This window comes from Toxotes jaculatrix, chromosome 18, assembly GCF_017976425.1.
Source record: "Toxotes jaculatrix isolate fToxJac2 chromosome 18, fToxJac2.pri, whole genome shotgun sequence".
Lineage (NCBI taxonomy): Eukaryota > Metazoa > Chordata > Actinopteri > Toxotidae > Toxotes > Toxotes jaculatrix.
Window position 1 is genome coordinate 3,478,679 of NC_054411.1, and position 144,179 is coordinate 3,622,857.

The 144,179-nt window shown below is 43.0% G+C and overlaps 2 protein-coding genes across 4 annotated transcripts; one reads left to right on the forward strand and one right to left on the reverse strand.

Moving 5' to 3' along the window:
- Positions 1 to 3,524: 3,524 nt before the first annotated feature.
- Positions 3,525 to 93,311, forward strand: LOC121199047 (speckle type BTB/POZ protein). 3 transcript variants are annotated; one of them, XR_005896399.1, is made up of 12 exons: positions 3,525 to 3,590; positions 19,505 to 19,640; positions 38,958 to 39,230; positions 40,189 to 40,310; positions 43,552 to 43,703; positions 50,496 to 50,623; positions 63,306 to 63,483; positions 67,706 to 67,761; positions 70,528 to 70,650; positions 71,811 to 71,953; positions 74,772 to 75,712; positions 92,827 to 93,311. XR_005896399.1 is itself a non-coding variant. In XM_041063497.1 (11 exons), the coding sequence occupies exons 3-11, from the start codon at positions 39,153 to 39,155 to the stop codon at positions 74,914 to 74,916; spliced, it is 1,125 nt and encodes a 374-aa protein (XP_040919431.1). In that variant the 5' UTR covers positions 3,525 to 3,590; positions 19,505 to 19,640; positions 38,958 to 39,152; the 3' UTR covers positions 74,917 to 77,320. The 3 variants fall into 3 exon arrangements, 1 of the variants encoding a protein (XP_040919431.1); XR_005896400.1 differs by lacking the exon at positions 92,827 to 93,311 and having other exon boundaries at positions 74,772 to 75,111; positions 75,610 to 77,320; XM_041063497.1 differs by lacking the exon at positions 92,827 to 93,311 and having other exon boundaries at positions 74,772 to 77,320.
- A 31,729-nt stretch (positions 93,312 to 125,040) lies between these two features.
- Positions 125,041 to 139,258, reverse strand: LOC121198731 (neurexophilin-1). Its single transcript, XM_041063032.1, has 2 exons — positions 139,202 to 139,258; positions 125,041 to 125,814 (listed from the first exon to the last, which is right to left on the reverse strand). Exons 1-2 carry the CDS (start codon positions 139,256 to 139,258, stop codon positions 125,041 to 125,043), a joined length of 831 nt encoding a protein of 276 aa, XP_040918966.1.
- Between the last annotated feature and the right edge of the window lie 4,921 nt (positions 139,259 to 144,179).

The following is a 144,179-nucleotide window of genomic DNA, read 5'->3' on the forward strand; positions in this document are numbered from 1 at the left end:
TATTTTCACTTTGAAATCTGTGAAATCTCACTGTGCCTCGGGCAAACATCCCAACCAGTAATTAAACACCAAGAATCCTGCGTAAACGTCTATAACAATTAATTATTCACACGCACATCACATCACTATGTCTTTATAAGTTTAGCAATGCAATCAAATTGAAAATTTCCCTTTTGCTTCGCTGCCATTGGCCTGTTTACTCTAAAAGCATGTCCTTCAAGCATCTCCTTCTCAGAATCAAGGAGCTAAGCTGAAGAAAGGCGAGCTGTCGTTTATCGCTGCCTCGCAGACAAATCCACTCTAAATGGCTGGTGATTTTCACTCATTGGCTCAATAATCCATTTGAGAATTTACTCAGGGACTCAGACACATTGTTGAGGTTGAATTTTTTTTGCTTCCTTTTGAACAGATTCTTCTGTATAGCCCCTTCAACTTGAAGGAGACATGTTTAAACAACACAGAAAATGGAAATGAATGCACATGCACAGGCATTTCAAATCAGTGTACTGCTATGCTGCGCAGCGCCAGGGAAGTTTAATAACTCAAATGGCTGCGTGTTTTCAGATGTCCTTGTTGAATCCAAGGCCATGAGCTTGGAGAGGGAGACCTGAGTCACACATGGATGGATCTCCCTCCAGTTGTTTCTCCTCATTTAATCCTTTTCTCTGCCCTTGTCTTTGCATGGATCCATCCTGATTAAGCACTTGGCTCCAGCCGCACAAACAGTCAACCTCTCTTACTTTTTTCTCCTCCTGTCTGCTTCCGCCACTTTGCTCCTTTAGCCTGATGCCTTCACTGTCCACCCCTCCTGCACACTGTCCCTCCTCCCACAGTACACTGTGGTAATTGAGTGAGAGCTGTGGCCCTGGAGTCCTTGTGTAATCCACACTTTATAAGCACTCTAATTGAAGTGCAAATTCAATACTCCCTCATCAGCTTTTTACTGGCTGTGCCTTTGCCTGCACCCCTTAGGTAATTACAAGGAGACTGGCAGTTCAATCATTTTGCAGAAAATAATGTAACAAAAACATAGCGACATACACCAATCATTTTACCACGGCTGTGGAGAGACTGTGATAGCCGGGACACTGGAGGTGAAATACTGGAAGAGACAAAATACCTTCCCCACTGTTATCAGGTAGGTAGGCAGGTAAAACACCAACAAGTGTGAGATGAAGAATTTTAGAGAACCTTATCTGAACGTAACATGGGATTACTCTACACTCACATTCCCCTCCTCTTGTATTGGTTCGACTGTAGACACGTGCACCCACGGATGCAAGCACTTCAGTGAGCATGTGCATGTGGATCCTTACACAGTGCATGCACGCTCACATAATTTTCTCTTTTGTATAGTTGCATAATGGCAAGTGAAGAGCACGTACACAAACACTTATAAGTGTATCAGTTTTCCTATATTACTGTGTGTGTCTCTGTGTGGGAGTGCGGTTTGCAGCTTTAATTAAACTTCCTCTATTTTCTCTCAGCTTGTCCCCATAGGGCCCAGTCTTCTTCCCGTCCACATGCTTATTTATTTATAATTGCATAGAACTCCAGAGCTGAGCCACGGCTCAACACGGTGCCAGACCTGTGGAGTAAGCTGGGGTTGTCGCGCGGTAATACAATTTCATGAACTGAAACATCCCACCGCCTGGGAAAATTTCACATAATGAATCATGTAGGGATGCACTGTACATTAGACAACAGCAAACAAAAACAAAAGTTTGGTTTATTGTTTACAATACTGGAGAAGCAATAAAGAATGTCAACACAGATGTATATAATTCAAAACTGCTGGGACATGGACTGTTTCACAGCAAACTCCACCTGTGAAAAGATCTTAGGAACACTATCACAGCAGCATTGTTTTCCTCAAACATTCCTGAGAGGAAAACCATCCAGGTGTAATAACAACTTTTCTCTTCTCTCCTTTATTCCATTGCCAGATTCCTCTTTTTTTTTTGTTTATCTTTCTAATTTGCTTTGCCTTAAACTAAATATCCCACCAGAGAACCTTTTGGATGAGCATCACAGCAAATTCATAGTGCATCCCAAGTGCTTTTGTTGAAGTTGGATGAATGTGATTTAAATCTTCAAAAGAGAAAATCATATTACGATATTCTTATAACATTGCGAAATTGCCAAGATACCCTACATGGGCAGCTACCCACATTTGGTGACTTAATATTTTCAGCTCTGCCTACTCACATCTGCAACATAAACAAGCCCGCACACCATTCTTTTCATGGCCAATTTTAATGCTGGCATCAGGATCGTAATCATATTATAGCACATCTTCTCCTGTCATATCATCTATGCAGTTAAAGCTGCAAATCTGTACAAAGACACTGTACACTAATTTATATTTTGCATTATTCTCAGTACATTTTTAATTGCTTGATGCATTATCGCCTGTATCCCCATTCATCTCGCTTGCATCTGTTTCCTGCTGTGATGACCCACTTTCCCGAGGGCAATAATTCACAAAAACCACACATATGGCAAAGTTCCTGCATTTAATAGGGTTTGTCCTCAAAAAGAAAAATCCCAAACGTATGCTTATAATAATCAGAATTCTGGGAATAAAGCAAAACAGTTACTGGCGACAAACAAACAAAAAGTCCGTTTAAGATGTACTGTAAATCACCAAGAACACAGCTCCGAAGGGAAGTGGGTACAGCATGCAATAAAGACGGGACTGTATTTATTTTTCGATGTGGCTCTAACATTGGCTTCTGGCTGAATTTTGTATACTATGTAATAAGAAATATCAAATTGTACATGTCCTAATATGAACATATTTGCAGAGCCATAATTTAAAGAGGAGCAAGACACCACAACTGAAAGAGACAGAAAACAGCTACAAAAGACGCAGTCAAGTCATTTATAGTCATTTTGTGTCTCTTTCAGTGACATTTTGGAGGTGAACTCTCAGAACTCTCAGGTGACGCTGTTGGTTCAAAAACTGCAGTTGAATTTTAGTGTTTAGTTCACAGTAGAGAGACCCTGTCTCTGCCTCAGCAGATTCATGCTGACACTCCTCTGCATGGATATTATACATAATATGTTGGCATGCTTTGCAGAATGTTACAGGAAATCATCAAAGAAAGCCTGAAATTGAGGTTCTATTTTAAAAAAAAAGTAAATAATAAAAATGCAGTGATATAATCAATTTAATTATTTATCTCTATAATGAGGCATACTGCTAGTTCTTTTACTTTTGATACTTGATCAGTACTTTTCTGAAAAAAAGGTTTTGAATGCAGGGCTTTTTCTTGTAACGAAGTGACTTTGGTAAATGATCTGTCGTAATTTAATCAGCTCCAGGACGAGAAATCTTGGACTTAAACAAATGTAAACCAACCACAGTCTGAGTATCGGTGACAGTAAGTGTCCTGGGTGACACCAGAGGCAGTTGCAGAGGCGCATTTATTTATTTGCCAGTGAAACTTTTCTAGTCTTAAACCAAAACAATCCCAGCATGGCCAAACGCTTATTACGCGCCCGTGCACGTCACAGTCGCACCCGGAAGTGCCGTGACAGCTCTTGTCAAAAATCCTTCATCCCTTTCGTGGAACTGCGAAACAAAGGTGAGTTTTAACGCCACAAAAACTAGCGGCTCCTTCACTTATTGCCTGTACGTTGTAATATCCCCACCCAGTGTTAACGCACGTTTTAAGTTTGGGCGTAATTTACCGCTGGCAGCACTTTTAACAGAGCTCAAACATTAGCCGCTAGCTGGCTAATGTTAGCAAGTTAGTAAAGACTCGGGTTTAATATTTGTGGTGTCGAAGTGGTGTGGGTGACTTTTCGGCTGCTTTTTTTTTTTTTTTAATTTCTGTGTCTCGCTGAGGTCTGCTGGCTGGATGTGGACGTCACGGCAAAAAATTATCAGTGGGAAAAAATTTCCACAGGGACATGCAAAATAATGAGCCCACCATAGGAAGACACGCAGCGCTGTGTCCTCCGGCTCAGCCTGAGTATCCTGCCAAATAGTGACCACCACAATAGTTTCCCCCCCCTCTGTTGCATCTCTGTGCGCAGTGCAGGACAGCTGCAGGTTGCAGTCTGCCAGAAAGCAGCTGAGCAGAGAGAGTGGAGAGTCCAGCGGAAAGGCCACTGCAATGCAGAGTGAAGTGCTGTTGTTGCCTCTGCAACATGGTTGGAAATGAAGTGGTCTTAAACTGGCCTTAAGCCACAGAAAGACCGTTGAACTGGGTTGTTTATGGAAGTAGAGAAAGAACAGAGACTCGGTTTTATAAATAACATTTTTGTGTCATCGCAGTCTATGTCTGATTTAACTCACAATTACTACTTATTAAACACAAACTCACTCTAATTCAATACATGAACATATAAAACTGGGGCTGCAACTAAAGATTATTTTTACTACGAGTGATTAAAATGATGTAGATTAAATGTTGCAGATTACTTTTTTATTGACAGAAAAGTAACTGGCAACTATCTGGATAAGTGAATAATAATTTATCATACATGATAGCTAGTCACTTTAAATGGCACTTAAGAACAATTCTCAGTTTTTATTTGTTGGTTAGTAATAAGGAGGAAGTTGACTGAATAGGTGAATGCTTACTTATTAAGTTGTATTATGCAGTAGAAATCCCTTTCAAACGCATGTTAAACATTCAGTGGGTTTGCCTCACAGTGTTTTTCTGCTCAGCTGTGCTGAAGTTGTATGCATGAGCAGGGAGGTGTGTGGGAGTTCAGAAATGCTCTGAATGGGAGTCTTGGTTGATTCAAAACAGTCTATGGGTGAAAATATTTGAATCGCAAAGACAACTTGTGCGTGCTGGCTTTGCATTTTTCTCGTTTTACTGCTCCTCTCATACTGCCAAACACATTCCTCATGTCGCTGCGGGTAAAGAGGCGTTCTTGACATACAAGTTCATCACTTCTATAGGTGTGAAGGTTTGTGAAAATATTTAAAGTTTTATTGAGCTGCATGTCCATCGGCAAAATAAAATACTTTGTGCTGTTTTCAAGTAGGACTTGAGCTCCTGATATGAACAATTTTGTGCTACAGCTGTCATCACTCAGTCACTTCAGTCACAGTTTTCTGCAGTTCAGCAGAATCATCCTGCACTCTGTGCAAAAAATAATGTGACATCTGTCATAAATAAGATATATATAGAGAATATTGATCAGAGTGATTATAGGCCATAAATCGCAGACCATGTGAAACTATAATATTGTACAAAATGGGCTGATGATGAGAAAACACAGTTTCTTTTCTCTGTCCATGCAAACAAACAAAATATAACTGCAGTAATGAAATGGGCGCTCACTACCCTCAAGGTTAGATGCAAGGGTCAGGTGTATTGCAAGTGGTAAATCCACTGTGGGAGGCTGAGCACCACCAACTATGCGCAGTATTCGGTCAAAGCTTTATAGATACTACTGTTGAGCATGGAGCCATCGTTGATGGTATGAATTGCACCTGTGCTTTTCCTGCTATGACAAATCAAAATGTCTGCTGTGAAACAGGAACACTACAAATATAATCAAATACATATACACGTTTGTGGCAGTCATATAAATATATTCAGCTAACTTATACCACTCATTAATGAGAAATATTCTATGTGTTTTTTTTCCTATTCTTTTTCACCAGGAAATGTATTATTTTCCACTGTTTTTCAAAGGCCATTTGAAAGCCATAAAAAAACTAATTTAGCTGCAGCACACCAAGCATTGCATTTTTAATAATTACTAGAATTTATGAATCCATTTTGTTTTACTCTAGGGGTATTTGGTTTACAAAGAACAACTGACTTGGTTTTAATATAGATCAAATCCTTCCTGGATTTCGGTGGACAACAACCATTAAATTCTCATGCTGTGGGAACACCGTGTGCTCTTTATAAAAATGTCCAGTGGACATCTGGCAATAGAGAGTTGGTGGAGAAACTGCATTGCAATCTCAGGGCCTAATTGGTTGAGTTACTAAAAACAAAATGATGTTTTTTTTGGTGAGTGAAAACCTATTTGGGTGAACCACCCAAATAAATTCTATATGAGGAACACTGATATTCCTGCTGTTAACAAGATCAGTTTGGAGGGGACAGGCCAGATGCTCAGCTTCATATTGCTGAGCTCTGTGCATCAAAAACGGTTATTAGACAGGTGGCCTTTCCTTAGACTTCCACCTGGCAGCTGGCAGATAGACACACTTTTTCTGTTGTTTATGGGAGTGTGTGCATGTGGAGTGGAAAGAGACCACTTGTCTTGATTTAAAAGTACTTTCCTCACCTGGCTGCTTGTATTCATCTTAAACACAAGTCAAATTTAAACTCTTACACTGATGTGTGTCGAGCTCTCCCCCTGGTCGACTGTGTCCATTCAGCTCGGTGCTGTATATTAAACTATTCAACCACTCTGTCAGATGTTCTTTACACACAGGTGCCCAGCTGCCCAGAGCCCCCCCCTCTTCATACACTACAAGATGCAGCCATTTGGGTTATTTACAGGAGGTGCTTCTGTAACTGCTGGGAATAGGCCAAGAGCCAATCGAAACACACGGTGGAGGCCAAGCTAATAGAATCTGACAGGAATGGAGTCATAGTGGCCGCTCAGGCGTCGTAAAGCTGTCGCAGTTTAAGCCCCTATATTTGTCGCTATTACCTGCTTGCTTCTCCCTTTACATGGGCAAAGGGCTGTGAGGAAAAGTGAAGCCAGACTCCTGTGTTTGATTAGGCGTCATTACTCATATTCGCCTATTTCAGCAACATCAAATGAGTCTGGACATGTTGGTTTTCTACCTGCTTGCTCACATGCATTGACTGTGCATAGGAGGACAGAATGTAAGGATCAATAGGAAACAGTAGAGCGTGGTGAATTTTAACAAACAAAACATTTCTGCACTGCAGCAGAGTCTCAGTTTGACTCTGCTGCAGCCAGCTAGCCACGCACTTTATTTGGTTACAGTCATATTCTGATTTGTGTCCGTGCTTTTTAGGGACTTTTGGTGATGGCGCCACAGGGGGAGATGTCAAGTCGTGCGACTCTTCTCTGCAGTGTCAGAGTAGAAAATGCTACAGCAGTTAGTACATCAGGTGCTAGTTAGTGAGGGGAGAGTATTGTGAAATTGTTCACTCGTCAGAAATCCATTGTAGAATCTCTAAATGAATGCAGTTCGACTGAGTTTTTCCCCCACTGATGAGCCTGATTAACAGGATATACGTAAATTCCCCCAAAACTTGGCTCATCACTGCGGCCATTCTGTCTCCTGAGCTGTGTCGATGGATCGATTCCAAAAAAGTGTTGGCCGATGGCATCACAGCCTACAGCTCTGGCATTTCTGTCTCTGAAGTCAACAAAAACTGCACTGATTAATGTTGTTGAAAAAGAAAACTGATTTTCGACATTTGTTTTTAAGCTGAATTCCACTTTAAGGGTCAAATCTCAAATTAAGAGTAAATCATATTTGAACTACTAATTCGACGGACATCCCACTGTTCGCTTAATGCTTGTTTAATTGGCTTGAAACCACGAGTAGTGAAGCTCTTGACGTGAGTGCTGACAGTATGTGATGTAAAATATTAGTTTTACATGTCGTTAATGTGGGCTGAATGCATTGAGAGTTCAGGAAATCTTGAGAAAAGTGATCTGCATTTTGTTTGCTAGTGTGGCGGGATTGTTGCACGGCACTGGTTTTCCATCCTCAAGTGTTACTTCCAAGAATCGGCCTATGTGCGAGCCTACTAAGACTTAATTAATATAGGCAGTGGCCCACTCAAAAAAGTCTCTGATTGGGCCTTTTATAGATGCAGTATGAAAAGAAGCTCATTTCTCACATAGCTGATCGCTTGTGAGGGAAGGCAACAAGTATTGAATTAGTTTGCATGAGAGAAGGGAAATTGAAATATGGATTGGGGTCGCAAATGCCTGCCAGTGCTATTGGCTGTTTCGGATATGGAGGATGAAATATATTTTCTGTGTGTATGTGTGTGTCAGCGAGTGACTGATGCAGACAGTGTCGGCATCGAATGGTTTTCCGTCGTTCCTGCACGGAGCTATTTTCCAATAACAAGTTGGGAGCAGGAGTGACACAGATGAAGTGAATGTTTTAAGAGGAAAAGTAATCTTAAAGACAAGCCGGGCCATTCCTCACTCCAGAACGCAGCCTCATCCTCTGCTTCCCCTACATCACTGCTTCTGTCTTAGAGCCAGACACGAGCCAGCGCTCTCGCCATCTGCCATGTAGATGTATTTAAATCATGCATGCATGCTGAGTTTGGACCTGCGATTTGAACTGGTCAGGTCCCCGGTCTCTGCCAGGCTGCTCAGCACAACTTGTGACCCAGAGAAGCCGTCTGAATATGAATTAACGACAACACTGTTGGTTGGAAGTGTCACTGCCCAAAAGTCTGATCCAATTTTCCTGATATTATCTGGCATTTAAACCAGCAAAACGGTGACCCGTCCAAATGGTTTGATTACCAGATCCAGCTCTGTCGTGGATGAAATATTGTCTGATTTGGCATTTGAGAAGGATATGATTTTTAGGTAGAATGTTAAAAGCAGGGGGAATATTCTGTCAAGCCCAGGGGTGGTGTGTTAAACTAAAGTGTGCCCAGCCATGAAGCCAGGAACTGGCTAAAATCCTTCCAGCTTCTCACATTTCAGTACCTGATGTTTCTTAGTTTTTAATAAAAATGAATGGAATTTGGATTTTGGACCACTGGTCTGACAAAAAGAGTATATGTAAGCTTGAACTCTTTGGACTCTGGACTTTTGGACTAATTGGAATTTTCAGTGTTTTCAGACATTTTATTGAACAAGCAGTTAATTGATTAATCAAGAAAATAAGTAAATAAATAAACATGGAGCCTGCCATGTTGGAATGCAGTGCCAAGTACTTCCAGAGTAATAACTGAAAACAAACATAAAGAATAGACAATGTAAACAAAAGTGAAAACTTTGAAATGCATCTAAAAAGATTAGTAAGTAGCTGCATTCTTCGCTTTGTGCAGAGAGATGGCTCCTGTGTTTTATTTTAATATTTTATTGAGCAGATACTTGAAGAATTACATTCAAACCATTGCTATAGCGACTCCCATGATTCATTTTACCAGTGGATGAAACTTGTAGGACCTTGTCCCCGAACCAACTGAAATGAAGCCACTTGTAAAGGATTTGAATGGTCTAAAACTGTGAAGTTCACAGATAAGGACCAGTCCACCCACCTCACCCCTGAAAAGAAACACTCGTGTTCCCTTTAACAGAGAGTGGAAAAGGACTTGCATGTCAAGGGTAGGGGACTGGAAAAGAGAGAGGACAGAAGGAGGCGGAGGGAGAGTATGAATTGTGGCTGTGAAATCAATAGTTCATACCATTCTGAAATTGAAGGTTTTTTTTTTTTTTTTGTCAGAAACTGCGTGTAGAAGCTGGAATATGAAATAGCTTTGGTGGAGGCCCCTCATGTAAGCAGCAGTATTGATTTCCAGAGACCTGGTCCAATTATGGTACCGTGAGTTTTGTCTGCGCCCTTTAAAGAACCAGAGTGACTCTGGCGGGGGCAAAAATTTGGGCATCGCCCGACTTTGCCTTGTCTCCTCCTCCCCAAGTGGCCGACTGTTTCTGTCACCAAAGCCACAGAGAAAAAGTCAAGGAAACAGAGTCTGCTGCTTCTACAGTTTCCAGAGTCTCTCTGAGGACACAGCTGCACGATGGGAGATTTCCCCCGTTGGCAGTTCCTGTTAAGAGATTCACTGGCATTACAACATAAAGAGAAAATAATCCTCTGCCTGTGTGTGGTAGTATCTGTTCTCATGTGTGTCTGTTGGCAAGTGGCTCAGAGAGAAAGAGTCTGACTGAGTGGACTGACAGACTCGGCGTCTGTGTACTAGACAGCCTGGCTTTGTACGTCTGTATGTGCGGGCGTGTTTTGTTACTGAACAAAGACGGGGGTTGCATGAAAGTCTGTATAGCTGCAGCTTGTGTTGAGGTGTATTCACACGTATCTCCTACAGTTTAGCAGTTATTGTGAACAGCCAGACATTAGGCGGAGAAATTGCGGCTGTTTTAAAGCTTTTATTGCTGAAGCATTTGCAGGGTAAAATGGTCTGTAATTCCCAGCCCGGGCTCCTGCTGTGCTGTCCCTGCTGCTGACGCTGCTTTCATACTGCCCTAGTCTGGCTTCGTAAGGAAAAGCGACAGGAGGGTATCAGCTCCCAGAACAATATGGGACATTCTCCCCCCTTCACTACTGAGACTCAAAAAAAAAAAGTTTGCTGGCAATGAAAAGAAGGCTTTGCCTCTCACTCTGTTTCTCTTCCCCTTTGCTTCCTCTACAGTCACCATGTGTCCCATCTCTTCTTCCCCTTTCCTCTCCCTCCCTCAACTCTCATTCTCTCTCCACGTAACGGGAGTCTCATGCAATATGCCGTGTTTCCCCACTTGAGTGCTAATGAGGCAGATGAATATTCATGAAGAGGAGGCTGACATCGCTGTATGGCGATTGTGTAGAGGGTGTTTGTGTGCACAGGGACTGCGGTGGCCACATTTCTGAGGGATCTGTTTTGCAGTGGTTCGACATCAGGAGTCTCTGGGCTCCTCTGCTAATGATGCAGATGTGCGTCCCTGAGTTTTGTTTTGGTTGGTGGTTGTGGATGACCCCTTCCCAAGGCCTCCCCTCTCTCCCTGGTGGCTGCTCGCGGAGCTTAAGTCTAGCCTCCAGCTGCTGTGGAGGACAGCCAGGTAGAACAAGACTGAGAAGAGGAGCTGCAGTCTACTCTCCTCCTCCTCCTCCTCCTCCTCCTCCTCCTCCTCCTCCTCTTCCTCCCTGTGGTCCTGGCTCGTGACAAACAGATGCCATGGGGCCGCCTCTCTGGGGGCCATCTCCGTCCTTTTTATTACCTCTCTCTCTCTCTCTCTCTCTTTTTTGCTACCTCTCCTCATCTTTTCATTTTCTCTGGCTCCTGCATTTCTCTTTCTGAGAACATATTGTGTGATGTCTGGAGCCGTCAGCACTACGTTTTGAAGGACATATGAGAGAGCACATGGCCCATTTTAGCAGCTAAAGGCGGCGTGATGTGTGCTCGTCATGTCTCATGCGTTGCCATTTCCTCCTATGTTCTTGATCCCCCCTTCTCGCCGCACTTTTTTCATTGTCAGCTTTGTTCTGGTCTTCAGATTCTCTTCCAGCAGTTCCTATAGTAATCTCTCACGTTCTCTCGCCTCTTTTTCCTCTTTTGCTCGGCAGCCTCTCATTTGCATTTTCTCACTCACTCGTCATCCCAGTCTTCCTCTTCTCTCCCTACTGTCTTAAGCCTGCGGCTTTCTCTGTTCCCCTTTCCCCCTCTTATTTGCCATTACTCTGTTTTTTTTTCCGTCACAGCCTCTCTCTTTCCTCCCTTGCTCCTCTGTAACATATCCGACCCCCGTAGTCTACCTGAAGGAGCTCCTGTGTCTCTGTTATCTGTAAAAATCTTTGATCTCCCACCAGCCATTTTCAACATGGGGAGATGTGTGTTTATGACTGAAGCAGAAGGTGGAAATGTGTGTTTGTCTGTCTGCCTCATGCTGCTTGTGCTCGGCAACCTTTAATTTGGGAAAGGTGAGTCTGTTGGTGCCGTAGTGGAGGACAGACAGTCCGACTGGCTCTTTTTTTTTTTTATGTCTACTATTGGGTGACATAATAGAGGCCTTCCTGCTCCTCGGCGCTCTTAGCCTCCCTGTGTTCATGAAATCGGTTGCACTGCCACTTAATATTGTCAGTTCCAGTCTAGCAGGCGTCCATGCTGATTCTCATGCACACACACACGCACACACACATCCGTCCTGCAGTAGGGGAAAGGGTGGAGGCTGGCCAATTTATCAGCGCTCTGACTGTAAGGCTACAGGGAGCCCTCCGTCTTCATCAGTTCACTCAGCAGATAGGCACACCCCAGTCACCACTACTAGACTTACCTCATGTGTCTCCATTACATGTTAATAACAAAGCTGTGAGGGTGACTGGAATTGGCGCTCCATGTTATGCCATGTTAAGAAACAGGGGTCTGCTGAAGGCACAGGTGAAACGGGTTAAAATCTATTTATTACCTCTGAAAAATAAACCTCAGATTTATCAGCGTAGGAAGTGTTTCCCACAGAATGGGCAGTTTACACTAATAAACAGCTGGCAGATTATTATAGCGTAATGGTAGTCATTTTATTATAAGCTAATGAGAATGACATTAGCTAAATTGTAACTGCAGCGTTTGCTGACTGCTACACTCCATTTTGATTACTGCAAATATGAAGCAAATATACAGATAATAACTAACACATTAACTTCTGAACATCTTGTACAAGCTGCATTCATTTTAGTTGGCTGTTTTTTTTTTTTTACCAGCTCCTTGTAATTATAGTACTGTGCAAAAATGGAGCTAATAGTAAAGCGTGGGTGCTTTAAAAATGATGCGATGATTAGCTTCTTCATGGTTTTGTTCATTGCAGTTTGCTAGTTCACTTCACTGCTCCAGTATTTGAGAAGCTGGGACTCTGTAATGTTTGATGAATGCCATTAGAATTGACGCTGCCTACATTTTTTATGGTCAGTGTGTTGGACAAGATTATTGCCCGAGTTATGCTCAGTATGCTGCAAAGCTGTTTGACCCTTGGGTGCTAGTCAGTGACACACCCTGCTGTCTCTGTCCCATCGTGTGATGTCTCAGGGCCGTCCTGCAACAGCGAAGGACGCCTGTCTCCTTCGTCCGTCTTTCCGTCTTCACTCCCTGTCTCTCTGCTGTCCTTGGCCCGTGTGCCCCCCTCGCTTTCCTTGGCCCGATGCTGATCAAAGCCCCTTTGAGGATGCTGAGTGGGTCCGGGGCTGATGGCGATTTGATGATACGTGTACGTCTTCAGAATCCTCTCGTCTTGTGTGATTAGAAGGCGTGTGACAGGCACTGTCGGCCCCATCAGCTCCCATTAAACCTCAGCGCTGTGCTGCCACCGCCGCTGCCATTTTTATCCTTTAATGTAACCACCTTTCTCACCAGACGAATCAATTATCAGTGATTATGTTGGTGTCAAAGTCTTTAGGGGTGGGCTGAGCCCCGCCGCTGTCTCCTCCTCTTCCTCTTCGTCACCGTGTCGCCCAGAGGCCCAACAGAAGCCACACTGCGCTGATCCTCAGTCAGAGCACTGCTGTTGCGGAGGGACAGCTTTATAGACAGCTCTAAGTTTAACCTTCCTCCTCAACGGTGGTGTGACAACGCGAGGAGAGCTTATTATGCCTGACGAAACTCCCTCATGTAGGTTCTCCTCAGCAAGAAAGCAGCATAGCGAATTAGCCCTATCATGTTCAATTGTGGATGTAGCTGTCAGAGCTGGCTTCGTGGTCCTGTTGTGTCCTTGGATTAAACATGATGCACATTGCTTGAGAAGATGATGTTGTTTAAGAAATAAGAGATCACAGAGCCTTTGCTCCAGCGTGTTAGCTGCTAATAGAAGACGTTTCTATGCAAAACCTCTCCCCCACATTTTTCCATCTATCCCATCTTTTTCTCTCATGGGCTTTGCTCAGAATTACACACTTGGCCTTGGATTTGCTGATAATACACAGTGTGTGCGCACGTGTGTGTGGATAATTGCCACTGTAACACACAGGGCAGTGAGGCGGCTCGTTAAAAACCCTTCTCAAGCTGCAAGGTCACAGCTCTGGCTTTTCCACCTTTGTGAGTGTCAATGCTCTGTCACACGCATGTTCACACACTTTCTAGAGTTTTTAAATATCGTGAAGCTGCAAATTTATGTTATAACACTTTCGCAGACATTCACATACGCACTAACAACAGTTTGCTTTGGTTGTCTTGTCAAATAAATAAACATCAGCTGCTGCCTCATGTTCCCCACCTCCTTTATATTTACTCACATAAATGCTAGTGTCAGCAGTCGGTATGGTCGAGTTCCATTTTGGATCCGATTCCCATCGAGCCGAATCCCCAGATTCACTAAGCTCTGACGCTAATGTCAGTAAACCCTCCTGTCACCGTGGCCTGTGGTGACTTTTAGAGATACAGAGGCACACTTGTCTGTAGCTGGCTATAGCAAGTCGGCTATCAAAGATCCCAGGATTATCCGCGATGCTCATGTGGGGAAAAAAAAAAAAAATGCTGCTCCCCCTCTGTTTGACAAGGCCCACGCTCACGAAAACAGTAGTCCACCTAGCTTCCAGAGACAACAGCCTACTGGGGCCACAAGAGGGCAGTAAAGTAAAAGATGAATGTCATTTTTCGCCAGTGCTGACAGTGGCTTTACTGTCAACATGTCAAACGTGTAGATTATGTCAGCTGTAGCTATGTAACATTAATTCTATAATTCTGAGATGGTGGTTCTGGCTGTCTTGTTGAACTAGCTGATTGCATCATAGACATTTCACAGGAATCTTTCCATTAAACTTTCATGAATATCATATCAACATTTCACGTCTGTCAAAATAGTATAGTTTTGAATCCGCATTTGGAGCAAGTACCGCATAAAATCTCAACTTAAAATTAAGTAACAACATTATTGATATTCATTTAGCAAAAATGCAAAACATTTGAGGTCACCTAAGACTTTGGGAGCTGGTGGGGACTTTTTTTTTACATTTTACATATCAAGATAATCAATAAATTACTTTAAAAAGAATAATTTGATTAATTGATTATGAAAAAATGGATAATAATGACTGAATGAATTCCAGTCCTCCAAAGCCAGCTGTGTACAGGGGACGATAGCTGAAGTGTAACCCGTGTCTTTCCATCAGCTGAAGTCTCTGTGGAAATAAATCAAGGGTCAGGTTTGAAGTTGCCAGTTAGGATTAGAGTTTTTAAATTCAGTTGCTGTGCTTCTTTACTTGACAAGCCTCCGCTGTTGACAGGGGTGGAAGTTTGTTTGAGGCTTTTAAGATCTAATGTGTCCGCCTGCTATCTGAGATTGTTTCTTCGACTCGCTCTCGACCCTCCCTGCCTCTCCGTCTGCCCATCCTCTTCTTCTATATGTTATCCAGTGTTGAGTGGAGGTAAGGAGAGATAGTAATCTGCTATAGCCTTGGCACTCTCTCGCACTCTGGTCTCATTGAAGAAGATTGATGGCCCTCTTTCTGGAATGGCTGTTGTTTTGGATGGAGAGAGAAAAAGATGGAGGCAGAGGAGTGGATTTAGAATGAAAAACTGAGCGAGGGAGGGCAGGTGGTAGAGGGGGGAAAAGAAAAATGGAGGTAGGGTGAATGATAGTTGTAAAAGACGGAGAAATGGAAGAAGAAATGTCAGAGTGGAGGAGCTTGAGAGCTCATTAAATTTGGTTTGCATTTTATTGAGTGAGAGTATGCATTCACCTGTGATTGGTTTCAGATTCACACATCATTCTGTTTTCTGATGCACATGTGGGCTGTGGAATTGGCTGCACTTAGTTTGCATGTCAGCAGGATTACATTTAAATGTCAGCTTTCCTCTCGGGCTGCAAATGAGCCGGGGACGTGTTGTGATGGAGCAATTTTCTACATGTGTCTCTTGTTTCTGTTGCATTAGGATGCTGCAGCCTTTAAGCCTCGGAGGTATCTGGTATTCACTGTTAGCCGACGTGCTGCATTGCTAGGGGGTATTAGCAGCCCTTCATCCCCCGTCATGATGGGTCTATTTCTCAGTGCCTGTGTGTGGGCAGCGCTGGGTTGATTGGTTGTGATGACAGTTATGCTCTTAATTGTGTCAGTTATTCTTCCTCTGTGGCTCTTTTTGAATGTAGTCAAGCGCTTGATGTAGCCCCCTGGCGTTTTGTTCCTTTCCACATATTGGTCTTTTTAAGTCCGTGCAGGTTTTAGGAGCGGTGAAATGGAGAGGAACAGGCCTTTCTTCTCCCGCCTTAATTTTCCCCTCTTTTGAGAGAAGAATGGAGTCTGACATTTTTTTTTTCAGTTTTTGGGCTATCCCCATCTCATTGTGTCCCTCTCTGACCTCTGCTTAATTTATCTCCATCCCTTTAGGGTGTCTCCTTTTTTTTTTGTTCCCCTGTTTTTTGACTATTGTTTGAGCTGCTCTTCCACTCTTATCTCTCTTTCTTCCTCGCTCTATTTCATCAGCCTGTTGGACACTGACCTATCCTTCATCCAGCCTCTTTCCTTTCTGTGTCCTGTCAGCTCCTCATTCTTCCCAGTCTTCTTTCCAGTCTCCCTCTCTGGCAGCTCCATCCTCCTTTTTTTTTTCCCCCCACACAGACCAGGCTGTGTCATGATGCTCAGACATTGCCAGGGTCAACCAGTCAGGCCTTTGTGGCATGACTGGTTGGATTGTCTATTGTCATCTGTCCACGTCTTTACCGACCACTTGAGACTGCCGGAGTCACAGGAGGACAAAATGATGCGGGACAGAGAGGACAGGAAGGGCATGAAGGCCAGGTCCCATCCTGCTTAACCAAAGTGTCGATGGGGCTGTTACAAGCTGCAGGTCATACCTCATTTCCTGTGGTCACAAAACAGTGTCACACCTTTGATTAGCGTGAATATCGGACACAGAACGTATAGACTACAAAAACAGCAGCCATTTTTGGTTTCAAGGCATAGCGCCATGCTGATCATCCAGCACTTAGTATTATCTTTTAAGTTGTTAAGACAAACATTTTAGCAAACACAACATTAGCATTCATTAGAGCTGTGTTTCTGTCCTCCTGGTGGTTGTGAGTCCATTACACAATTCTTTAAGCTCTGCTTTGGTCTCCACCAACCTGTGAGTAAAATATCTGGCTGAACTTTAGAACTTGTTCCAAAACATCTGATTCCTGACAGTTGTGGAGCTTAAGGCTGCAAGTAATGATTATTTTCATTATTTATTATAATTTTTTGATAGGTCGTTTCAGTTGTGCCTCCAGGGAATTAATAAATGAACATTTTTAATGAATAACTTATAATAAATATACATTCAGTCCCTGTCATTTAAAGTAAATTAACATCATCAGCTATAGAATGACATAACAAACAAAAGAATAAAATCAGCAGCCGATTTTTGAACTGCGTATAAGGTTCAAGCAGCTGTTGTTTCATCTAATGATGATCATGTGAAACAATAATTATAGTACTTGAATTTCTTATCATTGAAAAGGATTCAAGGGTTCAATTTCATGATAATAGTAAAAAGAATTTCCCAGGGACCCCATGTAATTAAGCCAACTGACATGCCATTCAACACAATGCTGCTCCTCCTCCTCCTCCTTCAGCAGTTGAGAGTAGGGCTGCTTTATTTCACTGTGGACTAAGCTAGCAGGTTAATTTCCACCACTCGTGGACTACACTCACCTCTCTTTGTGAAAAATTGGTTGACATACTTTTGCCCTTTCTTTTCTCTCTCCTGTCCTTCCTTTTCGTTTCTGGAAACCAGATTTTTCTTTAGGAAGCTGAGGCATGATGCTCCACCGGCACTCCTCACTGCAGTTCACTGCAAGCAAGAACTGCTCATGTAAATAGAAGTGGGGGCAAAACAGAGGCTTTTTAAATGTTTGCTTTTTGCCTGAAAAAGAAGCCCCTGGGTCTATAAAATGTGAGAAAGAGAGAAAAGTTAAAAATTACTATTGTAAGTAATTAGTCTTTTTGAAGGTGATGTCTTTAAAAAGCTTGTTTTTTTCAGTCCAAAATCCAAAGATAGTTAACATAAGATAATATAAACTAAATAAAACCAGAAACAATACTCATTTTTGAGATGCTGGAACCAGTTTGATTTCTTGCTTCATAAATATACTAAACAATAACTTGGCTAATCAGTTAATAGACCAGTTATTTCAGCACTGTTCACTTCTTTTATCGCAACAAGAAGAAGCATTAAGCTGAAACTTGCTTGACAGCTATGATTATTACAAAACAAGAGAAAATGGGATCACTGAAGTTACCACCTCTCACTTTTTATTGCTAAATTACACAAATGGAAAGCAGGAAAAATCCTAACTGAATGTAGTGAAGAGTTGTGAGGTAGGATGGTCAGTCCTCACTCTGCCTGTTGAAAATGTTTCTGTATTAAACCGTATTTTTGAAATGAGGCCTATTGATCTGTGTTGTGTATATTTTGTTGCTGAGTTTGGAGTGCCTGTCGGCTTTGAGTCACTGAGAATGATCACATATTCGTTCCAGGTGAGCTATTGATCAAGTGGTGCCGGGCCCATACACACATCACAGAGCCTGGCTAGCTTTTTGACATTTCTTTCAGGGCTCAACCTCTGCATTTTGCATCTGATTGACATTTCCGTGGTATGTACGTGTAAACACGCAGATCTTAAGACATTTCATTCATTCATGTAGATCATCTCTTCTCTCTGTCTCTGAGGTGAAAGCCCACAGGCAGTTTGGATAATGGTCATGAATACAAAGAACCTCTGTGTAAAAAGTGGCCTATTCTTTACACAGTACATCTGGGCCAAATGTAAGTCAGCGCTCAGTGTTTTAGTTAGAGTCAAAATTTATTTCACTTCTGAGGCAACTTGTGACGCACGTCTCTGTAGCTGTCGCCATAGTTGCAAGTCATTCGTGCCAGTTTTAAAACTCATAAAGCTTTGTACTTTATGAGCAGGGTATAAAAGAAAATTGACTCAAATCAGTCAGCTTTTTTTTTAGTTTAAATGTCTTAAATGTCAGGTATCTTTATGGATTGGTTGTATTATGAGCCCAAAGAGCATCACTGTGTCTGTTCGGCTTTAGACATTTTGTTATAATCCACAAACCTTCCTAGAATAACGGGTGGCCAAACACAACCAGCCGGCTCTGTGAAATCCTGTTCGTCCGTGGTTGGCAGGCATGTGCAGTATGAGTAAGCGTCTTAGGTCATGTTTATTTAGATAGAGGTGGTATTTGAAAGAGAATTAGACTTGGAGGATTTTAATGAGAACATACTTCTGCGCTGCAGTTGACTGCCACCGTGGGTCTGTTCTGTCAGATGGCTGTTATTGGGGTCTCTGTGGGCCTTTTATACGTCACATTAACATGCAACGCGTACATCGGAATTAAATCCACAAAGATTTTTATCCATATTTATGGGTCAGAGTATATGTAACCCAAGAAGTATTAAGGAAGCATTAAACCTGCTTTGAATCTCATTGCCATAAGCATCATCATTTTATTGGTGGAAATGAGATTGTTTCCCTTCATGGCTTTGTTTACACCTGTGACTTAGTTTTCTGTTTGGATACAGTCCAGATACAGTTTGTGTTTGGATTAGTGTTTTAATGCTGGGTGTAATTATGTAAGGAGGGCCCCTGTCCCACTTTGTTCTGCCTCACTGTGTAAAGCTCACCACAGCCTTCGTAAAACATGTGTCTTTGTAATATCTTGTCACACAGACACACACACACACACACACACAAGCACACGCACAGTCTATCTCAAAAATACTCTGCATTCAGGTCTCCTACATAACAGATGCGCGCACAAACAGTCAACTTGACAAGGAGTCTCTTGCAAGAATATGATAAGGCACTGGCTCACACCCACGCTCGCTCTCACAACTACAGCCTTGTTGATTCTTTCCGCTGTTTGCGTTTGCAGCTTGCCAAGAAGCTCAGGCTTTGGACGGACACGCAGCACTGACACACCTACAGACAGAGAGACCCGACGGACACAGTCCAGCTGGCTAGTCATGGCAGCAGCAAGTGGAACAGATGTGTGAGGGACTTTGATCTAGGTGAGTACCAAATAGGGTGAGGATCTTGAGGGAGGGAAGGGGGGGGCATTGGTCTGTACCAATATTGGGAAATGGCAAGTATACTGTTGAGGGGCAACGGGTGGGGCGGGGGCTGTTAGGAGCGGTTCTAGCTTACTGTGTTTGCTGAATTTTACCAACAAACATTAAAATATACGACTCAGTCGAGTGTCTGTAGGACTTGGAAAAGTCTTGAAAACTGTTTGAAAGCGTATTATCTAAACTCAAAGTCGCAGAGGCCAGTGAAATGAAGTGTTTTATGGCTTAAACTAACTCGTACTCCTTTATCTTAGAAATGTTGCAGACTTTCTGGTGCCATGTGTTCTGCACTGATTTGGCAGCCCACATATATAGACCAATATTGCTATAGGTCTGTAGTTAATTTGACATACATGTTTGTTTAGGTTAGAAATGCTGTATTCTTTGGAATCCTAAACAGCATTACTTATCTTTTATAGTCTACTTTGATATGTTGTCTAGACAGTTTTTGCCATTTTTGCTCTGGAAGACATGATGTTAAAAAAAAGAGTCATTAAGTTACAGTTCTAGTCTGCATTTTATTTCACTCTTTGAGAAACCAACACCTACAATATTCTCACATGGCCAGCATTGAACCAGATAGTGGGTAAGAGGAACGGGATGGTCCAGAATGAAAAATAAGGTAGGTGGTTTGAATCAAAATCATAAACTTTCAAAAAGAATTAAGGTGACCGAGGATGTAAAGGCTACCAGTGGAGGAATACCAAGTAGCAAGAGAAAAGAGGATGCAGCGGACACTTGATCATAAATTTCGCAGCGAAGTAAGAAGTTTGGGGTGGTGTTCAGCCGTCGTTTAAAAGTGGAAATTGCGCACAGTTACAATAAAACACTAAAAAGTGAGAAAAGAGGAAGGAGATCAGGTTTTTAGAGAGGGGAAATGAGGGTGGTGGCATGTGCTAACAGTAGCAGTATGTGCCAAAAAAAAAAAAAAGCACAATAAATTATATCCTTCTGGGGAAATAATGTGGGCCCGTGTGTTTCATGCCTCCCCCAAAAACGTTTCCATGTTAATTAGATAATGTAAAACTAGCAAGAACAGCAAGACGGCAAGAAAGCAAGAACAAAATCTGGATGGGAATACAGTGTGAAACAGCACACTGTTCAGTTAGAGGCCATAAGACATGCATTTTTTTTTGTATCCTGAGATGAGAAAATAATACATGATAGATGCATCATTGACGTGACATAATAGCCTGCCGGTGTGTACGGGATTGTTTGCTGTTCATTTCCTTCTGGTTTAAACTTAAAGCACAAATTTGTGCAAATGTAGAGACATGAGAAATTCCAGGACACAGTGCAAATCTGTTCGCCATGTTCCCACATGTTCGCAGGGTGATTTACCTTCATATATTCAAAGTGAAACTAGCATTTCACTTTGGCAGTGTCTTCTAACGTCAGCGTTGCTGTACATATCCATGAAAATTAAATCTGTGTGTAGGATTTGTTGAGAAATGCTGGCATATTTTAATCACCTCCTTTCCATATTATCACGCAGACAGAGCATCATGCAGATTCAACATGAATATGGTTTTGCAGATGTATGTGAGGCAGTGTCTGTGATATTGGATTTTCTGGTTGCAACTTAATTTCTGTTCTCTTGGGAAACTCAAAATAGTTTCAGTATTGAAAATGATGAAAACCGTTTTGTTTTTTGTGCAAAGCTAGATGTGTGTATCTAATGTGTATGCCTGTATATGCGAGTGAAAGACAGTCCTTGCTGACCCTGCAGTTACAGCCAATTTGCTGTGATCACAGTGACAAGTGTCTCTGTATGGATACTTAGTAATTAGCTAAGAGGAGATGGAGAAAGGTTGGAGTTGGTGGGGCATTAGAGGACCTGTCAGACTCATCTTACCCCTCCAAAATCTGTCAGGAGGCTTGTCTGGGGCCCGCCCCCCCCTCCAGTCCCCTCCCTCACACTTGGCTGCCCCAGTTAATTGAAGCCACTTCAGATCAGTCAGAGGAGCTGGATCTGCACGCCTGAACACACCACGCCGCTCACCTGATCTGTCAGTCAACACTGCCAGCTGCCTGCCCCACACAACCACATCCCGACGCACCATCCTCGTTCATATTCACCATCCCCAGGACACAGCAGGGATCCCGGGGAGATGCACAGTACATTCCCACCCCAACCCGCCTCACTAGATCCGGTCCAGTTGTAATCTAACCCACGGTGCTTTTGCTCCAGTAGGTGTTGGAGAACTGTATTATAGTTTTCTTTTTTTTCATTTAGACAGGTGAGTGTAGTGATTTTTAAACAAATCAGAACTCCACTGAGACGCCTGGAAATGTGGACCTCAGGTGAACTGCGAGGCACTTTGTTTGGTGTTAGACCTTCATCTACAAGACGTGACCCTGCAATACAGTTTTATGGCTATAAGGAGATGAATGTTGTCATCTGATAACTGGTCCTTACTCATGCTTGAAAAGCCGACCTTAACAAAATGAACCAAGGGCAAACTTGCACTCAAGACGCAGTGAAATGCCTTTTCAGTACATATTTATAAACTCTGGAGCTCAGTGCAAACAAAGAGTCAAGACTGCAAGTCCACAAAGCTCAGCTAAAGTGACACGGACTGCAATTGGATTTGTTTGGTCTAATTTGCCTCCCACATGGCTTTTGTTGATAAATTACGGCTGAAATGAAAATTGTCCGTGGTTATCATAAAAGCTACCAGTGCATAAAAGCTACAAAGAAACAACTTGTCCCCCGATTTGGACCAAAACAAGCTGACTAATGTTTGCAAAGACCATAAAAGTGATGCCTTCGTTATCCCTGCAGAGAAATTTTCTTTTCCTTTGGCCAAAGCACACGGTTGGACGCTGTGGCTGTCCTAAGAACAAATTGTATGAGGCTGCTGTGTCTCAGGAGGTACAGCCGGTTGTCCACTAATCGGAAGCTGGCTCCTGATGGTTATACCATCAGTGTGTGTGTGTGTGAGTGGTTAAGCTCAACTGAAACTGCAGGGTTATGGTTGGGAAAAGATTGTGGTCTTGTTTAAAAGAAACCAAGCTGGAGGACTTTGGCGTGGAGAGAGGACAGCCGTTACTCAGCCAGTTTTCACGTGACTTCAAGAAGCTGTTTGCTATAAACGTGAACTTATGTCAAGTAGTTAACAAATCCAAGCTCTGATTTTACGTTGAGGACAGTCTCACAGCACAGCTCTCCTGAAAATGGCAAGTGTCTCAGTGTCTTGCTCGATGACACATCAGCAGGAAAGAAGTTTGCTGATTGTTTACGCCTGCCCTGTAGGGCCACCGGTCGAGGGATTGTCACTGCAGCACCCCGCTGCACTAAACGGCGAAACATGCCAATCTGACATCCTGCAGGAATTCTGCTGAGTGAAATAGTTTTCTCTTAAATACTGCTCTCTTCTCTTAGTGCTGCACTGCTTCTTCCCATAACACTGAACACGGGGAATGTGGCAGCGTGTGAAGCAGACCCACAGGGAATAGATCTTTTTGAGACAACCCGCTGCGAATGGATGGAGTGAATGCCTGAAATGAGAAGTGGTGCTCGTGTATTATTTGAAATGCCAGGGTTCCCCTCGTTCGGCGCGCATTCTTGTGCGAGCCTTCAGTTGTAGCTCAGTCAGCTGACATTTAATGCTCAGCCATTACACACTCTGCTGCTGCTGCTTTAGTATAGGCTGGGTTGTTACCGGCATGAATATGAACAGACAGTTGTGACAGCTGGCCAGCCATATGTGACAAGCCTTTTAGATCTTTATGCCTTAATTATTCCTTCCCTTGGGACCAATATTGACATTTTAGGTCTTAACACTCAGACCTTATAAACTGCCAGCCTCCAGTTGGCATTATCTGTCTCTTGGCAACCTCCAAGCAGGCGAGGAAGGTGCTTGATAACCGCTCGCAGCTAAATTTGTGTCTGTCAGCTGCGGTGAAATGGGTGCTATCAAATTTATAAGTGTTGTAAAAATCATTGTCTGTGTATCATGGCTGTTGTTTACTGATAAGTAGCTCTGTTAAAGGTTTCTTCCTCTTTTTTCTTAATGAAGTTTTATGGGAGTTTTTTCCTCATTTTCAGCGAGGGTCTGAGGTTGGAAGGCATCGTTTTCATTTATTTTATTGAGTGGGCGTCGAGAAACCCTCTGAGTCTCACTCTGATTAGAGGCTATACAAATACATTTGACTTAATTAATAACTGGAAGTGGAAGATGTATTATTTTGAACACTATATGATTAAATATCTACATCTCTGCTGCAATTTTCACACAGCTCCAAGAATCCTGCTGCAGTTGGCAAGAGTGTGTGTGTGCTGTTCTTTCTTTTTCTTTTTTTTTAAGTTTAGATGAAGTCACACCACAGGAGAGCACATTCATAGTTTCATCATGTATTTTGTCGAATGAGCGGCTGCCATACCCTTTTTTTTTAAGATTTTAAAAGAAAAGACATTCAGGCGTTTTATTTATCACATTGTTGTAAAAGCCGTGCTCGCGGGAGTGAAGGCAGCTCCGTTATTCTCTCTCTCAGCCTCTCTCTGTCTGTCTCACCTGGGTCGTCCCGCACATTCTCATTTCTCTTGTTATCCCAGGTTCTAATTTCAGTTGCCGCGGCAACCCTGCGGATCCCTCTGCTTATGCCTCCCCCCTCGTCTCTCCGAGCTCCTTGTTAAGTGTGGTAGAGCTGGTTAATGACTGTGTTTTATTTATATTTTTCCTCTGGTAGGGCTCCTTTTGATGGGCCACACATGTCTTGACTCTCGACTAAGTCTGCCTCTCTTCCTACTGTATCTTCGTTCTCTGTCTCGCCTTCTTCCTGGTTTGCTCCTCTTTCTTTTATTTTCCCCTCCCTTTCTTGTGCCGTTGCAGTCTCGTCTTTCTCGTGTTTTCTTGTTTTTCTCATGACACTGCAGACAGCCACTGGTAGCCGTCAGTCGTGCAGTAAATTGTGGTCATTCAAGGACACTAGGTGGACCGTTGCTTATCCAGTGGCATACTTGGATGCAAATTAGTTTGCTCAGTGTGCCTTGTCTGATTGTTTGCTTTTATGCAGCTCAAGTTTAAATGAAGTTCAGCCAAACTCTTGGTTCATTGTAAAATTTCTGTGAAGTACACAACCCGATAAGAATACATTTATTTGTTTCATACCTTAGGCTTTCATGATATTGATATTTTCAAATATCCAATTACTTAGCTATTTCCATGATTTACATATTTGAGCCGGTGTTTTTCATTACAAAACCACCGTATACTTACTTTCCAGCAGTAGAGCTGACTTATTATAACTGTAATGTTTGGTACAGATATAGACATTCATTAAAATAGTGCTGTTTTAGTGTCTGTCCTAATTCATTATTAAGTGCCAGATTGTTTCAGTGTCTGTATTCACTAAAAGCAGATGGAAGCAAATGGTTTCAGCTCAAACGTGGGAAATTAAATTTATCTTTAACATTTTGTTCTTTGTTCTTTTCTACAGCAGGTGCACCCCTGCAAGATTTTCTGTGAGATTTTCTGTGAGTGTTGTCAGTGTTGTCTTAAGTGAGAACATGTTATTGTAAATATAAAAACAGGGAATTCTCCTCCTATTGTTCATCGTGTTCGGGTTTTAGAAATACACGGACAGTTAGGTATTAAAGTTTATCGATTTAAAATTCTCGAGTGGTGGTCAAGTTTAAAACAGATTTTCTGTTGTAGCCAAAAACAAGTGAACATATGTGCTTGTAACAAACAATACACACCTTTTCTTTCTTTCTTTTTGTTCTTTCCTTCTTTGTCACTTGTTGTTTATCCTTCCCTCCCTCGCTAGCTCTGTCTTTTCATCTTTCCACACGTGCCCCCCGATAAGGTTTCTGATACTGTAGAAATCGTATTGGCATCAGGTGACCACACCTGCATGTTTACTACTCCAGGTGTCCGTGTTGTTCCAGTTGGTGCAGCTCTTCAGGAGTGAATATTAACAACAGGGAATTATTCTACAACCCAAAGCTTCTTGGGCATAATCGATGGGATGACGGGGTCTCGCAGTCAAAACTACATAGTAATGTTTGTATTTGACAATTCTGTGAGTGACTGAGGAAAATAGCTTATCTTGTTACTTCAGTCACTTTTCAAGACAAGTCCAGCTTGTTTTTCTAAGGTTACAGGCACTGGAATTTGATTTGTTTTGACAACTGTCTTCCTTGTTTGCTTTGTTTTCTCTCTTTCGATCTCTAAGGACGTTCCTTGCTTTCTTTCTTCTTTTTTTCATCGGTCACATTATTCTGTGAACAAAACCTGTATCTGTTTGTGTTTCTGTTTGGATACATCAGTGTTGCTCCTTTTGTGCTTTCTTGCCTTCCAGCCTTTCTCCCTTCTTTCTTATTGTACTACCCCTTTATTACCAACTCTTATTATCTTCATGTATTTATGGTGTATTTATGTTTTCAACATGGTCTAAAATTAATGCTCTCTGCCTCCTCACTGTTGTGTTTTTTTCCCTTGTCCTCTTTCTTTCACTGTTTCACCGCCTCTGTCCCTCCGTCAGTCGCCGCTCTGTTGTTGCCATCGTCTCGGCGTCTGCCGTAGCACAGAAAGTCTTTCTGGTGCTTTTGATTGGCCGTTCATGGACTGGAATGTGCGTGCCTGACTCAAATGACTTCATTAGAGTGTGATAATCTCAGAAGGGGTCCCCACCAAAGGCAGCCTGATGTGGCTGATTTGTCAGAGCCATTTAGACGAAAGACGAAACGTGTGGAATAGTTAACACGAGTAATTTCAAATGGCAGAAAAGGCGGAAACGATGAGTTTTAGGGCTGAAAGTTTTGATAGTGGCAGGAGTGCTCTCAGAGATAGTGAAAGAGAGGGAGATGAATTAGGAAGGCTTGGATTCGGAGCATAACTGTTGGTTGCGGTCCCAGATTTACTGTGGCGATCTGAAATGTCACAGTGTGTATGTGTGTGTGTGTTTGTGGTAGTGTAGCAGCTTTATCTGCCTGGCATTTCCTGCTTTCAGAACCGACTACGGCACCAGGCACCATCTGATGACCCTCCAAAAGGCTCTGCGCTGCACAGAATATTGAGGGGAACACATGTAACCTTAGCATGAATTAGGAAGGCTTGGATTTGGAGGATGACAGACAGGGTTTTGTCACCTTTGCTAACACCAGCAGTTATTTTGTGGGTGTTATCTTAATAGTGTCGTGGGAGTTTGGATTTGATTCCTCCGTGCTGGCTTTTCTGTGAGCCCCTGTGCGCAGGTAATGAACTGATCTCAAATCAGACCGCTGGCTGATTAATACAGATGATATGACACATTCATAGTTGCCTGGCATCAGCTTGTGGCTGCAACTTTGCAGTCTTTTCCACTTCAGTTCTGCCAGGATAGAGGTTGGCATTTAGGTGCCAGGAGCCAAACAGAGATGTACGAATGCAGGCACTCAGGGCCCACCACTATCTCAACTAGGGTTCTTCTGGGAGTGAATATTGAAAATGTCAGCTCAAAATTAGATGTAAATATTATATGTTGAAATTGTTGCATATTTAATGTCATATACTGTATGTCTTCAAAAGAAAACTGCGTACAGATTGAACGTGAAAAATGCATGGAAGGGTCATTGAAACCATATTAACATAGCATACAGCACACAACTGGAATATATTTTTACTATTCATGCATAATTAGCTAAGTTTGTGTGAGAAATCACGGGGAGCAGTGACTACAGGCTCATGCCTATTCATCTGATGGATGTTTGATAGCATTTATTTTTGATCGAAAATCTCGATCGGTATTGTTTGAGCCAAGTTTTGACGATGATGGTTGTGTTTTCAAATTTTATTTAGTGGTCTCGTCTGAGCAGCAGTATTTTTCTGTGTTTAGTCCTGCTGGCATTTCCTCTTTTTTTATTTTTTTATTTTTACCATCAAGGCTCCGGTTTGACACTCACAGAGTGAGGTGGCTCATTTTCAACCCTCACTGTATAATGTATGTGCTCTTTAATGTATAGATAACAACGTATAAAAGGTGAGGAGATCACTTTTGGCTTTAAGAGACGATCCATCTTTTATGAATTTAATGGAGAGCATTTAAAATTCTCACTGAATATAAATGAATGTGTGTGTGAGTGTGTATACATGTGTGTAAATGTGGTAATTGGGAGGCAGAGTGACGTTGGGGCACAGACAGGAGTAACCCTTGTCGTACCAAGTGCAACCGATGGATAGAACTGAACTTATTACCGCAGCTACCTTTCCTCTCCCTTCCTTTCACTGAAAAGAGCAACAGCAAAGCAATAAGACAGAGAGCACCGTGTGCACCTGTCTCCCTGTCTCCCAGTCTCCTCAATGGTCTGTGAGACTCTGCCTGGGTTTCCACTCAGCATAAGTGTATTTATGTGAATTCTGTATCTGTAGTGAAAGAGAGGAGCTGAATAGGAATGAAAAACCTTCTGATAAAATATATTTCTTGGTTGAGAAACTATGTGATAAATGGCGAGATAGATGCATTCACTCATTAAATTAAATCTAGAATGGCAGTGGTTTTATAACCATTATGTAGTGCGTTACATTATTACCAAGCGCGTGTCTTTGTTTTCGTCTTTGGGTGTTATGAAATGTAGCCTCACATCAGTAGACACCAAAGGAGAATAACATCTTGTCTTGCATTTATGTGCTTCTGACGACTTCACACTTTTCTTGTTGACGTGTACTCACTCTGAGTTTCTGGATTCAGAAAGCCAATTTTATTCACCTCAGTAGAGCAGATGGAAATACACCTAATTGCATTTTACATCCTGCAGCATTTCAAACATCAGTTTAGAATTTGTTTGACTTTTGAAATCTTGCACGCATGATATTTTTAACTTCTAACTACCTTCCTGATGTGACGCCCCTATCGGCCGGACCACATCATTGTGTCTGTACCTCCACAACTGTTATAAATCACTGTTGAAAAATAAAACTGTTTTATTATGTAATTGCACTGTGGTTTGGTTAAGGTTTGTTTAAGTTTAGGCATGAAAATACTTGGTTAGGTTCAAGGAAAGATCATGTTATGGGTTGAAATGAGAGAGTTAAAAGTACCACTGCATTAAAGTTCAGGCAGCTATGTTGTCATGGTTACAATACCAACCTTTCGGTTTAGGTTCGGGAATGATTGTGGTCCTACGATGACCCTGCACAGTGGCCTTGGCGGTTACTGCTGAATGGTCTCAGATGTAAGGTTCTCCAGGGAGAGGGAGATTAAATGTGACATCTGGTAAGAAGCAGGAATATTGTTCCCTGTGGTGAAGATATGCTTTTGTGTGGGCGAGTGCCAGCTTTGACCCCACCTCTCCCCCCTGCATTAGATCGCCCTTGATCCCCATATTTCAGCTCAGTGATATGACAGTATGACAAGTTAAGTGAACAGTTGATCTTAATTGGCTCCTCTTCAGTCTGCGTGTGTGTGTGTGTGTGTGTGTGTGTGTGTGTGTGTGTGTGTGTGTGTGTGTGTGTGTGTGTGGATCCACTTGGGCTTGAAGTACTTTATGCTAATGGAAAGACCAACAGTAGGGACACATCTACTTCACAAAAAGATGTTTGCTTTTCATTCATATTTGGTTCATTGATGTTTTTCCCAGCTAGCTCCTCTGTCTCCAGAGACAGAGACACATTGGGCATGTGAGAGGATACAAAACAGATAAATGGACAGTCTGGTACACCTTAGTGTCAGTCATACTTCTTGTGTTTGAGGATACATTTAGAAATTTTTGTTATTCTCTTTTTTTCCCCCTCCAAAAACAGTGAACTTTAATGGAATGGATCCACACCGTGTTTGCTCACACTGTTGCTCCTTTTCTCCTTTTTTGCCCACATGACTCACTCTACCTCTGTTTAAGATGACATCTCACAAATTCAGTGCCTTGTACTGCTGCCGGCACTGTTCATCATTATAATTGTTGGAGCGAAGGGAGGATATGGTGAGGAGAAAATGGAGAAAATAAGGGAGGAAAAACTCACTGGGTCTGAAATCGCTTCCTTATTTACTCATCCACTACTCTCTACACATCAAACACGGTAAAAACTCAGTAGTTTTATCTATCGTGAGATTTTGTGCAATAATAATGCAGAATAAATTTGTGCCATCCATTGTTATCTTAAGAGCAACAACGAGCCATTGAGTTGTATGTTTTTTTTTTGGGTCCATGGAGGGATTTTTTTTTTAGGCTCTATAGTACATAAGTGTCAATAATAGAATTCAGCCTCTCAAATAAAATGGCTGAATGTAAGTATAGAACACTTGCTAGCAAATAGGGAGCAATTCTGGACATAAGCATCGTAGTGGAGGGGGAGAGTGGAGGGAAGATGAAATTGTCCCTTGCTGAAATGAACCTTTATAGGTAACTGGGGACAGACAGAAAGCCGTTTTACCTAGGGCTACACTTCTGTGCCAAAGCTGACATGATTTCAAACTGTAATTAAAATGGAAAAACAACATGAGGAGGAGACATGGTCTCAACCTTTTATGTGTGGAATTCTAATAATATCGTGATGTACTCTGAACATTGAATCGATTTTTGCAAAATGTTGTGTTTCTGTGTTAAATGTCATCACAATCACAGGTTCTGATTTCTTGAAAGAAAAACATTAGACTGGCTTGCACTATAGTAACCAATAGTATATCAAGCTTTTGCATGAATGACAAAGTTATATGCCCCATCAAAGGTTGTTTACTAGGTTCACACGATGCAGCATTAGGAGATTGGTAAAGTAACCCACAAACAGATGCGCTTACTTTCTAAGCCTGTTATTATGGCTCAGGTGTCTCGTACATCATGCTTTGTTCTGTGAAAGCTGAAACCTGTTGGCATATAAAGGTATTGACTGAGCACATATATGATGTCCAACACGCCCTGTGAGAAGAGAAGGATCAGAAGAGATTAGACAAGCGGAGGCGATAAAGACAGGCTTTGTTTTTGGTCCCCTTATGAGCCAGGGCTCCTGCTAATTACCAAGCTCTCTGGTCCTTGCTAAATGTGTTTGAAATCCACTGGATGCAGATAATTGAGCTGGAAATGTGTTACATGACAAAGTCACACTGAAGGACAACCACTAAAAAAGGGCCTCCTCTCCACTTCCCCCCTGTTTTCTCTGTCAGGCACACTTTTAAAATAAAACTTCCCCAAATGATTCCTTCCATGGCGTTTGTCTTTGTTGTTTGTTGAGATTGAAGCTTAGGGGATGTTTGAGCCACCTATTGTGATAAGCTACAGTCAAAACAGAGACAGGCCAGTGGCGTACGTGTCAGACAGGTCTGTGTTTTCTTGTTGCAGAAATAATTGCTTTTAGCCTTCAGTTTAGGGATGTGAGCGTCTAAAAATCCCTCACACATCATCATAGAAAAGTAGAAAAATGTTTTATAGCCACAGGCTGGATGTTTCTGTCCACGCATCTGAGTTTTCTCTCAGCTAAACAGTGGCGTGTACTTAAAATTTCTTATAGCCTAAATCTCAAATTGATTTTAGTGCTTCATATGAAAATTGATTTACTGGCTCGGATACATAGATCCTGGGCAGAGATGGGCCTCCCGTGAGACTGTTGGAGTAAAGTGAAAACAAGGTGAAGAGAGACTCCCTGTCATTCTATTTGCATTTTAATTATAAATTGCATCATTGCACTGAGTGCGTTAACAAAACAAATCCCTCTCCCTCCATTCACTCCTCCCTTTTGCTTCAAGCTCGGCTCGCTTCATGAGAATGAAACTTCATGCGGGGAGAGCCTCGGCAGGGCGGAATTTAAACAGGGAGGGTAATACGTAAGAGCACATCCAGCACTATCATGTGGACGGAGGTGAAAGACGCTTCACTTCAGTGCAAGTGCAAATATTATGCACAAATAGTTCAGGGAAAGGAAGAGGTATGTCAAAGGAAGAGATGTCTTGTCAAAAGTCATTGATAGATAGATTTTTACTTTGACAGTCAGACAGACTTTGCTGTGTTGGAGTAGATTTCTGTGTCAGAGAAGACAGAGTGAGAGCGAGCTGTGGACTTGCTGCAGACAGTATCATTTTGTCATTTAGAAAGCACCTCTCTGTTGTTATCTTGCCGACGTGGGCTCGCTGTGGTTTGATGTCTGCCTCAGAGTAGATTTTTACTTTTTCAAGTTTCACATTTTCACAGGAGTCTTGGCTCGCTCCGCCGTGTGTGTGTGTGTGTTTGTGTGTGTGCCTGTGCTTGAATAGAAGTGTAGGGTTTTGTCACGTAAGTGTTGTGCTGCGAGTATCGATGGTTAATTGATCACATTGGAGTAGAGTGCAAGAACAGATTGCAAGAGTGAAGAATGAAGGGCTGTAGACGTGGGACTTAAAGTTCCAGTCTTTCAATGATTATACACATATATACATTATATACACAGGGTCTTATTTACAAGGGTTGTGGGTGTGAAGCACATGCAGTCCTGTTACCAGAAACGTGCAGCAGCAGTTCAGGCCGGTCTTTTTTGAATGAGTAATATTTGATATTTCTAGCTGAGTGTGCAAAATATTAAGGGAGGACTATGCAAATAGATTGATTTGCATTTGTAATGTGATTTACTGAGACTGAAAGTCATTGCGGTAAAGGTATTTGTGTGTGTAATGAAGTACACTAGACCGTGTATTTATCAGGCAGTCATTGGCAAATTGCAGGTTTGTGGAAAGATACGGGAACTTTGCAGAGACCGAGTGTTGATAGTACGACTTTGATTTTCATTTAAAGTAAATGACTTGTAAAGATGATTTAAACTTACGGGTGAATGTTGTGTTGAGGAGGCTCTTTTGTTTGTGTTTGGATTTAGGATTGGACCTTTCCACTGAGCTGGTCAGCTCCACAGCACCAGAGCAAAGCAGAGATTTGGGCAAGATCAGAGAGGATGGAAAGATGAGAGAGGCAGAAAAAAAAGGGATGATGGCAAGAGCCAAATGCAGATAAAATATTCTCTTCTTCTGTCTCTTTTGTTCAGCCCTGTCATTACATTAGGCTAAAATAGCCCCAAGCCACTGTAGGCCATTGATTATATTCAATGATGAATGACGATGTAGTGATTTGATTTTTCTCTCATATCACTGTGACTATTTTACTGTCCCCTTTGCAACATGCAGGTCTGAGTAAAGAAGTGATTATAGAGAAATCACATTATTAATATTTCCAGTGAATATTTGTCCCTGTTTCTGATGGACTTTTTTTTTCCTTGGCAATATTTGAAGGTGTCTCACTAATCTGAGCAGAACAGTGTTAGAAATGTAGTCCAAAACATCAGTGCAATGACTGTTTATCTCTAAAGATGACACCAGAATTAAGTTAATTGATATTTACACGCGTAGTAGTGATCATTATACTTACGTCACTGTGAAGAGAACCTAGGAGATTAGCCTTATTAATTTGGGCTAAGCTATCTCTCTGTGAGACTTATTATGGTATTTTCGTTATCTTAGCTGCACAAATTAATACTTTTCTCAATTTTATATCGTCTAAAGCAGGAAATGTGATCAAAACAAAGGACTGAAGCCGTATTGCCTGGTCTCATAGCAATCTTGTGTGGGTTTAAGAGGGGAATAGAAAATGGGGAGTTTAGGTAATAGTTTAAAAAAGGGGAGAGGTAAGAAGACCGAGAAAATAAGAGAGATAGTCAGAGAAGACACCATGAGTGGTATGGAGAGGGATGGTGATGGTTGTTTCACTGGGGCTAGCTCCACGGTTCAGGGAGGGCCTCTGTCTCTGCCAGCGCCTCTTAATCCATCACACCTCCTGCGGCCCTGGATCCGACACACTCCAGTGTCTCCCCAACCCGCCGCCGAGTTTGCGCTCAGCCCTGTCATGCATGTGTACCCCGGCGTTCTCTTATCCCTGTTTTCACCCTCTTTTTCTCTCTTTCAGTGAGTGTCAGGGCTTTCAGCTGCGCCTCGGGCAAGATGGACAGACACTGTTTTACAGCAGACATGTTTTCATACATGCTTCGCATCCAGCCGTGTTCACATTCTGCTTCTCTCTGCCTATTTTGCCTGACAGTCTCACCTGCGGCAGCTTCTCATATAGTTTAGATTTTCTTGCCAATAATGTCAGAGACATCTCAGCGCTACGTTCTTCTCTCAGGACTGTCTGCTTGTCTGCTGCCAAAACTCTTGAATCTCTCGTAACAGAGAGTTTTAAACACTTCCTTCATATGATGCCTGTGTGTGTGTGTGCCTGTATGACAGGAATTGCACCTCCAGCCAGCTGTGTATGATTTTTAGAAATGGGGGGTCAGCTACTTCACTTGATCAGTCTTGCTGATCCTCTGAATGCATCTGCACATGCTCCCTGTAAGCTTTTATTGGAGCTGCTGTCTGCTTTTAATGGAATCTGACCTTATAATGAACAGGCTTCATTAACCCTCTGTCAGATTTCTCACCAGAGCTGAGGGAAAGAGGGTGGTGGTGGTGGTGGTGGGAAGGGGGGTTGTTAGAAGAGCACAGGGTTGACTCTGAGCTGTGTAAAAGTGAGCTAGCATGTGGGCGTTTGATTTACGTTCAGAAATGCGTCACGCATACGCTCAAAGCCGCAACACTCTGTCACTTAGCCTCAGCTTTTTTGGCATGTTTTCAGTCTTTGTAGTCTGTCCCTCTAAACTCTGCAGCCCATCTCTGTATCTCACTGTTTCGCTCGCTGCCTATTGTCACACAAGGTGACCCTCTAAACACTCCGGGATCCCCGCTGTGATCGCAGCCTTTTCTGCAGCAGCCAAATCACACAGCTCCACCCCCTGTCCACCTGGTGGTGGTGTCTCAGCACCAAGCCACCCGTTTTCTTCTCCTCCCAGCAGGAAGTGGAGGTCCTGAGGGAGAGGCTAGTGGGTGGTTCCGTGTATTTGATGTTTCCCTTTCATTTTGCAAGTTAAAGGGAATTTAGATGTGTGTGTGTCTGTGTGTGTGTGCTCGCTCACATGTCGAGTTTTTGTTTTTTCTTTTTTATAATGAATTTATTTTGTGTTTTTGAGAGTCTGAGCAGTAGCTGTAATGAATTCCAGAAGGCTTTCCCTCTCTCTACTCTGTCAGTCTTCACCTCCTATTTCACAGCAGGCCCGGTCGCCTGAAGTCCCTGCCATATGGCCTTACTGAAGGGTTTTTGGGATAAACTTGACTATTTCATACAAACCCACTGATAGAACTGCATATAATGGGGCTTGTTGTCATCTCCAGCAACTATAGTGTGTGTGCATCTCTACAGAAATCTTTGCAGCATCTTTGCATACATCTTATCTGCCTTTGGAATTAATAATTGTATAAACAAAATGTGATCTACTGTAGCACAGCAAGGAAAAAGGACTATTTTGACAGAGACTATTTATTTTCACTGATAGTAATGATACAGTTTTGTATTTTGCGAATAACCTTGTTAGGGTTGTGTGGCTCTTCCAAAAACATTTTGGAAGTAGTTGACTGAACAGCTTTCAGCAAAAGACGAGTAGGTAACAAACCGGTATAAGCTCTGTCTCAGTCCAGTAGTAGGACAGCAAAGTCCACTCTGACAGAGGTCACTGGATTCACTGATAAGCCCTGTCCACAGTGAGCAGGCCAATAGAAATAAGGGAAGTGATAATGTGAGCACAACTGTTTGAGCTCACTAATCAACTAGCAAATTTGCTTGCAGCTTAATTAATTACTGTAAAATTGCCACTGTACAGAGGATAAACCCATTTGATTTAGTTAACAGGACAAGTCAAATCCAAAATTTGCCACAAAGGGCTTTACAGTTTATACAACACAGACCTGAGGGTGTAAACCAGGCTTTTCTTTGGTGCCATTATCACTTGTGGTGTGGATCTAAGGCCAAGTACTGTGGCAGTAATCCTGTTATATTCCATCTCAGTGCTAATTTTAGATTACAGTAGATAAAACGTTAATTTAAGCATTGAGAAAGGTTTTGATAAGGGCCAGTAAGCGTTTTTTGCCTTTGCATGAGATTTGCACTAAAGATAACAGCACCATATTGAAACATATTGTAACACACTGAAAATAAACACAGCTAAATATGCATTGTCTTCGTAGACAGACTTGCAGGTTGGGGTGGCTGTGCAGGCGACATGTGCATCACCAGCAATTATTCAGATTGTCACAAGCACAGATGGAAAAACAAATGAACAGAAATGTGTCCTCAAGTATAAATATGCATTGTAAGCTGTTCACGTTATCAGATTTGCAGATGGAGGTAACATATGTGCAGAAATATATGCTATCACCATATAAAATTTACAGATGGAGTTAATATCACAAGTGTTATTCCACCACGAGCTGATGTATTGACTCGGAGTGCAACATGATCATGTGGTGAGGTTACTGATGTACGTGGCGCGGCTGTAACGCTCTGGTCAGTTCCTGGGCAGCTGGCAGCCTCCAGCTCTCATCCTGATGGGGGGAGGGAGATGCGCCATCACCTCGCTTAGCTCTTGTTTATACATAGGAAGTTGAATCTATCTGTCTGTTGGTTTGTCAGACTCTCCTCCCCGGCGGGCTGAGGTGTGTGACAGAGAGATGGAGAGAGATGGAGGCTGGACTGGCAGAGTGAGAGCAGACTGTCTCTCTGTAATGAATATAAATGGGCTCCAGGTCTCACTCTCCTCATCTAGCTCCCCTCTCTGAAAGCAGGTATGGGACCTAAGATGTGGGATGGAGGTGGTGCCCCCCCCCCCCCCCCCCCCCTTCTTTATGTACTCGCACACTTGCTGCATTGTACATACAGAACACACACACAAATGTACAAATTTGTTTCTTTTGTGGTGACTGCTCTGTGGTTTCCAAGGTCCCAGCTCAGCCAAAACAGCTGGTAGTGACAGTCTGAGTAACTGTAACCGTGTTTAAATCAAGTGGGGTTTTTTTTTAAGCAGAAAAAAAACAACAACAACAACAAAAAAAAACGTTTGTTGCTCCAAAAAAATACTTGCACTCTTGAAGTTATGAATGAGCATGCAAACTATATAACAAAAAAAGAAAAAAAGAATTCACAGTATTGCAGCAGCAGTTCTTCGTACAAAGGTGGACTCTAATACAATTAAATGAAAACGTTATGTAATAAATACTGTCTTTGTGAAACTCGCAGTGTTCAACAGCAGCCCTCAGAAATTGCAGTGGTGAATCCCAACAAGAAGCGAACATTATGGGCTTCACAGTGTCGTACCCACAGCAGGGCCTTTGCATGCATGTCTGCAGTACATGAAGTTGTTGTCTGGTTTCTTTAGTTTGCTGGAGAAGAGATTAAGATGTAGCCTTGCTCTCTTTCTGTATTGCTTTCTCCATTCACTCTTAGACTCGTCATAATTTCCAGTACTTTTTATCCAACCTACGAGGTGCTGATGGAGCCCAGGTAGCTGCTGAAGACACTTCAACCCTTAACCAAAGCAGAGCACCTCCATTACCTCCTTACTTAATTCCCTTTGCTGGAACACAGTCTTTGTAAATCTCTGCCCGGCATGCACTGTGATGTGACAATATTTATTTTCTCTATGCTGTGTGCATTATCACCTATTAGTTATTCTTCCCATTCACGCTGCCATCGTCTGATTTCCCTTGACAAATGAACTGTCTGAAGACATTTCTACTGAGGGAGTCCGATGATTAGCACACATCTCCTCAATCTCTCAGAGTTGTTATTGCTGCTTTCCTTCTGCTGCTCTTCTCTTGATATTTGTCATGAAAAGGATGAAAAAAAAAACATCTTTAGCTTTATTCTGGTTAAAGTGTCATCTGGGTCTATTTTGAAAGCTGTGAGGCTGTTAGCAGTGCTGCCAGTGTTGTCATGTTTTCTTAAATTGATTCCCTGTGATTACTTGGCATTCATCGTGCTCTTTAAGGGACAGGATACAAGAAAAGCACTTGGTAAATTGTGCTTCAGATATGCTGTGAAACAAAGCCCGAATGATGACACACGCAGAGAAACACACACGCATGTAAAAATCTGCATATACGCCCTCACTCACTCAAATAGACTATAATTAATTGCCAGGAAGTCTCAGGTAATTTAAATTGCAAATCAGGGCAGCCTTGTTCTCCCAACTTTTGTGATTAATATTTTATTGTTTTACTGAGCGAAAATGCCACCAGTGTTTTTCATCAGATACAAATAGCACAAAAGAAGAAAAGGGGGGCACTGAATTGAGGAAGAACAGATGCAGGCGTTATCTCTAAACATTAATTAAGTCGTGTCTCGGTCTGGAGCTGTCGAGGTCTGGGTGTTGCCTCTCCTGTCTCCAATACACTCGCGAAGACAGAGGTCTCTCTTACTTTTTACCTTTCTCTCATTTCTCGCTCTGTCTCTCTGCGCTCTCGGTCTAATACTCGGCTTCTGCCAAGTTTTCTCAGGTCCTGAACTTCTCTTTCAATCAGTCACTAATTAAGCAGCGGAGTGGAAGGGTTTCTTTGGCAGGAGATCGGGGGGACGTGCAGGTTGAGTGGGAAAAGCCAGATCCTGGGACCTTGCAATGACTCGGGTATGAAATGTGTGGAGAGGAACCTGAGAGAAGCAGGGGATATAAAACCAAGGGAAATGAGAGATTTAGGCAGCAGAGAAATGAAGCTTTGAAACCAAACTGTCGCGTGCGCCTTTTTATTTATTTATTTATTTATTTTTTCCAACAAGATATTCCCATGAGGCTGCTTGTGTAGCAAAGGAACTAAAATGAGACAAAAATAATGAGGACGTTTCCCTTTGCCACAAACAGAAAGTGAGAGGTGATGTGACCATTGCAGTGTAAATCTTAATAGCAGCATTTCAGAATGAAAAAATCCTGGATACAGGTGCTGATAAAAAAAAAAAAACAAAAACATTTTTAACCTTTCTTAGCCATTGCTGCCTTTTGAAAGTACTGTGTGACCTTGAGTGTATGTACTTGAACGAATACAGACTGACAGCTCGAGATGAAAGTCTTAAGTCTTGCCCTTCACTTAGAGCCGCGGTGGACGAGTGGAGCCTGGCTGGAATCAGATGGCTGGCACAGCACTCTGCTCCTCTCAAAGCAAAACAAAGACCAAACCATGCGCAGATAAAGGAAGGCTTCCCTCGCCGAAGCAGAGCGTGCTCTGCTGCTGTGCTTTGAATGCTGACGCCTCTTTTGAAACAAATGAATTCAGAGCCCTTACTTCCTACTTACTGGGAAATACCGCTCAGTTAGACTAACCATTCAATTAGGAATTACCTTGATGTGCACAGGCACATACACACACAACCACACACACACACAAGGTCACAGCCTTTCATAGTAATGCGCTGAAGCTGTAGAAAGTCATTTATACAAGAGTTATTTTAATAACTGTATTTCTGTGTCCCTGCAGGGTGCCCGAAGCTATTTCGGAGTCTGGACGTCCTGTTGAATTGGAGCTCTCCGTAGGTGTCGCAGGTGTCGTTTAAGAGGTCCCCAGCTTGACTTGTTATTGGTCCTCCTCTCCTCTACACACCCCAGACCACCTCAGTCAACACCTGGCTGGTGCTTTGGCCCCATTCGGGTTCTCTCTGCATCAAGGCTGGCAATGTCCAGAGTCCCAAGCCCCCCATCCCCGGCGGAAATGTCCAGCGGCCCCGTGGCTGAGAGCTGGTGTTATACTCAGGTGAGCAGGGATGCATGACACTGTCCACCGTCCCCCTGAAGTGATGAAAAATGTTTAATATGGTGCTGTAATCAGTTTCATGTCAATAAATGTGTTTTTGCAGTTACTGATTGAGTGCGAATACAAGGCGAGCAGCTTTTTTTTTTTTTTTTTATTGGAATTAAGGGTGTGATCACCGACTTACTGACTTATAGATTTGTTACCTACCTCATACTGTACCTGAGGGCTGCTTGCACCACACAAATGTGTTTTTTGTTTTCCTCAGTGTGGGGCAGAAGCGAGTAAGGCTTAGAATAATTTGATTTTTTTTGAGTGAAAATCAAGTGTATTGGTTCCCACTCTCTCTGTTGACGTAGGCATTGCATCTGGAAATAAGCCTGTCTATCAAGACAGGAAAAAAATCACTGTAGATGAATGTGGTTAATCAGAAAAGGTTCATATTTTATGTGATTGACTTTGCTCTGGACAGTGAGCATCTGAATGGATATGAACCATGTCTGGATTTTTTCCGGTTACTGTGTTTTCCTGACTGATTGAGCATCACCAGTATAATTTGTTTCTCACAAAAACTGGTCTCATTGCAGGTGTTTTCTTTGTTTTTAGAGGTTACCTATACTGTGAAATCATGTTTGTTTCAATCATTGCAGTATAGGCCTTGCTAGTCCAGATATCACTCTCCTTTTAAGAGCCAAGCTAGATAAAGTATGTCATTGATGATGTCTGTTTTTTCATCTTCTCTCTGTCCTTGCAAAATTGTTTTGTTTTTTTCTGCTGCTGCTTTTACAATATCCTTTCTTCTTCCCCTTCGTTTGTTGTCAGTGTTTATTAAGATGAAAGGCAGTTTTGATGTGCAGTTTTGAAGTCCAGGCTGACCAAACACCACTTACTCATATAGAATAAATAAATATATAAATAAAGAGCCCTGGTTTCAGCCGTTCCTGTGTCTTTTTTTGTGCAGATCAAAGTGGTGAAGTTCTCCTACATGTGGACCATCAACAACTTCAGCTTCTGTCGCGAGGAGATGGGAGAGGTCATCAAAAGCTCCACTTTCTCCTCAGGAGCCAACGACAAACTCAAATGGTCAGTAAAAGTCTGGTCATTGGAGCTGGCAGATATTGAAATCTATAGGGGAGTTCTTTGTGAACACTTTCTCAAACTTGTCCACTTGTTGCATTTGAAAGTAGTAAATTGTTTTCTGGAGATTAAAACCATCAGCATCCAGGTGCTTTTGCTTTCGTGGTATCTTGTGTGCCTTAATCTAGTCTCAGATTAATACCGAGGTTTACTTGCACGTGTGTTCGGAATAATAAGTTCTGTAGCTCTTTGTCATGCTTGAAAATCTGTATCTTCTATTTCTCATGCTGTAATAGGCACAGGGTGAAAGATAAAACCATGACAAATACCAGGAGAAATGTGTTGAACGTAAGCTTAAGCATACTAAGACAGAGAAACATTTTTTAATCTATTGTCACTCAGCTATTCAGACTTGTGTACGTTTCACACATCCTTCATGAAAAACATCTCTGTAGAAGAGGTTAGGGTGTTAGAAATTGTTGGAGAAGCCTTGACCATTTCTTCAGCAGAGGTCAGTGAAGTTGTTAAGATGGTCTGCAGTGGCAAGGCGCCAGGGGTGGATGAGAAAAGCAACTTTACGAGTTCCCTCCAGAGCAGAGTAGAGCGCCGTGCTGCTCCTTGGCGTTGAACAGAGTCACTTTAGGTGGTATGAGCATCTGACTCCTGGACGCCTTTGGGACATATCACACCCGGCCTTGAAACACCTTGGAAATCCCCCAGGAAGAGTTGGATGATGTGGCTAGTTAGAAGGACATACAGGCTACTTTGCTTAATCTGCCACCACTGGGACTCAAACCCAGATAAGCAGCAGATAATTAGTAAATGAACGCTAAAGGCTATTGGCTGCCTTTGTTGACGCACTTCTCCAGTGTCATGTGGAGGTCTGGGACAGTGCCAGCAGACTGCGGCAGATGGTGGTGGTTCCCCTTTCCCAAAAAAAAAAAAAAAAAAACAATGACAAAAAACATGTACTTGAAGGTTTACTCCACATATTGGGGTGGCACAGGGCTCAACCTCTATGCAAAGCCCATGCCAGTGTAGTGGAACGGAGGCCAAATGTAAAAAACTCTTATTCAGCTGGAGCAATCTGATTTCAGTCTGCTCCCGTTTGCTCTGGATCAGGATGCTTCCTGGATGCCTTCCTGTGGAGGCATGCCCATATGGGAAGAGGTGATGGGAAAGACCTAAGACAAGCTGGAGGTGTTATATATCCCACCTGGTCTGGCAGTACACCTGGGGAAAAGGACTTCTGAGTTGCTTAGCCTGCTGCCACTGTGACCTGGGCATGGATGGATTGACAGATGCATCGTTGGATTGATGAGAGCTCTCGCATATGACTTAGTGGATCCACAGCTATCCTGTTTTATTAGGTAAACAGTAGGCTACACTCAAGATGCACTTGCAAGACTTTGATATTGAATAGTGTTGAAATAAAATGGCATGCCAGTGTTTCATGTTTCAGAAGAGCTAACAGAGTGCAGGGAAACAAATTCAGTGTCTCACAGAAAAACACGGCGATAGACATCTTGAGGGGGCGGCTGAAAGTGATGACTGTAAGCTGGGGTAAAATAAAACGCAGCAGTGGGTCTGGGATTAGTAGGTTAAATTGTCAATGTCATAAAAAAAGGGCTTTTCTTCAAAGACAAACTAAGTTCTTTCTGGACATTATGCTATTTGTCCACTTCCTCCTGAAAGTGCTTATCTTATTGGGGTGAACAGTCCTGACTTTTCTTTTCTAGTCCTCTGTATCATACCTCACTGTCAGTAGCATTATTGCCTGTTTCTCCAGTGCTCTCATAGATGCTTGTTAGAGAAATTAGATCCAAAGTGCACTGCTTGTCAGCCCCACGCCTGTAGGTGTTACAGCAAGCATGCACAAAGTGTAACAATAACAATAAAAGACTTTTACTGATGAATCAAGAATACGTTAAGAATATAAAATATGTCTATTCTAATGCCTATCCTGTCCTACAGGATAAACCAGCTATGAACTGGACATTTGGCGGTGCAGTGCCAGTGTTAAAAATCAGAAATGTTGATGCTACACACAGATCAGAACTGACTCACGTTAGTCGGCGCCATTTGACTTTTATATTTCAATAGTTTTCAATAGGGGGCATTTGCTTTGGTGAGCTCCATCACATAAAGATTATTACTGTATTTCTTGAAGTGCTTGTAAAACATTTTAGCAGAATCCCGGCGTCCAGATGCTTCACGTGTTAAGTAATTGTCCGTATGGGCATAGTAATGTGTTTCACTTTACTGTTCTAAAACAATATAACAGCATGTGCAACAAACAAACCATATGCTACAAGTGCATTGTGCAAAGCTATGAGTCTTTTGTGAGACTGCTCTCTGTGAACATAAAAAAAAAAACACTAACTCAGCTGTGGCACTGATGTACTGAACAGATCGGATCTTAGTTCAGCACCTTAGTTAAGATACGCCGTTCATGTGTCTGACATGCTGTGTTTGTGTTCGAAAGAGAGCGGGTGCATTTAGGAATCTCTCCTTTCATTTTAAGTTCAGGAAGGTCAGCTGGAAAGCTGCTTCCCTAGGCAGAAGTGGAGGTGGGTCAAATAATCGATGTAGTGTTACAGTCTCGGTTTACAGCGCCACTGATACTTCAGCACCAGTGCTGAGCTACTTTCTGTTGCGTTACCGAGGCAGAGGTGTTTCCTCTCCTTCGTCTGCACGCTTGAATTGTGAAATGTTTTGCTTTTGCACTTCAGCCTTTTGTCAGTTTATTGCTGTTTGACAGTGAAAGACTGGCACGTGTTTGTGTTAAAAAGACTCTTTTCTCTTTGGTCCATAGTGTTACCTCTCAGCTGTCTATGAAGCTCTGTGAAGCTGAGAGCTTTTCATTATGCAGTGAATAAATAGCGTATGGTTTTGATTGCAGCTTTATAAAAAATGCCTTTTTAAGGGGGAGTTATATTTTCCACTTCACCTAAACAGATGTCATACTAAATCCTAGATGGTGCTATGTACAGTAGAGAGTGTTGCAGATTCCTGTTTTTGAGATTTGGGGCACAGGTTGTGGATTGATGTGACTGTAAGGCCAAGGGAGGAAAAACGGTCTTGCATTCATATGCATTCATATTCACATACTGCCTGTGTGGCTAGTTTAATGTTATTATTGCATACAGTGTTGAAGAAGAAGAGGGCCTCCAGGAATTGAAACATCACAGTTCCTTTTAGCTTCATCTGTCTCACCAGTCTGCCTCTTCCTTTTTTTCCCCCCCAGGTGTTTGCGTGTGAATCCTAAAGGTCTGGATGAGGAGAGCAAAGACTATCTTTCACTTTACTTGCTCTTAGTCAGCTGCCCGAAGAGTGAGGTGCGCGCCAAGTTTAAGTTTTCTATCCTCAATGCTAAGGGAGAAGAGACCAAGGCCATGGGTAAGTCACAGCCATCAGGCCCCAAACAATCCCAGCTGATACTAACCAGCACTCTGAAACACTTGAATGCATCCTCATTTTCATTTTCATGTGTGTCCATCCATCTAATTTTCTTAACTTGTCATTGGAAATATGTTGGCGTTCAAAAACTATTTAAGGCCAACCTGCCTAGAAGTCTACGTTCAGCAGAAAACTGGGGATATCTCAAGGTTTGAGTTTCAAAATTAAAAACTCCTGTCACACCTGTGTCTTTGGGGCTCTGAAATTTGTAAATGTAGGAGGTGGGGAGTGTGTCTAATACACCGAGTGTGTCTAATAATGTGAAGTATTGATAGCCATATGGGCTTGTGTAATCACTGCCGGTTGGATTCATTTCTAGTAAATATATAATTCAAAGTAGCATGGGGCAATTTTGATTTTAATTAAAAAAGACCCAACCTTTTTAGAAGTCTTCCTCTGCCTCTCTCCCTGTTGATGAATTGGAAATGAATGCACCTCCAATTCTTGCTTTTTTTTTAAATTAGGTTATGTTATGGGGAGGAAAAGCAAACTTGTGTGGAATTGAATTAGCGAGGGCCAGATGTGACCGCTTCCTGGTTATCAGGCTTTTTGGCTGCCTCCTCTCTCCCAGTACCCTGCAGCATACTGTACAGGAAGTGTGGAGGAGGGAAGATGGGGTGGGTGGGAGGTAGGGAGCGGAGAGGTGGGAGGCGGAAGTGTGTTTGAATCAGAGGCGTGTGCGGTGAAAGTGTCTACAACCCCCTGCGGTGCAGGTTGTGTAGAAAGGGAAATCATTTTTCCTGCTAAGAAACATTCCCCCATGTGAACCTGACACCCCCCCCATCCCCCTGTGTGTGCTTACGGTCCCTCATTTGCTCACTCAGACCTCTCTCTCCTCCCTTTCACATTCACGATGTCACTTTCTTTTTCTTTTATCCTCTTTTTTTATTCCACTTCTGCCCCGTAATGTTGTGATACAACCTCTTCATTCTCAGCAGCAGGCTCAAGAAAACTGAATCTCACTGCGGTTAATGTCCTTAAAGCTTGCTGTTCTGGCTACTTTATGCTGGTGTGTACGTGGTGTTGTGGAGAGGATTTTCCTGTGCTATGAGTAATAAACAGACCTTTGAGGTGTACGACTTCGCCGCTTGGCCGTTTCATGAGCACTGCTTCCCTAAATGACCTCAGAAAGGCCAGAATATGGGGAAGACCGAGTGAAGTAAAGAGGCCCTCATTTTCCTCTCGTCCGCTCTTTTTGTGTCTCAAGGGGCTTTCGGATATAAATGGTGTGCTCTACGGTGCACACCCCCTCCCATTCTTGCCATATGCCCTCCTCCAATCTCCCCACAATTCCCCTGGGGAGACCTGGGCCCTCCACTTCCCTCGCCGTGTCACAGGAGAAAATTACCCAACTGCCAACATATTTGTGACAGTTTAGTGAGCACTCGGTCTAAGAATATGGCAGTAAAGATTGCTCTATTGGTTCTGGATCATTTAGAATCCAATTTAATCCAGGCCTCTAGGAAAAAAGGCCAAATAAAAACAAAGTGCCTTAATTAAGAAAGCTGGGTGGTTGTGGACTGTTTATGTGGCAGGTCACTGCTGGGCCTGCTTATACACACACTACTATTTTTATTACAATGCATATTAACTCTGAGTTCTTTTAACCAGAATAGTTAGGCAGAAAAATGAGCGAGTAATCAGTAAAGAAAGACTTTTTTGGAAACTGTAAGAAGACTGTACTTAAATATAGCAGAACAGCATTGCGATCATAGGTGTCAAAATCAACCTGATGGAAATCCTGAGAAGCTGAAGAGCTGAGGTGCTTAGGTTTGTGTGAGGTGTCTGTTTAAGTTTCTGTATTTTGTAGCTGTTGGAGGAGGCAAACTCTCACTTACAAGCCAGTCACTGTCACTAATGGAAAAGCACGGCCCATACACTCACTGTAAAAATTTTACCCACTCTCAGAAGATATAAATTCTGATTTGTGTTGAGGTCTGGACTGGCGTGTGCATATTGAGAATTAAAGTGTCCCTGCAGTGGTTAAAAGATGAGGCATGAAAACATTCCGAGATATGAAGGCTGTACCACGATGGCAGATTTTGACTGGAAAGCTTGACGTTATCTGATGAAACACCCCATCCGCATCAGTCAGCCTTTGAGCCCCCCCACTGGAGAGTGTGTGTCTGTGTCTGGATCCTCTGATGGTCCGTACTTGCTAATGGAGATAAATTCAGGCAGCAGTGCCCCCCCCCCCCACCCCCCACCGTACTTGCGTACTCTCAGCTTGGCCACATCATTTCTCTCCCTGGCTTAATGTGCTGGTTCTCTCCTCTGAGGCTGTCGGGTGGGTTGTAACTTGTCTCTTGACACCCCCCTCCTCCCTCCTCCTCTTGCCAGAGAAAACAGCTGCCCCCCTGCAGACTCCTGTTCTGACAGCTTGGAGGGAAGAGATGGAAAGTTCTCATCCTATGCCGCAAGCTGTTTTGTATTCAAATAGTCTCCTTGTTAAGTCTCCCCTACAGACAATGGTTTTTGTTGTGTTGTAGCCAAAGGCTAAGTGAGCTTATGTGCGTATGAGTTGGCCGGAGAGTGTAGTCACAGCAGGTTTTTGGTGTGGGCTGCTTCTGTATTTTGCAGCTGGAGATTCAGTGATTTTTGGTTTCGGTTAATTGAAGGTCTGGGTGTGAGCTTGTCAGAGTCTGTTGCCCTCGGTAAGTGATGGAGGTGATCAGGCATTCTGTGTGGGTAAGTGGAGCACGGCTAATAGAGTTGAAGCTATTGGTCAGTCTGTACATAATCAGATGCTGTTGACATTGGTAGAAAGGATGTCAATAGACATGTTTGTGCTGACACTAGCTTACAGAGCTCAATCTTCAATAGATATTAGATTTTCTTCTCTAAAAGGCTGTGTGTCATGTGTAAATGTGTATCTGTCTGCTTTACGCCAGCCAATGTGAACAAGCATGTAAATGGAGATAAAAGTTTTAAATGAGATTTTTAGCTTTTTAATCTCTGATACTCTCTGATACACTTGCATAGACTGATGTTTTGTCAGCTTGTAGCTATGCTATTTGCACATCGATAGGTTTTGAGAGTTTGGGAAAAATGGATGTGGGTATGGTCTTCTGGTGCCGGTGAGCTGCGGTTAGCGCAGAGATGTTGCTAAACTTGAATGTGTGAAAGAGAAGGCCAAAAGAGTGACAGACAGGAAGAGAGAGATGTTGACTCTGGCTCCTTTGTCGGCTGTTATTTTTCTACACGCCAGCTCGTCTTCTGGCGACCTTCTCGTTGTGTGTGCCAGCCGTGCCCTTGAGCCCTCCGCCTGAATATGGATGCCCTGCTCACTTAAACACCCTGGCATCGCTCCTGCTTTCCTCTTCTCCTCTCTGTCTTCAGCTCAGACCCCATTTTTCTCACCTTCCTCATCACCTTCAGTCTTTTTTTGGCACGGTGAGAAACTTCACTCTTCAATGTCGGGAAACTATCAAAGTGCATCGCAACATGATGAAAATGTGAAAATCATCCCTGTTCTTTACTGAGTGGTGCCTATAGACTTATATATGTCTAAGTGTGATTTTTCACACAAATAATTTTCCTATCTCTTAATGAGATCCATATGTCCTCAGTGCAAGTTTCCTGTAACACTCAACACAATCTCCTGTCTATGCACGCTGATCCTTCTTTCATCCCACTCTTTTTCATCACTCCATTTTTTCCCGTTGGATATCTCAGTTGCACCGACCCCCCCCCTCCACCACTGTCGGGCTCTCTTTGGTATTCTGGCAGAGTGGTTGCACACCCGCCACCTTGGCTGGCTCACTGAAAGAGTGAGCGCCAGCGATCTGACCTACAGTTTATTCTCTGCCAGTGCAGGTTTCTGATGCCCCACTGGAGATGGCAGCATGGCAATAGCTGAGCTCAGCACACACACACACACACACCCTCACCCTCCGCATCGCTGCCTGTATGAATGTACACACACACACACAGACATACAGGCACCTCACTGTCACGGGTGAGCACTGAAGAAGTCACACCTCTCTCTCCCTTCTCCCCTAGTCTTCTGGTGATTCTTCCAGCATTCCCTCACACCTCTCCTCACCTCTTCCTCTTGGCTTGTTTCCCCCTTCCCTCTCTCTCTCTCTCTCTCTCTCTCTCTCTCTCTCTCTCTCTCCCCCCCCCTGCCAACCTCACTCACCTCTCCTCACACCCGAATTTAGCTCCAGATACTGCCACTGGGAAAGTCCTCAGCCATCACTGCTAGTCTTGTTTTAATACCCAAATAACACAACTTCACAATAAGCTTCTTTGTCTTGGGACTACATCTGGGTCTCACATGCTATGTCTTTTCAAACATGTTTGAAGGACATGAAAGAGTGAGTGGAAATCAGCAGAGAGAGAAAGAATTTCTCCAGACCCTTGAGAGAAATCCAGGTACTAACTCTATTGCCGTGTGTCTTCCCAGTCACAAACAGCACAGTGTACCAAGGCCACAGAAGTTTGACTCCCTTTTCAAGCCTACTCGACTTTGGTTTAAAGATCTTTGGTCTAAAAATCTCAGTGTCTTTTTGGAAACGTTGACACTCCCCCTCTGTTACACATAGCGGCAGAACAATGAATAAAGTAGAGTGCTGTCAAAAGCAGAGTGCATAGACGTGTAATTTTTTTTCTCTTGGCTTGCGTGCATTCTTATGCGTGTGTGTGTTTGCATGGTGATTCCTCTCAGCTTCTTTGCGTAAACAGTCTGTAGAGGCAGGGGATTACAGTGAAGGACCCCCTGCATGAGCAGTAGTGGGAATAACTGCATATGCACTGCACTCCTCCACCAATCCCTTCTTCGGCTGCCTGCTCCCTCAGATCCAAACAGGGGATTTAACATGGGATCTTACAGCAGCATTGACACTTCATCTTAGCGCTTCCCACTGTGATCTGTCAGCAGATCTCCTGTTGGGATCTCCACGCAAGAGCAGCCTGAAGAGAAATCTGTTTGAACTGCTGGGGCTAAACACATGTACTGTGCCCAGACTGCAGATGGATGAACGTGAGATGTGATGACCTCTTGGTATGTGGTGACTGTGTAGCTTATAGCCAGCTCTGTCGGCTTTTAACGGCGGTCTTCCACTACTTTGTGCCCTTTAACCAGGTTTATAGAAGACTCAAAGGCTGTCTTCATCATTTTTCATTGTCTGGCATTAACTCATGAATTGAATCTAGATTCTGGGGGATGTAGGCTGCCTTCATGTCCCGCAGAAGTCTTAAATGTCATAAATGATAAACTGGAGGCATTAAAAAAAGAGCTGAAACAAGTAAGTTAAACCGGGGCTAAAATGTGGCTTTCCGCGGTGTCCTTTGGTGAACGTTCGGGTCACTCATGCAGGCACACGTTTTTTCTAGTTTCTTGTTTTCCATTTTAAAAGTCTCAAATAATTATACGTTTCAGCTCATAACGTTTCATGCCTCTAGGAATATGATAACATGAAGTAATCCTCATGTACATGTTGGAATTGGATGTCTTGCGAATCACAGCTTGCCCGACACATCGCTATCCCTCTTAATACTCACATCCCTCTCTGTGAGCTGCTTCTTGGTTTTGCATATATACTTTCCGGTTGTACCCATGCACCAATGCTCATTTACATATATGGAGTTAATGTCATGTATGTAGACTGGAGATTTTCTGTGTGTTGCTTGTGAATTTGCTCCTGGATTGTGTTTCAGCTCTATGTCAAAACAGTCCAGTCATCAGGAGGCACATTAACATCTTGTGTATAGGGCATCCTTGGAAGGATCTTGATGACGTCTGCATTTTTTCATTTCTTTTCAAGAGATGAAAAGGCCTGAAAAATGAATTGGTTTCTAGTGGTTCTTTTGTGTGGGCTCTCATTTTCCTGTACGGCCATTTAACCCTTTACAGGACAAGGCACATCAGAACATGAATCTTTAGGTCGTTACCGTCGTCATGCGGTGAGGCATGTCTGCCCTGATAGGAATGGACGATGTTTCCTCACACACAAAGGCTCTGTCACGGCAGCTCGGCTCAGCTGTGCACATTCAGAAATCCCAGCGCAGTGTCCAAGGAAGCGTTCTCTTCTCATTAACAAAATGGCGCATGATGTAATTTCTCCAAAGAATGGTGTTGCATCCCACCAACAGAGCTCCAGTTACTTGCAGAATTTATGTGTTAGTGCTGTGTTTCCTTTCTGTTGGCAATTAGCTTTAATTTGCTGTGATCTCTGCAGCAGTCATAGTCCGTAGCCATTATCCTTTGACCGTGTATGTGAGCATTTATGACTGTTAGATGACTGTAGATAGCTGTGACCGCCCCCACAGTGTGACTATTATACACACAAGAACTGCAGCACCTTTCCTGTGTCTTTGTAGTGCAACTGAGTGTTACAGAATCCTTCCTGCCACTGTCAGAGATAATTGGCACTCCATAAACACATGATAATTGGACTGCTTTGATCCCTGCAATTTCTCACTTCTTGGCCAAAGAGGCACAGCAGTTCTGTCTCATGTTTACCACTAGTCTTTATGTGGCAGCAAGAGGATAGAGAGAGTGAAAGAGGAAGAGAGAGTGATTTTGTTTTCTTCTGAAGTGTTAAAAGCTCCCTGCAGGCAATACTTCCTGCACCCAGCCTCTTTCACCATTGTTCCTCCGCTGCTTATGGCCATGACTCAAAACAAACTTTCTCTTTCGCACACACATTCACACATGCAGCGCTTAATCACATTGTGAAAGTCTCCAAATAATCTTGTTTCACCTTGTTTGTGTGTTTTCTTTTCCAGAGAGCCAGAGGGCGTACCGTTTTGTCCAGGGGAAGGACTGGGGTTTCAAAAAGTTCATTAGGAGGGACTTCCTGCTGGACGAGGCCAACGGTCTGCTGCCCGATGACAAACTGACGCTTTTCTGTGAGGTAACGGTTGAGCCAGTTTGTTTGTCAAACAGAGATCACTCTGTCAAAATCTTTCCAATAGAAATTCATAGTACAGGCTGCACAAATGATAATCCTGATTATATTGCTGGATCAAAATTATTATTCATCACAAGAGATATTTCAACATTGCAGACAAATGTAGACATCTACGATTAACCTTTAAAACCACATTTGTGATGTTGGATCATCCTTGTGTTTACATTAGTAGAACTATTTGGATTACCCCAGAATATATCATTTTAATAAAATCTTAAAATAATGAATGCTGTTGAAATATCTAAATTTCTTGTTTGTATTGGTGGTTGTGCCTTGGAGTGATCACAACTGTAATTCCTGTTTCACTCATCTTTTTATTCAACACTACTGCTCATTGTATGTCCCTGTTAGTGAATAATGTATGTTTTTATTGGTACTACATAGCCTCTGGGTTTAGATCTCTCTCTCATCACTAACATACAAGCTGATTGTCATTCACCCTGCGTGGTGTCTTGGCTCCGATGCCTCGGATCCAAAGCTGGCTGCTGCTCCTCATCGAAAATTCCCTTGTTGTTTTTCGGCTGTAACACAGGGGGCAGCAGAGGTCAACTGTCCTCTCGCTCGTTCCCCTCTGCTCCTCGTAATGGAGCCAGGGAGCAGAGAAGAGGTTAAACTTTCTGGATATGTTAATGCCTTAGTTGTAATGCATGCACCCATAAATGTTTAAAAAGCATGGCAGTGGCTGTTTAAAACAATTCTAATTAACCCTGCGGGTATGGAGGAGAGCATGTCTTAAAGTTTTCCCTTTTAGTAGTGGAGCAATGAGCAAGTCTGTTTAAAGTGTTTCCAAACTGGGCTTATTGACAGAGGGATAGGAGGGGCAGTGCTGCTTCTCCAGAGCCGTGTGGGATGGGGGGTAGAGTTGTCTCTGTGTGTGTGTGTGTGTGTGTGTGTGTAGGAATACCTTATGCATATATTGTGTGTGTTTGTGCAGGCATGTCTCGTTGGGACGTAATTTTGAGGATGAGACTGTTTGCTGGAGAGAATGAGCTGGAAGATAGAAGGATTTGTAGAGTCCTCTTATCTAGTCCTCTGAAGGGGAGGAGGTAGGGTTGTTGGTTCAACTCCTCGGTGGCCACTTCCTCCCCCGTAAAGATCTGCTCTGCTGTGGTAATTAGCCGGCTCTGCTGATGTACAAGCAAGGCAAGGCAAACCTGATTTATATAACGCATTTTATACACGAGCAAAAATCAATGCGCTTAATATAAAAACTGTGTACAACCGAAAAGGATTAAACGAAAGAAGAAAGTAGATAAATAAAAAAGGCGAAGAACATTTTCTCTATTTTCTGAGATTTAAAAGTAGTCTCAGGTCCTACGGTCCTAAGTTTTCACCAGCTGTGTGTGTGGCATAATAACTAAGCTCTACCATTTTTTTTAAAGTCAGGGAATATTTAGCACAACGGCACCAGGTGACCTAAGAGGTCTATAGAGTTCACATTGTTAAATAAAGTCAGAGATGTGATATACTGTATAGACAGACAGCACTATTTTAAAATCAATTCTAAAACATAGTGGAAGGCAGCGTGCTGGCCGTCTGGAAGTGGTATGTTTTGTGCAGAAAATGATGAGATTGCCAGTAGTGAGGTCTGACAGCGTTTTCCACGAACACGTGGAGAGGACGGTTGGCGGCGCTGGTTGATGAGAGGGGTATGGCGGGCGGATGGTGGTGAGAAAGTGCGGAGCGGGTGTTTGAATCTCTTTTCCTGGTCTTTTTCCATGTGAAAGTGAAGCCCAGTGTTTACCGTCAGAGACCTGGCTCCGCTTTCGTCCAGATGGTCCCGTCCTGCATCTGAGAGAACCCCATCGCCCTCGAGCCCAGCTCTCTCCCTCTTCTCTCTTCTCTCATCTCATGCACTTCCTCTTTTTCCCCTCCATCTTATCTCTCATTCAGACCCAATCTCCTCCTCCTCTTTTCCCTTTTCCTTTCATCTCTTGCTGCCTCCCACTTTGAGCATCACAGTTTCTTATTTTTTTCCCCCTCACTCTACCCTCTCCCTCTCCCCCATGTCCCTTGTCTCCCCCTCCTGCTCAGCCTCTCTACTTTTGCTTCCTCCCTCTTTGCCCTCCTTCGTCACCCGTCTTTCTTCCTCTGTGTAGTAGAGTGTCAGAGGCAAAAAAGGCTATGAGGAAAGGCCAGATCACTGTGGGAGGGGGATACTGGCTCAACCTCTCCTCCTGACCCTTGGTCCCTGTGCTTGGTTCACTTGCCTCTGGAAACATTAGTAATTCAAATTTAGCACGGGGAATCTGGCTATATGTCATGTCAGAGAGGGCCTGAACAACACCAGCTGCCACTCTCTCTCTCTCTTTGTCTCTCTCTCTCTCTCTCTCTCCATCTCTCTTTCTCTCTCCGTCCCTGCCAAAGCGCTGTAGACACCTGCAGGTATTTAATGAGGAGATAGCTCCCATTAAAGGTGCTGCGCTGGCTGTCAAAAAAGAGCATAAGGGACAGAGAGAGATAAAGAAGAAGGGGAAGGAGGCACAGTGGGAAGAGATTGAAGGAAAGGCCCTTTTCAGGGAAAGTGGGCATGCTGGGTGGCATTGAGCCAGGGGGTAAAGAACAGACAAAGAAGAAAAATAAAGATTATACAGGATAAAAAAGGTGTTTTAGATTTGATTTTGTTAGAGAACAAATGTTTTCATGGGGATGGGAAGTGTTTTTACCTTCTTCTCTCATTCCTCCTCTAATGAGACACAGAGGTAAAGGAGGTTAAATCCTCCGTCTCTTAACCTCACCTCCCTCTTTCTCTGTCAGCGCTGCAGGTAACCTCTTGCTCTAAGGTCAGACCGGTGCTATATACAGCTCTTCATGCTATAGATAATGCAGAGGCTCTGAAAGTTTTCCATACACCAGACACACACACGTGGGGTCCTGTGGCTTCTGGAAAATCTCAACAACTCTGTGCCGTCGTGATTTGCCTGCAGGCAGAGTCGTGTTGACTGACACTGTAAGGGCTGATGCTCTGGAAGTCTGTTTTGATTGACTAAAGGGAAAGGAAGGGGTTGTTTTGGAAAGGAGAAGTTTGTGGTGAAACTTATCTGTCAGTCATGTTAAATTGGCTGCTGAAAAAGCAGAGGAACACAGTGGTCCACCTTTAGTCAGCCAGAGGTAGAGTCAAAGAGCTACTGCTGCTGGACACATCTGCTTTATTTTACTGAGGAGGCCGTCTCTTCCTCTCCGGTCTGCTGTGGCTTCAGGAGCAACATGCGGGACAAACGGATTTCCTCTGTATTCATCATGCAGACACAACACACGGCATAAATTACAAGTCTGCTTTAGCCGTTGATCAGGAGCATCAGGTGCACCTTTTCTGTCTTTACATCACGATCAGGTTCAGAAGGTGCTTCCTCATTTGCGTTATGTACTGATATATTATTTTGCAGGTAGGGACTCATGTTGGCCTTGTATTAGAAATTGCATATTGAGTCATAATTGCTGCCAAAGGTTGACTGATGACAAGAGGTGACCATTCAGTGGTGGGAGATCACACATGATGAGTGGTTAGGAGACGTATCTTTTGCTCTTTTATGGCCACACAAAGGTTTTAATACTGCATTTTTCTTTGCTAAATTGTGGCCGAGTGTATTAAAGCTGTCAAATCTTGAATGGATGAATGTAATTTTGAAAGGGGAAAAAAAAAATTTGTAATTTGGCAACAGGAATAAAATGAGTGATCTAAATATCTGTTTGAAAAGCAGCATTCAAGTTTAACAGCCAAACTGGAAGCCATTGATTTTTTTTTTTTTTTTTTTATTCTTTCATCTACAATCAGGCTGAATATTTCTTCCCTACGACACAACGATTCATTCCAGAGTATACAGAGGAAGAATAACAGTTGATGATGACTGGATTGGCATTGATTATATTCTTGTTCTATTCAAGTTGTGAACACTTGTGAGATTGAGAACTAACTACATATTTGGCTGCTGCTTGATTTACACATAAATTTAGTAATGGGGGGAGATGAAGGCAGTTTTCTTTTTTTTTTTTCAGGTTCTGTGAACATCACTGTGCTAGTGTGTGGAGAAACTGTGGTTTTTCATTTGCTGATACAGGTTTATTAAGGAAGTTAGAACATCTCTATCTTCGGTAATGTTCCAGATGAATTATGACAAATGTCAAATGGCATGTACTCAGAACATAACACATAAATGTACATTATTACAGTCAGTACTTTTTGGAGGAAACAGTACCTCCTCATTTGCAGTGGTAATTGTGATGTGTGGGGCAGAACAGGAGGCAAAAAGCTGTTCTCATGCGTGCTTAGCTGTTATTAATGTACTGTATGGTAACCAGTCATGCGGGCTTATGCATCTCTGTGTGAGGCACGAAAGGGTGATGAGTGCTTGTGTGAGGATTGGAGCCTGCATGTGCAAATTGGAAGATGAGCCAGTGTGTTTCCCTTGATTGGTTTACCTTCTGCACATAGCAGAAGCCATTTACTGTAATTCACTGCGGCTGGTGTCTTGGCCACTGCTGGCCGGTCGGAGGTCTTCTCTTTAAGGCTCCTTCGCCGCGTCCCTCCTGGGGTGAGGTGGAGGTGGGAGAATAAATGAGTGGGGTGCTGATGTTCAGCTGTTTCCTCCTCTTCCTCGTGGTGTTAGTGCGGCTTGCCTCTCCTGTCGGTGGGTAAGCACTTTGCCGGGTGACAGCACCCATCCTTCACAGGGCCCTGCCATATGCTGTGCTGCTGTCAGAGGAGACGACTGCAGATGCTCCAGCTGCTCCCTCCCTGCACACAGAACAGCACACACACACGCACATGCGCGCACACACACACGCACACAGCTCTCAGAACAGGATAAAGAGGCAGAGGTGGGAAGAGACACAGGGAGGAAGGGGTGAGGGAGAAAGCATTAACAGAGGTCTGGGTTTGTGTAGGCAAAAACAATCCTTCATTTGTGGAAAGGGGAGGTAAAATATATTTTTATTCTGTTTCTGCCCAAAATAGAAAAGGACGAAAAAGTGAAAAGGTAAAATCAGTTGGATCATTTAAAAAGGGGACTGGAGATCTAATCAAAGAGATGGAAATGAGAATTCTGATTGGGGGCATGTTACAGGGACAGAATGGGCGAACAGAGTGCGAACTTGATCCTTCTCTTGCTGTGGGATTTTCACTGTGATTGCTTGTTGGCACCCATTTTTGAGCCATAACGGATCCTTTAATTGATAGTGCCTTTGCGACACTTTTGCACCAACACCAAATCAACAGGTCTTTTATATCCCTTCAAAAGCCCTTTGCTTCTGCCAGAGTAAAGACACCAGAAACTGAACAAACACGCAACTTTTCCTGCTTATTTATTTATTTTCTTTGTTCAAACATTTCCTTCAAGCACTTTAGATCAGGCCTCAGAGTCTCAAAGCTATCACTTTAGTGTCTGTGATCTTCCAGCAGAGAAAACAAAACTGCTTAAAAAGAGACCCAAATGGCTGGTGCTCGCAGACGGCATACAGAGGCTCGTGCTCGCTGCCAGTGGTAACACTGAGTGTACGTGTGTGTATGGTAAGCCCGTGTTTGAGAGCCTGTGACTGTGCGCATGTGTTGTTGTTGTTTCTGGCCAATGTTGCTGGCCAGAAACAACACACTTGGCTGTGAGTCGGGGGCGCAGGCCACGCCGCTCGTTCAGCAGCTTGACTTCAAATCATGCATGAAATATGCCTCTGTCTGTGCAGATTCACCCAAATACCTCTGTGTCAATAGTGAGCCGACCTGCCTGCCTACGGGCTGAGCCACTGAGGTGCGAACAGCTGTGTCCCTCTACACGGCAAATGAAATGACCACTGTCACGCATGAGCAGGTACATACAGCGGCGTGATCGCTTAAGACAGGAGTAAATTTGAGTAAAGAATTGCGACTGTCAAGTTAAAGTTTTCAGGTCTCAGCAGAAAGTACTGAGACTCAACAAGTTGTTTAAAGTTCTAATCCCTGATTTGGTGACACCCGTGGTTACTCATGGTAACAGCAAGTGTGGTTTCATACGGCACTTCTCCTTTGTCAGGAATATAACAGACCAGCAGCTGTTTTGTCAGCTTCACATTTTTTAAATAAAGAATTTAGTCAATAATTGCCACCACAGTGCATGGCACGTGGGATATGTCGTCAGTCTGTTGTCTGAAACCTCATACTTACGTACCATACAGGTACTGTATGGAGCCATAAACCAAAAATAGTGCTGCCTACAAAGTTTTGCTCTGTCTGTTGTCTGTGTTAATAATAATTTGTTTGACCTGTAGTTTAATTTGTGGTGTTTTTGTGGTGATCACTCAGTGTCCTCAGTGTTTGATTTGTGGCGTGCTGCTCTTTGTCTACTCTGGTATGGTGTCTACAGCGGCTCAGACTAAGTACCCAGTGGTTAGAGGTTAGTTTTGTTTCTTCCTCAGTTTTTTTCCAAACAAACCAGTAATATAAAACTAATTTCCTTTTGTGCACCAAAGAAAAGACTGAGTAAACACTACGTTGTCAGAGCAGCAAAAATAAGGGTTGAATAAGGAGACTGAAAAACAATAATTATTTACTTGGATAAAATGAATAGGCTGTAATTAAAAGTGAGGTTCTACCTATTGTCTTCCTGCAAATTAAAGTGTTTATTTTTAAATTTTGTTTAATAGCTTTGGGATTTGGGGCTGTGGTCATTTAATGGTGTCAGGACCAAATCAGATTTTGTTATTTTTCTCAGTTTTAATAAGTTCGGTGACCTGTAGCAGCTGCCGGGGAGCTGCTAACTCCGATGCCTGTATCAGACTCCTCAGTCTCTGAACTAAAATATCCTGTCACTGCTCTGTGTGTTTTTGATTTTTGTGAGAAATGAATAAGAAAGGGAGAGGGAGAAAGAGAGCGCGAAAGAGTGCGTCTGTGACATCAAGCCTGTTTACTCTGGCTGGCTGTAGAGTGGAGGGCGAGTCGTGCATTATAAAAGCTGGTGATGAGCTCTGTGCTTGGCGCTTCAGACAACTGGATCACAGATATATTAAGCCAGTGTAGATGAAAAGTGTGTGCACACTGTGTGTATATATATATATATATGGTTTTAATGAAAACTGGTCACAATTTTCTCATTCCTCGGATGAAATAGATCATAGACGTGTGGATTTCATGTTAGGAAGTGTTTTTCATATGTATGCTGTGCATCTGGTGTAGAATCTTTCTCCAGGGCCAGTGAGAGAGCTGTTGTTGCACTGATTTGCTCTGTTGGATTTAAAAATTGAAAATACAGTGTAGAGTAAAAGAGCAGAGTGATAACCTGTCAACAACAAAGTATAACCCGCACGACAGTAGCGCTGATACTACAACAGCAAAAAACTGAATGAAAGAGAAGTAGTGATTTCACCAAAAAAAAAAAAAAAGATTTTAAATAAAAAAAAAAACCAGATATTTAAAATAGTAACACTGGCCTTCAGCAAGTGTACAATGGACTTGCAGTTGAGAGTCTGAGTGCAGAGAATCAGGTTGTATTTTCAATGCCATTTAATATTTTTTTCAAATGAGGGCTTTTGTCGGCCTTTCATCAGCTGCTGCACTTGACCTTGCAGACATTTAGCTGAAATTTGTTTATCAAACGTTAGTCTATCAGTGTTATGTATATATGTAATAATAATAAGGCCAAGTCACCCAACCTCTGTCAGCAGAGCTGGGCAGGGTTCATTTTTTTTGTGGAAAGATTGGTCCTCTGTCTAATATTGAGTTAGAATGCTTTAAAGTTGCTCAAATTTGATCACCATGTGTTGACAGTCATGAAAATATGGTGTTAAGGGGGACTGGAAGAAACTTACATTTGGGATTGACAAATCTTGACAGTTTTATGGAGCGAGTAGAAATATGCATTCATACTGACTGCTGTCTAGTTACCCATAAAGTCGGCAGCAGCCTGTCCCAAATCAGGTCAGTCAAACTATGCAGTGTGCAAATTCAAATAATGGTCATAGAAATGATCAACAGCTGATTTAACAAGAAGGAAAGATGTAGGAAATTATCCTAAAAAGAAAACAGTTGGGTTTTCATACAGTTGCAGCAAGTGGTGTGGTGTCATATGAGGATATGTGTGTCTGCGTGTGTGGGGGGTGGGGGTTCATGAGGTGAGTGTATGCATGTGTCTGTTTGTGTCCCTGATCTCTGTCCGTGTTTACGTGTTTGGAGAATACACAGGACTGACTGAAAAATGAGACTAGGGAGGTAAAAGAACAAGTGTTCCATAACTTAATAAATTTCATTTGATTTGCTTTTTTTTCTTTTTCAAACTATTTCACGCGTGGCAAAACACTGTAAATCCATAAACAAACACATAAACAGGCAGAAAAAGATTGATGCATTATGAATAAATCATCTGGGTACCGAAACTCAATATTAACTCTGCGTTGCCTGGAGGTTTGAGAGGGAGCTTACGACAGATCCATCTTGATGTCTGAGGAACTAACTGGGAGGCAAGCGCGTTAGTAAGTACTTATCCTGGGAACTTAATTACCAAAACAAATGATGATTGTGGTGATTCAGCTGCAATGATTCTTCATTACAGTTATTCTTTACCTAGGGTTGTATACAGAATGTGCTTCTGCTGGCATCATCGTCATTAACACCGCTGGGGATTAAATAAAAGTCAGTCGGTCGGTCATTCAGATAGCTGGTCAGTTCAACACTTTCAAGAAAAGCAAGGAGCCCTCACCAATGCTGGATTACCATGAAATTTATCAAGGATATTTAAAGTCCCCAATGGATGATGCATAATGACTTTAGCGAGCCATTGCTTGGAATTTTAAACTTGTAATGACAGAATTTTCATGAAATCTGCTGTGAAAATTTGTCCCCACAGAAGGAACCCTAATATTTTTGGTGTTTACATCCACATCTCCTGCTGTACCACCATTAAGCCAAAATTTCCACCGTAATGCAAGACTTACCAAACTCACCGACTCTGGTGAACTGCAGATTAGCCTGTAAAATCTGCACTTTGGATAAAAGCTCAGCCAACAGGAAGATTGCCAAACACATTCATACTTCCTATGGGGGGAAAAACCTTTGGATTTTCACCAGCCCTCTTCTCTTAACAACAATAGTGGTCATGATTAAAAGATGCGACATTTATTAGGAAAATAGTTTTTCTAGGGGGCACAGTGTCTTTTAGATTTTTGTCATCCAGTAATGCAATGGTAGATGGGTGGATAAAACTCTACTAAATCAGAAGGCAAGCAAACATCAGTACTAAAAACACAAGTAAATACTTTAGGGACCGTTTTATTTAAAATATGCTAATTTAAAATGAGCTGTTCATCTCACTTGCTACAATAAATTAACATCTTAAATTTCAGTTATGTTTGCCAGTTTCAAGCGTATGTTAATCAACTACATCTCTGTCCATGTGTCCAGTATGAGGAGGAGTGTTTGGAGGAGGAGGAGGAGGATGCAAGGAGAAAGAGGAGAAGGTTGACAATAACTGAAGATGACAGCTAATGGCGTGAAGACTGTCAGGGCAGCCAGTGTGTCTAAATAACCAGGTGCTGCGATTTAGTTTCTGCCTGGTTAAACAGTGGAATAATTGGTCAAGTTAGCCAGTAATTAGACCGGCTCTACCACGCTGCGTCTGAGGGCCCAGCGATGGCTCTGCCATGCTAATTGGGCTATTTATACCAAGACACATTGACCAGGCTCACTGGCTTCCTTTCCAATTCGCTTTTCAGCACTTGTTTATTTTTCAGTGTGTACTGAGGACACAGGACTGGACTCGTCACCCTCCTCCTCCTTCTCCTCCTCGTCCTCCTCCTCCTTTTCTAAAGCCATTTTTCATTCCAACTTGAGCTCACTGAACTTCTGTCCTCTGCCCTCTGTCTCTTTGTCCATCTGTCTGTCTCTCTCCTCTGTTTTTCTCTCACTGTTGTTTTTACTCCCTCTCTTCCCTTATGCACAGCAGCTCCCTCTCTCCCAGGCTTTCTGTATTGCTAATCAGTGTTTTATGAATGCCAGTGTCTGTGCGCGGGAGTGTGTCTTCGTCATGTGAGTGTGTGTGTGTGAGTGTGTGTGTGAGCATTCCTCTGTGAGTGTGTGGAGATGGATGTACGTCAGTCAGTCAGACCTGCATCCTCCTGGAGCGTGATTAATAGAGCCAGCTGTGGAAACCAGACTGTCGCACACATACTCTCTCTCTCTCTCTCTCTCTCAAACACACACATACAGGCATGTACTTCTGTCTTTGTGAGGACACTCACTGACACAGTGCATTCGATAGCCCCCTTAGCCTAACCCTAACCATCACAGCTAAATGCCTAACCTGAAGCCTAAAATCAAGTCTTAACCCTCAGTCAGCCCTTTGAAGCTGTGTCAGAAAGTAAGGACCAACCATGTCCTCACTTTCCCAAAAATGTCCTCACTCTGGTTTATAACTGCAAATTGGTCCTCACAAAGATGGAAGTACAATACACACACACACAGAGGAATACTTTGAATGCTCCTTTCTTCAGAAAAGTCACATTTTCGTCTCACTGTAATTTCTGCTCCAGAAATGAGCTGCTGCTTATGAGAGGCCATCTCCGACTGTAGATCCCTCCAATAGCTCGCTCACACCTCTGTCCCTCTTTGTGTGTGATGGCCTCTCTCGATTCTGTCTGTCCGTCGCTTGATATCTCTGCATCTGTATTCTCTCTGCCTTTTATTATTCCTATATCTTCCCCTCTCCTCCTTATTCTCACTCTCCTCTTCTGTTTTATTATCTTTCCCTTCCCCTTTCTCTCTGTCTTTCTGTCCCCTTCAGGCTAACCCTCAAACCTCCATCAGGAGCAAACAAGGCTCCTTGACATTCAATTTCCTGCTTGCCACGCACTTCTCTATTGTATGCGCTTCTCCTCCTTTTCTAGGACTCTTTTTGTGTGAGTTGAATAGGTGGATGGATGTGGCATTGGACAAATGGGCAGGCAGAAGGATGGATGGGATGGATGAAGAAGGAACTTGGCTGTTTTATTTTTTTTTGGGGGGGTGGCGGTGGTTTGGGTGTCAGCCTCCCTGACTAAAGCTTTAACAGCAAGGTCACTTTGCAGGGATGCTGTGGGGACTGTACTGAGTGATTTTTCTGGTGTTACCTGGTGTTACCTCTTACCAAACTTAACTGTTTGATAATGTAATAAAATGTCTTGTAATAATGTAAGAACATCTTAACAGACAATTTTAAAATACATCAGGATTATGCTTAGGCTGTCAAATCGCATCAGGAGACAGTATATGTTTTGTGTCAGTTTGGTTTGTCACATGACTCTGAATACTACAGTACCCATCAGCCTCAGCAGTCAGTGTTATTATGAAGAACAGCAACCAGCTGCAAAGTCTCTTTGAGTTTACTCATCTTTAGAGCCATCTATTTGTGTCAGCTTGGTTTAAGAAAAAATCTGCTGCTGTTTAATCAAACATCTGTGTTTGGTTTAATTTTAAAGTAAATCTCTCAGGGTCGTGGGTTTGAGCCCCACTGGCGGCGGCACCGCCTCCCATGGGCCCACCCACTAAGTCTGAGCAACTTTTTATAAATGCTGTTTTACAATGAGCCATGACTGGACTCCAATATTGAAGCCGCTGCATCTATTTATCAGCACCAATGTATACCTGCATAACATAATTTTCTTTTCCATTGAACCAGAAACTTTTCAATAAAGATGCTCATTGTTTGTACTGAGGAATCGACTGTGAGAAAGAACATCATGTCCATCTAAGAAATTGAAATACTTGAACAGAACATCGTCAAACATTGTTCACGGCAAAATTACGAGGACGTTTACTTCAGGAACCTTCGATCACTTAGTGCAGCCCTCTGTGCTTCAGTGCTCTGTTGATGCTAAACATCAGGGAATACTCTGGATTTTTTTTTCAGTAATGCTTTTCCATATTATGCCTTTATTACAAATGTAATAATTATAAACCACATTCTCAACCAGGCGATAGATAACTTATTTATTGTTTGACTAGTTGGCACAGCGAGCACATAGAAAACTGCAAGTCAGTCAAACCAGGCGGTCGGAAATTGCTTAGCAATTAGTGTGTGTGTGTGTGTGTGTGTGTGTGTGTGGGGGGGGGGGGGGGGGGGGGGGTATGTGGGTGTGTGTTTGTGCTCGTGAGCCCGCTCGTGTGTGCGTGTTTGCAGTGAGTCCTGTTGAGAGATAAATGAGTCTGGTTGACATTGTCTGGAACAGGTGGTGAAGTCAGCAGGGAAGACGTACAGACAACTCTGATGCATACGCACAAACAGACACACACATGCAATCACACACACACACACGCACTCACACACTCAATTTGACTTCAATGCCGATTTTCTGGCTTGTTTGAGAGTGTAGCCGGTCTGATTGGATAAAGAAGCAAGAATAGGTTGTCTTTGAATAGCCCCCATATTGAGTGGCTGATGTATTGATTACAGAGGCAGAGAACCCCCCATTAATCATTCACAGCATGTTTGATTGACTGATTTATTGTCTTTTTATGAACATTACATGCTATTTATTAGTCTCTGTGTGAACCAGTGAGTGTGTTAAAGAAGCAGCTCAGCCTAGAATTATAACTCTGAGGACATTAAAACCACAACATGCAGACCAGTTAATAATACAAATGAACTGGTGAATTATACACATACATGTCTGCATGTGTGTGTGTTCCCAGGTGAGCGTGGTGCAGGACTCTGTGAACATCTCGGGCCAGAACACAATGAACATGGTGAAGGTTCCTGACTGCAGGCTGGCCGAGGAGCTCGGAGATTTGTGGGAAAACTCCAGGTTCACCGACTGCTCCCTGTGTGTCGCTGGCCAAAAATTCCAGGCGCACAAAGCCATCTTGGCAGGTGAGGATGTCCTTTCCCTCGTCACACCTTGAATAGGAGATGGATACAAGCTTTATACTTAGCATTCAGGTGATAAAAACCACTTGCAAACTTAGTGTTAGGCAACAGACTTTGTGTTTACGGATTTTTATGAAAATAAAATACTTTTAATCCAGTCCAAGAATGTTCAACTTACAGAGCTGTGAAACGGAAACAAATCCTCACATTATGTTTTTCTAGATGAATTACTAAAACTAATGTGTTGTGATCGTGGTAATTGCCGATTATGATTTTCAGTCATTTGACTAATTGATTTATTGACTAACCTAAAGGTTTTATTTGTCACATACACAAACAGCATGTGTATTGAAATGCAGGGTGGCATTCTCCTAAAGCTGTGCCAAAAGGCCAGTGTGCAATTAATAACGAGTAAGACAGAGTAAAAATGAAAATTAGAAAATAGAAATACTGTATAAAGGATAAAAGATGCCCTGATGTGTAGGTAGGCTAGGTAAATCCATATAAGCATGTTACAGTTGGTACATAATAATAGTGCTAACAGTTTTAGCACTAGATCACTTCCAAACTAATACATGAAGTGGAGTTTATGTTATTATTCATGGTGGAGTTTGGAGTTTGATTTCGGAGTTTTAGTTTCGGTCTAAATGCTATGTCAGATGCTTTTCCACTGTGACAAGATTTAAATTCCGGGGGAAATACTTCATCAAATTTTTAATTTTAATGAATAATTTCGCTTGCCACGGGGATGGTTAAATTTGAATACATTGAATATCAATACAGGAGTCATCTATTGACACCTTCAGCACCTGTGTGTCTTGTTTGGCCTTCAGGAATCCATACTGATCAAACACGGTTACGCAGACACTCGCACAAACAAACGTGATGCTTTCTGAACCACTTGTTGCACACACTGGCACCTTGATGACAGCCAGCATGAGACAGTGAAAAGTTTGAGGAAACTGGTGAACTGTGTGTCTCTGTGGAGACAAGGAGAGGCTGTTCATTATTGGATTTGTTGAAATGTGTGTGTGAGGAGCCATTTTAATTATGTGCTGCTGTGGTTTGGGGTCTTCCCCTCTCTCTCTCTCTCTCTGTTTCTCTCTCTCTCTCTCTCTCTCTCTCTCTCTCTCTCTCTCTCTGTTTCTCTCTCTGCTCTACTTGGTCCAGATGACGTCCCTCCTCCTCGTTATTCCCCCTCTCAGCCATTCCCGTGACAACTCTCCCGGCCGTTAATCGCCGTGGAGACGGACAGAGAGGGATCAAACGAAGGAGGGAGAGCAACTCAAATTGGCTCAACATTGCCCATGTGATCTTTATACCACCCAGTCATTCTTTCCCTCCCTCTCCCCTCTTTCCCTTTTACTTTCATGCTCCCTCTTCTTCATTCTTTCTTTTCCTTTGTTTTCCTCCTCCTTTCACTGTTCCCTTTCCTGTCTCTTGTCTTAAGTTTTCTCCACATGTCAAATATTCTTTATTTCTTTATCTCGTTCTCTCCTCTCAAATGTGGCTCAGTTCTCTTTACACCCCATCTCAGTCCACTGCTCTCCTCCTCTGACTTTCTCTCTCCTCTCCCTCCTTTCACTTTCTGTGACCCTCTCCCTCTCTCGCTCTCACTGTCTCTCTTTCTCTCTCGTCCGCCTCTTCCCTTTGTTGCTGCAGTATGAGCTCACCAGTGCTGAGCTGCACCACCACAGACTTATTGTAGGTTAGTCCCCGTAGTCCTACCTGGGCATTCAGGGTTAAGTCTGTTTTCGGTGCAGATATATGGGATACACTCTCTCTCTGTAAGCTAGATTCAGGATCAAAACATTAAGGAATAATGACACAAACCTTCGCTGACGTTCCCTGATGTGTGAAGAAAGGATTTGTACCAACATCATTTCCCAGTTTCCAACATATGACTCTGTCTTGCAGTTGTTTTGCAAGCTTTGTAATTGTAACTAATTAAAATTAACCAAGGACCTACAGCAAGTCTGGTTGTCTTTGACTTTTAGATATCCTGTAATCTGGACGACTGGAACTTCAAAGACGACCAAGCTCTTTTTAGTTCTCTGTTAATTAAATCATCAGTGCTGAGCTGTTTTCACAAATCGACTGTCCAAAAACCTACGTCGCCTGGCCAGCTTCCCTCGCCTCCCGTGTAAACAGAACACTTTACCCCTTCAGAGGAGAGAAGTGTGTAAAAGTTATTTTTTTAATGATTATTTAAGTGATCCCCTCAACAAATTTGACGATTGAATAGTTCATCAGTTCAACCATCAGTTCGATTTTTGAGTCAGTCATAAAATACAAGGAATCTGCACCTTTCTTACCTACAAATATCTCAATAACTAAATTGATTTACCTGAAAACATTCATAGAAATTTTACTTTTCATATCCGGTGTTTTTGCTTTTCTTCGGCTCCTAAAAAGTGAAAAAAGAACCAAAACTTTGGTTCTTTTTTAGGTTCAGAGGTTCAACTTTTGCCATTTTGTTCGTGGCCTAACCTTGTACATTACCCTGACTCTGAGCCACAGCATATGTTAAACACATTTATGAAAGCTGAATGCTGTGGGACAAGTGTTAGTTACCGTGTTGTTTATTTAGTTGAATATTATTACAGCATCTGCTGACATTTTAAGCACTGTGGTCCATTGTTAACTTAATCATTCACTTAATGACTCATGCCCACATTTTGCTTTTATTATCAGTATAATACTTATTTGTGGCTTGTGCACAGTTGATGGATGACACCATGTTTCCAAATGTGTAATTAAACGGGTAGCTAGCTCTGCAGGTAATAACTCTTTATTAAGTACTTAAATTGATTAGCATATCACTGACTTTGACACATACTTAATAATGTGTTAAACATTTGTTAAATTTTAATCAGTAGTTATTAGTGAACAGTAATATAAAGTGTTACCCGCTGAGCTCATCATCAAACAAAGTTAACCATATCAAAAGAAGACAACACTGTTTGATACGTGATTCTTAGTAAAAGGCCAAGCTCTAACCTTTGTAGAGACACATTCTTCCTCCGCTGGTAAACAACCGACTGGTAATCGAGTTCAGCCTCAGCTCCATCTGTGAGGTTCAGCCTCAGCTTATGCTGAAACTAACCACTGTCACGGCCGGGATGATAAGAGAGAAAATACACTGTGTCGTTGCCTTAAGCAGAACTACAGAGACAAGATATGGTGATTATTTTTAAGCATGCAGAATTATGATAGAGCAGTGATTTCGAGCAACAGAAATGGGACTGATTTATGTAATTCAAAGCGCTGCGGTTGGATCAGACATCTAGCAGCGTGGTCTGTGTTGGAGATTAAACCTGACCTCTCTAGCAGGGGTCACGTTTATGATAATAAACTTATTGTTTCTAGCTTTCAAAGCTTTGCTGTAAGTAATTGGTCACCTCATCTTTGTAGTGATCAAAACACAAATACTAGAATCATCCATGTGTCCCTGTTATATCAGTGGCTTCAGAACTTTGGAGTCATTATTTCTGATTTACTTGAACTTTATGTGTTTACTTTGAATATTGAAAAATCTAGGTGAAAATTGGATTATAAAAATACCATTTGCATTGCAAACACTTTGTTTGTAACTGTTTAAGCGTTTTCTTTTACTCTGAGGGACTTTGGTACATAATCAACAGCTTTTCTGCATTTTGTCTCCATTTGTACTCCTCATCTTCTGTAAATGGAAGCATAGTCTAAACTGGCCTTGTGTCAGGAGGATTTGTAAACTGCGGGGAACAGTTTTGGGTTTGTAGAGACACAGAAGCTGAGTGAAAATCAGTTTAAAGTATATTGTCTCATTTTAAAAACGGAGTGTACTTATTGGTCAAAATAAGCCTTATCAGTCCTTTATGCTACCATGTTAGAATAGTCTATGCTGAGTGGCAGCAGTTGACCATGTTATCAGAACAGTAAGACAGACCTTAATTAAAGCATATTGTATCAAATAAGCTCCAGTCAAGTCCGTCTATCAGCGTTAAACACTGGCTAAACACACCTGAGAGGTCGTCATGAGTCTGACAGAAGGACGGAGCTGCAGTCTACTTTTTGCACATAATGCTGCTGCTGCTGTCACTGCTGTCATTCATCCCCCTCACTCTGCTCTGACCCTGTGGCAGGCTGTTAACGGATATCAGAGACCTCACCATGTATCAACATTACACGCAATAACCAATCCTTCTCCCTGTCTTTTGTTTCTCTCTCTCTCTGTGTGTGGCAGCTCGCTCGCCGGTGTTCAGTGCCATGTTTGAGCACGAGATGGAGGAGAGTAAGAAGGTGAGTCGAGCATCGAGCACTTGACTCTGTTGTTCCTGTTCCCTCAGCGTGGAGCTGAAAGTCCAAATTCTAATCTTTCTCTCTGTTGCGTCAGGAAGTGCTCACCTCCCAAAAACTGTCTGTACGTGTTCCTTCATGTCTGGTTGACTGCGACTCTATTATCTGGTGTCCTTAAAACCACTATGTGCAGAATTTTTATGTGATTACTGGGACTTTGAAATTATTGTGAAGGCATAAGGTGTTGTTTGTAGACAAAATGAAACAATACCACTGAAAATTAAAAAAAGTCTGCTTTGCTTTCGGCTTAGTCATCTCACTGTTTCCAGGATGTTTGTGGTGGGAGGAGGAAATTGGTGTGTATTGCTTTCCAACATGGTACGTTTTTGGGGGCCATCCCCAGGGGTGCCTCAGTTTACAAGTTAGAAATTTTCAGGTTCAACATTGGAGCTACTCCGTACTGGGTAACTTGATACCAATATCAATATCTGAGAGAAATAAATCTAAAATATAAATATATATATATATTTATATAAATTATATCCCAGACAGTGTTTGTTTTTGATAATAAACCCACAAGCTAAATATTTCTAATAAGGATTTCCTCCTTTGGGACAACAGTGTAAACAAAGCAGGACATTTTACAGTCGAACAGTTCAACTTTAGTTAACTTCAGTGTGAAACTTTGCGTTGTTGAACAGTAGCAGGCTGACTTGACAGTCCTGACCTTTGAGTGAAGGGACAGACAGAGTCCAAAACGGAGGAAGAAACTGTAGCATAGTAGCTTTTATTTAACTTCCTCTCTCTCTCCATAAAAAGAGGAATGGTTTGCACACAGATAGGATCCAAGAGTTGATGGCACAAATACATCTTTTGAATGAAGTGTGTGAACTGGCTAACTGTCAGCAAGCTCATTAGCTGGCTTTTTGCCCCTTCAACAGCTTTATTGAATGAAATGATGTACAGTCCTCAGATTAAATGCCACAGGGGAGTAAAGAGCCCACTACATAAACAGAAAACAGAGAGCTTGGAGAGCTTTTGTGACTGAGTAGCTTGTATTTTCCCAGCTGGTTAGCCTGTTAGCAGTTAGCTCAGCAGCTACAGAAGTTTGCCAAGTAACCCTGTGAATAGTCACTGCGTCACAGTATGTTTGGAAGAGAATATTTCACAAAGACGTGGATGATTTCTGACATTGATTGACCTACATACTGTGTATCCCAGTGCTAATACACTGTATCTCTGATAAAGTTTATCTCTGTGGCTGAATGCATCGGCGTGTATTTCACCACTGCATGCAGTGAGCTCATCTTTGCGTTTCTTCATGTGTCCTCTGTGATGTTTATGTATGTTTTTTTTTCTTTCTCGTGTGTATATGTGTGTGTGTGATGCGGCGAGCCGTGGTGCCATAGTTGGCTGTGTTCGTATGGTAGGAGGTGGTGAGATTGAACCTTGGTGATTTAGCCGTCATGTCAGCGGAATATTGATGCCTGCACGGCTCGAATGGGGAAATTATAAAGCACAGAGCCAGGAAATGCATCTTAATTGCTGTTTAAGTGGGCGTCTTCATCAGAAAGAGAGAGAGAGGGTGAGCCACGTCCCTATACGATTCAGAAAAAAAACAGATAGATGGCTTAACACTCCTCTGCAGCACTCTATATAGGAGAGACAAATGAGCTCATAAAGAAACACTGTAATAGAGGACTGCTCTGTGAATAGAGGGGAGCTTCAGCTACTGTAACTACAGGAGTGTTTTCTATTTATGAGATACTGTTGAAAGCTCGCCTTCGCAATAGTCTTTAGTTTTTCTCATGTGACCTCCAATGTGGTTACGTGGTGCTATTTTCCCTTTTTTTATTTCGTTAACACTCCAACACACTCTCCTGTCAAAAATTAGCAGCATAAAATTCGTCAAGTTTTCATCATGTGTGTGAAACTCCCTCCTTCATCCCGAACAAACTGTAAAAGTAAGAAAACACAGGCTGTGATAGCGTTTTTCAATGAAGAATCTGAGGTTTTAGAAACACTGTGTTCGTGCAGAGTCTGTGCGTAAAATGGAGCTAATAGAAGATTCATGAATGTGTTTACGTGTGTTTTCTGAATTCCTGTAAAAGGGCACTGTAGCAGTTTTTGTGCCGTAAGCTCGACCCAGCTTCTTTCAGACTCTCCTTCCATTATTTCTCTGTGTGTTTATGTTGCCGTTGAGTGGTCAGAGTTGACACAAACGCACTAAGCTGTTGGTACACCCAACCTGACCCTGCTAAAACGCAGCTGGTCGCCGTGGTGACAATAAAGTACTGTTATAATTGGTTTACTGCTTTGTTCTGCCTCTCAGTGCGGAGGGAAAGGTTCAGGCTACCGTCAGTGTGCCAGCGTGCGATAAAGCCGACTTTGCTGGCTGGAGGCACTGTCAAGGAATGAATTTTCAGGAATCAGCTGAAAAGAATTAAATAAATGTACTAGAATGTAGTTTTGCTGAAACGTGTTCAGACTGTTCAGAGGATCCTTCAAGTTTTTTTTATTTTTTTTTTTTCTTATTTGGCACTTGGAAATTATTTTGTATCACGGCATGGCTGACTGTCCCTGTGTGTGTGCTAAACAAGGTGAGTGAGTTTAATTCAGGTAGGTTTTGGGATATACTCATAAAATAAAAAAGACTCTGCTGCCACGTGTGGTTTTGAAGAATCGTCAAAGCGTCTGTCTTTATCTTCTCTTGCCTTTTATTTCGTTAAACCCTCTGTGTATTCTCCGCTGTCCTCTCCTCCTGTTCAGAACCGTGTGGAGATAAATGACGTGGAGCCAGATGTCTTCAAAGAGATGATGTGCTTCATCTACACAGGCAAGGCCCCCAACCTGGACAAGATGGCTGATGACCTGCTGGCTGCAGCTGACAAGGTACAGAGAGTGTGTGCACGTGGATGAGTGTGCACCTGCTACCGTGTACATTTACACACAAGACAGTATGCATAATAATTTCTCCAAAAACATACCTGAGAAACACTACCTACCTACTGTGGGAGGTATAGACCACCTGTACCTAATGTTTTCAGGATTTCCTGTCTGTTCATCTAAACCCACATTTTACTCTTCTGCTTTTCTCTTTTTTTTCTGGTTTGCTCTCAGTGCTCTCAGTACTCAGTAGTTTTGGAACTTTTTTTTTTGTTAAAAGTATCACGCTGCTTGATTTGTATTTTTTGAAATTTTAATTGCTGACAGCAGATCTAGTCCAGTGTGTTGTGACTGAAACAGCCATTCGTTCACTTATTAAGTAACGCTGGGACATGCTGCCCGTGTTTTTAAAATAAAAAAATATTTATTTTTGAACAGGGTCTGCATCATGTTCAGAAATCGTCTGGTCTCTGAAACTATAGTGAGAAGTCTCAGTTTTATGTAAGGTTGTCAGTATGATGTCAACCTCAATATCAACAGATCTTTGCTGTGTCTCTAGATGACGTGTGGCAACACATCATACAACTGTTTTTCCTCATCTCACTTCTGTCCTCTCTCGAATGAAGAGTGTTTGATTGCAGTTCCAAATTAGCGTTTTCTCCAACCAGTATTCCAGTTACAGTAGCAGAAGACAGTGTCTTAAACAGCTCAGCACACGTCGTATTTTGTGTAAGTTCATTGATATTAACTGCTTTACATCATGAATGTGGGTAAAATACTCTACTAAATCGAAAAATTGCGGTGGCGTAAATTCCCCCCGTTGTCTCTGCTGATCTCTGACTCATCCTGAAGTGAGTATGAATATGAGAGAAGATTATTGTTCCTTGAAGTTTTGTAATCAAACTCAGTGGAAATAATTTTTTTACCTCTCAAGGGATCCACTTTTCCATCATCACTCCCCCTCAGTCTGCGTAACTGTCACTTTTCCTTCTCTAGGCCATATATTTTCTTATTCAATTTAGTCCTTGTTGCCGCTGCAGTGGAGTAATTCTGTGTTTCCATGTCATTACACAGTGTGACAACATTTGTTGGTGGCAGCATTGTTTAAGTAATTTAGTTTACCTGTTGTTTCCCCCTCGCTCTCTTGTTCTCTCTGTCTTTGGCAGTACGCTCTGGAGAGACTGAAGGTGATGTGTGAGGACGCTCTGTGCACGGGTCTGTCTGTGGAGAACGCCGCAGAGATCCTCATCCTCGCCGACCTGCACAGCGCCGACCAGCTCAAGACGCAGGCTGTGGACTTCATCAACTAGTGGGTCACGCGCCTGCGCTGAAACCAACCGTCTCACGAACTACTTCCGCACTTATGCAAACGTCTTTTTTTCTGTTTCACACACTCATACATTTTCGCTTTTCGTCAAAGGAAGTCATTAATTTCACTGAGAGCAATTTTTGTCTCCCAAGGACATTTAATTTAATCCCCAGATCAGACCATTTTGCTGCTGTAACATATTCGGCCATTTAGCAATAAACCTCAACTGCTGATGTTAATCATGTTGCAGGCAGCCTTTTAAGGTAAGATGGGGACTATTAGCATCCATGACTGCTATTAATGTCGATGGAGAGGTGATGGATCCAGTATTTGAATGCCCAGTTGAAACAAAAAAGCTTTTTCACAGTCACTACCTAAATTGCTCATCACCTTCCCTCTGTTTTCTGAATCCTCTGTCTCACAGCCAGACACATTTTACATCCCTTTGTTCATTCCTCTGTCCTCTCCTTGCAGCTTTACTTCATCTCCTGGCCTTGTTCCCGAATGGGCTCCATCTCCCTCCCTCTACTATTTGCTCTCATCTTCGCTCCTTTTCCTCGCTCTCCTCCCTTTTCTCCCCTTTTCTCCCTCTCCTGTTCTGTGCTTAAGAGCTCATGTGTGCCTAAAGGTGTTCAGTAATGCAGATTTCTGCCCCTAATCCCTGTCATTAATTGTGGTTATGGGCGTTATGACAGTTTAATTTGCGACAGCGTTGTTGTGGTGGTGGGAAAATTGGCCACGGGGGACTCCTGGCCAGCAAAGCGTTATCAACCCTCCTCCTGCGGACACGATCGACAGCAACAAGAGCAACAAAACAAAAATCAATTTAGAGGACGAATATAGAAAACAGACGACACGGAGGAACCAATAATCCTCCGCTCCCCAGTAGCACCTCAACCTCTTTCCAGACCAGTCTTTACAAACAGCTTACAGTCATTTAGTCGAGACAATAGGAGTCCTCTTTATCCTACCTCTTTCTCATTTATTCATCCTCTCCAGGGATGTAGCAGAGAGTAAAGCCACCAAAACTCTCTTTATCCACTTTGTTTATAGAAAAGAGTTTACCCACTTTTTTAGCCTAACATGAATCTTTAGGCTCAAGTAAATTCATAGAATAAATCACAGTAAGTAGTGCAAACGTGACATGAGTAATTGAAGCAAGGGTTTTTTAAGGCAGAAAAAAAAACTGTGCTTTTCTGAAAGTAGTTTTTTTTTATAATAGTGGTGGTTTGCCTCATTATTACTGCTGACTGGAGGTCATAGTTTGGCCTCTTTTTAATTTACCTTCACATCACTGCTCCTCACCCTCCCCCGGTCCCCTCCTGTCCCTGTCTCCGCACTTTCATTACTCTCCCTCACCTCCCTTGTTTTTTATTTATTTATTTGTCACTGCTGCTGTCTTCTTCTCTCCTCCCTTGGTCCACCCCTCCTCTTTCCTCTCCTGCTGTGGCTGCTCTCCTCGTGCCCTTTCGCTGGCCTGTTGCCTCGGCCTCAGCACGTTGACCGTTAGTATAAGCGGGGGCTCACTTCCTCCGCAGAGAATAGGGTCACGGGTTTGCTGGAGGTCTGGAGCTGCTGTGTGGACATCATGTGACCACAAACGCACACACATAAACACACCCGAGTGCCAAAAGTACACATGCCAAGACATAAACACATGTGAACGCACATGCTGTTGTTTATTTGCACACAATGAAACATGAAAAATGTCATTAAAGGCCACACAGTGGTGTGCGTGATAGTGCAGCCCAGCACCCTGAGGGAGGGTCAGGGCTGCCACAGGGTCTGTTGGTGGAAACGCACATCTGTGGGGGATGATCACCACAAGTAAAACTGATTAGTAATTAATTACAAGATTTATCCAAATTTTTTTTTTTTTTTTTTTTTTTTTTTTAGCTTTCTGGTTTCCATTAGTTCATTGTTGCTGAAGCTCTTGATTTGAACAACCCCAGGGAATCCAGTTATATAACTTAAAAACTATAAAGTATCATCAAATGAAAATACTCAAGAACAGTTAATGTAGGTTAACAATCCAAAATAGCAATTAATATAAATAAATCTGATTACTCTAAATCATAGTATCCAACCTGGGAGTGTGGAACCTGCAAGGAGTTGCAAACAAAATCTAAGAGGGTGTGAAGTAACTAACGGTATAGGAGAGGTTAAAAAAAAAAAAACTGCAAGTGCAATTGTGTTTTTTTCTTTCTCACTTTTCTCACACTTTTTTTCTCAAATTGTGTGAAATGCTGTGGAGTTTTACCTCCTCAGAACCCTAAAAATTTAAAAGTTAACATGGAACAACGTATTTTTCTTTCAGCTGACGTGTTCACAGCTCATTGCTGTATGTAATGTGTGATGGGGGGTTTGCAATTAGGCATTGGCTATGAAGGGTCACAAGCCAAAAAGGTGTGATATGATATGATATGATATGATATGATATGATATGATATGATATGATATGATATGATATGATATGATATGTGATATGATAGAACTATGACTCAACAAACTTCGTCACATGCCCACATATTTATGATCTTTGAATGTTGTGTGATTTTTTTTTTTTTTCTCAGAAATGACCTTTGGGGTTAAATATTTAAAAATATAAAGTAAATAACAGCTCTGCCAGCTGGTATGACAAATCCTTAATGTCTCAGAGCTGCACTCCACACAGATGGAGTCATATAATCCCAGACTCTTGAGAAACTGGTTTATTTATGTGCTTATTTTATTTGCTTGTGCGTTTAGTTTGTTTTCTTTGAACATTTTCTCACTTTCTTCTGCTTCGTATCTCCTCTCGTTGCCCTCTTTCTCGCAGTCACGCAGCTGATGTGATGGAGACATCGGGCTGGAAGTCCATGGTGATCTCTCACCCACACCTGGTAGCAGAGGCCTATCACTCCCTGGCCTCGGCCCAGTGCCCCTTCCTGGGTCCCCCGAGGAAACGCCTCAAACAGTCCTAGTGGTCCGGAGAGAGACTCTTCAGTCCTAACCCTGCTGTGTCCTCCTGTACCAGCGACCTCACTGGTCCTCCCTCCCAGTCCTCCTCTCGCTCCTACAGCATCCAGAGACGCTCAAGACTGAAACCCAGGACTTGGCTAGATATGGCTAGGGGAGCTTCTCAGCTGGGCAGAACAGAGACTGATGCCACAGAGGAGGTACTACACATCTCTGTTGGTGGGGATGGGGTGAATTCTATAAGATCTGAACCTGGATATTTATGGATTGCAAGCTCAAAGCCTCACGTATTCCATATATCCTTTGTCTACAATATTGGAAAGCTAGAACCTTTATCTGCGAGTCAGTCACGTAAAGAAATGATCTTCTGGCTTGAAACAGAAAAGTCAATGCTGAGTCCCTGTAAATACAATTTTGTGGCATATTGTCTTGTACAGTGTCTCGAGTGTTAAATCCCGAACTGTGCTTATAAAAAGACAAGAGAAGAGGATCAACCAACCAGAAAGCGAGAGACTGTTGTCTTTGTATAAAATTTCTGTTTTTCTAGAACATTAATAATTCTCATTTTGAATGAAAGGAGACAAATGTGAACACGTTTTAATGTTCGCTATTGTTTAAGCCTGTGTCTTAAACCGGGCAGACACTGTATGGATTAAGCCCGAGTTTAACCCTGAATTGTCACTTCTGACTCATTTCAGAATCTGGATGAATTTCTCTCAGATGAGCTGCTGACATGCGGTTTGAGGGCAGTCACGATGCCTGATCAGAGGTCTGAGTGATCAGTGAGCTGATCTCTCACAGGTCAGAAATTTTGATCGGCTTTCTTGTAGCAGTTCCACAGTCGGATTTCCTACATGGCTGCTGTCAAAAGCTGCTGTCCGATGTGTATTTTACATGTTGCAGAACACAGTTTCCGTTCTGTTTCTCTCTTTTTGTCCACCTTGTTGAGGAATAATGAGCTCCGTGCCATGGTCAGTCAGTCAGTCTGTGTCGTGTCAGTGTAAAAGTCGTGGGTTCTGGCCATGCAAACAGTCCGATTAAAACATGTAATGTAAGTTAACACAACATGGAAAATGAATAAAAACGCACAGTGTCTGCCCAGCTTTAAGGAATATATCAGAGACCCATCACTGAAAAAAACACATTTTTTATTTACCTTTTTTTTTTCTTTTTTTTACCTCCCTATGACTGAAACAATGGTTTGGTCCCTGAACCTGTAAAATACAGATGCTTTAAATGTCTCGGGCATGACGGTGTCTTTTTCATACTTGATAGCTTCATTATTTCTCATTATGCAGTTTGGTCAGTTACTGACTCATTAATGCACAGCCTCTTTCAACTTGCTGCCAGATCAGTGTGTGTGTGTGTGTGTGTGTGTGTGTGTGTGTGAATAACACATTTCAGTTTCAAGCTTAATCTTGTCATGATCAAAGTTCAATCCCCGGAGCACGTGCTGCTCCCCTTGTCTGATCACAAGGGCTCGTATCCAGCTGTGTAGTATGTAGACTCATCTCTCAGTCATGGTCGCAGGCCTGTTTGACTTGGTCTCTGTGGGCTTGCTTGGAGAACATACAGGTTGTAATCGCTTCTCGGAGAGTCGGACCTTTCTCTTTGACAGTATTTTAACAGGGATTTCTCTGTGTTGACCAAAGTTGAGGCCCAGCGGGCTTTGAGGTAGCTCATTCCTGAGCCCTGCAAATCGCTCCTCATCAAACAGTCAGCCATAACCGCTGATCGCTGGGGATATCCTGGCATCGTCCGGGCACTCGTCACACTGAGGGAAGACCATTATTCGTATTACAGAGAGCGCGCTGTAGCTTCATAATGGACCACCTACGGTACGAGTAGGACTGATGGTTCTGTTACGTCAATCATATTTGCTGAGCAGCATCATGGAGGTGTGCTGGACAGTTCAATGCAAAGAACATATTTTAAACATTAAACATGTTTTAAAAATTTGGGGGCATTTTGTGCCTTTATTAGAGAGTGAACAGATGAGGCATGACAGGAAGTCAGGAGAAGGAGAGATGGGAATCACACACAACAGTGATTCCAGGTCAGACCTGAGCTTGGGATGTTGGGATTCACGTTGGGATTCATTCACTGAAAACTGTGGTAATCTTCCTGCACATAGCAGACGCCTTTGTCTCAGACTCATCATCTGTCATCAGACCGAATTATCTTTATTGTTTGGTGGGGTTTTTTTTTTGTGTTTGCTGTTTAAGTTTACAGTTAACTAAACTGACAAGTGTTGCATTTGATTGTTGTATCAGAGTTAATGAGTGATCACATTACTCAAAATTCCCTGTGCATCAGCACCTTAAAGAGCATATATGAAAAGTTTTCATGGGACTTTATAATCAAGCTGATTATAGAGACTTGCTTAAATTTATGTTTTGTGTCCACACTGTCAGCGTATTGTGTGTGTGTGTGTGTGTGTGTGTGTGTGTGTGTGTGTGTGTGTGTGTGTGTGTGTGTGTGTGTGTGTGTCTGTGTTTTAGTGAACTGCCAGATGGGCCAAAGACAATTAAACATCTTGATGGACAATAAAGTTGTATTTTTTTAGTGCGCCCTAAAATATTATCACATCATAGTGCAGGGGCCGTGTCACTGAAATCAGTATCACGCATGCTGTATATTAATTTGCAAATTTATGGATTCTGATCATAGACCGTATAAAAAAACTTCTGATATATATGACACACGACGTAAAAAATTATAAAACAGATTTGCTTGGAATCATTAATGTGGACAACAGAATTATGTGAACTGTTATGACACTGAGCCACATGAACATAGGACCAGAGGATCGAGCCAAAGCCAGAAAAGGGAGAACAGGGTTTGATAGCCCAACGCCTCAGAACGCATGATAACCCTCAAATAAGCCTTCCAGCCGATATTTCTAAATTTGAGAACTTCCCTGTAAAGGTCAAGGTGTGTGCATGTGTGTCTGACTGAAAGAATGTGTGAACATGGTAGGCATATGGTGCTCTCTGAGTGGGCATGGACAATGTGCTTTTTTTAGGAATGTCCCTGAGAAAAGAAGAGGCTTTGTTAACTGGAGCCGGGCCTGCCAGTGTGACCCTCTTCATATGAGCTGGAATTGGAGGCATCAGGGTGTGATTTTTTTTTTTTTTCCGAGCTTTGATAGTCAGCTTGTGTAGCAGCTTGCAGCCAACCTTCTGTATCTTTGTAAAGATGTGTCCGTGTGTGTGTGTGTGTGTTTGTGTTTGTGTGTCTCCACTGGCCTTAGATGAGACAGTCTGGTCTGCATGCTGTATGAGTCTGTCACTCCCTCCCTCCTCCTCGCTTATCCTCTCATGCCTCTGCCTCGCCTCCCCATCATTCACTCCTCCTTTTATGGGAGAAAGGAGAACGAAGTGTGGCAGGTCAATGCTGTGAAAGCCTGTGACAAGCTCTGCATCTGTGTCAGCCCGCCATCACTAAAGAGGAGGAAGAGCCGGCCAGAGATTGATGCCTGCTGGTCTGCACTGCCCAGCAGGAGGAGAGGGGGGAGGAGGAGGAAGGGGGAGAAGGAGGAGGGAGGACAGCACTGAGGAGATAGCGGCATGGAGAGTATTGAGTGGTGGCTCTGATTTTTTTTTGGGTGGGGGGAGTGTTTGAGTTCAGGGGCTTTAAATTTAAAACCTCTACTATTTTGATGTCGGCGCCACCCACCAATTCAAGCATCTCTATGAATATAAATATGGCAGTAATTCCTCTTGACTTTCTTTTATGTCCTGAGGAAACTCACCAACAATATGCCTATTATCTTATTTTCCAACACACACTGACTGATGTGTGATTTCTCGTCACCAAAATCTTTGCATTTAAAGCAATTATCAGCACATCTGTCCAATGAGGCTCACTTTAAAAATGAGGTATAAGTTGCAACTGAAGCCTTGTTAATGGCTGATTTATGTTTTATAGATCATTAGTACGACATTAATAAGAACAACTTTTGGATTGCCAGTGTGTAAAAAAAAAAGGACTTGTGTATATCTACCAATGTAATTTTCTTTCTATTTTTAACTAGCTCCTAAATTCTTGGTGTAGAGTGGGTTTATGAGAGTTTTCGGCTGAAAACTGCTGCCTGCTGCTGATTCAAACAAGGCTGATGAGAGCACTGAGACAGAAGCAAAGCAGTAAATTTGCAGGCTATAAAACCCAAAACTGCAAAGTTGGATGTTTGTCTCTTCAAGCAACGATTTTCACAAACACATGGCCCAGTGATCCATTTTTAATGGAAAAATGCTGATCACAGCAGCTTTAAATTTCATTAAATTAGATGTGTAACAGCATCTGAGGAGGCACATTTTAAAAAAGGGATTCAGAAATTGTAATGAATACTTTAATAATCATTAATAATGAATTTATCAATAGAAAGATCAGTAATAAGACATTAATAAGGACAACTTTTTGGTTGCCAAGCTGTGAAAAACCATTGGGCTGGTGTGTATCCTCCTCCGACATGATCTACTTTATCTTTTCAGAAATCCATCACGAGGACATCTTTAATGTTTGACCTCTGCTGGAATTTAGACCAGCTTCTCTTTATCGGCAGCTTGCTGATATTTATAAAATCAGACTTGATGGAATGCTGTACCAGAAGAAGCCCCTATTAATTTCTTACTTTCATTTGAATCATTAAAAGTGAGAGACCCACACCGTTTATTAATCATGCATTCATTTCCTAATAAGCCGTCAAACTATAAAGCATTATTAACCTATCTGGTAATGTTGATAAAGCCATTAGTTACAAGTTATAGAGCCTTTATGAACTGTGCCTAATAAAAAAAGAAGTGGTGTCCAATCATCATGTGGAGCCACCAACACAACACAGTTCTGTTGAGTGCAGCATAAGCATATTATAACCTTTGTGCCTTTGTGAGGAGATATTTGACCATATATCCCTCATGATATCCCGAGTAATCCACTCAGATGGCATCGTCTGTGACAGGTGAGGGGAGCTCAGGCCTTGGGGCAGAAAAATGGAAGGATGAAGTGACAGGGGTAATGGATAGATAGAGGGATGAAGAGTGATCGGGTGTCATACAGGTGGGATAGGGCCAGACAGATAGTGAATGAAGGAGCGATGGAGGATGGATGGCCGGAGCACCTCAGTCCGTGACAGCGTTGAGAGATTTGTCTTCTTCGTACTCCATTTGTCTTGTTTCTCCTTCTCCACTGTGTCCGAGCGAGTTAAATCTCATAAAACTATTTACTCTGACAAAGCAGCAGCAGCAGCAGCAGCGGTGGCGGCGGCGGCGGCAGTGGTGGTGCCGGTGGTTTCACCGTGGTACTGTACCTGCTCAGGAATGTTAGGAGTTGCCATTTCAGGATAATCCTCCATTCTGAGAGGATTGTCTCAAGGATTAGAGGACGTGCACAAACAAACTGCAATCCACAATTAACTGTTTGCTAATAACACCGGATGTAGAAATTAGAGGAGAAGAAGAACCAGACATGGGACACTGAGTCATACACACACACACACACACACACACACACACACACACACACACACACACAACACAACACAACACAACACAGAGACACGATTACGCGCATATATATGAGCTGCTAATTGCTTTGTGTGCACCAATCTGTCCTGTGAATGTGCCGGTGCAATATTGCGGTGCTGTGGGTGTTTGCCCGGCTCATAACCGCAGACCAATGTGGCGGAGACAAGCTCATATATTAAGATAACCCCGAAACGGAATGGAATTGTATTTCCCCGGCGGTTCAAACGACTTCTGTGGTTGTAAACTGATAGTGGATGAGATTTGGCTTTAATGAAGCAAGACTTATTGTGCACAGTGCAACAGAGGAAGGTGCATGGGTGTATGTGTTTCATTATTTGAGAGTGTGTTTGAATGTGCATGTGTGTGCGTGTGTCCATTTTTTTCCTTAACAAGGAGCGCCGTTATCTGTATGTTTGTTTGCGCTCTCGCGGTGGATGTTATTGTAGCACCATTTTTCTTGCTCTGAGGTTGGAGTGTGTCTGAGGGCTGTGATTTATTTTGCCTGAAATAATCAAGTGAAAGGTTTTTATTTTGTGCTCGTCCCCTGTGTAATCTTTCTCAAGGTTGTGTGTGTTTGTGTGTTTGTGTGTGTGTATCTTCATCTGTTTATCAGAACGTTCCCCACTGGCCTGGCTGTAATGAGACCTGTGGAGCCGAGGAGTGATGGAGTTGAGCTCATCAGGATAACACTCATCGCAACACAGAGAGAAAAAGAGAGAGAGAGGTAACAGGGAAAGGCAGACATTAAAGAGGGATGATGTAAAAAAAAGTCTAAGGCCACAAAAAACATGAAGTAATAAGTGACATTTATCATTTTTTCCATTTTTTTTTTACTCCGTTGGGTCATCGGATCTGTTTCTGATCAGTTAATTTTAAATCACTTCATATAACATCAGCATTTTCTTGCAAAATAGACTCCTCCTGTACAATGGCTGAAACTCCGTCTGGAATTATTAGCTCAGTTACTAAGTAGCAGGGGAAATATTTTACTACCCACCTCCCTCTGGAGTATTAATCCTGTCCAAATAGGACTGGAGATATATAATGGAAGGAGAGATGAATGAAAAATAAATGGCGGCCTGAACCTATTCCAGCATACATTAGGCCAGAGGAGGAGAGGCACAAGTAGAGTAGAGCTTTTATGTTCTTGAGGCACAATTTGGTTTACAGACGGTAGTCAAATGAACAGTAAATGTAAAAATATAGTAACAGACAAAACAACACAGTAAGTACAAACAAGACTTAGATTCTCTGGCCATGCTACCAGCTGTGTGAGGCTTTATTTAGACAGACCTGCAGATGAAAAGTCTCAGAGTTATTAGGATTCGTTGTCTGGACTCCATCGATAGCTGTAAATTTCATGCCAATCCGTTTAATAGTTGTTGAGATATTTCAGCCTGGACCGAAGTGACAGACTGACCTCGGGCTAAAATCCAAACACACAGACCTACACAGGGAACCTGGGTTTGGAGAAAATATTAGAAACTCCTTTCAGTGTAATGCAGTCCAATCCTGCAGCACCACTAACTACTATATGAACTCAGAGTTCAATCAACTCTGCTCTGACAAAGAGTCAACAAAGGTTTTACATTAGATGTAGGATGTTTTGCAGGGCTGTTGGGCTGGATTGCATTCGATTGTAAAAGGTGTACCTGATAAACTCAAAAACCCGGGTAAAACAAATACACAGCAGTGCACAGCCTTTGTCCAGATAAGCATTTGCGGTGGCAGAAGCTGAACAAAATAAAACAAAAACAGTGTCTGAGGAGTTAAAACAACAGTGGGCAAGTGAAAAAGCGAAAAGAAAAAAACAACAGTGTATAAACCTCATAAATGAGAGACTGTGTGAGACAGGGTGGGGTCGGGAGCAGGAGAGGGAAAGAGCAGAGACACGCTAAAGGACATCACAGGAAAAGGAGAAACAGGGTTTTCTTATGAGCACTCTGGTCCATTTGTTACCTGTGCATGGGTAAATGAAAACCCTCTCTTAGCCTCGTTAAGCATGATGCACTGCCTCAGCCGTCGGCAGGGCGCTGATTAAAATTCGCCCTCCGGAGTTTAGGGGAGCGGCTAGCTGAGGCTGCACTCCTGTGCTCCAAAAGCAAATGGGCCGAAAGGTCATGGCTCAGCGACCCTCACGGCCATGCCTTATTTAGTTTAGCTTTTTACCTCGCCTGCCACTGTGACGGAGGGAGGGGGAGAGATCTTCATTCAAGCTCATAGACAGGCGGTACACTACACACCTAACAACACGAGCTGTTATCCCGCTGCTCCTTATTGATCAATACTGAAGTAGTTGTCTGGTGGAAACCTTTAAAATCAGTGTTGAAGTTTGATTTTATTCCACAGAAGCAAAAACGTTTGTCATAAAAAGGAATACTATACTTGGATTTAGTGGATTTAACGCTTTGGCTGATTGGAGAGGTTTTTCCAGACATGAGACATTTACATCTGGTGAGAGTGAAAGCTGTTATCAGAATTGAACCTTATGACACAAGAAATCTGCCTTATCTGAGGACACTGCTGTAATATGCTTAGCAACCAGGCATAACTAATTTGTGTAATTTCTTTGCATCGTATGGGAGATGATATATGGGGTCATTGACGTGTGTCAAAAAAAATGGACCCACAGTCTGTGTGAATTCATGTGAGCGAAAACTAAATGAAAAACTACACTAACCTGAGTACAGAGTCAAGTATCCGGACCAAGTGTTAAAAAAAAAATGTCCTCAGTGTCCCCGGGATCTAAATGTTCGTCCAGATGATGTTCCATCCTGCCAAGAACAAAATTCACAAGGAAGCAAGCTTGCAACTTTTAGGATGAATCAGAGCTGGCTTCCAAAAACCAACATCATCAGTCACCTACAGCAAACCTGATAAACTCAGCTCACTCTGTGTAAAGAGTGTCTGCTACCTGCAGAAAGTAAAGCTGAGAGAGACAGCAGACGCTTTTAATCTGTCTGTCTGTCTCTGTCAGTCTGTCTCCTCTGCCTGTTTGTTGTGTCAAACTCTGTGATGCAACATGCTGCAGAGACATACTAGATGCACTGGTCCACATAAAATTCTGGTGTTGCTTGTGGTCACAGGCAGGAAAACCTGGAGTTAAGACCAAATATCCATGAGACTGTATCTACAGTCTGAGCTGTTTGCGATGGCCCGCTTTAGTTGATCTTAGCACTTAAACTGCTTATCTTCCTCGTTTACTTCTTCTTCAATTAGTGGTTTTCTTCATTTTCTAGTTTGCTTTTTCCGCACCAGAGAGAACAGGATAAACTTGTTTTATTCAGCTCGCTGGCTGTAGCCGTGAGCGGGAGAAGTAACAGAGATATAGCCGCAAGTGCGTGAGATATTTCCATTCAAGACAAACCCAGGGTTGATTTCCTCACATAAATTATGTCCTCTGGCTGAATTGTTGGAAATAATTTGTAGTCGTCTACTTTTGACCAGATATTTGCCTTAATAAGAAAAAATACACAATTAAGGAACAAAATTATCTCACGAATGCAAAGCAGTACATTTCTGGTTTGGATTGAAACATCTAATAAGACTAAAGGGAATATTTACAAAGTCACAAATTACTGTCAGGGGTGCAAAATTTTACTGTCTTGCAATTTTTCGATTTAGTGGGGTATTTACTAAGATTAAAGATGTAAATGAGTCCTGCCACAGTTCATCTGATTTGCATAAAGTGCAGCTGAATGAGACATGATGTCGGTGCATCGCATTTCTTGGTAATCCATCATATAGTTGTGGAGATATTTAAGTGTGGACCACAGCGATGGACCCACTGACCGACAGCATGGCTGAGAAACAAACATCAGATCCCGTTTGGATCGTGAAACATGAGCAAACTGTCTGTGCCCCTGACATCATGAAACATGAGTCATGTTTTCTGAGGTCCTTAAGTTTCAGTTAACTCTTTCTGCCATGTGGAGTCGCACCTTTTAACTGAACACAGTGTTAGTGTTTGATCCCCTGAGGAGATGTCTGACATTGCTTTCCTCTCGCCTCTGATATTTTAAATCCAATTTCCCCCCTCACTTTCTGTTCTTAACACCTCCCTTTGCATTGCACCCATCCCTCTAACTCCGCTCTTCTCTCACCCTCTTGCTCTCAACCTTCCTTCAGGCCAATCTCTCCTTCAGTGTCCTTTCCCCCTACACAGTCAGCTACCTTTTTACTGCAGCCCAGTCGGTCCTCCCTCCAGCCTCGCTCATCTTCATTCTCTCTCGTTGCTCCCTTTCTCTTTTCTCTGTCTCTGCCTTTCTTCCCCCTTGGTTCGTGCTGCAGGTCCGGCGAGGTGTAATTGGGTTGTGGTCTGTTAGAGAGCTGCTGGGAGAAGAGCTTTAATCTTTAGTCTCGCTTGAAATGTAAAGCAAAGGCTGGGAGGCTTCTGGCCACTTCAGAGATTTTCCCCCCTACCACACACGTTTGCATATTCACCTTCCAATATAAAGACCTGATACATTAATACATATAGGGGATTATTCACTTGCTGCCTCGCACATGCATGCGTCCCCCAAAACACACAGAGTTACGCACACAAAACACACACTGATCTCATTTCCTTCTCTGACAAGGTCGGCTCTTTTACTTTTCTTATACTATTCACTGTCAGTGCTTTCAAAATAAAAGTGTATATGCTGATATTGCCCACAGCAAGTAAAGCGCATTAGTGCTCTCCAGGTGGTGTGTTGACTAGATAATGAACGCTGAGGTAATTGATTGGGGGTTGTAATTAGTGGTTAGCTGTCACTGATTAATCACAGTCCGCTACTTCCAGCGTTATCTGCGGGTCTCACTGTTGTTTTGAGCATGTGTGTCTGCTTCGCCGGGCAGCAATTGTTCCTTTATTCTGATCGTCTCGGTGCTTAGCTCTGACCTGCCGTGGCCAACCAAACACACACACACACATGCCCACTCTTTCTCCCTCTCCTTTCTCTCCTCCTCTAAGACGTTGTATTAAACGCCGTGTCCTTCCATTCTGTCCTCATTGTAGCTTCAGCTGTTTTTTTTTTTTTTTTTATCCCATTTCCTCACTGACGCCCTTCTGTCCCCTCAGTCGCTCTTATTAAAGTATACAATCCGCACTCAGGCCTCGAGACCGTCCTATTGTCATTTGTGATTAGTGCTGGTTTGTCAAATTAGCCTACTTTAATCTCACAATTAAATGATTTAATAAGTTTCGCAGTAGTATCAGATGAAGCTTTTGTAAGTGACTCATTTGTATGCTGGAGCTTGTGAAATCATTTCTGTTAATAGGATAATTCCGGCGCTAATCAGCAAGTTTTTGCTCAGATGAGGTGCTGCAGAGCCTCGTGCTACATCTCCAGATTACTGACAGATAGCCGTACTGTGCGCTTCAACGGGGGAGAGAGGAAATAGATTAATCTGTGTGTGTCTGCAAGCGTGTGTGTGTCCACTTACCTGTACAGTAGCCTGATCCTGTGTATGGTTTGTCTGCTGATTGATAGTCAGATGGAGTGCAGACTCTGGGTTGGCAGTGTCATGGAAACAGGCAGAAACCCACAGCAGCTTGACCTTCTGTGCTTTAGGGATGTATGTCTACCTGTCTGAATGCATATGTGTCTTTGTACTTCTCTCTTTGTGGTGTTCGACCTGAGTTTTATGAGAACGAGGATATTTTTAATCTGTATCTGGTCCTCACTTGTCCAACAAGGCGAGTTAAGGTTGAAGACACAATGAAATGGCAGTTAGTTAGTTAGTTATTTCCAAGGGGACAGAATATGTGAGGGAGGTATCGTTTTGAGAGGTGTGTGATCACATTTGGCACTTGCAGGAATGTAAACACAATTTTATCACCAACTGCCATAAAAAGAAACACAGGCTCATATATTTTGCTCATGAACACATGGACTCAACGGTGACATTGCCAGTAACTCGGTGATAAAGAGTTTGTGTCTCAGGGCTCAAACCCTGAGACTGTTTGTCCTTATTTCTGCTTCCATGAAAACCACATTTCATTAACACGTTTAAGACTTTACTTCAGGGTCAAGGTTGGACACAGGTTAAAGTAAAGTTGTAAAGTTGTGTTCGGGTCCAGTCACTGCATTATGTCAATGAGGGTCCTAACAAGTATAGAAGTACGAATATGTATGTGTATGTGTGTGTGCTCAGGTGTGAGGACAGAAGGGAGTGGGACAGAAAATCCCTCATTTCACCACTGTGCTGAGGAATGCCAGCATGATGTATGAGGTCACTCGTCCTTCAAGAAGCTTTGCTCTATCCGCTTCTATCAGGCGTGCTGTTCCCTTCACACACTCAGACACACACACACATACACACAGAGCCACACAAACAATCCCATGCATACCTGAAAGGTCAGTGTGAGGAATGTTGGTCCATCACTGTGGCTATTACCCTTCGTTAGCGGTAAAATGTCTCTGTCCAGCTGACTCGGTGAAATTGTCGCCGCTTATGAGATGTTTCTGTCAGGACCTCATGAATTCTTCAAACGGCCGATTGCCGTCCTCCGCCAAAGTCCCTGATCGCTCAGGTGAGCTGATGGGCCCAAGCCGAAGTCATCGCACATTCTCCTCACACCTGAGCAAGGTGCGTTTGTGTGTCAGTCCTCCTCATTGGGAGTGTGTAACAGACACACAAACTCCTGCCTGGTTAAAAATTCCATCAAAATCCCCAAAGCTGATGCTGTTTTGCTTGCTTTTTTTTGTTTATGTACCGCTGTTTTCCTTCCTTTATTTACGTTCAATTCAAAGTTTTCATTAAAATGCAAAGGATTTTTGCTTCTCTCACTTATTTTTCCTCAATCTGCCAATTTCCCCCCCGTGCACTTGAGAATTATCCTGAGTTGTAAGGCTTTGCAAGCTTGTCCTTCTGTGTTTCCCACTCCTTCTCTCTCTGTGGTTATTTCTCATCAGGGGAAATACAAATATCTCTGCTGCACTGGGCCAGTTACTCACCCTGACTGAGTGAACTTTACATTTTACATCTGAGCATGAGAGCAGATTACAGATCTCCTTATAATGGACTGCAGTTGCCCGATGCCTGATCTCACAGCTGATATTTCATTTGTCATCCTGGGTTCATGATTAAGAGAAAATTATAACAATTAAATAAAAAAAAACAACAACAGAAAACAGCCATATCACTGTGGAGCGGCATGGCGTGGGCGGGTTCTGTTTTCTGATGATTTAATGTGAAAATGAATTGGATACATACATGTGGTTTTCTTTTTCTGGACAAGGCACATAAGGGGTAATTTACATAAATACATTTATAATAAAGTGTCTATGAAAAACAATATTCATATGCCTCACAATAAAACAAAACAGCAGGCAGAAGACTATGACAGCAAAAACAGAGTTGTTTTTTTTCCCCTCTCGCTCAAACGCTCCTGCAGGTTCTTCCTCATTTGAATTAAGACTCTGCCTTGAAGAAGAGCCTCAGTTTTTTCCTCTCAATTTATGATCCATCCGTGGTCATTTTGCCGGATTTATTTAATTTTTTCAAAAGTGATGATGTGGCTCATTAACACAACACACATCATCACGATATCCAAAGTGAATAAATAAATAAATGAATGAATTACAGTAGCTGCACAAAGGTGTGTGTGTGCAGTGATGGGAATAATAATCATCACTGCACTGTCGCTCCAGCTAATGACTATGAGCAGGATGCCTTGTACAATATGTAGCAATGCTCCATTGCTGCACATTTGGAGAATGTAATTGCAGACTGTCTAGAGTTTAAACAAATTTTTCACCATAGATTAAAGCTGTAAACCATAACTTCTCATGACTTTTAATTTGGCATTATTGCTTTGCTGAAGCTTCTTTCAGTGCAGCTCTTTCTTTCTTTCTTTCTTTCTTTCTTTTTTGGTCTGTTGAGCCATGCAAACTCATCATTTCCTCTGCTATTCATCCCGACCACAACATAACATACATAATTGCCTGCGCACATAAGGATTTTTCCCCAGAAAAGATTGAACAGCAGTGTGAAAGCTTTCATAAAGTGGCCGAACAGTAAGTAGGTTGAATCGCTCCTGTGCTGCAGCGATCAGTGAGTTGTGAGTTGCATGTGCTGCTCCAGTGGGAATCCATTAATAAAAGCTGATGACATGATGCACACTGTAAACCAGAAACAGTGGGGAGTGACTGTGCTGCTTAAATGTAAAAAGAGGCCTTCATTACATTTCAGAGATTTGTCGTGACCACACACACAGTGTTAGATAGCCGGGTGTGTGTGACGGGCTGGTGTTGATGGACTATTTAGAACAGCTGACATGGAATCTGATGGGGATTCTCTGCTTTGTTCCATCTATTCTATCTTTCTTTTTTTTTTCCCCCTCTGATTTTAGGAAAAGCTGCAACTCAGATCTCTGTTGGACAAAACATCTGTTCAGCCTCTGAGGAAGTTCAGGAGGAGTGTAAAGTAAAACTTGCGTGTGCATGTGTGAGTGTTGCGTGTCCTGCTTTTTATGCATGAGTCAGTAAATGTTGGCTTGCTCATGAATACACTGCATGTCTGAATACATATATAAAATGAACAGTAAATGTCAAAGCCCCTGCGTTACTATGGCGAGCTCTGCAGTTTGACTGTACTGATTGACTTTGAGAGCTGGATCACATAAACAGTGTCACAGCCACGGCTCCCTGTATGAAGTGTGTCACTTTGCTTTTCAATAACGTGACGGATGATGTTTCAGATGACAGAATATCAGTGTCAATGACAGCATCACTGGATTGAGACTTAAGACACAGTCGAGTTTGATTCAAGTTTAGCTTTGAGTATGAAACCTTCAATCAGGAGGACGATCTTTCATGTTGCCTCTAAGTATTTACTCACGTTTTTCTTTCTTGCTTCCAACTGACTGCTGGTGTTTTACACTTTTTTTTCTTCAACCATCTGCTAAAATATGTTTCCGGATCACATCCATCCATACCTTCTGCTAGGCTTTATCCTTCACTCTTTCACCATACCTGGTGTCTAGATGGCAAACAATTGTGTGTCCTGCCTCAGAAAAAATCCAGCCCTCAGAACTGTAGCTCTGGGTGTTGCTTTTTCTTTTTTTTTTAACCATTCAACTGTTGAGGTTTGAACCAATTCTCAAATAACTGAAAAGTTCAAAACAAAAAGTTGTAAATGTAATTGTATTGTTGTGATTAGGAATGTAATATTAGGCCACATATAACTATTGCTTCGGGGTTAATGCCACGCTGAAGAAGTCCTCTGTGTTTCACATGATGTATTTTGTGCAGGGCAGGGGTGGAGGATATGAGACCAGCGCCGGCTGGCCCTCAAGCCTAAACGATATTGGTCTACACTGGGGGTCTTTAGTGATAGAGGTGGTAATAAAATAAAGATGAGACTGGGCCCGTGATATTTACAGAAGGACAATGCGATTACGAGAGCACTGTTAGTTCTGCTATGAAGCTCTTGGGTTGTGATGAAAAGCAAGAGGAAGATATTAAACCTGAACCGTTTTGTAAAAGCCTGCCTTTTGCCATCCGCACCTGCCTCTGAGAGAACCTCTGTGTCATGTAAATACAGAGAGAAAGAAAGAAGGATGATTGCTTTAGAGGGAGAGGGACAGCAAAGGTATTGGGGGAGAGAGGGGCTGGGCGGGAGGCCGTGGTTGGGGGAACTGAAAGAAAGAGCGAAAAAGGGCTGAAAAATGTGTCAGTGAAATATATAGAGAAGGTAAATGGAATCTTCTGAGAAATGAAGGATGAAGGACGGCATATTGAAACCTGGGAGAGAGAACGTCTGGGCTGAGGTAAAGATGAAAAGTGAGTGGGTGTGAGAATGACAGTCAGAGGCTGAGACTCCGCTCAGTATTCGGGGCACAGCAGAGGTTTGGATGTGGCCAGTCCAGCGGCGTTCAGCTGGTTTAGATCCATGGCTCCTGAAAAACTGTACCGATTCAATAAGCAAACTGCTTCGACCAGGCTCGGCTCGATCCAAATTACAGACTGTCCTAATGAAAATTCATAAACACGAATGTGGTTTTGTAATAAAAACATAAAAGATGGTATTTTTAATATGTCTGAATGTAATATCTGTAATGGTTCATGCTCTGATAAAATTTCAGAGTGCAGTGTTTCTGTGGCCAGAAAGGATGAATCTTAAATTGAATAGAGATGATGAAATATATTAAAAACCAGGATAAGAGAGTAGTAATATGTTTAATTCCACTGTCAATTTTGATGCTAAATAGATGAACCCATGTGGCTCCATCTTATCTTCCTTTATATATAAATTTAAAAAGACTCTATTATGAAACTTCAGATCACTCACCACCATTACCTGTTGTATATAACCAAAATATGTTTCATTAAAAAACCTGAGTGGTTTTAGATTTACTCACTAAAGCTCACCACCATTAACAGTACACCATTAATAATAATAATTTCAGACCAAAATAAACTTAAGTGGAATCTCTGCAATCAGTTCATTTTCCCACGGAGGCAAAGTAGATTCACCAACCAAATTTGTGCATCTTGACAGTGCTGACCTTTTAGAGGATGAGAGAACTAGAGAGTCCAAAGTTGAAGAGAAATCCTGTGATTTTAAAAGAAAATAACCCTGCTCTGATGAATGAAAAGTCACCAATGGTTTTCTATTGTTCTTTTTACCATGAACAAATTAGCCTCAATCATTATATTATTATATTTTTTTAAATGTCATTATTTTCCCCTTTTTTTCTTTTTCCCCCCTGTTTGGTGGACAGGTTGTTTTTTTGTTCACCTGTTTATGATTGCTAATCACTACACGCTGTGTGTGCATATTTAATCCTTTGGTCCATTGCACATATTCATGAGCCTGATGAAGAGCTGAGTGAAACACGTTGACTCATCAGTGTTAATAAAAGATTCCTGATTAATATAAGTTTGTGGGTTAAATGTGCAGATTCTGCCACAAACACTTGTAGTCAGCTTATTATTGGCAGGCACAGTGAGTGTTAGCCCACTGCACCACATGTGACTCCATCACTACGCCTCTTGCACCACCTGACGTGACTGATTTTTTTGCTTTGTCTCTTTCTGTGACTGACTTGTCAAACACAGGTGTATCTAATTAAATGGCTGCATTACATTTAGGAGTCAACATGTCCCATTGTGAGACATGTGGACTTGAAGGCCTCCATTTGGTGCCAAATGTGCACACAGCAGCTCATACTGTTGCCAATCAGGATCCATTATTGTGACTGTTCTGCCAGTAAGTCCTTTGACCTCAGATGAATCCAAGAAATACTTTTTCAGCTTAATTACACTTTTTGTGAAGGATAATTAAGTGCATTAAAGGTTTCCCCACACAGGTGCAACCAATTTTTTAAAAAGTCTAATAGGAGGTGTCCGGGGTCAGTGAAAGTATCTTGTAATAGTCTGGGGGTCTGTGCACCAGGCCACTTCCTGGGGTTTGAAGGTCATAGCGCTCTACCAGCGCTATAAGCTACGCGGTCATTTTCGCCCTGCTAATAGAATTAGCAGGCCATCTGTTTTCGTGTGGTGTGCCAGCCCGGAACCCCTGCTAATTATGTTATAATATCCCGTTCAACGGCAGTCGTCTTTTTAATATTCCCCCAGCAAACACTCCGGGGGCAGGCTCCAATAAAAGCAGGTGGCTGGAGACAGAGATGCAGAAACACAAACCCACATGCTCTGTTCTAATGAAATAACTCTGTAGCTGAAAGTGTATATCTTACCCGAACTGGGAAATATGTTCAGAGGCTGAGCCATGTTGCCAAGCGACTGCTGCCTGGAATGGCGTGCGTGTCTGTGGTGACAGACAGATGGAGGGAGGAAGGACATGGTGAAGCCAGGAGGCTGGAGTTGCAGTCTCACTAAGTCTGTGTGTGTGTGTGTGTGTGTATTTGTTTGGAACAGATCATTGTTGTTGTTGTTGTTGCTTTTCTGTCGTCGCTGTGACTATGATAACAGTGTTTGCAGTGTTGCACTTTAACACATCAGGGGGAGGTGAACAACGCTGTTTAATAATCTGGCCGAGCTCTCTCCTCAGTAAAATGCTATTACCACTCTCCGCACAGCAAACATTGCTTACAACGTTTCTGCTATTACAGTTTAATTATTGGGATATTCTGGGTTGCCAGCACTGCTTTTCTTGTTTACGCTGTTGGTTGTTTATAATCCGACTTTTTCATTTTTATATTTACAAGGCCTGGCTTTGTTTTGTTGTTGTTTTCTCCGCGTGCCCTTGTGTTTGCAGATTGACCTTGCTCCAGACAAAGTGAGACAGAGACTCACCCGAGCGCTCACAGTGTGCCTCATTAAATTAGAGTACTGTCAGAGGGGAGTTGAAATAATGCTGCTACGCCCATTGTCTGTCCCCCTTTGTCATTTGAATGAGGCCCGTTATATTTTCCCTCATGTTGCGTCTCCTCTTCCACAGATGTAACTACTGATGCTGTTCACGGGGGACGTCGCACTTTCACTCTTCAGCGTGACTCTGCTTATGAATATCTCAGCAGTCTGCACAGCTTACCTGACACTCATCTTACAGGTGGATGTTCATGTCATTTTATTATTTTATCATGCAACCATCTGGGTGTTGGAGAGGCTGCTGAGGAGACACAATACACATGTTCAATTAAATTAGGATTTACACAAGATTCAATAGTGCACACGTAAACAGGTTTGGAAATATGCATGCATACATACCAAGACACACACACATGGCAATTACAGTCTAGTATTACAGCTATAAGAACCCAGAGTGAGGCTTACTAATGCTACGTAATAACATGAGTGCTTTCAGAAATATCCTTTATCCATACATGATGAAAAAAAATTAATAATAATATGATTAAAAAAAAAACAAAGAAGGCTAACTCAGGTTTTGTGTGTGGACATATGAACCAATGAACCACAGCCTGTTGTGTTCACCGTCCACTTTTCTTTAACCATTCATACTGGTTGGATGAAACAACCTGCTGCATCTGAATACTTAGCTTTAGTTCGGTGTCATTCATATACAGTCACATCCTGGTCATATAGGGTCATTTTAAAGGAGGATGAATTGCGGTGGCATCTCTCTGATCTCCAAATTTTCACATGCACCCTCCTCATTAACTCTAAATCTTCAGGAATCACGCTGAGAGGATGGAGGCATTTTATCTTCTCAAACATCCCCCTTGTTAAATGCGAACAAATTGCCCGCTGATTAACATGTCAGGAAACTGGCCGCGGCGTGGGCCTACTGTGGCTGCTCCACAATGACGCTGCAAGAACAGAGAGATAAGGAAAAGAGAAAAAAAGAAAATTAATATCCCTTTGAAACTGACAGCGGATGTGGCAAATTACTATGCGGCTGCTGTATCTGTGTGTCTGACCAGTTGTGTTGATTGGGATTTCTCCCCCGAGGTAAAAGACCCTCTGACAGGATTCAAGGCTTTAGCCTACCGTCAGACGCCTGTCTGTAATTTGTGATTACAGCACAAGCAGAAGGGGTGGCAGGGATTAATTCAATCCAACACACAAATCTGATTCCCACATTTGCATATTAATGAGAAAAAATGTTGAGTGTTTTTGGCAGGTGGCAAAGCAGAAGATGGTTAAAACTTGGAAATTTGGATATTTACTGCTCTTGTGGCTGGTGAGTTGAGGTCAGTGCCTGGTTTTGCATGCATTTGCATAGATTTACATCTAAACGATGTGATATACTTGTAGATATTTCAGTGGCTTTGTGTCCATTTCACTGCCACTGTTTCCTGTTCAATTATTACAGTTTACACATTGATGGTTCATCTGTAGGATTCCTGGGCAGAGTTTGTTTTCAATAGTTATAGAATCCCAGTGTATGATTCATAAAGACTGATGACCCTGACCAAGGTAATTGAAGAAGTCAACAATCTTCCTACTGCCTCCGTTACAGTACTTAACCTTGAATTAAGGACTATAAATGATTAATGAAGCTGGTGTTACACTTGGAAGTTACAACCACTTACATGACACTATGGTTTACAGCAAACTATAATACTGGTCTTTTGAGATGGTGAATTCATTAGTGCTAATTAGAGTGTGATGCATGTAGGACACAATGAAAAGACAAGAGGACAGATTGTTCGCACTCAGACAAATGTTTTCTAAAAACAGCAATATGAACAATGAGTTGACTTCACCTCAAGGTTTGTTATTTTAGCTGTGAAAAGGGGAATGATACCATCTACTATACCATACATTCCATCAGATGTAAAACATGGTGGTTTGAAAAGTATTAGCAGTAAAATTTACTATCACTGTTGAGAATGGCCCCTTTCAAAAGACTATGCTGATACTATGAGTTGAGTGATAAACAGTGATAGTCAAAGACTCCCAAGATGCAAAGTGCCATTTTCTTTACAGAGTCCATTATTTATTATTTTAGCAAAGTTTTCAGTATGCTATGCACAGAAGCTAACTTCTTAATGTGCTAATATTCTAATGTGCTAATGTTCTTATTTTATCTTTATGCTCTGTTTGGTAGTTGAATTTATGGAAATGCATCATATTTGTGATGCAAAGTGCAGCATTTTCCTCTACAAATGCAGTGCAGTAGAAGTATAAAGAAATACTCGTGCTAAGAACAAGTATTACAAACAAAACAGATAAAACATACATGTAGATAAAAAGTAGAAAACAAGTAATGAAACAGTAAAAATGGCCTTCATGATGATAACACTTCAGAGAAACGTGCTACTCTACTGTGGTTTTGTGGTTCTCAGCTGTGCTTGTTTAACACCGCACCACACACACACATCTCTTCTTCAGCCTGACTGATCGCTCTGCATGTATTTGATCTAGATTCTGTGATTTCTTGCAGTTGTGACTGACTCATGCAAAAACATGTGGCGTTGCATTTCTCTGCAGCAGCCTCGAGTAGGGCTGGCTCTCGGTGTCCGCTGCAGTCAGATGCGGTTGTGGTTTATGAGCCACGCGGTCAGCCCATTAAACTCGGCGCTCTTTTGTAAAGGTTGTTTGCCTCTTAAACGGTGTCATCTTTATTGATGTGTTTTTCTCTTAGCCCCCCTCCTCTCATGTACAGAAATATGCGACATGGCCCTGGTTTAAATTCAGCTCTCCAGCACGAGCTGTTTATTATGGCAGACAGGCCGGCTATAGAGCTATAGCTTTAGAGCAGAAAAAAATGTGGGAGCATGGAGGGGAGGGGGTTGACTGTCCCACCATGAAATGATACAGCAAATTAATGTCTTCCTTTCATAGATAGCTACACACACACAGAAATACACACAGCAGTGGCTCCACATGCCACATCCCGCTTAGCCCTGACAATATAGCAGCTGTAAAAGTGGCCGCCTCTGTGATCGGACGCACAAATCACAGCAGGAGAGATGAGATGGTGCCGTCCCGCCGCTCAGACAGCCGGGGAGGGCCACGGCAGAGGACAAGCTGCCAGTCTCCTGCCATGGAAAAAAGAAAAGTCACTCCTCTTCCGCGGCTTCCCTCTATGCATCACTGTCATTTTCACAGCCTCACTTTGCCGTATTTGGCCATTCAGATAGTCTTTATCCGTAAGAACGGCCATCTAGGTTTGCTCCAGTGTACTTATGATGCTAACCTGCTGTCTGGATGCCTCTCTTATTTGGTTTTGCTTCCACATTATCTTTTATGCTCCTTTTGTGCGGAGTCACCTTTGACATCAATTTCACATGGTTCATCTTGGGTGGCTTTTCAGAGCTGCAGTGCCAATATAAATGTAATACACTGAGTAATAACTCTGGCAAAGTATTGATCCTCTGGGATTTCTGGACTGTGTTAAGTACTCCATCTCATCGGCTTCAATCTTTACATGACAAACTGTGTGTGCGCCTGTCCCTGGTTGTTCTGTGGTGCTGCCGCCCACAGCACACTCCTCTGTGCATCACGACCACACACACACACACGTCAAAATGACTGTTTGCTATGGAGGTGATGGGAAGAGTCAAGGGATGGAGGAGCAGACCTGATTAGCACTGTAAGCTCTTCCCATGCTGGTGGAGTCTGTCCCCTAACTCAGAGCTCCTGAACCCCTCACAACCCCCTCTGCTCCCCAGAGCTGCTAATGACCGCTAATTGTGGCACAGCAGGGGAGAGATGCTAAAAACCAGATATCACCAGCCATGCCTGGCAACGCCAGTGGCCGCCGGCTGGGAGGCTGGTAGCCCCTCATCTGTCGGCTCCATCTACCAGGAAGCTGACTCAAGTTCTGTGTGTTTGGGAAAGCAGCCTGAAAAACAGTGTTTACACCAGGATCGTGGCTAAACACAGTAAAACGTTTACATCACAGTGATTTTTGCCAGTGAAAAGCTTCACTCGCTAGATGGCATATCCGAGCATCAAGCTTTCATTGGCACGGAATTAAATTTGGGAACTCACAGAATTATTGTTTGAGAGATTTTTAATCATAAAAACGAGTTTTATTTCACTGTGGGATTTCTGCCTAATATCCCCATCTATCAGAAAATGTCCCCATGTTCCAGTGAAATCTCCATGGCTGAGAGCGGTTGTTTCATCGTTTACCATCTATGAAGCAGGATTTGTCACTTGAGGACTTCATGGGTCTCCGGTCTGTCGAGGGATGATCCACCAATGTTAGACATGAAGTGTGGTTTACTCTTCACACGGAGCAACACTCAGAATATCTTGACCTGTGCTGCTTTGATTTTGACTCTTTAAAACAATAAACTTTCATTATAGCTTTTTTTTAAAAATAACTTTATGTGACAAGCAGGTCACATTAAAATTAGTGACTGCTACTGACGAGTGGCTATTCAGAAGTGGCTATTAGCGCCCACAGTTGTCTTTTTCCTAAATGTTATACCATGTCATGCTATTATGGGAAACTCTTGAGGCTTATTTCAAACAACATCATCAATATCTGTTCATTCTTTTAGAGAAACTGGTGGAAACGGTGCCTGTCCTGATACAATCGGTGAGTGAAAGTCCTGTCACTCTCCACTCTGTCAGGGCCGGAGATGCAGCGCATACCCCCCCGACAGCTCCCAGCTCCCCAGTAAATTTTGATGATGTCTGCAGCTGTGATGTGATAAATTGTGTACAATAATTCTGTGCTTGCATTTTGAATTTGCTGCTGGAGATAAAAGTAATTTAGATCACCTCAGTAGCTATGAAGTCAGTAAGCAGCTCCTCCGTCAGTCATGCTGTGTTTGTTGTTCAGATTTTAGATGTGACCGGAGATATTTTTGTTTCACTGGTTGATATTACTTCATTTTTTTAAATCTTTGACATTGATTTGCAGCATATTGTTTTTTAAGTCAGTGTTAAGCGCTTTGTAAAATAAAAGAAGAGGAAGGCGTGTCCGTGTTCAGGGACAGCAGCTAAAGCTTTTCTAAATTTCAACTCATTCAGTGTTTGATGGACAAGTTGCCCTCTGTGTAAATCCACTGTTAAGCTCTGTCCATCCTTTAGTCCCTGCACCGACCCGCCTGGCGAATTCTCTTACTCTCACCTTCACCAGAGTCATCTTAGTCTGCTGCCTCGTGTTTGGCTCCGAGTGAGACACAGTTGATCAGGACAAAAGGAGGACATAGCTGTGACAGACAAGCGGGGACATATATTCTCTTTATCCTTGGACATCCTCGCTGAATTTTCCTGAAGTGTCAATTATAATGCTGGTGGATGAGAGATCAGAAGCCCTGTCTGCAGTGCTGTGATACATTTCTATTGTCAACTCTGTGGCGCATTTCATTTGGAATGGGATTTGGAAGAAGGGAGAAAGTAATGTTCAGATGAAGTGCCTGACCTGTTTCTTTGTCCTGTGTTAGCTCTTCCGTATCGCTCCATCTCTCATTTCAGCGAGGAAATTTCCCTCTTGTTTCAAACCCAATTTTTCCAAAACTCCCTGCGTCAGCAGCAGCCCCTGCATCCGCCCAGTCGAAAGCACAGTGTCCAATTAAACTCGCATATCCATGCAGAAAAGAATCATTTCTTTCTCTCTCTCACTCTTTCACCCGCTCAATCCATCATTAATATTATTTCCTCCCGTTCTCAATTACCTTTCTCTTTCTCAATTACCCTGCCTTGTTAGAAAAACGGACATGCCTGAGTACAATATAAAATACTAATTAAAACCTAAATGCGGAACACAAATTCACATCTCACATCAGCACCTTTTTTTCACCTTTCCACCAGATTTTTTCCGAGCGTCTGCTTCTTGCCCTCGTGCCTCCTCTCCCTCTCCCTGCAGCAGATGGCTTTGGTCAGAGGTGGACAGGTAACAGACGACCCTGTACCTCCCCCCAGGGCACCAGAGCCCTGCCCTGCCCCTCCTGTCCCACCTTCATCCTGCTCCCTGTCCAGCCACCAACCTCCTCCACCCTCCTCACCCAGCCCTTTGAACACCTCCAGCCCTTTCTGCTCCTCCATCAGCCCCACGCCGCCACCCTCCAACTGCTCCTTGCTCCTCAGTGCTGTCCTCTCCCTCCCTTCCCATCCCTCTCCTCTCCTCTGGGCTGTATCTAGTGGGCCAGCCCCTCCCTCCTCCCTCCAGTGGTGCAGGCCTTCTGGACGGAGCAGATGGTAAGAGAGGGCCAGGAGGAGACGTCCTCTAACCTGGGAGCCCAGCCAGACCTGGCCCACAGCAAGTGCCTGATACCTGCCTAATAGACCTGGACTGGGCTTGCAAGAAATCGTCTCACTCCATATGTGTGTTTGTGTACGTGTGTTTATATAGTAATGTGTGTTTTTTATGTGTCCAACATTGCTGTGTTTTTGCAGTTGCAGTTGGCTGCGTTATTGGAATGTGTGTTATTTGGCTGTTTCACTGAACCCCAGAGCGGCCAAAAGGCTTTGTACATCTAAAACACACAACCAGGGCTACTTGTACCGTTGGAGCATTGCTGGAAAGTAAGTACTTGTACTTCACCTGAGTATTGCATCAGTAATAGGGTATATTTTGATATTAAATATACACAAAAATCTATAAAAAACAAAAGTTTGATGTAATTCTTAGTGTTAAGCATCTAGTTTTAGTTGTAAGGGAATCACTGGTCTAAGAAAAGGCTGACAAACCATTTAACGTAATTATCTTCAGTTACAGTCCAAACACCGACGTGTTTTTACTGTAAAGTGACTTATTAGAAGATGAGAAGTTTTCATTTGAAAATTTAAAACGACAGCGTTTGATATTTCTTGTGTTGATTCGTGTTTGTGTTGGGCTGTGATTGCATGTAATTAAAAAATATCTAAACTGTTTCTATGGTAACATCCCTGAGCTGAGGTTGAAGATGCATGGTGCCAATTGCTGCGGTCGTGCACGGGTGGTGTTTTGATGTTCTAAAAGGTGAAAAGAACTCTGAACTCAAAACTCTGCAGCTACATATTTTGTTTATGGGTGTTTTTTTAGACAAACCCAATCTACATGTGTAGGTGGGTTTGATCCCTGTAAGTGCAGAATATGATGGATGTGTTGGATTGAGAAATATATTGAGTTCAAAATACACGTGTCCCAGAGGAGAGGAATTTTCCGCTGTAGCTGGTGGAGAATAAATGCCTCTATCAAATCTACCTCGGAGAGTTTTCCAATCCTGATAAGTCTTACATCTGTCTGTCTGGTCCGTAATACCCAAAGCTGTGGTTTCAGGGCACCTTCATAGTAAAGAGACAGCTATTCTGTCTCCATATGAAGCAGAGAAACAATCCCCGCTCACTGTTTTCGAAGTGTATTTATGGCTATTCCCTAAAATTCATTTAAAATTCATTAATACCACAGGGACAAACTCAATGAGCTCAGCCTAGTTTCCCTCATTTGCCCAGCGAGTCCAAACGGATTGTTGTTCTCCCCAGACGCTGCTCCTCTCCAATCTCTTCCTGTTATTAAATATTCAAATCTCCACCACAATCACTCTGTTTAGTAAACACTCAGGGGACCTCACCAAGACTATTAAAGCAGATATGATTGCAACGGTTTGTTTTTGTTTAGTTTGGTTCCTTGATATGGCCGACATGCTAATTGCTAAAGAACTGCTCCCTCTTTTTTTTTTACTTTTTCTTGCACATGCGCTGACTGTGCAGGCTGTTGTTGCTCTTGCTCATTTCTTACATTTTTATCTTATTTAAGGCGTGCTGTGGAATCGCTTTTGTCGCCCTTTTTGAATGCAACCATTCAGCTACGCTACCGTTGCGCAGAAACTCCACAGTCACGTTGTTCGTACCAGGGACCAGCTGATCGTGTCCACACTACGTTCGCAGGGAGTTTTATTACACCATCCTTGTTGTTGTTTACGCCCCGCCCCCCTCTGCTAACTTGGCAACTGCATGTGACGTCATAGCACACTGTTACCCTGAGACTCCAGGCTCTGTGCCCCACTTACACCCGGTTTGTGGGCCACAGGACCCTGGACCTGCTGTATGCTAATGTTAAAGAGGCCTAAAGATTCTAGCTCACACATTAGCTCTTTGTACGTTTGTATTTTAAACTTTTTCTTAAATTCACTGCTGTGTATTTATTATTATTATTATTACTCTTTTATTGTAGCTTTTACTTTTTTACTCATTTACTTCCTCTTTCCCAGCTGTGTGCAGTTTCCCTGCAGGGATCAATAAAGTTTTTCTGATTCTGACTATTCTTGGGTCCTCACCCACCATCACAAATGAATATGGAAGAACATTGAATTTATCTTCTGTTTCCCTGTTTTACATCGTTTATCATTCACGTCCATTGTGAGGGCTCCTCTTCTTTATTGTAGCATATTGTTTCTCATCCGATCTCCAGTGTCATGCTGTTTTCTAATAAGCGCCACAGTAATTTCTGTGTGTTATTAATGGCGGCACACACCGCCATCCGAGAAACTCCAGCTGTGCAGAGGCGACGACGGCCATCTTGCGGCCCCCCGTGCCTCCACACGCTCGACACGCAGACCACCGCCCCCACCGCCGCCTGGGGAGTGTGCATGCTTGCCCTGGAGGTGATGCTAATGGGAGATTTTAACTACATTTCCCTCCTTCCTCCCTTCCTCGCCTACTCTCCCACTGGTGCTGCGGATATGAGCCTAGAGCAAACACAGGGCACTCTCATTAAGGGACTAGTACTGGTATTAAATTCGCTGTTATTAGAGAGGCCTGCTTTCATTTCACTGGCACAGCAAACCACAGACACCCACAGGAGACTCAGGGTGAGGACTAGATTACACTCATACATTCAGATGGCGTGCGATGGTTGCGCGTGCGTTTGTGTGTTTTGGGCCTGAGCTATAAAGGGTGTTGAGAAAAATGGGAGTTGCAGTCGATGCAGCCGTTTTTTGTGAGTGCCAATCGCATCAAGAGACCCCAGTTTAAAAATAATAGACTGTAATGTGGCTGGGCAGAGAGCATCACTTTAATGGCAGAGTTCCCTGCTGTGTTTTGGCCTCGCCTCATTGGCTCTTTGGCAGAGAGGGAGGTCATTTTTCACATTACTGTTCACCCCCCCGCCTGACACGTCAAAGATGGACAAAATCAATATACTCACGCCAACAACAGACACAGGCTCCACAAAATCACGGCCACTTATTTGATCAAAGACTGTTTCCCCATGCCGGAGCAGAATGTGCATGAATACCTCTCCAATGTCACCTGGCAGGTTTGCACCCAGACTCCTGTACCTGCAGTAAGTGCCCTCTAGGACATCCTCGCCACCGCTCCTCTGCCTGCTGATGCCGCTCTTGTCAGTGGCCCCTCAGGGCACGGCAGGCTGAGTGAAGGGAGTGAGCCAAAGTGACTGTGACAAGGGAACTCACATCAAATTCCCTGACAGTTACCTCAACAACCTCCTCTAATACTGCCATGTCACACTCATAAGGAGATTACTGAAAGGATTTAGTGAATGTGAAATGTGAGTGAACGCTCCATGATACAAGATTTTTTTTTTTCTTTTTTCCTCCCGGGAGCCAAAGGAGCCTGCCTATGTGATATGCTGTTATCAGGCGTAGGCACTTGGCTGGCTCCACTCGGGAAGAACTCAGAACAGGTGGCAAAAGCAAGGCAGAGCGAGTGCATGCTGTGAACACGCCGCAGGTGTCCTGGTCGCCTACAATGGCAAGAGGCTTTAAAAAACAGTCCTTACGTACTGTCAAAGACACAAATAAACATAATTATGTTGGAGATTTACTGCAGGAGGACCTCATTTGACTCCCGGCATTTGTTGTGGTGTTTGTGATTGTAGCAGGCAGTCAGGTTTTCATGGTGGCAGGCCCTTCTGTTGGTGCTGTAAAGCACAGCGGTGTGTTCAGCTGTGACTGGGACTCATTAGAGGAGGAGAGTGTCCGTCATGGTGCCTGGCTGTCTGTGTACTGGTCATCCAGCAGGGGACTGGGGGAAAATGGGCGGTGGAGGAGGCGGGCAGGGCCCAGCCGATCCTCCCTCCTCATCCAGCCCTCTCCATCCTTTTCTGTTTCCCTCCTCTCTCTCTCTCTCTCTCTTATTTGCCCTGCTGCTCACTCCTCCATCCTCTTCTCCTTCCAGTCTTCCATCTCTCAACAGGGGTTCATCTCTTGTGATTCACTGAAGCCCATTATCAGTTCCCTGCCAACCTCCATCCCCAGCCAGCCTCTCAACAACAACACACAACCACTCAATCAAAGCCCCGAGAGGGCCGGCAGCTTGATTGATGCTTATCAAAGAATCCATTGTTGTTGACCTATGTTGCCAATCCCAGTCATCATCTGTCCCTCCGTTATTGCAAGTCTCTCGCTGTATTGTATTGGTGTGTTGTTAGCCAGGTATTGTTTCTGCTCCATCCCAAACAATGTTCAATAATAAAAGATGGTGCCAGGTGTGTCGGACAACCACGACAGGCCTAGCTGACATTCCCTCATGTATACCTCAGTAATGTAGTTGCAAATCCTCCATGATGGACCCTGGAGCCAATAAACCTACAGAAGCCACAATGAATGGCGACTGGCTAGAAAAAAAAAAAAACTACATCAGAATCAAAAACCTTGTGCTGTACACAGAGCTGCTTGTAAATAATGATTTTGAGGTCAATAATTTCACGTAACAGTTGAAGCTCTTCAGGGGAGAAAAATCTGACTTGTGACAGACGCTGCTGATGTTTTTACTCAGACAGCGTACAGTAAGTCCAGGGCCCATGTTCGAAATCCATTTAGCCTCCAGTAAAAAGTGGTGGTCAAAGCCTGCACCTGTTCCAGCAGGTGTTGTGTGTGCGTGTGATTTGGAGCAGGAACATTAAACAGCGTTTTTGCATTTAATGGCTCGCCCTCTGCGTTCTTCATCATGCTGACCTGTTGTGAATACACAGACGCAGTGGAAACCTGCAGCAGTAATTTGGACACGTGAATGTAAAATCAAATCATGCCTGTCCCCTCAAGAAAAGCAGCAGCTCCACTTGTTTAGCAAATGTTGTTCAAGTGACAAAGTCGTCTAATGGCTGTAGGAATATGGCTTTTGTCTGTCAAGGACATTTCTTCCCAACAGTCAACCTACATTCCCTATTATTAACCAAGTAGTCATTTTAACCCAGACCACGATCTGTTAAAACGGCCTAACACTAACCAGATCTTAACCACAGCTGTGTCCGAACAGAAAACATTGTTTATTTATTTTTGTGACTGTGATTTGTAAACGCTTTGGACGGCAGTGATGAATGATGCTGTCCTTCTGACAGAGCCCTCAGATCCTAACGCTCCTGTGTGCTGTAATTTAAACAAGGTATTTCATCATTGAATTTATAGAACCTGTTGCAGAAATCACTTGACTGAGATATGACCTTTGTCATTCTCTGCTCTGCTTTGTGTGTTGGTGTCTCTTTATATTTTGTAGCACTGCAGCAAAGCTCTCTTCTATTACCCATCTGCCTGTTTGGTCATTTGTCCTTTACATTCCACTGCCATTTCTTTGATTTCTTCTTCCATAAATCTGTCCTCCCTCTCCCCAGCCATCTGTCCTTCTTCCATCCACGGGGACACGAGAGTTTCCCTCAGAGCCACAGGTCTCTGTGCAGCTCTCAGACCAGCAGGACCAGTGCTGTGTCAGTGTCAGATCTTCACTCATGTGTGGAGCGGCTCAGACACGAGCTCAGTCTCTCCCAACACCCCAATACACTCTCTCTCTCTCTCACTGACTTCTCTTTCTCTCCTCCCCTCCTCTCTTTCTCCGTCTCCCCCTCTCTCCCCCACCAAGCTGTCGTTTTCATCTTCTGTCCTTTCCTCTAAAGGGAGATTACCTCCTCTTCACAGGCCGGAGCTGATATTTCATTTCCAAATCACTGTGGCTCAGTTGTTTTATCACTCTTCTCTTTCTTGCTCTGTCTTTCTTCAATGTACTGAGAGACAAACACAACAGAGGGAAGCTGAAGCAAAACGGGCACGTTGACATATAAGAGGAGGTGGCGTCTGAGAGGCTGAGGCCTCTGTGGCGCTCAAATGAGAAAGGACATCGCTCATTTCCAACCTCAAATTGCCTTGCTCTCATCTCTGACCCTCGCTTAACAGCCTCACTCAGGCAATTCATCGCCCATTCTCACACACAAAGACAAGTGTGTTTACACAGTAACATGTGTAAACATGTACACACACACACACACACACTCACAGAAGTTAACAAAGCAGATATAAATGTGTTGTTAATTCCTGCTGCCATAGACTTGACCAATGCTCAAGTGTGTTACTGACTCAAATCTGTTAACACACATTACAAAGACCAGGCAGCCATTTATATCCCATGCCTTCTGGGCAAGACCCTGTCTCCATGGCTACAAGATCATGTTGACCAGTTAAAAAGCTAAAAAAATAATGGCTACCCGGGAGGCAGGGTGATTGATTGCAGTTTGCCACGAGGGAGAATCAGCTGAATTGTGGATGTTCCTGGGTGCTGCAGAGTCATCTAGTTGACATTTCACTTCATGGGCAGGGATGAGCAGGTCCTCCACCAGCTTCAGTGATTTCCCTCCTCTCTCTACCTTCTGTCAGATTGCCCTGTGGAAACAGCCCCGCTCATATAACTTCATTACTTTTTAATGTAGCCGTAATTACTCCAGCATGTTGTAATTGGACAGAGATATGAGAACAATAAAGGATGTCAGGACAGAGAACAGGATTTTAATTGTGGGTTAATGATATTTATTTTGCGGCGTGCTCTTTTTCTTCTGAGTCATGGCTCAGTCGTGTGGGCTAAGTGTTGGATCTCTGGGGAGAGTGAGAGGGTGCTTATTTCTCTCCCCGTGAGGCGAGGAGACGCGTTCTCCCCTCTTGCTCTGCTTTTGTCATGGAGAAGCAGCACATAAACCTCGGATCTGATTAAGGGCTGTAACAGTGCCAGGTCGAGCAGTGGCCAAGTGGCCGGGCTCCTCTGGGCTCAGATTAGGCCTGACCCCTGACCAATGTGTCAGTAGCAGATAATGAACTTAACTTTATCAGCCCCATTTGTCTCCCCAAGGGTCCACACAGCAGCCTGCTCGGCCTGCTACGTCGGACGGGTATAAACGCTGGGAGCAGTACAGGGGTTAATGCTCAGATAAGAATCATGCCGTATTATCGGCTCTCACTGGAGGCTCCGCAGCTGAGAGCTACTGTGGAAAAACAGCTATTAATATACCCAGGGGGGCAGATACTGTGTGAAGATGCACTTAGGAATGATAGGCACACTATTCATAAAGTGAAACGTTTTCTCTTACACCCATTCATTTGTTACATGCGATGTGATAAACAGCTCTAAGAGGATTTTATAGAAATTTAGAGAACATTTCACATTTTCACAAACTATAAATTAAACTGTCATTTGCTTGATATTTATTTTTTTAGGTTTTGTGATATCTGACTCACTGCTACATTTTCCCACCGCTGTTCAGTGGCATTTTCAAAATGATATTGATCGGCCCAGGAGGGAAGCCATAATTACAGATCAAAACAAGGTGACGTATTTGTTTCTGACTGGCCCGCAGGGAGACGGCCTCATTCTTAGGGAACATGTTTGTCTTTGTCTTGTAGTTGTTTTAGATGTCCATGGTGATCACTAAGCAAGTAGAGCGGGGTAATGAAAGCAGTTTGCACATAGTTATTAATTATGAATGTCATTTAGTCTAATTACAGCAATAATTACAGAGTTGTTTGAAAAACTGATGCTAAACTGAAGGTTGAAACTTATCCACAGTCAACTATAAACTGATTTTGGCTTTAAGAACAACATAAAAAGTCACATCAATGACTTGTTGTAACTGATGAAGGATTGATAGGCAAATTATACAACTGCAACAACGGGCAGAGGGACTGACAAAAGGAAAAAGGACAAGGAGAGAGGAGGCGCGAGGGGAGTTTCACATCCTAATCAATTACACTCTTCGTCCACCTGTGGTTTGCATATGCTGCTGATGAGGAGGGGATTATCAGGCAAAGAGAGAAGAGATGAGGAGATGAGTGAAGCTCCTAGATTAATATCCTGCCACGGCAGCCCAGGGAGAGATTAATTTCCTCTTTACCACCATTTAAAAAGCGTCTGGGTCGGCAGTTGCTTTAATGGAGAAAAAGAGAGTGATCTGTTCTGCGGCATGCCACACTCTCACCCACCGGGCTGATGTGTAAGACAATGGATATCATTGGTCAGGTAGTGAACTTAGAGCAAGTCTGCCAAAGCGCCTTTTGCCCTGAGTGTGTATTTCTGTGTGTGTGTGTCTGAGAAAAGGTGTGATTGATTGGATCTCTGAGTACTTGTGCCACTGGGAAGCAAAAGAAAGAGTCTATGAGTGTGCAGGCATGTGAGAAGATTGAAGCGTGTTGCGTGTGCGTGAGTATGTCGGCGTATGTGTGGTGTGACACGCTTCTTGAGATTTAATTTGATTAAATGAGAGCGCTGTCACTGTAACCAATGAGAAAGATGATCTTACTCCCATTTCTGCAATATTAAGCTGATGAAAATGATGGCGTTTTCAGATCTTACGCTCTGTGTTTTGTAATATTTGGTGGAGTTAGAGCAGAGAGGTCTGACATTACAGGGAGCCTAATTGGAGATGTAGGAAATAGATTTCCTCATGCGCTTTATTTCAAATGACAAGTAAATCTGCAAGTCCTTCACAATCAGCAATTAGATAGAAGAGCTGACAGCTTGAATGTCATTACAATGTGAAATTTAAGATAAAAACATTTTAAGTCTCCCTGTTTAGCAATCATGAGCACTATATAAACATTTAATAAATGGTCTATATGTTGTAAGCAGATATGTGTTTATTAATGTATTTAATGTACATAAATAAACACTTAAAATGTCCATATAGCTGCTTACCTCTACCTTATAGTACGTTATAAACCACTTTATATTTGCAAATGAATAAATAGCTTGACTTAAAGAAATGTTGAGTGTCAGATCACCATTCAAATGCTCGGTCATTAGTTAGCTACCATTATAAATCTTCCCCCTTATTAGAGACGCAGAAAGCTCAATAGCTGGAAATGCAGCCACTCACAAACACTCCATCAAACCATTGCCTTATTGATCGGCCTCTCTCCTCTCATTCACCTGGGCTCAGATGGATGGACTTAAAGGTGTCAGTCAGTCCTGTGAGTCACATGTCTGTGTATCTGCCTCCTTACAGTCACTTCCTGCAGCGATGGCTCTGCTCAAATGTCAAAGTAAATGAGCTGGCCAGGCTCTGCAACCGTATGCGCTCATCAGGCCACTTTCTCCTCCTTGTTTGCTGCTGTAGCCTTATATCTCCAACCCACATAGACACACACACACATACACACCTCTACCCTCCCACCAAATCCCTCTCCCTCCATCCCCTGCAGCTCTCAAGGGGCTCAGGGTCATTTGCTCGCTTATAGGTGTAATTAAAGGCCTGTTAATTATTTAGCTCGCTCTAGGGGGTGAGCCCATCCTTGGCCTTCAGTTTGATCAGTGTGTGACTTGTTGAGAGTAGATGAAGGCCCACAGCTAAACATCGGTTTCTCACTGAGCCCATACTCTCCACAGAGCGAACGCACACGGGAAGAGCAATGTCGTTCGTTAAGTCTGTGTTGCTGCCTCTAATCATTACTTTATCACTGGTTAGTCTGTCACTTATTTTTTTCAGCTAATTAATTAACGGAAGTTTTGGCCGTCGCTTCTCTCAGCTGTGATAACATGGCTCCCATCAAAGCGGCTGCTCAGATCGAGGAACGCGGCAGCGTTGCTACAACAAAGTTGAGTAAGTTTGGTCGGTCAAATTTGAACCATGAAATTTTTACCACCTGCTGTATTTTTTCTTTGAAATTACCTTGGCTAACCTTGTTTAAAAAAAACAAACAAACTGGATTATTATCTGACTCATAAATCTCAGCTAGTCCGTCTCCTTCTTAGCGATGTTTGAGTTCCCAGATTGCTGTAGGTAATTGGGTGAGTACAATGGCATTATCACAGGTGGAAATCAGACAAATGGAACTGCAGATACAAGCCCCAGGCTCCACCCCGCCCATCTTCCTACAGCTTGCACAGGGTACATCAGTGTAGAACTTCCTGTATAACTTTACCAGCGAACATAACACAGGCAGCAATTACGGGTTCCTGCAAAATGTAGGAAAGCAACTTAGTAGAATACAAATGTAATTTAGAGGAGACAGGATTGAAACTGGGGGTTGCAATAACTTATTTATTTATTTTGGCCATTTGGGGGCAGTGGAAACAAGTTTTTGACTTGACATCATTAAATTTTAAGTTGATAGGGCAAACTTGTGGCAAATAGTTGCTTATTTGTACATATAAGCAACATGTTGAAGCACAACATTACCATTCAACCGGAAACTGGAATTTCCTTTAAAGTGTTTAGTCTGTAAAATAGTGAAAAAAAGATTTCCCAAAGCCCAACTTGACATTTTCAAATTTCTTGCTGTGCCCAACCAAGCTCTCATCAAGTCCTCACATCTGAGCAGCTGGAGAGATGTTTGTTGTTAAATGACTCAGTGTTGATTTTTCTGTCTATTGTCTAGTTGATTAATTAAGTGACTGTTTCAGCACAACACTAGGGTCTAAAATGTCAGGAATCTCTGCTGTTTTTTTTTTTTTTGTTAGTATGCTCCCAGTCTCGTACTCAACAATGCTTGCATACTTTACAGTAATAGTAAGACTTGCTCATTTAGGACTGAGGCTGTGAATGGGTGCGTTGTATGAACTGTACCTCACCAGGCTGTGAAGAGTTTTGATTGCTTCCGTCCCAGCCTGCTCAGCCCCTGACCGGCTCTTCACCTCCGCTCCCAGGGGGGATAATGACACTAATACCTGTAAACGGCACTCTGTCTTGATGCCAGCCTGGGAGGAGGAAGGCAGGGGGCACCGGGCCTTTTAAACCAATTTCAAGCCCGTCAATTAAGCTGGTGATTTGTGTTGGACAGAAATCACTCTGGCACTGCCACTTCGGCGGCCCCCTGTCCGCACACACACACTGTTCCTCCTCTATCCCACAATCCTTGGGGGACTCAAAGAGCCATTGATTGGTTGAGCTGTTCGCCCCTCAGACAGATCGATAATCACTGTGTTCTCCCGGCGCTGTGCTGGAGGGGAGAGGCAGGGTAGACGCTCATTTGCCAGTTCCCATGGGAACTGCTCTGAGTCCCACCGGATATGGTGCTTTGAAGACCTCCTCAATTTTATCTCAAAGTTTCTGTTTTGGAAGTTTTACTCAATCGGCCTTTTAGAACAGTTAATTTTGTGTCAAAGGATAAATGCTTCAACTGGCGGTAGAACTAGAACAAAAAATTAGTGTCCATGTTAGAGGGTGGTTGGTTGTTACTGGTCTTTTTCTTAAGACAGATTATAGCGGTGTGTGTGTGTGTGTGTGTGTGTGGTACGGTAAAATAATGAATTTCTCTTTATTAAAAATTCTCTTGGAGAGTGAGTGCTGAAACCCTATTGATTTCCATTAAAAGTAATCAAACTTTTCATGGTAGTAGATTGGTGTGGGAATTTTTTTTTTTTTAATTGTGAAAAACTATTTGACTCCTGCTTTTAAAATGACCACCAATCTACACAGAAGAGTTTGAATCATTACGTTCATCAATCAGCTCTCCCATGCCTCGCTCCAATATCAGCTGTTCACAGTCTGAACCCTGAACTCTGAGAGAATTGGCTGGGTATCGCTGCAGCCATGAAAAGCCTGGAAAGTTTAGGGCTGTATCTTCTGATTCATCACTCTCTAAACCAATAGCTCGGAGTTGTCTTGGCATGAATCTCCTCACAGTACCAGCCCTGAATCGTTTCAACCATCAATCTCCCCTCTATTAGACTTGCACTATCTGCTCCATGGCCGTGTCTTCTCATTGGAGTTATGGGGAGATGGGTGGGGGTGGGGGGGGGGGGGGGCGCTGTAGATGAATGATAGAGACATGCAGGGGAGGAGCGTTGTGGGCAGAGGTTAGAGCAGGCAGAGATATGCTTGGTATTTAGGCAGAGATACATGAGGAATGGCTGCATCTGTCACTTCCTGCCCTCCCGTCTCCGCCCGGTGGTCCCTGCCACTCCGTCCGCTCGTGCCGGCGGCTAATAAAGAGTCCTGTGCGGCCCTATGTTCAGGTCATAAAACCAAATTAAAATATTAAATCTGTCAGGGCCTGTCCTCGTAAATAAAGCCATATATTACTCCTCCATCTATAAAAGTGAAAAAGGGTCGAGACATTTTACGAGGGGGAGAGGAGCAGGCCCATTTCAGGTCTGATCACTAAAAGCCACTGCATCACTGCCCCCACCTGTGGACCGAGCTAATTATTCACCGTGCAGAGTGATGGAGAGCAGATGGATCGATGGAGAGTACAAGGTTGAGCTGTGGGCAGTCAGACTCAGGGACAATGTGACCGTTTCTTTTTTTCTTAATCTGTATCAGCGACTGGATAGTGTCAAAAAAAAAAAATGGTCATAAAATCTCCATGAAATATTTGAATGCCTGCAGAAGATATTTCACAAGTAATAATCCACATTTATTCATTTTGCTACTGTCTGTCCAGACTGATATAACAACTTATCCTCAGCTTATTAAAGGTTTTACATTTTCTTCCTAAAGAATAGCCAGATTTTTTTTTGCCATGCAGAAAGTGATGCAATTAACCTTTCTGGAGCTGACAACAACTATTTGTTTAGAATGAATACATAAATAGACATAAAGAAAATTGTCAAAAAAAATTAACTAAAACAATTATAGAAAGAAAAGGCAAAAAAAATGTGTGAAAAGTGAGATACTTTTCAAAAGAGTACCAGGTTGTAGATTGAAGTCTAAGTCCAATATAATTTCCAAATGTGTATTCCTTGTACTTATGTTAAAGGTAAATTATATGTTAACGTGTTAAGTGTCACTGGTACTAATTGTCACCTTTTTTTTCCCATTTCCATTTTCATTAGGAGCACATCTTCTCATGGGGCTTTCATGGGGCAGTAAAAAAAGGTGAGCATCCTCATTATTTTAATTTTAAAGTAATATACTAACAAGAAACCTAGATAAACATATTTTTGAAAGGGACAATCCCTCCATCTCTCAAATGGCAGTACATTCAAAGTTCTTATTTATGAAAGTGCTTGGTATCTGCATCACCTGTGCTCAGCCCATTTTGCCACTAGTCGTAAGGATATACTTGTTGAAACTGACAGCAGCTGCTCGTAAACAGACAGGTAGAGCTCTATTTTTGTGGTGACACTGGCCGGCCTCATAACCGAACTACTAAGGTGTTCTGTTGAACAGCAAAAAATCTACTACGAGTCTGGAGTTGGCACTAGATTTACAGTACATGCAGGTCTCCTAACCCACTGGAGGGTTGTACAATGCCTCTGTAAGGCTTCGGTTCAGCTCAGCCTTAGTGATTTTTATCCACAGTTGACCTGCATCCCCTGGCGGCCCAGTCCAGTGGTCCCTGAGATCAGAGCCATTAGCATTAGCAGGTGGTAGGGATGTTGGGATGGACGTCCACCTGCTACTGGGCAGCTGCTTCTGCCCGCTCAGCTAATTGGCTGGCAGGTGGCCGGGACAACGCAAGTGTGCCTCAGCCAGGAAGAAGAAGAAGAGCGAGGACATCAAGTCTCCTGGTATCCTGGACCAAAGATGAAAAGGCTTCTGCAGAGTAAAAACAAGTCATGCACACACACACACACACACACACACACCGCCTACACACATGCATGCACAAATGCAGATACTCACACTTCTTGCAACATTTTCTCACAATACACACAAGCTTGGAATAAACACGTACGTGCACGCACACGCTTTCCTTCTGTCTATTTTATTTTGTCAAGCTCACACATACACTCACAGTCACACATACACAGTCACACACGCGCACACAGTCTTTGAGCTTTGTAGAATAACCTTGGCGCCAGCATGGTGCCTGCTTCGCCAGTCTGGTAGATAGATGGTCCTCGACGCAGGCTGGCACAGGCTTTTCATTATGTTCACTACCAATCCATAGGAATTGGCCTTGAGTTTTGGATTTCTTCCCTTTTCCCTCTTTCTAATTTGCTGCTGGATTTCAGTTTACTCTCCTGCACTGTACCTGTTCTTTTTCTGCACTGTCAGAGACCATCCTTTTCCTTTACCTATTGTCTTTTAGTTGCTGTTTTGTTTTTGCCTCTCTTCTCCTCTCCTCTCTTCTCCCGGCTTAATTAGGATGTGGGGGAGCTGGTTGTCGGTTGAGTAAGCTCAGTATCAGATGATTAATTGCTGGAGGGGGGTACAGCAGCCCAGGGGCAGTATGGCCGGGGGAACACAAGGTTACAGGATGGTATAAACCCCCCCCACCTCCAACCCCACACCCTACCACACCCCCAGCCCCCCCCCTTCCTTTCCCTCTCTCCCTCTCTTTCTGTCTCCTTCAGCAACTTGCTCTCTTCCTCTTATCCCCTCTCTTTATCTCTGTCTCATTTACCCTCTCAGTCTCCCTTCTCTCCTTGTTGATCTGTTGTAAAGCTAATTCCCGATGGTTCCTGTTCTGACCTACGCGTGTTGTTGGTGAGTGCCGGCCGGGGCCGCCTCAGAGTGGGAACATCGCTGCACATATGTGTGCCGCTGATTAAGATAAAAGGCCAAAGGCAGACGAACAGCAACGCAAACCAGCTGTTCATCAGTGCAATGATCATTAGCTGCGTGTACTCATTAACAAGCCTGATTTTATGCGTTTCAGGTGGTCAGAACATTCAGCCTCACACTGTCTCCCACTGTGATTTGCAGTAATTTTCGCCTCAAGTCTGTGTTGTGGTGGTCATTGGTCCACTGACCTTGGCTGCCAGCAGGTTGAGAGTGTCAGGCTGTGGCTATGATTAGTTTGCAGATAGTGGACCCTGTCTTCGGTCGGCCAGAGGGCAGAAAATCTATTATGTGATTGGTTGGTTGGCACAGCGCTCTGTAGCGGCAGCATCAAGCGGGAGCTTAGTCTAGACTCTAAATTTAGATTAATGGAAGGGTAGCTGGCTAAGTTTGTAATTAATAGCAGTGACCTGCAGGGGCTACGCGTATTACTAAAGCCTGAACAGAGCTGAGAGACCTCTGTGACCCACACACACCACACACACTCTGTCGCAGGGAATGGAGACCTCATCTATTTTCTCCGGGTTTCTTTTTATTTATGGCTTGTTTGACTTCACCGCTCCTCGGAAAATGTTGTTCGGCAGGCGGCGTGCGTTTGGTTTATTGTGCAGAGTCACAAAATTCTGTCGTGTTTCAGACTGTGCCTGCAAAGGGACAGCGTCCCACCTTGAACAAAGCACATTCTGAGACAAAATGCTGCCTCAGCTCTTTGTGTGGAACTCATCTTCAACCATTTTGTTTGTACCTGAAAGCCATTCTCTGGCTGCAACTGTATTTCCAGCAGTGTTCCACTCATGACCCTTTTTTCTCATTCTCTTCCTCCTTCATTTCTTGGTATTTTCACTTTCTCTCCCTCCCCTGCCTGATGCCGACTTTCTCTCCCTCCATCATATCGAGCTGTCTGTCAGTGTGGGGCCTCATGTCTCTCGGTCTTTGATGGATGGGGAACACGTAGGAGGAGCAGCCGTCCTTAATAGACACGGCGGATTGAAACGCTGGGGAAGTAAATGTTAAGGGCCTCATAAAACATCCACTTCCCCGCCCTCGTCCTATGCTGCCCTCCCCCACATCACCCACACACCTCCCTCCCACAATCACCCTCCTGCTTTCCCTAAATCTCCACCCACACACCACCTCTGCCTTATCAGCTGCCTGCAAGTGTTTCTGTTTGTGACTGTCTTTCTTAGGACTCAGATACCTTTATTTTGAGATGTGTAGGAATTCGTGTTTGTGTATGTGTGATTGCATTTATGTGCATGAAATGTGACCTGCTGCGTCCCTCCTGCCGTGCAATAATAGTGATGGATGGAGTCACAGGAAAGACGACCACCTTCCACCTCAATCCGACATCTGTGTGCGCTGTATATCAGATTTTACGGCAGGTTCCGGGAGCGACATGTCACTGCGCGTATATACAGTGACCGTGGCGGCCCTTTGCCCCTGACCCCGGGTAACCGTCAGCTCTTACTGGGATGTTGAGATGTAGGAAGGGGATTAAGAAGACAGTGGCAAAGTTGATTTATTTCCTGGCGCCCCAGGCAGAAACAAAGGAGCCATGTTAAAGAGCCTCCATCAATAAGCCAGTGCTCTGGCTACCATGTTTGCGAGAGGCAGTAAGGTCAGCGTTTAAAGTTATGGCTGCAGGGTGATAGCTGTACCACTGAATAACTCAATTCCCCCCAAGGTGGAAGGGTCAAGAGGAGTCAAGGACAGTGGTGAGACGGGGGTGGTTGGAAAGTGAATTTAGCAGGAGAGGGGAGGCTCGCTGTTTCATCTGGAGCACTGACCCTGGTCATAATTCCAATTGCCTGACTTGTTTGATGCAGAAAGAAATCCCTCAGTGTGAAAGGAATTGCCTTACCCCAGCAGCTCCATGGTGTGTGTGTGTGTGTGTGTGTGTGTGTGTGTGTGTGTGTGTGTGTGTGTGTGTGTGTGTGTGTGTGTGTGTGTGTGTGTGTGTGTGCGTGCGTGCGTGTAGGTGGGGGTGTGTGCGTGTGTGCATGTGGAGGAGGAGGACGAGGGGCACTGACCATGATTTAGATCTTCAAAAACGGACCCTGAATTGAAAATTTCACAGCAGAAAATATTTGAAGCGTATGTATGTGGCTGAAAAGACAACCTGAAGCCAGTGAGAGGGCTCTGCAGATTCAGCCATTAATCATCATAATGCAGGAGGCATCCAGCGATGAATTAGAATCCCCTGGCCCATGCAACCTCAATAATCCAATTATTTAAAAGCCAAAATAGAAGTTATAGTAGTATGTTAAAATCTTTAAGGTGAAGGTCGATACATTACAGCACTGTAAGGCAAAAGGCATCAGCTCCCTGGAGTGCTGTTATTTCCAGACAACAGTATTTTACAGCTAACGTCAAGACTTGTAAAGCGAGCTCCTGCTGAGGTCACGTTTAGACCTCAGGACCAAACGCTGAATGACACCGTGTTCGGTCGGAGTACATTCACAAGATTTTAGGATTTATATGCTGATTTCGGTCAAAGCCGTAATTTGTTGGCTGGTTTTAAGCTGGAGTCCAAGAAGGTACAGCTGACATTATTCTACAGGAAAATATTTGCTGAATAGAGATATCTATTACTGAAATGAGCAGAGTGTCAGCACATTGCAGAGAACATTCTGAGAATAGGGACAATGGCAAAACCACCCCAGCTGTAAATACTTAAAGTAATAGGTGCTCAGGTGGAGAATACAACATTCATGTTGAGAAACTGAGTGCAGTATGTCTGAATATACCTACTGTGAAAGATTTATGTCTTTGGTTGGATCACTGCGGTTGTATTTTCAGCCACTGTTTAAGAAGAACTGACGATTGATTTTTCACTCTCTGCTCTCTGAATGCAGCTGAATTCTTTTTGTGCCATAGATTCTTCAGAGCTTCTTCCAAAGTTCTTTATTTTAGTGCAGCTCTGCTCTGAGGGACTGTACCTGTGCTTTGCATATTGTCATTTGAGCTTTGATTGGTTGCCAGTCTCAAGAAGGCAGGTCATACGTACAGTGAGCCCACCTGAGCGCAGACACCAGGGAACACCAGAGACCCCATGTCCTCGGTTTGTCATCAGGGTTTTTTTTTTTTCTCGGATTTTATGAGACATCTGTGGAGCAGCAGAATCAGACAAGTGTTTTTTTTAGGTTGAGTAAACAACTAACCAATCACTATGTGTAAAATCAGTTCTGAACACTATGTGCAATTTTCACATTTTGCTTTTGCTGCTTTTACTTACTAGTAAAGGATCTGAATTCTACTCCCACCACTTTTTTTTTTCAAATCATTTACACTGCACGAGCTGAGTAGGTGCAACTGAGTTTTTTTTCCTTCTTTGGCCACCTTTTCAGATATTCCAACACTATATGTAAAATAATTAATCAACATCAGGCTGTGGACCTCTTCTAACTTGCTAAAATGTCAGACTGTGGCTAACTGCATGACCATCCATTGTCAGTGAGAGGTCACATTAAGGTCTAGTCTTCCAATTACCCTCCTGCAATGATCCCGCTCTCCATCGCAGCTTTCTCTTTTTACTGAGCTGTAAACGGGAAAGCCTAGCCACCGATCTCACTTCATTCAAAGCAATGAAATGAGGTCTCAGCAGCTAGCAGTTTATTCAGACCTTTTACAGATGGACCAGAGCCAAACGTTTCCATTTCATATGAAGAAAGTCTGGTCAGTCAGTCAGAGGAAAACTTTCGAGGTGAGCCAACTGTTTGTCCATCAGCTGCATTTCAGTGTTGTGCAAGAGGAGCTTTGCTTTCACAGCATTCATACATGTGCCATTTGTAGTGAGTGCCTGTCGGGAGATATGCTGCTGTTAGGTGACGGTTTTTCCACTGCCTGCAGCTCAGTCCTGGTTTCAGCAAACCTCTGGGCCCAGCAGGACACAGGCCTCGGGACATGTTTCACAATTCGCCTTCTGTGAGAATTCAAGTGTTCAAAAAAAAAAAATCTTTTTACAAAGAAGGAGCAAAATAAAATTCTTACTTGAGCGACCCCTGTTTCCTCTTCCTCAAACAAGCTAGAAAGTGGTAAAATACGAAGAGGAGGCAAATGAAGACTGATTGAGGCGTTGTGCAGCTGAGTCTGCAGATCGTTGGGTTAGTGATGAACTCATGCAGGGGCGCCGATAACGATGTGAGCCCAACACGCTCCCATGACAAGTCTGAGGAGGGAAGATTTCTGTGTGTGTGTGTATGTATGTATGTGTGCATGTGCACGGAGGGGGGTAGTTTCTTGTGAGCAGCCCCAAAGATAACGAGGAGCATCAGGGCCCCCAACTATGTCTCTGACTTATCAAGCAACAGCCCCGCAGTACTAAGGACTAGACTGTCAGCAGAAACAAACTTGCAGAAATGTGTCTGTGTGTGTGTGTTGGGGCTGCTTGATAACTTAGGGGCAATAGAGGGAGCTCGAGGGAGATGGAGCGTCGCCAGGAGGAAAGCGCTGAGGATGTGTTGGGTAAGATAGAAGCAACACCAGGGCCAAAAAATCCATCAGGCTGCAGTTTTTGAAGGACAGTTTCCCAATGAGAGTCTCATCCCATCAACCCCTGGGCTGGGCCTCTGTCTGGCCTCAGCAGGAGGGAGCTCCTCCTTCTGAAATCACGCCGCTTCTGGCTGAAGGTTATAAAGGGGAAAAAAAAAAAATGGACGGGAGGAGAGAACAAGCTGCCGAGAGACAGTGATGGAGAGGCGGAAAGCTAACCTTTACCAGTGCTTGTTTTATGTCTCCGTCTCTCTACCTTCTCACGTTTATCACCTGATACGAGCCCTTAGCTCAACACCCTTTCTCTCCTCTGAAGAGTTTGGCATAAACATTTCTCAGTTACATGAAAAGAGGAGAAACTGTAACATTTCACACCTCCCTCATTCCCTCCCAGTTCACCCAAACACACACACACACAGATGCCGACTCACTCACCAAAAGCATGCACGCGTACACGGCCACACATCCACACCTCATCGTCTTCTAAGGGAGTGAATAATTACTTTGCCAAAGGGCACAACTGTGATCCCTGGCTGGTATTTAAAGCCTTGTCACTGAATTTAAATCACCCCTCCTCTCCGTCGCTTCCTTTAGTTAAGTGGAAATGTCCTCTTTTCAGGCTAATGCAGAGATCACGGCCCCTAATGTCTTCATCATGGCCTCCAGCTAATACTGCCACGCTGCATGATACAGACGCCACAGCTTGAATTTCCACAGTGGCATCAACGTGTGAAGCTATTTGCTGTCACCTTCTGCAATCCAAACTCCACTCTCTGTGTTTCTGTGTTCCACGATGGAGTGAAGAGTAAAACCCTGAGCTTTGATATTAGTATTTCCACCTCAAACTCTTCTCTGCGCAAGAATGATTTATAGATAAAACTTATTTTTGATGCAGGTGTGTGTGTGTGAAATTCTGCCCTTCTAATTAATATATTCAGTTATTCTTTCCTCTTACCACCATGTTGTAGCCCTAGGCCATCTGTGCTTTCTTTTGCAACAAGCTCTCACGGGCTCCGCCGCTGTTTCCTCAACCCCCTCACTGCACTATAATTTTCCAGCTTCTCTCATGGCCTTCGTCCAGCATGTGCTCCCTGCGTCGTCTGTCCAGCATGTGTATAGATACAGTGGATTGCAGATAGGGGTTGTAATGGTCTGGTCAGTTGAGAGACTGATCCTGTGTTTGTCCTTGTCTGATGTAACCTGTCTCCCATGATGCTTTGTGGCTGAGACTTGGCCCACCTGCTTGTCCACTCTACTCTGGGCTCCATGATTGGCATGGCGGGGCAGAGAGACTATTAGGATGCTGGAGCATGAAACCACTTAATAAACTCTGTGTGTGTGTGTGTGTGTGTGTGTGTGTGTGTGTGTGTGTGTGTGTGTGTGTGTGTGTGCGTATTTGTGTGGGCAGCAAGCGCATGTGTACATTTGCATTTACACATTTGTGCCTGTAGTAAGAGCGTGACTATGACCACCCCGACACACAATCCAGAATATCAAAGAACATCAAGTGTATTTGAATTCAGCGAGTGCATCGAGGTAAGGTACGATAATAAATTGCATCTGGATGTAGTTGGTATCCAGGTAACAAAAGCCCTAATCAGTTTCTATAAGATCCACAGTCTTGTGTCCAACATGATGTGGAAACAGATTACAAGGACACTAAAGATGGACCAGGTTTGTCATACTAAATATATAAGTGGGCTTTTCTCTGCTCATGCCAATGTGCTCTCAGTTTCACTTGCCATTCAAATTTCCCTTGAATTTCATTCTTCTTCTCAGGGTGAAATAGCCTCTGGAACCAAATTTACACCGTAATAAGACACCAAAATCTCTTAAACCCCAGGCTAATAAAATTTTCAGATGGGTTAGTAGGCTGACCTAGCACATCTATTCAATAACGGCACAGGTGTGAGGATAAATTAGTCATTTAAATGAAAAAAAAAAGGAAAAAAAAAAAATCAAAAATAGATTAAAAAACAAAATTATGCCTGGAAGATTATCCTTCCTCATTGCCGGGTCTACAGACTGCTTTAATGTGACTTGTCAGGGAGAAACCTGTATCATATTAGTAACAGATGACTGATGAAATCTCATTTTTTAATAAAACCTCAGCATCACTCTGGTTCTGTATATCATCAAACCGGTGTACGAGTCTAATCCTTGTCGATGATTTCAAAGTGTGAAGAAATGAGGGTGTCGCGGTTGAGCTTCGACTTTGTCAACACTGTTAGCGAGGGGATGATGTTGCAGGGTGCAATATCTACCAGCAGAGCAATACTACACTTTGTGGTGTAATATGTCATGGAGGAAAATGACTCATAATTGTTACTCTACAGGATTAAATTGCAAACCTGATAGCCTTGTTATTCAAAACAAAGTCCTAACAAGGAGTCTCACTCCTCGTCTCTGGTACATATTTTGTCCACTTTTTCCACGACGCACGTTTTCATACCTCAAGGTTATTTTTCTCAATGTCTATTTATCATTTTAAGCTTTGCACGCCTTCTCCCGCCTCCTCATGCCGTGACTAGTTATTTTTTCAATTGACTATTGTCCAGCTTCCCATTACTCATGCTGAAATGCCCTTTCCGTTCAGAGAAACTCGTACTCTTGAATTGTTTTCTGTTCTTTGGCAACTTCTTGGGCTCTGTACATGTTGTGGACCTTTATGCCCATTACCAGTGCTTGTTGCCTCCAGTTTCCGCCCTCTGCGTGTGTCTGTGCATGTGTTGCAGTATGTGTGTTCATGTGCATGCTTGACCCAGAATCCTTCACATTATTTCACATTAACCTCAATCCTGCTTTCTTCCAAATTAGATTTCTATTCTTCTGTCTCAGTGTTGACTTATTTGCTTCCCTTTCATCATCTCCGGCAAGGTTATCCTGAGGCAGGCAGTACTTTTATGGGAACAAGGGGGCGTGGAGGAGGGGGGGGTTGGAGGGCCTGGCTTTGCCGCCAGCCATGCCTTAATCGATCTTGTTTAAAGGGATGTTGTGAGCTGAATGTTTGAACCCATCCCCTCGTTAACAGTTGTCTGGGATTTAATTAAGAAGTAGAATGAATTTAATGTCAATTACATCTTAAAATGAACAGGGAGTATGAAGATGCACAACAAAGAAACCCAGAGTGAGAGAGAGGGGGGGGGGGGGGGGGCTCATTAGAGGGTGGTGTTGTGTTCATGCATCATTCCAGCTGAAACATTTCCTTCCCCTCTCTCTCAACCCCATTTTCCTCTCTGCTCCTTTCCCCCTCCTTCCATTTCTCTCTCTGCATGTATATCTGCAAGAGCCCTCAGCAAAAAATTTTGTCACATCTTTTTCTTTGCCGCTGGCTCACAGCACGGGTATGCAAATATGAGAAAATAGAGACTTCAGTATTGTTGACACACTCTTCCTACACATGAAGCACAAGCAGATATAAGACCGGAGTCTGTTTCTCTACAACTGAAGTGGCTTAAGTACTTGTGTGTACTTTATTGATTTTTAGAATGTTGAAAACCACAGTAAATGCCATCATACCATCCATACAGTATACCGTCCACATGACATAGAGAAACAAAACCATGAGGAACAAAAAGTTAAAACAGACGACCTCCACTGCATGACCCACATTTAAATACAACTTTATTCAGATCTGAGGACTCTTAGCTTTTATATATATATATGTATATTTATGATTTTGACAGTTGCGATTTGTTACTATTCTTTGCTGAGTGGACCAGTGTTGTCTTGCAGTCTCTAAGGCCAAATATCCACAGGTCTGTTGGCACTGGATGGGTCAACAGTAAGGCTGCTGCCGCAACAACACCGTCCATCCCACAGCAACATGACTGTCTCTTAAACTTAGTCCAGCAGCCTTTTTTTTTTTTTTTTTTTTTTTTAAACTCACACCGGAGAGGCGGAGAGGGTGGATTCTCAGTGAGAGTATTGCTGTATAAATCTGAGAGGATTGGAAAGGAGCAGAGTAAGGGGCTTCTCCACAGGTAGCCCAACATGTGTCCTTGTTTCTTTCTACATGAGTTCAGTGCTGTAGATTCATGTTGCCCAGCTTTGATTCCAACATGTGAGAGTATCCAACTTCTCTCTGGACGCCCTGCAGGAGGGGAGAGGAGTATTGAGGTTACTGGGGCGTATCTGTGTTGGGCACTGTATTGGCATGCTCTCGAGGAGATTTCGTGTCCTCACAATCCAAGGGCTTATGTAAGATGCTTTGAACAGGAGAGAGGAAAATACCTAAACCAGCACATCTTAAGACTGTGTCTGCGCACGCATCTGTTTGATGGGATATAGATATAGAGAGAAATAGATAGATAGAGAAGGAGAGAGGGGAGTTCTCACTGCTGATGTTCAGTTGGCTTGGTGTTAAGCTCACAGAGATTAGCCAGCTCAGCTCAGCGCTGTGTGCAGGAGGGCGGGCAGGGCAGCAATGAGGAACTACCCACTGCAGGGTTCAACGCCAGGGTAAGGGGGGTAGAGAGGGTATGGAGGCTGAGGCCAGTCAGCTGGGTCACACACAGGAAGAGGACAACAGCGTGAAGACAGTGGGGCATGTGGCTGAGTAACATGCAGACATCTGGAGCAGAAAGGGGCACAGAGAGCTGGAGGATGAGGAGATGGATGAACAGAGCAATGAGGCAGTGGTTCATTCATGCTCGCTGGTGCATTTTGCACACATGAAGCTTGATATTTCATCCAGCGCTACAGGAAAAGGACCTTAAGACAAGTGTCAGGCGTTTAGTTTGAGCTGCTGCCAAACCAACATCTATATAGCAAATTCCACTGGGACTGAATGCTTTCAAATAAATGCTGCATAAGCTGTTACTGTGATGTGGCAGAAATCCGAATCTGTCATTCTTTCTCATACTCAGCTCTGTGAGTGATGGTAGACTCTTCAGGAAAATCCTCCTTGTGAGGATTCTTGATTGTGAGACGTTTACTGTACAGTAAGACCCAGAAAGATACGCCTGTTGTCGACAAGTGAGGCAAACAAGCTGGTTCATGTATGACACATCTGTTTTAAAACACACATGCAAGAGGACACAGAGGTTCGACTGAGCCAGATGAACAGCCCTTATGGTGGCTGTGGGTGTTGTAGCTGTCTGTCCCCCTGCAGACTTGCTTATGCACTGCTGCCACTTGCTGTGGGCCACAAGTTGATTTGGTTGCCGCAATGAGGAGCCACCCCCCTCTTTAAGAGTAAATTAAAAACCCAGGGCGTTGATGTGCGGGTTTACAGGTCTTTGTTACTATCTTTAGCCCTGTGACTGTGTTATCCCTCCTACTCCTGCTCTGCAAGCTCACACAGAGCAGCCAAGGCGATGCATTTAATGTCTGGCCTTATGCTACCCCCCACACAGGAGGACGGCTTCATGGTGACCATTCTCCGCTGCATGAGTCCACCTGGGACATCGGTGCACATTTTCAGCCAAGCGTGCACATGCAAACATCTTGGCTATATCCCTGATATCGCAGTACATTAGCATCAAACCGGTTATCTGATATCACTGTTTAATGGCTCTTCACACCTGTCTCGCGACTGTTCACCGTTAATGAACCGAGAAGCCATTGTGTCCCTATGAGCAGGCTCGCGGTAACCTCTTAGCACACAAAATGTCAAGTCACCTAATTCATAGCTCCATTGTTGCGCTGCTCTCCTCTGATATTGTTTGCGAGAGCAACATGAGATGGGCCAGCCAGTGGCCATTTATCTTAATGAGAGCAGTTAACTCCGAGCTGAGCATTGGCTGCCGGCTCCACGCAAGAAACACAACAATCCCCACGAACGTCCTCTTATCCTCCTACCCGCTGACTTGATTGTTAGGAATACATTTCGCCCTCTCGTTGAAACCTTAATTAGTTCTAAAGGAGATTAAATTATATGTAATTATTATGATAATATTTTCATTTATTCAAGATAATGGGCCGACTTTAGTGAACACAGTATTTGTCGGGAGCGAGCAATCTCCCTCACACAGTCAAAGTTATCAAGGCGTGAAATCAGGAATCCTGACGGCAACAAAATGTAATCTTTTTCATACAGAGGGGACAATAGACGGAGCTGCATACTCTACATCTCCTTCTCCACTTTAATTAAAAGAGCTCACTGAATCTCTCCCTCTCTCACTCCCCCACCTCTCCCTCTCCCTCTCTCTCTTAAGTGTGGAGGGCCAATCCTGTCTCTATGCAGAATCTAGTTATTTCCCTCGCACTGAACTTGTCTTAAGCCCCGGTCCCGAATCTTTGTTGAGCAATTGCTTTTTCTTGCAAATTTTATTATTTGTTTCGCTTCCTGACTCTTTTCCCCGTTTCACTGAAATGGATGTGACATAACTGAAGGATATATAGTAATTAGATTTCGCAGGTAAACACAGTGACAGTGCCACGGTGGGGTACTTGGAGATGAGAATGTGGGAAGGGTGTGAGAAACTAAGAAGAGGAACTTTTAATGTTTTTCTTTGACTGACTTGATATCACATAAAAAAAGATGCCCTTTAAAAATGACCTAGAGTGTAACCTGAATGACCCTGTGGTTGGTGACACTTTACATTCATCTGTTCTTTGTGAGAAAAACAATGTTCCCTCTGGTAAATTTGAAATAATGACAGTTTCTTTACAGTGTACGGTGTTAAACACTGTATGATGTTTGAAATAAAGTCTGAATTTTTATGCAACTCTCCAGTGAAATGTATCACAGCATTTAAATGCGCACTTTCACTGAAAATACTGCCTTGTGCCTCTTTGCAAAAGAGTAATATTGTAAAGGGTGATTAAAAGGACATTCAGACAACATTCACAAATGACTTAATGGAAGAGAGAAATAGCTGGCGAGAAGTTGGCATTTAGAAACTGGATTGAGGTAAGAATGTGCGTGTTGGTGGTAATTGATTTTCACTACCAGTCCAGTTAATGAATGCTGCAGTTAAGCATTCCCAATGCCTCATTATCTGCATACTGTAGTTTATGTTTTGCATATATGTTTTTACATCTTGCAATAGTCAGGCTACAGAGAGGGGTTTTTTTTTAAGATGTCTCTCTGCCACAATGGCATTAAGGACGATTCACAGCCCTGGTTTCCTCCTCATGTGTTGCAGTAACGCCTACTCACCCCCCTTATCCTCTCCCCTCCCACCTCTCCTCCCCCCTACAAGTCCTCTAACCCGAGGGCAGGTAGGGCATCTCGTTATGGTAGTTGTAGTCCGGGCAAACCTTCTGCACCAGGCGGTAGTCCGTACTGTAGAAGGATATGTAGATACAGATGACCTTGAAAGGCTTGGAGCAAATCCAGGATACATGACTCTGAATCTGCTCCTGGAAGCAGGTCTTGGACGGGTCATAGTTGCACAGCGAGGTGCGCTTGCTGCGATCCACCTTCTCATAGTCCACACGGCAGTTGAAGATCTTGGAGTCCTTGGGGTAGACCACGCTCTGACGCTCCAGGTCAAACTCAACCGCCTTGACAGGTGGCACCAGGCTGACTGAGATGTTGCCCTGGCCTGTGGAGTTGTGGCGGAAGTAGACGCTGAACGTGCCGTTACCATGATCCACAATCTTGCCGGTGATCAGCAGGTTAAGCCTCACCGTCTTGATATTGGAATAGAAGTCACCCCAGCCAAACATCTTCTTGAACTTGCCGGTCTTAACAATGGGCCGGCGTTTAACCCTGGAGCTGGAGGCGTCGGGCTTGAGCAGGTCGCTGCCCAACATCTCCCAGAACTCCTGTTTAGAAAATTCCTGCTTGGAGAAAGGGACCGGTGAGCGGTAGGGCATCTCCAGAGAGGTGTCATTAGCAGCCCTGCTCTTACTGTGAAGCATCCAGCGGCTCAGGGGCGAGAGGGGGGCCTGCCCGCTTAGGAGGCCCACCGTCTTAGAGGAGTCGTCTGAAGAGCTCTTGGGGCTGGAGGAGTCATCTTCTTGACCCAGGGCCACCTGGAAAGGGGAGGTTTGAGGAGGTGATCGAAGAAGAAAATAAAGAAAGAAAGTAAACAGTTATTAGCAAGGTAGAAAGAAACGTGGACAGAAAACAAATTAAAGGTTTAATCGATACTTAATTTACAGTTCATACCTCCAGTGGTAGTAACCGTGACATTCTATCAATGTTATATATATAAATAAGTGGTTGAAATTTTGCAGGTATTGCTATTATTACGTTCCTTTGTTTACTTCAGCTGCGAGAGAAAATACTCCTTTATGTCTAGTTTTCACAGAGCCGATATAATTCCCTAAGCTCACTTGTAATGGGCTCATATGCCTCCTCTGAGCTACTGGTGAGGCCAGAGGGATCAAAGAACAGATTCAAACAGAAAATCCACACCAAAACTGAATTCACATAAAGTGTGTTGATCCTGTGGTCTTGGGCAGTTTAATCAATATTTGTGAGGGTGGACAATTTTCTACAAAGGCTGTAATCCTGTAAAATAATAAAGCTCTGCCATTAAGGAATGCTTTCTAGTGTGTGGTGTCTCTGACAGCAGAGGTCGGAGGTTGATTTATGCACTGATAAATTGTCCGGATGCACCAAAAGGAGCAGGATTCGTGAGCGCCATTAAAAAAAACACTCATTTCTACATTGTCAAAACTTCATCGAAGGAGCTATTTTAATATTTCCCTCTCAAACAATCTCATTTTCACTGGAACAAAGTCAGGAAAGGTCATTTGAAGATCATCTATGCAACTGAAGAGAAATTGCTCTTATATAAAATCTTAAAGGAACACACTCTGAGCGGAAAGTAGAGTAAGCTGTGTTTTCTGTTTTAAAGTGAGCTTTTTGCTTCTTAAGCACTGCAGTGTGAGTCTGAGTACAGGGGAAACTATTATTGCCTCGGAAGATTTGGTTGGAGGATCAAAGTGTTTGAGGAAGGGAAGGTGGGCAGGCGTGGGGTGGGGTGGGGGGTATGGGGGGTATGGGACGAAGATGTGTAATGTCCAATTAAGATTTCCAGTGTTTTAATTAAAGCAAAAATCTATATCGGCACACTCACAAAGCTGTCAAATGTTAACATCAACTGAGGGGAGGGGAAGAGGTGTGAGGGAGATAAGATAGTGCTGCTGGGCTCAGCAGTAGCTTTGTGAAGAGTTTGTGAATGTGAGAGCAAAGTAATGGGTGATTATTCAACTGTAATGATCTATTAACAGGTAGCGTTTGTCTAATGTGCCATGAAAGTATCCAGCATTATTATGTCCTTTGAATTTGGCAGCACAGAACACACACACACACACACATTGTTTGTGAATTTTTGAGTTGTGGTAAACGAGAACAATAAGTGATGCAAATGCAAACGGTGGGGTAAGTTTGTGTGTGTGTAAGTGTGTGTGTGTGTGTGTGTGTGTGTGTGTGTGTGTGTGTGTGCTCTACCCGGAGAGATTTTACAATGATGCATAATGCATGCATCCCTGTCTGTGCTCTGATCCATCTACTGTCTTGACTGCCAGGGCTTCCTTATACCGGCTTAGTCAGGATTATTAAGTCTGACTCATTTTTATTCCATTTTATGCAGGTTTTTCAAGCTCGCTCAGATTTGTTCACTTGCACCGCAGTCAGTCAGCGATATTGATTTTCTGTCTCTCTAAAAACATGTATTTCCTTTCATAACAACGTGTATCGCATTTCAACTGCCTTGCGAGGATTCCCGCTGATGTGGTTGTGGTCTGGTGTTTGGACTCAGATGAGAGGGCTCCCCTCTTCCCTTAATCTGGCCTTATTCCCAGGGGGGCGTTAGAGGCCAGACACCATCTCCTCTAGTTACCTGTCTGCTGCTTTGCTATACTGCTGCTCAGATCCCTCGGCCTCCCCACAGGGGCCCATAGCAGCCCTGACAAGGACTCATTCCTCTTGAATCACATCGTTCTGGTCGCTTCTTCGAGATTCCCAATTATCATTAATCTTATTAATAAAGACCAAAAATTTGGAAGAGCTGAAGACATGTTTATTTTAATCTTTTCAAATGTATCGTTGTTTTCCAGAGGGGAGGGGGGAGAGGAGGAGTTGGGGCCAGGCAGGATGACTTCAATGACAAATACATCATTCCCCATGGCTCCTATTGAAGGGCTAGTTTGTGTTTGATTTCTCTTCTCCAATGAGCCGGTGGCTGCTGGGCTCAGGGGGTAGCACTCTGCCCACCTCCCCAGATAGCACTTAACAGCCCCTGTGGTGTCCTACAAAAAGCCCTTTAGGGTTCTTGAAAAATATGTCATTCTTTATTTCTCTGAAACTGTCCCTTGCTTTTGAGATCCTGATCATTTTGCAAGCTCTGTCGCTTGTCTAGAGTGACTCTCTGATGGTGCCAACACTCGTATCTGAGCAAACACATATTGCAGAATGCTTTGTTGTAGCTTATAGAGCAAGGCATCCTCCCTCTCTTGCACAGTCTTCATTAGAGAGCCTGAGAGGCCAGGCTGCAGGAGAAGAGATGAAGTGAGCATTGTGCTATTGTTGAACAGAAGATTTAAGTGTCTGGCACCACTGGAGGTGTCAGATTCAGGGTGCAGCATCATTGTCAAAGACAAATGTTAGAATGAGCTTAATATGGCTCTGAAAAAAGTGAGAGAGAGAGAGAAAAAAAAAAAAGGAACCAGAGGTGCAGTGATTACCGCAGTAAGAGAAAACATACTGTGCATCTGTCCAAACCACCATCAAACCATCAAACTCGTTAAATTCAATTGTGCTTTCATTTTTTGGGGTAAATGTTCTGATACGTGGCCTGTCGTTTGGGGTTTCACCTTCTCTTTGCATGCTTTCAAACATTAGGAGATCTGGTCGACGATGCATCTCTAAGGTCGCTGAGGTCACACATTGTACAGCAGCGCATAACACGTTTTTTCATCATTACATATTACAGCAAGCACTACCCTTCCACTCCATTCTGGAAAAACTGCACACTGCTACAACTCTCTCGCCTCTGCGTTTAACTAGGGGAGTATATGAGGTGTAAGATTTAACTATCAGCACGCTTCCAACTTTGACTCATGCAGTGTAAGCAGGATGAAATGGTGTAAAATAACCTCAGAGTTCACTGTTGTTTTCACGCTGCCAAAGGATCAATGCATTGCTTCACATTAGTGGGATTTTTTCACATTTTAGCATGCGTACCCTGACACTGTTTTGTTAGGAGCGAAGCACTAATGTTGTCTGCTTTGGGTATTCACATCACTCCCTTTCTTTCATATTTAAAATACAGTCAAAGGAGTCATCCTTTGATGATGCACCACAAATACTGTCTATTTTTTTTTTTCACTGATCAGTGTCATGACACTAAAAGAAGTGTTTTGATGAGTTAAAAAAAATCTGCAACAGCAGAGTATTTCCCGGGCTGCAGCTGTGCTGTCAAAGGTTTACTGTTCTTGGGGTCATATTATGTGCAATTTGAACAATCTACATAGTGTAACACAGTAAAATGTTGCTTTGAAAGGCCAGAACAAGTTTCTCTCAGTCCAAGTTTGTTTTGTTTCATGAAGCTTGGCAAGATGTATCCCAGCTTTAAGTACTGTAGGCAAAGTGTGGGCGCCGGGCAATCAGGTCTTAGTGAGGGGGCGGAGGTTCGGGGTGATTTTGTCATTTGTCATGTGCGCTAAGTGAGTCAGTGAAACGGCTGGAGAGGATGGGAGGTGGCTGCAGGCTCTGTGGCTGTGGTAATTGTGAGTCATTCAGCCTCAGTGAGCACAGGCCCCAGGACTCTCTCCCAGCAGGGAGTGCGGGGAGGGGAGCGATCCTCACAAGCCTGCCAGCTCCACAGGCAATAATCAGCCTGTTACAGTGACAGGTACAGCGTTTTAACCCCCTTCTCCCGGTGACGGAGGCACACCACTGCCATATTATAGCACATAGATCAGGGAGCCACTTAAATGAAATCTGTGCTGTAACTCTCATAGAAGCAGGGGACTGGTGACAGAGCAGTGTTTCAACAGAAGCAGGATATTGTTCCAAAAATAGAATTGCACTTCAGTTTACACATTCAGACTTAACTCGATGATTTCCTGAAAAATACACAAATGCCAGTGTTGTCATTTTTCTAGCAAAAATGTTAAATTCTCTCATCTCACCTTTCCCAGCCGGAGGAGATGCTGTTTTTGCCTGTTTTGTGTCATTGTAAGTAGAAAATTGTTGTTTTTTTTCACAGTTGGTTGGATAGAACCAGCAATTTGAAACCATCACACTGGGCTTTAGAACATTGCCACAGGAATTGTTTTTGGTATTTTTCTGATCTGCTTTATAGATAAAACAATTCATTCATAAAAGTGACTGTAATGAATCTGAAGCATTTTAGCATCTTTTAGCCCATTGTTTTGGTTTCAGGTCATGCAAATGTATTGCTCTGGTTCACCCTCACGAACCTCGCAGTGCAGTGTGTGGCCGCAGCAGGCAGCTGTTTTCAGACAATCAGCTCTAAAAAAACCCCACTCTACAGTACCTGCTCAGCACCAAACGGCACACAGACAATGTCAGTGACGAGCTGAAGCGTTTGGCAGCTAAAGAGGCAGATATTTCCCTCAAGAATTGGAGGAGACCAAAAGAGAGTTAAAAGAAGAGATAATATCGGATTCATTTTCATCAAGTGGACACAAACTCCAAATGAATGATGATGTTGGTCCTTATCTGCTGCACCTGTAAATAGGTGACTTAGCCTTATTGACTTAAAAGGTCAAATATGTCTTTATATGTCTTTGCTACAATGTGAGTCGTGAGTTTTTATTTTTATGGATGCATGATATGGAGTAAAGTAAATTGATTGATTGATTGATTGACTCAGAATATGCCTGAGCCACCCAGCAGGGCTGAAAGCATGTGCTTGTCCTGGGGAGCTGACAAGTTCAATAAGCACTCCATTTTCGTCTAGCTGTTGAGTTGAAATCTTCATCTCTAATATGACATCAATTTTTAATTACAGACCCAGGCAGCTCAGATTTCTTAAGTGTTCGTCAATGCTTTATTTTTTTTTTTTTCCTCCTCTGTCTCCTCTCTCCATCTCCAGATCTAATATGTTCTCTGCAGGAGACTTCTCTGTTACATGATTAAAGTCTGAAAATGGCTCTGCCCTTATAACTAATTATTCTTCTGGCTAGTGTAGATCCAAGAAGAGGTGAGGGAGAAAAAAGGTAATTTCACAAGAAACAAGCCATTTGACTCTTAATGAATAATTTACTCCGGCTTCTCGGGGGGTCAGTGGAGCTTAGATCTGCAGTGGGTGAACAAACTCACTACAATGAATCCTTTTATTCTACATTCTTTTCCGATCATTTCTTTCTTTCTGCATCCTCCGCCCTCTTTCCCAACTCATTTTGGATGGGTTCAGTTGTATGGTCCCAGTGGGTTTGGGCTCATTTTGTATGCTCTGAGAGAAGCCAGGCTCTGAATTGGCTATCAAATTTTTACATTATAAGATATCGACAAGTTGGCGGTGCGAGGACGGTGGAGAGGAGTAGCAGGGGACAGGCTCTCCCCAGTTTCTCCCCAGGGAGCCGGGAGCGAAGCATGGGCTGATGGGACAGAGCTGATTAAAGCTGCTGCTGCTACAGTATCCACACCTGTCTTGTCAAAGCTGGAAAGACTCTACACTCGTCTCATGGAGGTTCACGAATGAAAACTTTCAACTTAATGCCAATTTATCAAGGGTTGTTGTCTGACTTAATGCACCTGTCTTTCTGTTGGATTTTGAACACCTGTCCAGGAGCTTAAAAGCACTAATACCAGAACAGTTACTAATTTGAATCCCCAGAAAAAAAACAAAAACAAATGAATAAATCCTTGTTCATTCATATGCTCTTGAGCAAGGCAGGTAAATTGCTTCAGCGAAGGTGCTAAGTGGCCAAATCAGACCTTGGTTTTAACGATGCAGCTCCCAGCTGGGAATGTGTGTGACTGTGTGAATGGGCTCCATTCACACTTACAGTAGCACTGAAAGGCCCTGAATCCTGGGATCTGATCATTAGCGGACAGCTCTAAATACAGCTGTAGCTGCACCTGTAATGCACTGGGTGACTTCAGTCGCATCTAAAGGCGTGCCACATGTGTCCACATTTGTATGAACATGAATGTGCCCCTGACAGCTTTGAAGCTCTGTTTAGCTTTACAGGTCGCACGCAAATGTGACTAGAAACCTTCAAAACACGGTTTATTTGCATGTGCCACAGAACTCAGTGAAGCACCAAACTGCTTAACTAGCTGAAGTCCAACTATTTTTCTGTCCAGCAGCAGCAGCCTTAAACAGAGTGAAATCTGATCACAAGTGCTTACTTGTGAGACATTTGATACGCATCCCGACAACAGGTGTGAACTGCAGTGCATCTCAAATGGATTTGTCACAATCTGGAGAAGTCGCAAGAGAAATGGTATTGTTCAAACTCTTAAAATAACCTTTGCGTACCAGTACGAGTAACAGCCACTGCTGGTTTCTTTCAATCATGGATACAATCTTTCCCGAGTAGCTCCAGCTGCCTAAACCTAACCAGACCTTAACTACAGAAGAAGATGCATAGAAAATGATTTATGTTCAGTCTTTTTTTTTTTTTTTTTTTTTTTGCAGACAATCTATTTTTTTTTTTTTTTGCTTTATGTCAGCAAACCTCTGCCAAATGGAGAACACTACAGCTCCTAACAGGGTCATTGTGAAGTGGGGCATGGATAAGTGCATCACTGCTCAAATTGACGTTTCCTGGAGAAATAAAGGAGAAAATAATTGCTGGTCACTGCTGTCCTATATTCTACAGCAATACATTCTCAATTCAATTCAATTCAGAAATCACTTTGGTCTGCAAAACTGTTCCTATTATCCATTCATTGTACTTAAAACGCTCTTCTTTCAAGCTCAACCACATTCTCTGATCCTTGTGGCTGTGCTGCTTGCTTTAATTGGAAACCCCCATAAAGACCCTCAGTGAGCCTTGTCTGGACATGTCTGTCTCTGACCCTGAAAATCACTGTACCGTCACTGGGCAGCATGCTGGTGAACTGCACACTGCACACTGTTCATTCATGCAGGACAGACTGTTTACAGATTGTGAGAGAATTGAGAATATAAATGGCTCCCCCGGTCTCATTCTGGTGTGGTATACAGCGTATCCAGTCACACCACGATGAGGTCAGCGTGAAGCTCAGAGCCTGCGGCATCAGAGAAGCTTCGGCTTCCTTCAGCGTTTAACAGCTCGGATGGCCTGGTGTTCCCCCTTCAAATAAACCCATGTCCCCTGGTCCCACATTGCCTTTTCTGATTTTTGTTTGGATGAAACAATGAAAATCTTATTCTATATTGACACTTTCCATTACAGTTTGCACTTTCCCAGTGAAGTAAAGCAACGTTTACTAGCAAAAGCTCTCTGAAACTAAAACTTCTTATGGATTTTCCGATTCTTAGTTATTCCTCCGTGTACAAGTCAAACGCATCTTCATCTGGATCTCCTGGGAGTCACACCTACTCATTCTACCCAAGGCTACGAGTCGTTTTTCTTTAAGCTGTGCACTGTAATCCACCCTTCACTACCCGAACCAGCAGACAAACCTACAGATATTATTGTAGGGTCTTCTCTGTCTCCCCTGCAGTCTCCCAGAGAGCAATGCCACAGTAAATTGTGCTGTTTTTGAGCAGGCAACGTATTCTGTCTCAGGACAGCTCAGCGCTTCACTATGAAGGGCTGTCAGTGTGTCAGGGAGCGTGCTTTCTCTCCGTCTCTCTCTCTCTCTGCCTGTCTGTGCTGAGGGGCTACTGGGAGCCTGACGGAGGAGGGGAGCTGCAGCCTTTCACTGGGCTCCTCAGCGGGTGGTCAGGAGGGAAGAGGTGCACCTCTGCGGGTCATTCACGCTGTGGCTGTGCATAACTCAAGCTGTTTTACACAACAGGCAGGAAGCTACAGAGGTTATCCATTATAACACCAGCAGCCCTGCTCATCCACCGCTTCTTCATGTTTATATATTGTTTTTGTGATTTCTCATTGTTGTATTTGAACAGTAGAAAATAGAAAATGGTGCAAAAAGTCCAAGTAAAATGATAAAAGGAGGAAAGAATAACACAAGCGCAACAGATGTGCTGGCAGAACCAGAAAAGCTATGAAGCTTCAAATTTAAGGATATTTAAGGATCATGAACAACAATCATCACCGAACAATTTTTCAAGAATGCTCCGGGAAAGGTTTACTAAGTTAGTGACAACAGACTTACAGATTCTGAAATGGGTATTCGAAGTTCATGAAAATGCAGTGAAGCTGAGTGTTTTTGAAGTAACAATCTATAAACTGAATTCATAAAACTAGTGACAAGTGACATTGGGATGTTGGGCTGCTACAGAAAATTGTCCGGCCCCTAGATGAATGGCCAACAAGGGAAAGTGCCTATTATTGTGCCACTGATGATGAAAATGCCATGACCTGATAATTGTCCCTCTCAAATCACCCCTTTGTGATCCTTCATGCACTCACGGGGGGGGAGTACTGGACAGATGTCATCAGTACGATAAACTGTTCCATCTGCTTCCACTGTGGTTTTGTAGCCAAACCTTCCCTTATGATAGAAATTTGACAATTATGGATGAGTTTTGTGTTTCCGGCGTTTCTGTATGGGACGTGAGGAGTATGGTATATAACCTTATGAGCTCCGACATGCAAATTACAACAATGATGGCAAAGAGTAAGACTCAAGAGAGCAAGAAAAAAATCGTATACACCCTGCTGCTCCTGTCTCACACTTCTTTCGGCATGCAATATATGCTGTATCAGACAGTGAGTTTTTTTTCTATTTGTTTTCTCAGGATTAAGGTGGTATTTCTGCTTAGCCAGGGATGTATCTGGGCGGACAAGGTCAGCGACCCTGCGAGGAGGACAGGTATCTAAGAAACATGAATCTAAGACTTTATGACAGGCCAAAATGGAGAGAGAAGTCTGGTGTGGTTAGAATTAGTGTTTGACAGCCTCTGCTTTTTAACCTTACACACAAATCTGCAGGTTTGCACAGCGTGTGTGTTTGTGCAGTGTTGCACCATGCTGTCTTGTGGTGTTCCAGGCAAACTACAGGCAGTTTTGCTTCGATATAATGCCTTTTGTTGTCTCAGTTGTTGTGCTGCTCTGTTATAATTCAAGTGTGTACTCTGTGGTGTACAGCCTAATCACAATCCCTTCTTTGTTATGAAAGGGATTTGGGCTTTGTGAAGCTTTCAGTGTAAGAACATAATTTGTTTTTAATTGATGTGCCGTGTTAAATAAGTAAGTGTTTCCTTGCTGATGGCAAAGTCAAATGGAGGTTGGCGGTAAAAGTTTAGACATGAAAGACACAGCAGCAATAGATTCTAATTTGTGAATGTGAATTTATGCAAGTGTCATATTTTCATTATATTATATTTTGAAATGACCTACAACACAGAAAACAGTGTGGCACGTAAACCTTGGAATATGTATGAATGTCTTCGCTGAAATTCGGTCTGCAAAAAGTGATATTCTGTGCTCGGCTACAGAGGTGAAATTCAGTTATCAAGCATGATGGCCGGTGTCTGTGTCTGTACTGAAAGCAATCACAGGGAGTATAATGCGGTCCTGTCTCTCATTGCCACAGAGAAGCTAACTGAGTCTCATCCCTTCCGGAAAAATCTTGTGTGAAAGAGCATTTGTGAGTTCAACGTGAGCATGTATGAAGAGCACAGCTCCTGCATCCCCAGTGATCTTTACCACATGAAGGTTTCAGCACATACAAGGTCAGAATTCCTTAATAAATAAGCTTGTTTGTGGGTGTGCACATGTACTAAAGCGCAAGTATTTATGTCTCCTCGTTGTGTGCTGAGTGAGTAAAATTATAAATACATTTAAAAATTGCCCTTATTTAAAATTACACCTTAACCAGGCACATCGATTAAGAGTAAAATCCCATTTCTGCAAAAAGTGGGCTGATTATGGAATAACTGCAGAGGGGAGCGAGTCTGCAGTTCACTGGAACAGTGGAGTTCAATGTTCAGTGCCTGTTTGATGGCACTTCATTCTTCTACTGGTAGTTATTCAGATGGCTGAAGGAGGAGAGAGCACTCGTTGTTCACCTCACCCCTCCCAGATTCGGTCTGGGGATTCAGATTGTCAACTTTGAGCTGTGCACGTTTAAGGCACAGTCTCTGAAATTATATGTGGATTAATTCATATTTACTTGGATGGGTTTTTTTTGTTGTTTTTTTGCTCAAAAGGAAGAAAGAATATGTGATGTCTGTCAATGAGATGTATAAACCTTTGAGGCAGATGTTTAACTTGTTCATTTTTTAGCACTCTATCTACACCTCCTCTCATTTTCTCTCATTTCCTCAGTCTTTGCTTCACTCTGTACCAGCTCTGTCTATTTCCAGTGTGTCAACTTATCTTCTATGAACACCTGTCTTTCCTCTGCTTACAGTGTGAGCTCAGTTCACATTGCATCTGCTGCATCTGTTTAGTGACAAATCATGTCCTTACAAAGCCTGTACCTTTCACAGTAGAGCTGAAGCAGTAAGTCAATTAATCAATTAGCTGATAGACAGAAAAATAACCAGCAGCTATTATGATAATCATTGATGATTTAAGTAATTTTTCAAGCAGAAATACTAAACATTTGATGCATCCAGCTTCATGGGTGTGACACATTCCTGCTTCTCTTCTCCTTACTTCACAGATAGCGGAAAATCTTTGGGTGTTGGACTGTTGGTCACACAAGAAAAGCTCTTTGAATACATCACTGTGGGCTGACGAGCATTTGTCACTGTTTTCTGATATTTTTAAGACAACATGATTAATCAAGAAAATAAAAAAAGTGCATTCATGCCACCGCCAGCAACTGACTGCTAATCACAAGGACATAGAAAGGACACTGGATATCAAACTATTCTCCTAGATATTCCACAGATTATTCTCTTGATATATGCACATTAGCCACTTAGCTGACTGAAACAAATCCAGTCAGTTTGCAGAGAGTCAGATGAAAAATAACTCAGACCGCTGCCAAAAATAAACATAATTTCTCAAGCAGTCAATTATACAACTGAGATGGTTTATATTATTCATAACCCTACATTCAAATACAGAGAATAATTAACATTTGAAACACATCATTCATCACATAAACAACAACTGGACTGGCACCTTGTGTTAATAGTCAACTATATTATTAACCATTTGCAAAAGGTCCCTCGAGATCTAAAGCCTGTCTGAGAATCGTGGAGCTATTACAACAGAAAATCATCCAAATCGAATTTTTAATGCATAGTAGGCTTATACGATTATTAATCACGGTTCTGTTGCATAATAAAAAGTTACTTAATTTATTAATTGCTCCATAATTTATCAGTGTCACGGGGCTAATGAATTACCCAAGATCTCCTGCTGAGGGATGTCTTGTACATTTTTCATAGATACATGGTCTTAAGACGGGGACAAAAAAATAAATTAAAAAAAGCCCCAATTAATTTCATTATCATTAGCCACAGACCTTCTGGGTTACAATGGGCTGTAGCCCTGCAGCTCACAAAATGCTCCCAGAACCGAGACAACACAGAAGTGATTGTTAAGCCTATTATCCCACACTCTTGTATCTAGTTATACAACGGCTGAAAAGGCGCTCATCCCCCATATTTTAAGTCAGCGTGTGGTCTCGTCTCTCAGATCTGTGGAAACAGCTCTTTCTCCACTAAACAAATCTGTGTGTGTGTTCAATCATTGACAACCACTGTCTGTTAGTCCTCAAATCGCCAAAAGAGCCATTACTCCGAGCACCTGAATAATACCTCAATACGAAAACCACAAGGTCATCCTTGAGGAGACGCCGACACAAACGGGTGCATCAAACAGCCACGGAGCCTCACTTGAATATTTTCACTGCACTTATGTTTTTTTTGGGAGCTTGCTTCATTTCCTGGGCCCTGTAATGAGTGAGCTACACTCTGCCCAGGGGTTTCTGAGCAGAAGGATGTTTTCAAGTTTTCTCATGTGAATCAAGAGCTGATTTCTCATTAAAGACTGCTTTTTAATAAATCTCTAAGCGTAGAGGATAGAGGAGTGGGTGATCCAAATTTGACTGTAATGTCATTGGACAGAAACAGTTCATGTAACACATCCTGTACTTACAGGTCAGTGGGGTCCTTAGGACGGCATCATGATTTACTGAGGTAAAATATACACTGGAATTTTTTAGATATTACTTAATTTTTTTAATTAGCTCACTCAGAGAACAGAGAATGGTCGTTTTCTCGCTTTAAAATAATCTCCCCACCCACAGTATAAAATCTGTATTTAATCATATGGGACACAAAGGTGAGATCCTTCAGGAAAAACACCTGCTTGTCTCGTCTTTAGACATGAAACTATGTCCCCCCTTTGTCTTATGGATCCTGCAGTAGGTCTCCACACAGCACAGCCACATGGCCATTACCCTACAACTGTATGGTGCAACTGTTTGTAGCAAATGATTGTTATGATATAACCAGAAATAAGCAAACATGTTGTGTCTGAGTTCTTTCCTTTTTTTTTTAATGATTTTTAAAATTGATTCAATGCACGTAAACTCTCTTCAGTTTATACATAGATTTTGTTTGATAGACTGACCCAAGCTTTGATGAAATATATTCATTGCATACATATTCAGCTGAAGAATGCTTTTAAATTATTTTCTAAAATGCTTCTGCAGTGTTTGTCCTGCCTGTTTAAAGGGCTTTCCCTAAAAGTGGAGAGTTGTATACCTTTCTGCAGTTTCATTGATTTATAACACGTGTGCTCTTTTTGTGTAATTGTTTAGGTGATAATTCTTACTTCCACGTGCAGCTACATACTTTAAAGGTTATAGAATAAATGACAGGTTAAATACTCTAACGTGGCTCTAAAATACGCACAGAGTAATCCAGGCTGGTGATGGACAGCGGCGGCACAGTGCGCTTCGCACGCTTCCACACGAGCGTCCGCTGGGAATTGTGACGGTGCACCCGCCGTACCTGTGCCGAGCGCGGTCAAAGTGAATGTTATTGTCTTGGTAATTAAAAAGTGAGTGAAAAAAATCATCACACATCAGCAGAAATGCGTCTGAAGGCAGTGAACAGAGCACGGTGGGTTATCTCTGCATCTCTTCAAGAAGCATAAATGACCTGAACGACTAGTGATTTATCATCCTGACCAGTGTCACCTCAGCTACCAGTTACCGTTCAGTCATGTCTGTCCACACAATTTTAGTCGTCGTACATCAGCGAGTTTGGAAGTTTTTTTGTGCAAACGGGGTGCAGACACCTTACCGTACCTCATGACGCAGGTACGAAGCCTTACACGGGTAATATAAGGTAATCAGAAGCAAGATACATAAAGAGTATAGTGTGACTTTTCCCCACTCCCACTCTTTTCTTACCAAACAAGCGGTTCCGTTGAGGAGGAGCAGGATGAAGCCGCGGTTGGGACGCATCATTCCGGTGCGTAAAACCCACAGCTCCCCCCTCCCCGGTAGCAAAAATACAAAAAAAAAAAAAAAAAAAAAGTCCCTCAAACGGGCTTTTCCTCCTTCAGGAGGATGCTCTTCTTCCTGCACCGGATCCCTCTCGGCTGATACACGATCCCATGTCCAAGGCAGACTGAAGTGCCGCTTCCACAGACCTAAAAACCGCTGGAAACCTCTTGGAGTCCCTCTTTTTGTCTTTTTGTTTTTTTCTTTTTTTCTCACCAATCCCGGGTTTGAGTCAAATCAGTATGAGAAATCCATGGATATGCGGTAAGCTGTTATCATCCATGCAAACATATAAGGAGATCCCAGATCAGAGTGAGATGGGTTGGCTGGGAAGTGGGTAGATCATATCTGGTCATCGGTGCCAGCGGAGATCCTGGAGGGATGGAGCCGCTGCCTCCTGCAGAAACTGAGCGATGCTGAGACTGGCAAGAGCGAACACACGTTTTAACAGTTTCTACTCTCTCTCCCTCTCTCCCTCTGTGTGTGTGTCTCTCCCCCTTTTCCTCTCACCACGAATCTCTTTTCTCTCTCCCTTTTTCTCTCTCTTCTCCCCCCTCCCTTATCTCTTGTCTCTCTCCACCTATCCAGCATCTCCCTTTCTCTCTCTTTCAGCCACTTTCTCTAATCCCATCCATTAAACTCATCCTGCATTCAATCAAATAAAAAACAATTAAAATAAATAAGCAGTAGCTAAACAACAATAAACATCTGTTCCACTTGTATGAGTGCCTCCGTCACTCCTTTTGAATCCCTTACTAATATTTCTGACATCAGTTTCTCAGCCTGCTTCAGTAATCCACTGACAACTTTGAGGGTATTTCTCATCACCAAGCCTGTCATTAAATATAATCATCACTGTGGGTGGGTGAATATCATTGATTGGGAAAGACTGCATCTGTTTTCACACCGTGCTTGTCACAACAAAAACAGCTCGATTGTCTTATGGTAACTGAGGATGTTAAAGCTGAGGTTTGCAGCCACAGGAATGTGTCACAAAGCCTCGTCCTCATACGTGTTGTCCCATCATGCCTGTTACAGTCAGATTGTTTGCCCTTCCCCACAGGCCAGGCAGTGATCCAGAGCCCCGCTGAAGAGTATCGACGGACACGGTGAGTACCGATGAACCAGTGACCGTCACCTCAGTGGGGTGTGATTAATAAAGGCTTTCCCCAATAACACACAGTTCATTAGGAGCAGGTTAATGGAGTGAAATTCAAGATATCACTACGCAGGTCCCCTGGCTCCCAACAGCTCCATTTCTTCTTAATTAGACTCAAAGATGAGTCTGTCGATCTCTTCTCGGTCCTCCCCTTCCCTCCTCTTTCTCTGTAGCCCTCATTTATCTGACAGGCAGCACAGAAGAAGACCTGGCATGCATCTTTGTCACCAGGTCAATAACTTTTCTATCAATGTTATTTTGTCTTGGATCAACATATTTGAAAACCTTTTGATCTGGTGGTTTCTCTGCACCTGCTAATAATGCATGTGGTGTTACCTGCTTGTGCTGCTGTAAAAGGGTTAATTGATCTCAGTTCAGGGGTTAATTGGCTCGAGAGGCCTAAGTCTGAGCGACCCCACCCCAGGAGGCGCAAGGTCAGAGCCGAGGGGTCACCGGAGGAGACGGGCCCCTGTCAATCCAGTGGGACTGAGACATCAAAGAGTTTGGCTGCAGGAAAGTCTTCAAGACGACGGCTCTGTTCCACCCGTCTGACTGTGTGCACACATACAGATTCACTGCTCATTATGATGCAGGAGATGCTGATGAAAGATGGGAATGAGCTCATCGACTTAGGAGGTTGCTTGATCTCTCTCCCTCTTTCTTTTTATTAGATTATTTCAGACGCTAAACGTGTCTCTGTATAATTCAAGCCAGCCTCTTCAGTTGCCCAGGGTATCAGGGAGCTCTCTGGGAGACTAAACAGCAACCTATAAAGGGAGATCTGCTCCCCAGCCCACAATCTAAAGAAACAGCAACCGTAATAAAACGCCTTTTAAAACGGAGCACGTTCATTCATACACACACTTTCACTCTTGCACATAATTATAGGGCCATAACTCTGTCTGTATACTCTCTGGGGAGCAACCAGACAAGCGGCTGCTATTTTTTACTCACTCGAAAAAAAAAACAAAAAAACAAGAAAGCATTGTGGATGCTGAGATACCCATCATTTGACACCCAGGATCGACTTATCTTAATGTTGTTTCACAGACGACTCACATCAGCATGACAAATAGGAATGCGTGTTTGTTTCCTTTTTATTCCGTTCTCCTGCCAAACTCCAACAATTGTGCTCAATCATTGCATTGCCTGACACGTAATCCTATTTCACAGTATAATTCAGTTTGAATGAGGAGCTGCAGGCAATAGACAGCCTGGTGAGATGTCACAGACCCAGACTTCAGGGTTTATAAATGAGTATTGGCTGCCCTCTAGTGTCCTTTGTCACTTTCGCACCCTCAGGATGAAGGCTAAGAGTAGGTGGTGGCAATAACTGGTGATGGAAGTAAATTAAAGGGTCAGTTCACCCAAAGTCAAATAAAGCTATTTCCTCACCTACATCGAGGAGTGTGCCGATATTTTTTGGTTTTATTTGTCAAAGATAACAGTCTCTGAGATTTCCTCTGGCAGTCATAGCAGAAGAAGTTAATTTGGTTTATTGTGTGGTGCATTTACTATTAAAATTTAACAGCTGCAGGGAATGAATCAACAAGAAGTTTCCTTTTCAGGATAAATGTGTTGCTGACCAGCACTGAGTGCACTTGTTTGTCTTATGAAGGCAAGATGACATTCCACAAATGCTGATTTGGCCCAACAGTACTGTTTTTCTTATAAACATGGAGTATGTGGACACACAGGCAGGTCAGTACTTTCACACTATTCTATGTACCACCAGGTGGGTGTAATACACACAAAAAAAAAAAATGCTGAAAAAAAGAAGACTGCAAGCTTGTAAACATGATATAAACAATCTGTCTTTTCTGAACATTCAGCTTTGTAAATATTTTATAAGGAAGGAAATACATTTAAGATGATCTCAGCGACACACAGAGTTTGTCTTGGTGAAACACACTAAATGAAAACATAATTTTGGTTTGTTTACAAGAAAACTCCACAAGGCATCTTTTAACCACATGCTGTCTGAATTATCAGCCTCATGCTTGACTGTCCACAAAAATATCTCTTTCATCTCAGGGCTTAGTGGGGACATTGGAACTGGCCATTCCTGTGAAAGAGAGCTCTGATCTCTGTGAAACTTCCCTGAACTTCTTGTTTTAATGTCATTTTTAAATTCTTTAAGCAGGACAAACAGGGTTTCATTCGCCTTTATTAGAAACACTAAAGTATAAGATAAAACCAAAAATATGTAGATACCACTGGTTAAGTTAATAAAATATATTTCTTTGTAATTTTGGTGAACTGACCCGGTAAGTACCCCAGATGAACATACTTCACGGGGCTCAAGGAATAAAACCTTTTATTTGCATTTTGCTCATGTTGCAGATTATATTTCTATTTGCAAATGAATCTCACAGTGCCAGCTCATGTGTGATACAGATGTGCTAGCTGAACTGAGAAGTATCCAGATGTGATTTGGGGGGTGAGCAGTAATTGTTGAACACCACCAGGGGGTGCTGTACTCAAAGAAAACCTCTTGGAGTCAATGAACACCTCTGGCTCTGTCCGGACTCCTGCTGCATGGATATCAATAGCCATCCATCAGACATGGCAGACTGATATCTGACATCATGAACAGGGTGTTTTGTTCACTGCAACAATTTCCTCTATTGTGAGAAACACATTGGCTGAAAGGAAAGTGTCTATTTCTGGCTGCTGTTTCTGGTTTAGGACATACAGACGGTATCAAGCTTCAAGTCTGGCACATATTTGAGTCTCTATCTTATTTCAGAGAGTCTCAATCTGATGTACAATCAGTGTGTTGAAAGAACAGAATACTGCAGTAACACTAGGAGAGGGAAGCTTTAATGTAATGAAATGTCACATTAACAACAGCATTTACTTTCTTTTTCTATCTCCCAGCATTTCCCCACCTCTCCCCTCCTCAGTCTTAATCTTTAATCTTCAAAGATATAAATAAATGAGGCATTTCAAGCTAACAATGGGTTGATTGAGTCTCCATCAGCTGCTCTGTGACAGTGCAGTCAGTCATCGTCTCCTCTGCTAATCAATGTCTTTCTTGAGAAGGGGACAGGAGCACAATAAGAGAACAGGTCAGGAGGGAAGTAGGAGTGATGACAGATGCTGGCACTAGAAATACAGAGGATCGAGGGATGAGGGGAGGCTTAGATATGGACTGAGGGATGAAAAGAGGTCTGGATGGATGGAGGAGAATGAAATCTCCAGCTCTGGGGAGGTCTACACGCCCAGGATCCATTAATCCTGTGCAGATCCCCTTTTTCTTCATGTTTGATTTATTTTCCCTTTTTTTCAAAGTAAAGAAAAGAAAGTCGTCAGCTTTCCATTTATTGGACTTTCCTCAAGATGCCAGTCTCCTCATATCTACAGTTTAATCATTAAATTTTGAATATGGCTTCTGTATTTTAATGTCTGTATATTTTCTCTCTCTCTCTCTCTCTCTCTCTCTCTCTCTCTCTCTGGTTTCCTCTAAAAACACTCCCACAAGTTGAATGTTCTCTGCCCAGCTTTGCCTTCAGATCTGATGTGAACTTTAAACGTACCACAGAGGGTTAATTGAGTTGCAGGAGGGAAGGGATACACATTTGGGACTTGTCAGCTTCATAATTTGCCTTTCCCTTTTTTTTCCTTATTGAATGGGAGTGGATTACTTCCAGACCTTGTCAAGGAGACTCAGGCACAGAGGCTGGTTCCATCCAAATGTTTCTCCAAATCTTTTTAGCCACGCTC

What these genes read in the sequence shown, in the direction of transcription:
- LOC121198731 (XM_041063032.1), bottom strand. Translation starts at nt 139,258, where the DNA reads ATGATGCGTCCCAACCGCGGCTTCATCCTGCTCCTCCTCAACGGAACC. An exon ending in TCAACGGAACCGCTTGTTTG is followed by an intron (nt 125,815 to 139,201) that starts GTAAGAAAAGAG and finishes TCCCCTTTCCAG; the next exon opens with GTGGCCCTGGGTCAAGAAGA.
- LOC121199047 (XM_041063497.1), top strand. Translation starts at nt 39,153, where the DNA reads ATGTCCAGAGTCCCAAGCCCCCCATCCCCGGCGGAAATGTCCAGCGGC. An exon ending in GCACAAAGCCATCTTGGCAG is followed by an intron (nt 63,484 to 67,705) that starts GTGAGGATGTCC and finishes TGTGTGTGGCAG; the next exon opens with CTCGCTCGCCGGTGTTCAGT. An exon ending in AGATGGAGGAGAGTAAGAAG is followed by an intron (nt 67,762 to 70,527) that starts GTGAGTCGAGCA and finishes CCTCCTGTTCAG; the next exon opens with AACCGTGTGGAGATAAATGA.